This window comes from Muscardinus avellanarius (genome assembly GCF_963383645.1).
Source record: "Muscardinus avellanarius genome assembly, chromosome: 8".
Classification (NCBI taxonomy): domain Eukaryota; kingdom Metazoa; phylum Chordata; class Mammalia; order Rodentia; family Gliridae; genus Muscardinus; species Muscardinus avellanarius.
The window spans coordinates 78,633,703-78,777,881 of NC_137794.1; the positions used below are offsets into that span (position 1 = coordinate 78,633,703).

A 144,179-nucleotide genomic window follows, 5' to 3' on the forward strand; every position below is an offset into this window, starting at 1 on the left:
TTGAAACAACAGCAGTTTGAAGTCAACTGAAACTGCCAAGAGCAGCCTGGGAGGGGGTGGGGGGAGATGAGAACTCCCTACCACTCTCCTGCCCTCTGACGCCCCTTGTGAGCTCCCCCTTGGCCAACACCGAGAAGGAGGGAAGGTCAAGGGAGGCTTTTTGATGCAACCCTCGAGTCATCCCCTGGCTCAAAGTGGGGGTAGCGAGAGGTTCTGGGAGCACACAGAATCTGCAGCAGGCTGCTCTGTAGTCTGACAGGCTGCAATCTTCCCTGACCAACGCCCAAAGAAAAAGTTTGAACATACACATGTTATGATTTTTCTCTGTCCTTATTTTTTTCTCCTTTCTTCCTCCCATCATCTCCCAGGCATGGAACGGGAGACATATACATATGTCCTTGGCAAATTCTAGTTTACCGTATACCTGAGGGGAACTGCTTGGAATTGGACGTTCAGGGCTTAGCTTTTAATATGCCAGAAGGAAACAAAACTAGATAGAGCATCGCCTCCTAAGAAAATTGCCTATTCTGGAAAGTTATTGTTGTGCTGGCAAATCAAATTTCAGATGCCCCAAGTCGAAACTTTTTCTTTGTGTTTCTTTCTGCCACTCCAGGCAGATGGATGTCTTATACAAGGAAAATATTCCTTGTATGTCTTATGCAAGGAAATGGATGTCTTATACCAGCAAGGAAAATATTATATTCCTGAGGAAACTACAAAGAATATAGTACATTAATATTTTTAAAAACAATTCTTCCAGATTTCATGAGTATGCTACTGTAGTTTGTATGGAAATTTAAAAAATTTCCTAATACTTAATGGCATTTAATCTCAACTGTTCCTTAAACTGTCCATTTTAGAGATGGGATAATCGAGGTCTAATGTGTTCTGCTAGTCAGTGGCTAAGCCGCAGCTAGAATTCAAGATTCCTGACTCCCATCGTTGTTCTCTTTGCTTTATGCTAGACAGGGTGCACATGTTACACCTTTGGAAAAGAGAGTCAAGTTCTGAAAGGTGGCTCATAATGTACTGGTATCTGCTAAAAATTGTGATCCTTAGGCAGTTTGCCTATTGATAATTGCCATTATTAAAATATGTTTTTGATCTTTAATATCGGTTTCCATAGTAAAGAGATAATTTTATACTTATTTTAGAGCCCTTCTCATATTATTGCCTGTTACTTGGTATCTTTTACCATTTTTCCTTCTCTCTTGATTTCTATTCAGTTTCACTGGTTATTGCTTTTTTTTAAAAAAAAAATCTAACCCCTCTTTTTCTCTACTTTTTGCTTCTGTAATTATCCCTCGACTTCATAATTTCATTGCCGCTTCGTTAACCCAGGGAGTGGAACATGTTCTGCCCAACGCAGCAGGTTCTGTTTTCATTTTGTTTGTATTAACGTAGTTCACCTTGTGCTGAACTGTTCAACCCCAAAAACACCCACCGGGACCCAACGTCACGGGGAAATATATGCATGAATAGAAAAAGAAGAGAGGGGACTTGCACCTGTGCTAATCTGGCATTAATTAATTATGGATAGTCTTATTTTACTGTCTTCTACAATGAATAGACATTACTTACCAAGAAGAAAATTAGTCACCACTGAACCTGGCCTCTGGATAGACAGGAAGAGGATCTGATGGCCTTGGGTCACCATTTGCTATGCTAGTTACTACTGTGAGTTCATGTGTTAGCAGGGTACCAGGTACTAATGCTGCAGTGTTGACTCGGAGACAAGGATGTGCGTGTGAGTAACCGGGGAGAGCTGACATCTGAAGAACCAGGCAGACTTGGGCCATATTTTTTACTCTATTTACTTAACATGTTTTGATTATGTAGGATGAATTCTACCTTTCTTTCTCGACTTTAGACAAAATCCATTGAATTATTTTGTTAAATAGTAAATATGAAAAAGAAAAGAATATTTACAAAGATTAGGGTGAGGTACAGAAAATACACATGCACAGAAATCCGGTATGCAAGAAATGAAGCGCCGCCATTCATCCTGTCTAAGCTCCCTGGGTTCCTCTTCCCTGCCTCCTTCCTCAAAGAGTACCACGGTCCTAGATTTTTCATCAATGTCTTGCTTTTCTTTATAGTTTTATTTCTGGAGTGCTATTTATTTTACATGCTTTTGAACTCCATATAAGTGGAATTACACTTCATTATTCTTTGACAATGTGTTTTTCACTCAGTGTCTTTTTTTCCAGATTTCACCAGTGTATTGTGTATAGCTACAGCTCACTTATTTTCCAGCCTTCATTGTGTAAAAACATACTTATGCGATGTCCTGCCTATAGTCTTTTGCATAGTTTGTTGCTACTATGAAAGTTCCTGTTAATAACCTCTGGTATGCCGGGCGTGGTGGCGCACACTTGTAATCGCTGCGCTTGGGAGGCGGGGACAGGAGGATCGCGCAGGTTCGAAGCCAGCTGTGCTGGCTTAGGAGATCCTGTTTCCAAATAAAAATATAAAATAGGTCTGGGAGTGTAGCCCAGAGGCAGAAGGGCTTCCAGGAACCCCAGTACCACCAAAAAGAAAAAAAGAATTAACCTCTGGTACTCATTTCCAGTTTCCAATGCTTATACACAACATACGGGATATAAACAGAACTGTGGAATAGCTGGGTTGTAGCCTGTGTGAAGAAGGTTCAGCTTTAGTAGATAATGCTGAATTATTTTCCAAATTATTTATTTATATTGACAGCAGTGTGTGAGAATCTGAATTTTCCACAGAGTCATCAACACTTAAAAAAACGTCAGCTTGAAACTTTTTGTTATTCCTGTGAGAGTGAAATGATTCAACTTGTATTTCCCTCGACATCAGTGAGGTCAGGCTGCTTTTCTTAGGTTTATTAACTATTTGTTATCTCTTTCTATAAAGAATCTTGTTTGGATCTTTTGGCTTATTTTTCTATTGAGTTGTTTCTGTTTTTAAAATTTGCTTGCAGAAATTCTGCATATTCTAGGAACAAGTCTTTTATTAATTATACATGGGACAGATACCTTCCAATTAGTGGCTTGTCTTTTCTTTCCCTTGCAGTGTGCTAGATGAAGAGACAGCCTTAATCTTATTCAATGATTTGCCCTTTTTTGTGCCTTGTTTACAGAATTCCTTCCTCACCAGAGATGCATAAATAAAAACTCCTGAATCGTTCTCTAAAATGTTCATAGTTTTGCCTCTGCAAATGGTGTGAAAGTGTCTATTTTTTTTCCAGATGGGTAACTGTTCATTTCTGGACAATTTATTATAAGGCCTTCTTTCCCCACAGATGTGTAAATCCCAGCCTTGTCACGAGTCATGTAGTAGATGAAGTAACCATACCTGGTAAGGGCCTATTTTCTGGCTCTTCCAGAGAACATGGTCACAGGCGTCAGCCAGATGTGGAAGAGACCTCCCAGGGAACATTTTATACTTTAAATGAGCAGGCTCTTATCCCATGTAGCAAGTAGAAGTTGAGTTGCTGGGGTGCAATGGGGAACAATAATGATGTTCTGGGCTCTTTCTCTGCCAGAACCTCTAAAACTGTCAGTTTGTGAGGTTTCCTCAGAGCCACAGCTATTCCAGGTTCTGCTTATCACCACATCCAAACTAGAAAAAGACTTTATATTTTAAATTCTGGTCAGGAGGTTGTTTGAGACCACCAGGTAGTATGTATTTAAGTGATAGGCTCACTGATAGTCTTCTCCTGGGGTGGGGGGTTTCTGTCTGTCCATCAGTGCTAAGTTTCCAGACAGGCAGCTTAACTTGCCTTGCAGGTCCCTGTGGGGGAAAAAGCTAAACATTTCTGGTTCACTTGTCCCTCGGGATGTAGTCCTGTGGGGACACAGACTTATGCAGGAATTTCTTTCTTTCTTTTTCTTTTCTTCTTTCTCTTTCTTTCTTTCTTTCTTTCTTTCTTTCTTTCTTTCTTTCTTTCTTTCCTTCTTTCTTTCTTTGTGGTACTGGGGGTGGAACTCAGGGGAATTCTACCTCCAAGCTACACCCCAGCACTATTTTTTATTTTTTATTTTTAAACAGGGTCTCACTAAGTTGCAAAGGGCCTCACTAAGTAGTTGCTGAGGCCGTCCTCGAACTGTGATCCTTCTGTCTCAGCCTCCTGAATGCTGGGATTACAAGTGTGCACCACCACGCCTGGTTTATGCAGGATTTCACATTAAACCCCTCTCTTCAGATAGGCCTTGGGCTTTATCCTCTGTCCCTAACACCCCATGTGATCGTGAAAATCAAACCTGGAATTCACCTGCACAGCAAAAGTAAAAGCCTCTGAAAACTGGTCTCTGGCTTCCCATTTGCTCTTAGATTTTTGGTTTCTGAGTGTTCTTTGCTTTGTTGGAGCTTGTCACACATTTAGGAAGATTTTCTGTTTTTTTTCCTGGAGGTCTCGATGTTCAGCGGGAGGGTCAGTCAGTTTACCTAGTCCTCCAGGCTATGGAGACACAAGTTGGCTTTGTTTGTTTTTTAAATTGCACTATGTTTTATCGATTTTGCCTAAAGGTTTGTTGGAGACTGAATCTTTGCAAGGAAGAGATGAGGACGCAATAGCCAGTGCTGACTTCGCTAGCATGCTCTCCGAGGAGGAGAAGGAAGAGTTAAAGGCAGAATTAGTTCAGGTATGTTTAGTAACCTTATCGCTGCTGCTGCTGCTGCTGTGTGTGTGTGTGTGTGTGTGTGTGTGTGTGTGTGTGTGTGTGTGTGTGTCACTGAGGATTGAACCCAGGGTCACTCTACCTGAGCTACACCCCTAGCCCTTTTTATTAAGTTATTTTTTATTTTGAGATAGGGTCTTGCTAAATTGCCCAAGCTGGCCTTGAATTTTTGTGTGTGTGGGGTACTGGGGATGGAACCCAGAAGCATTCTACCTCCGAGCTACACCCCTCAGCCCTAGTTCTTATTTTTTATTTTGAAACAGAGTCTCACTGAATTGCAAATGACCTCACTAAGTAGTAGGTGAGGCTGTCCATGGACTGATCCTACCACGATCCTCCAGTCTTAGCCTCTCGAATGCTGGGATTACAAGCCTGCGTCACCATCCTTGGCTTGGCCTTAAATTTTCTATCCTCCTGCTTCTGCCTTCCTAGTACTGGGATTACAGGCATGCATCACCACAACTGACCTATCTTTGATTTGCTAACATTATCATTAGTTTGATATAGGTACCATATTCTAATTATTTTGTCTCGTTTAACAAAATGAAATGTAATAATTAAAACGTTACAAGATGATTGATTCACCCCAAGGTATTTGTTGCTATTCTAATTGTCCATTACTTGTTGGCTACAGGAGTAAAACAAATGATGGAGATGTTTTAATGAACAATAATAATTAGTGTTGAATGTGTACTTAATCTTTTTAGTATTGGTATGGTTTAAATGGTGCTGAGGGCTCTTTTTCTTATTCAACTAAAGTTTGCTGAATAGAAAAATTAAAACTAATGGGCAGCTCAGTGCATCTTTAACAAGTCTTTATTACAAAATCAGTAGGAAATAGAGAAGAAAAAAGTGTGCTGGCATGCATGCTGGAGACCCCCAAAATGGAACTCTGCCCCCTTTTTTGGACCCCAGCCTTTAAATAGATTTTGTATTGGTATCTTCTTATCAGCGTTACCAAGGCAATGGGCTAGTAACTTATTCCTTAGCCAGGTGGTGCCTCTTTGTCTCTGGACAGTACACTTACTAAATTCAGGGGTCAAAAATCTACCTGGCCTTTGCTTCTGTTGTATTGGGCAGTATTAGTTGCTCATCAACTAGGGTGCTTTGAAGCAGCATAGGAAATTTACCTTTCCTATACCCAGGCCAGGTCACAGAGGAGAGGAGGTAAACAGAGGCACTGATTGCCTCTATACATTTTTAGGACTAAAGGCTTTAATTGTCTCTAAGGCTTTTACTATAGGTTAATCATTAAAATTAAGGGCAAAGAGAGAGGAACTCTGCATTGTAACAGCTGCTGCCCCTTCCTGCCTGAGTGCCTGTGCAGCACCCAGGCCCTGACTACTTTTTACATCTTTGAAATTAATACCAAATCAATTTTCTAATGCTGGTACAGTATCAGGATACTATGGCTATGATAAATCACTTAGAAACCGAATGGGATTGGTTTAAGACTGTGGTACAGATGCAAGCTCTTTTTAAAGAATGGTCTTATTTTTGGTAAACAAGTTGGCTCAACAAATTCTGTGAAATAATTTTTTAATGAAAAGGTAAATATGGAAGCAACTGAATTTTACACTTTTGCAGAAGATTGAAGCTCTGCGAGTGGGGAAGAAAACCATTACTAATTGAAGCTTTATTCGACCTTGCGTAGTTGCTGTGGGCATCTGGGCTTAGGTGGGAAGAAGACATAGTATACTTGTACATATTTATGGGGTTCAATGTAATGAATCCATATATGTATGTAGTGTGTGTTGTTCAAAACAGGATAATTTAGCATATCCATCACCTCTAACATTTACCCTTTCTTTTTGGTAAGAACATTCAAGATCTTCTAGTTATCTTGAAATCTATAAAGGGTTCATTATAGTCACCCCAATACAAAATAGAACATCAAAACTTATTCCTCCTAACTGTAAATTGGTACCCACTCCCTAGTCCTGTTGCTCCCTGCCTGCTCTTCTCAGCCTCTGGTGACCACTGCTCCCCTTGGCTCCTGTGAGATCAGCTTCTTTAGATTCCACAGACAAATGAGATCATGTGGTATTTGTCTTTCGGTGCCTGGCTTTAAAACAATTTTATTTTAAAATAAAAGAGCAGCTTGTTCTTCTGGCACCAATAGAAATGGTTTCAGTAGTAAGCACAGTGCTTCAAATCAAATGGCTTTGGCTGGGTTTGTCTGTGGCCACCGCTGGGTCACACATACTAACGTGCACAAAGTGAGTCACGGTGTAAGGGACTAACTCCATGTTTTCTTACAGCCTCAAATTCTGGTTCATGACCTGCTCACATCAACTCTGTCGTCCAAAAGTTTTGTTCTGCAGACTGGTGTAAGCTAACTGACTTTAAGCTACAACTGAACTCTTTCACTGGAAGAGTTTAAGTGTGGGCACAACCTCTGTAATAGACCAATGGCTATAAAATGCTTTGATTTGTCTAGGTTTGGGGATTACTGTGAAGACAGTATGTACGTATATGCATGCATATATCAACTTGCTTTTGTGAATTCTGTATTTTCTAAATGTTCAACAGTGTCATTTACTTTTAAAGTAAAAAAAAAGTGTGGGTTTTAAATGGATGGTCCCTTAATATAAAAATATAGCAGCATTTTCAGCAATGCTCTTTGCTTTACTACAGTAATGAGCTTCCAGCAAATTTCATTTGGAGACTGACTTTTGAAGACAACACCAGGCTTTTTCATACAGCGTTCGCATTACTAGGATTCATGTCTTCATCCTTCTAAATGTGTAGGCTTCCAGGGCTCCCTGTCCCTTATTTCTGTGTTCTTTAGAGATCAAGTCCTCCATGTTGCTAAGGGTCGCATCAGCCCTCCAGAAGCATCTGGGCACAGCTGTCTGCTCCAGGGCCAGTGAAAAGCAGAGCAAGTGGATCTTTACATTTTTCTTCTTCTTCACACTTCCATTTCTTCTCCTGCCACCTCTACTCTTTACAGTCGTTTTACTTTTTTCTAAATCTGTTCTCCTTTCTCTTTTACAAAGGTCTGCATTCTTCTGCACATGTGTGTGTGTGTTTCTGTGAATGTGTGTACACATGTTTGAGCACACCACACATACAGTATACCAGGCCCTTTCATTTAACAGATGCATTCAGATATTACCTCCAATGCTAGGACTTAATTACTTCAAAGACAGATATCTGTCCCAGGAGTCTCACCACCGGCTTTAAGAACTGAGCTCCTCCTTCTCAGCTGTCCACACACATTCTTCCTGGGCCTTGGTCAAAAGTAACTCTTATCTGTGTCTGAGGGAAAATCCTAGGGGATTCATAAACCAATTAAGTACCAAGATATCCCAGAGGCCATTCTGTTCCATGACTGCCTTAGTCTCTGGCACTCAGGTGTGATGATCCAAAGCACGATTTCTGTGTATAAAGACTTCTCATCCCTGATGGCTTTGTCAATGTGCCAGTTCCTTCATATCCTCCTGTCGCCTTCTGGCTATGCTCCCCTCCCCCTCCAGTCCCGAGTCTCCCCTCCCTTACCCCCAGCCTACATTGCTTTGCTGTTAATTTCTCCAAGAGGGTGTCCTTGGACCTCAGGTGTTCTCTTAACCCCGTTAGCCTCACATCCAACCTATTTTTGTGTGCTTACCAAGTGCTGGCAACAGAAAGGCTTCTTTTTATGGTGGAAGACATAAAATAAACCAATAGTGTCAAGAAGGCTTCGTCCTGGATGAGTTTAGCACTTTAAAACAAATCCCTTTTAACAAAATTTGATCTTTATTATTGTGGACAATGATTTATGTTTTTTAAAAGTTCTTTAAATATGAGACTAATATAATCCCCAATTTTGGTGTGATAATTTGTCCATAGATAGTGTCCAATTCATGAAATTAGCTGCAATTATCTTTTTCCTTAAACAAATATTTATGTTCACAAGTGCCAAAAACAATACACATTTCATAGAAATTATCAATATATCAAGAAGTTCTGTTTTGTTTTAGATATTTGTTCTATCCTAATACGAGATGTTTTCTTGCGCTCTCTAAGCATCCTAATTTCTCTCTTTAAAATAACTTGATCAATAATTCTGTGCAACTGTTTTCTCCCTCCACTTTAATTTCACTTAGCTGCATTCTATGCATAGCATTTCATAATTTGTCTTCTGGAAAGGATGAAGTGTAGGCATTAGTACTGTCAATCGTGATTATATAATAATCAAGTGCTGCCAATGTCCCCTAGACAAAATGACTCAAGAAAAAATAGGTATTAATAGGAGATGGAAAAATACCAGGCGGCCTTGTCAAATAGGCAAAACCTATTTCCATGTTCCCTCTATGTCTCCCTTGGTTCTTCCTTCTTCGCTTGGCACATAGGTCCCCAAGAACACACAGTGTCCCCAAGCTGCTCTCCCTTATGTTCCCAAAGAAGGGCCTTGGGCCCTGGGCTTTTTCTCTCTAGATTCCTTCCCCAAGACCTTCATTCCTTCTGGACTGAGCTAGTGGAAAGCTCACATAATAATCAGGTCTTCTTGTTATGCTACTCGGAGATAGTATCTGCATTTAAATCATTCCTTTCTGGCACTTTCAGCCAAAAGCAGAGGTAGCCAGAAGAAAAGGCAGGTTTGAAGCTGCATATGCAAAACACCAAATGCTATTTAACTAAAGCCTCTTGCTGATGATTCATAGCTGTTGAGAGCATTACTTCTGGATTTCATAGACTGCAGATAAAATAGAAAGTGAACTTCCAATCTCAAATTTTACACTGAAGCCAATTCATTAGCTAACTCTGATTAGTTAACTCACGATGACAAGAAGTGCAAGCATTTTCTGTGGACAAAGAACAAGTGATATAACCATGAGGAATGTTAGGTGACAGATAAAATGCAGGCAGTCACACTGGCAAAGATAAAAAATGTAATATGGCATGATAACCGAAGAATAGAGGTGTTCTAAAATAACAGTGAGTTTTCCTGTAATGGAGAAACCTGAAGTATTATTCCCTTTGGAGATTCCGTCACTGTATTCCTTTTGCAGTTATCAGCTAGTGCATGCATATGTGTAATTCATTCTGCATTTTAGAAGGGTTTCCAGGAACATATGAAAAATATTCCATGATATAAAGAAATGGATAATGTCGAACTCTCAGGACATTTTGCTGATATTAGGAATCTGAAGATAGTGTTGTTTCCTGCTGTGGTGTTTAAGATGTTTTCAATTCAGTACTTTTGTTTCTTTTGTTGAAGTGAGTATTTGTGTATATGAAGATTTATGACTGAGGGTGATGTTCTCTGCCAAAATGTAATGCATGCTTAACATGCATGAGGCCCTAGATTCAATCCCCAGCATGCAAAAAAAGAAAGAAAGAAAGAAAGAAAGAAAGAAAGGCAGAAAGAAAGAAAGAAAGAAAAAGAGACAGACAAAAAGAAAGAAAGGAAGGAAGGAAGGAAGGAAGGAAGGAAGGAAGGAAGAAAGAAAGAAAGAAAGAAAGAAAGAAAGAAAGGAAGGAAAGAATGTTCCCAGTGGGCAAAAGCCTTCTTGGAATAGTGAAAAGATATGTCTGTACGTCGTATGTATGTATGCAAAGGCAGGTATCATTCTTGAACTGCTTTGTTAGCAGCTTTACCTCTGGTGACCCAAAGCATTTTCAAGATGCCTGAGAGAGTTAGTAAGCCGTCTGGGGTAAGAAGTAGAGTGATGCTTTGAATATAAATGAGACACAGATCCTCCCTTTTTTTTTTTTAAATGAGAAATCTAGAAAAATGGCAGACTTCTGTTACCTCCATGCATGTAAGAGGTTGGGGGACTTATAATAAATCTTTTCTGGCTTGATAAATAAAAACCATAAATATTTTTACTTTTCATAAAGCTAAGATATAAATGTAAACACTTTTAATAGGGTAATATACCTAACACACCTATAGAGACAGTATAAGAGATAATAACCAATTAAAATTAGACTTCCTCGCCGGGCATGATGGCGCATGCTTGTAATTCCCGCGCTTGGGAGGCGGAGACAGGAGGATTGCGCAGGTTCGAAGCCAATCCCACTGGCTTAAGAAATCCTGTTTAAAAAAAAAAAAAAGTGTAAAAAACAGGTCTGGGAGTGTAGCCCGGAGGTAGAAGGGCTTCCAGGAACCCCAGTAGCACCACCAAAAAAAAAAAAAAAAAAAAAAAAAAATAGACTTCCTCGAGGCTTGAATTTATCTTTATAGGATATAACAACACTCTAATATCTGGGCACTTTACACGACTCCTTTGTTAGAAGTTACACTTGCAGCTAGGCGTGGTGGTGCATGCTTGTAATCCCAGTACTTGGGAGGCTGAGTCAGGAGGATCACAGGTACATGGCTAGCCTCAGCTACTTAGTGAGGCCCTCCACAACTTAGTGAGACCCTGTTTTGAAATAATGAATAAAAAGAGGGATGGGTGTAGCTCAGAGGTAGAATGCCCCTGGGTTCAATCCCCAGTACCACAAAATAAACTTATATTTGCTAGAGTAATTTTATAATGCTGAGGAGATTTTTCTCTGCAGCATGGGGGAAAAATAAATATGCTCACACAGAACCTTACCCATGAATGTTATAGCTGCTTTATTAACATCATCCAAACCCAAATGTCCTTAAAATAGGTGAAGAAACAACAATGGCTTAAATAAACTGTGGTAATACACTCAATGAAATATTACTCTTCAATGAAAAAGGAAGCTTCATTGATAACATGGCAGAAAGAATAAATTTCAAGTCATCGCTGGGCAAATAGCCAGGCACAAATGAGCACATACTGTGTGACTTAGTTTATAGAAAATTATAGACAATTCAAATAACACTCTAGTGAAAGAAGCAAAACCAGTGGTTGTCTAGTGATAGCAGGGGTTTAGAGGGGAAAGAAGAGTAAGAAGGAATTACAAAGGTGATGCCTGAAAAGTCAGCACAAGTCATGCCCTTGCACACATCTTCCTTCCCTTAAGGTACTAGTTTGGCAGAACCACAGTATCTGCTAAACCCATTTCTATACTGGTGCACCTCTGGAAGGTTGACAAAAAAATAATTACTGACTAGTGATACTTGAAGTTGTCTCATAAAATAGGGTATATAATATAAAACTAATGTTTGTTCAGATTATACCCATACCCAACTTCAGAAGAACATTTGGAAGACTAGTGTCTTAGTCTGTTTTCTGCTGCTGTAACAAAATACCACAGACTGTGTAAACTGTACGCAACAGAGGTTCATGTGCCTCATAGATCTGGAGCCTGGAAAGTTCAAGAACATGGTACTGGCATCTGGTGAGGTCCTCTTGCTGCTTCATAACACAGCAGAAGGGCAAGTGAGCATGGGTAAGATAGGACCATATCTGAATTTATCTTTTATCAGGAGCCCACTGCTGAAATGACTAACCCACTCCATGTAATGATATGAATCACCTCTTAATGGTTTTACCTCTTAATACTATTACAATAGCAATTGAATTTCAGCTTGATTTTTGGAAGGGATACTCAACCCATGACAGTTAAAAACCAAAAACAAGGGCTATGGGCAAGGTGCAGCTGGGTGATAGAGTGAGTGAGTGTTTAGCATGTGCTTGGCTTTGGGCTCAATCCTTAGTGCCATGAAAGAAAGGGAGGGACCAACATTTGGGAGGCTAAGACAGGAGGATCACAGTTTGTGGATAGTCTCAGCTAGTACTTAGCAAGGACCTTTGCAACTCAGTGAGGCCCTGTTTCAAAATAAGGAATAAAAAATAGGGCTGAGGGCGTAGCTCAGAGATAGAATGCCCCTGGGTTCAATCCCCAGTACCAAAAAAAAAAGGGGGGGGGAGGGTAAAAAAAGAACAATCTACCATTTTCTAGCAGTTACGTGTGACTTACTGTCTTGTTTATATTTGCAATCTGTATTTTTTACAAGGAGTATTGATTACTTTTATAATCACTGAAGCTAAGATTCTGTCTCCAGTGTCAGATACTAGACCAGCATCTGCCGCGTATGTGTGAGGGATGGCAGCATGAGACTGTGATTAGGATCGAGAGGAGGTTTCAGGGCACCATTAGTCTTTGCAAATGTATTTTTCTTCTGCTCTGACGTTCTGCCCCACCATTTTCCCTCCAATCTGTAGCTAGAAGACGAGATTACAACGCTCCGACAAGTTTTGTCTGCAAAAGAGAGGCATCTGGTGGAGATCAAACAGAAACTCGGCATGAACCTGATGAATGAACTGAAGCAGAACTTCAGCAAAAGCTGGCACGACATGCAGACCACTACCGCGTGAGTGCGACAGCCACCGGATTTGTTAAATTAGTCATTCACCCATCCGTTCATTTCTGCATGCACATAGCACTTGGTGTGGTTCCCTCCAGATCCTGCCCTCCCATCCTCATCCATGTTAGTGAGATTGGTAGTGATAACTTTACCCATGGACATAGCACTATTTGAACTGTTCCCTTTGCTAATTCTCTTTTATCCTCTCCATCTTCCATCCCCAACCCTCTTCCACTATTTTAATGGCGGCCCTCCTCATTTATCTGAAGTCTCTTTTGTGTATTTTCTCTCCAGCTTCCACATAGGAGAGAAAACAAATGACCCTGGAATTTCTGAGACTGGCTGATCTTATTCAGCATAATATTCTCTAATTCCATCCATTTCCTGCAAACAATAACCTGCTGTTCTTCTTTATGGCCGAGTAGAATTCCATTGTGTGTATATCCCATAATTTTGTAAGCCATTCATCTGTTGATGGATATATAGGCTGGATAGTTTAGATGGTGAATTGTGCAGCTATAAACATAGATATAGCTTGCATTACTATGTTAGTCTGCTTTCAGTTCTTTAGGGTAATACCCAGGAGTGGTACAACTGGGTCATATAGTAGGTTAATTCCCATTCTTCTGAGATACCGCCACATTGACTTCCAAAGTGGATTTACTCACTTTAGAATTTGGATAAAAATTGAGAATCAAAATTTCTCTTTGCACTACTTTTCTCCTGAGCATAAAGAAACCTGGTAGCAGGAAGAAGTACCCTGATTGACAGCAATTATTTCAGTTTTGCTGGGAGCTAATTTTGTCTGTTGCTTCTTAAGAACTAAGGTCTAAGACTTTTTGGTCTTGTGTGAGGATAGATGCTCTTTGTAGGAGTTGTACCTAAATGAAGCCTGAGGTGTCCCAGTGTGGTTCCCTTGGTATCTATGCAGGAGAATGTTTCTCTCTCTTCTCTCTCTCTCTCTCTCTCTCTCTCTCTCTCTCTCTCTCTCTCTCTCTCTCTCTCTTCTTCTCTCTCTCTCTCTCTCTCGCTCTCTCTCTCTCGTCTCTCGCTCTCTCTCTCTCTCTCTCTCGCTCTCTCTCTCTCTCTCTCTCTCTCTCTCTCTCTCTCTCGTGTAACATGGCAACATGGCTTAGCAATCCTCTGGATTTCTATGATTGTGCAACCCTAGGATTCATCCAGGGCGCAGCCTAGACTAGGTCAGGATGGAGTCAGGGAGCCCATACATGTATCCCAGAGGCTCACCAACCTTCCCCAGGCTGATGATTACAGTTAGAGAAGGAGATTAGAAACCATACACATACATTGATATGTATCAGCTTAAAATACATATCCCAATATTGTGTGGATGATTTCCTGAAAAGGATGCTGAATATTAGACATTAAATTTGAGAAGCTATTTTGTCAGTAGTTTTGGCCACTGTCTTTGCATGTTGGTGGTCAGTACCAAGCTGGCCCTGGCAGTGTGCGGCTGAGCCACTTCCAGGTCCCTGGCTTGCCTTTGTATATAATTCAGGGTCAGATCATGTCACACTGAGCAGAACTTCTATCTGGGATGTAAGGACTGGGAAGGACTTGTCCCCTGAAATTTCCTAATCACTATAGAAATAAGATAAATGGGAGCAGGTGAGTTCTAAGGAGCACGCTGTGGGTGGAGACACACAGAGTTGGGCAGGGGTGCGTTAGGTTTGCCCTAGATCTGAGGAGTCTGGCCAGGGCGAGATGCATCTGAGTCCTGGGAAGAAGAATCAAAACGAGCGTGTTCAAGGAAAACTTCTGGCCTGGTTCATACTGGGAAGATTACGGTAGTTTAAAATTTCCTGTGTTTATACAAGTAATTGATGCCGTGGTCAGGCTGTTTACTTGTGTAATGCTTCTTGTTGGACAAATAGAGCAGACTTATTCCCTGAGGCTCTGAAGATTATGGTATAATAATAAGGACAGAGTTTTGTTTCTCAAAAGGTAGATGGTAAGGGTGATGAGGAGGAAAATCATATTGTGGGACTGTGGGCAGCAGGTGGAGCCTTGCCTAGGTCTCGGAAAGGTTTCTGGGGTAGGTGAGCTGTAAGCAGAGCTCTGATGGAAGGGTGAGGCTGCCGTCAGACCAAGGGGCACTGGCAGAGCCTCCAGAGGCTGGCAAAGCTGGGGGAGGCTCCAGGCCAGGGGGAATGCCTCTCCCCCTAAGGAGGTGGGAGGAGGGGCAGGGACCCCTGACACAGGGCCTTATCTTTATCCACAGGCAATAGGAGGCCATTAAAGATATCCTGACTCCTGACCAGCCATTTATCTAATGAGTGTTAATGAATGTTCACTACTAGCTTTTATCACTGGGGGGCTAATGTAGGCCCCCAGGAAACAAGGATTCAACAAAGATAGATAAGGTTCCTACCTGCAGTTGAGTGCTGAAAGGGAAAAGCAAGAAGCAAGTAATGAAATAAACAAATGAGAAATCACCAGGAAGCTTCTGAATGAAAGCTGTGTAGATATGGGCAGAGTGACTTGCAGGAGAGGGTGTGAAGGCCTCCTAGGCGGGAAAGTCCTGTCCTGGGAGGCTATTCCCAGCTGAAATTGGAGTGCCAAGAAAGATCCAGCCTTGTACTGATCCAGGCTCATTATAGAGCTTTCAGTTCAGGAAAAGTTGCTGCCAAGACCCTGAGGCAAAAACTAGCACTGGTAGTTTTCAGGAGCCACGAGAAATCTCTTGTGTCTAGAGAATGGTGAGAGGGACACAGACTCTGGGTCTTGGGGCTCTTGTATTCAGAGGGCTTTGGATGCCCTTGGAAGGTTGGAGGCAGGAAGTGACCCATTTCAATTGACCTTGGGAAAGCTCGCCCAGGTCACTCTGTGTAATATAAATTATGGAGACTGCAGAATCCCAGGTGAGGCACTGTGGTAGTTCAGATGGGCGATGGCACCAGGGAGTCATGGGCAAGGAGAGGACAGGAAGTGGGGAGCAGTTCAGCAGGCCTTCCCAACATTTTAGTGGTGAACAATGAGGCAAATGGGGATTCAGTGTGACTCTGAGGTCTTTCACTTAGGCTGCTGGGTGGCTATAGTTACTATTTACTGAAATAGGAGCATAGATAACATCGTGGTTAATAAACCATGGGCTACAGAATTAATTGTCTGGATTGAAACCTCAGCCTCACTGCATGTGTGAAATGAGATAATAGTGTTTGTAAAGCACGAAGACAAGTGTCCGATGGTATAGGCATGCTGTAACTGTGCGCTGCTGTCACAAATACGAAGAAACAGTTCTGGTGCGAAGACCCAAGGATTTTGTTTGGGCCAGGTGAAGTGTGAACTACTCAGTAGTCCGACGAGTTTCTATACTGAGAGGACAAGGCAGGAAGAATTAAGGGCAGACAGACACAGACATCTGCATGCAGGTGCCAGTAAAAGCTATTATATTGGTAAGATTTCCTCTGAGAGTATTTATTTATTATGATGTGTGTGTGTGTGTGTGTGTGTGTGTGTGTGTGTGTGTTGCCAGAGATTGAGCTCAAGGCCTTGCACATGCTAGGAAAGTGATCTACCACTGAGCTACTCCTCCAGCACCCATAGAGATTAATTAATAAATCCAGACAATTATCAATTCATTAATCTTGAAAGAAGTAAACTTTCCTTTGTAGGGAAGAATCAATCCTCTTCTCTCTCTCTCTCACTCTCTTCTTCTTCTTCTTCTTCTTCTTCTTCTTCTTCTTCTTCTTCTTCTTCTTCTTCTTCTTCTTCATTTTTACTGGTGCATTGTAATTACACGTCATGCAGAGAATCAAAGTGATACAAACATACATGCACACAGTACTTGCTGTATTTCTCTTGGAATCTCACCTGGATGGCCCCCTCACTCTCAGTACATGCTAGTGAGACTGGTAGTGATACCTTCATATCATATTGGTAGTGTACCTTCATACACTTCCATTGACATTATAATGCATATGTGAAATTGTCAATGCCAATCTCAATATCATATATGGGGAAGGGGAGGAAATGGAGAAGGAGCGGGGTGTGGGGGCTCACTAAGAGCTATGTGCCCTATAACTCTAAACTACATTGTGATGTAAGACTACAAAGCACCATTAAAGATAAATTTTTTAAAAAGGAGGATGTATAAATCAACCAACCACACAACTTCAAGAGAGGGTCTTTCTTCAACCGTTTTTGCTTGGCTGCTAAAAGTAACGGGAGGGTCTTAATCAAATGCTGGAGGAATGATAACAAAATCCATTTCCCCAGAATTAATTAAATCCCGGTCCTGTTAGTTTCCATGCCACCTGCTCAGGACAGGACGTCAGGGAAGGAGGAGCTATGGTTGGGTTAGATTGGGTAGAATTAGATTTCAAAACACCAAAAAAGAATTTCATCTGTCAGGGGATGTGTGTGATTCCCAGAGGCAATACTTTGCATACTGATTAAGCAATCATGACCTATTTAGCTTGATTTATAATGAAAAGAAAATCTATGGTATGTTAATGAAAGATCTTGACATATTTTACTCTGCAGTAGGATTCAAATTGCAATGGGACCTGATGAGTAGGAATAATTACACAGCCGCCTCAAATTAGGGCCTTTCTAGAAAGATTCCAGGAACACGGGAGCAGGTCAAAGGATCATGGTGTCCAGAGTTTGTTCTTATCTTTGTTCTTGTCTGTTTTTTTATGTGCCTATATTTGATAGAATCTAAGAATACACAGGAATATCCTGGCCTTTTTGTCTTTTGTTCTTTTTTTTTTTATGTTGTCTTTAGTCTTCAAGGTAAGGAGGGAGGGGGCTTTAGGGTGAAGAAGAGAAATTGAGCAGGAGCCAGGCATGGGCACCCATACCTATAATCCCAGTCCTTGGGAGGTTGACACAGGAGAATCACAGGTTCGAGGACAGCCTCAGAAACTTAGCAAGGCCGGGCGTGGTGGTATACACTTTTAATCCCCACGCTTAGGAGGCAGAGACAGGAGGATCGCGCTGGTTCGAAGCCAGCCTTGCTGGCTTAAAAGACCCTGTTTCCAAAATTCAAAAATATATTTTAAAAAAGGTCTGGGAGTGTAGCCCAGAGGTAAAAGGGCTTCCAGGAATCCCAGAACCACCAAAAAAACAAAACAAAACAAAAAACAAACAAACAAACAACAACAAAAAAAAAACCTTAGCAAGGCCCTAATCAATTTAGTGAAACCCTGTTTCAAAAATATAAATAAATGAAATAGGGCTGGCGCTCCCTAGTGCACAATTGATAGCTCGGAGGCAGAGTGCTCATGGGTTCAATTCCCAGTATTTCCATAAAATAAATAAAAATAGGAGAATAAGAAAGGAAACAGGAAGCAGGATATGCAACTTGTGGCGGGCCCTTTAAACCCATATGCTTTCTTTAGTTATTCAGTGTTCTACTTTGTAAACACATGAAATTCTCCAACTAATAAACCTGGAGTTGTGCCACAGGCCAAATGTCAGGTCTACAGAGGGTGGGAAGGAATTTAAACTATTCCATCTTTTTGAAAGCTTAATAACTTCATCCTACACACAGAGGAGTGAAAGCCTAACATGCACTTTAGGAGCTGCAAGGTGCTTCGAAATGGAAGTTAGTTTATGATTTATTTGCTCTTTGATGTTGAGCTTCTAAGACTTCCAGCCATTATGGTCAGGAATGATGATTATCTCTTTTTATGAAGAGCCCCTTGTAGGGCTGTTGAGTTCAGAAATACCAGCAAAGATTAAAGACCTCATTTAAAAAGATACTTACCCAGTCTCTCAAACAGTTGTTCATTCTTCTTACCTTTAGGCCTTTATCATATTACACGAGGCAGGAAGTTGATTCTTTATTTCTAGATCCAAGTGGCAAACTTATGTTTTGATAACGCATTTAGAGAGTCTTTGGAAGAAAATAATCCTATTTTTTTTTTTTTTTTGGTATCTTTGGTGAAAGACTGCATATACAGCCATTAGAGGAAAGCTGTCTTTTAAATCTCATAATAGGAAATACATTTGTGGTATGAAATGTCTTCTTGTAAGATGACTGTTGAATTTTTAATCTTCTAGTTGGGTGTAGAAAAATGCCTGAAGTCAAAACTGTTCACAAGACCATGTGCTCTCTTCTTTTGCTTATTATTTTAACTTTGAAATTAGTTAAGTCATGATACAGGAATCTTTGTGGAAAGACAAGAGAAGGCTTTTTACTTGGCTTATGTTTGGCTTGTAGAGGAAGATCCCCTGTGTGCTGGCCCAACAACTAATCTAATCTATACAGGCTGGTAAATGATTTCCATTCCAGCCAAACTGAATATTTGAAAAGTAAAGCCTATTTTCTTGTTGACTTATTTTGAAAAACAGGAAATGTACTTGCACTCAATGTAACCGGGCATCTTCTTCTTGTGGAGTTTGCTCCTGGTGAGTCAGGCACTGGAGATGCCAGATGCACAAGAGGAATTTCTAGAAAGTTCAGGCAGGTCATAGGGACAGATTTGAAAACCCTGATTGCAACACGATGTCAAAAAGAAAGAGCCGTGCAGAGGAGGTTGTAGGAACAGAGGAGAGATGCACACTACAGGCTTCTTGAAGCTTACACTTGCAAGGTTTCTGCTGCCCAGTGCACAGTTGAGAGCAACCTGTGGTTGTCTTAACGTCTCTCCTTTTATTTAAGGAAAACAAATGTCGTTCCTCCATTTTGTCAATTGCATAAAAGTCAACCTCGCTGTAACGATCTATAGCTTAAAAGGAGAAATGTTAGTAATCTAAAATGCTAAGCACTCTATTTAAAGTACAGTGTTGTCAATTAGAATATTAATATTTAAGTCCTTTTTATTATTTAAATATTGTACATAGTTTTACATGGGAGGGTTGTAAAGCAATTTTAAGTGTCAGTAGTACAAACTTTGTGCAAAATTCTGTGCTCTAATAAAATGCAATTGCACCAACTTCTCTGAGGGGTTATCAGTGGCCTGGCAGGAGGGTCTTTCCTCAAGACTCAAGCTCCTGTCTTCTGGTTGGTGATTTGTATTGCATATTCAATTTTAAGATCAAGTTCAATCTGGACTCTGCATAAAATTACAGAGTCTGGCCAGTACACCACTGAGTATTCTCCACTTATACTATGATGGAGTAGATTCCTTAGAGCTTTTAAGTTCTCTGAGCCCAGTGTCCTATTTCTCCTGGGTCCCTGGTTACTTTATTATTAGTAATCACTTCTTGCCTCATAGCTTCTTCCTCTCATTTTAACCTTCCTCTCAGCTTAAACTTAACATCTTAAATCTTTCTCTCAACTATTGATCTCTAAGCGTATAGGTAAAATGGTACCATTTTCAAGAAATATGATTATTAGCATAGGCAAAAGGTGGAAAACCATGAAGATAAAATGGATCACAGAATTCTTAAAATATAGTGTAACTATTTCTCCCCATGAACACTGGTGTTCTAGAAAGCTGACCCAACTTGCCTTCAAATGTCAGTTGCTTCCATGGCAACAAGGCATTTTGGAGGAGGGTGTCTCTTGGGCCTGGGTCCCAGCTCCACCCAGTCGCCTCATTCATCCTCTGTAACCTGAAGATTTCCCCTCCCCTGCCCTTCTGATTTGACATTAATTCTCAGATGTAAGAAATCCTGCCAGGCATGGTTGTGCATGCCTGTAACCCCAGTACTTAGACGCTGAGACAGGAAGAGCGCAGGTTCAAGGCCAGTCTCAGCAACTTATTGAGATCCTGTTAAAAAAAAAAAAGAAAAAGAAGAGGAAGAAGTTAGGGCTGGGGTATAGGTCAGAGATAAAATGCTTCTTGGGTTCAATCCCCATGGGAGGAAGAGAACGAGAAAACAAACTAAGCCATTCTAAAGTTTTTCTTAAACACCACTAAGCTATCCATATGGCTTCATTGCAACACTGAAATTTTACATAAAAAGGGATGTGTTTTCACTGTGGGGACCTGCATATCACTAATTCCACAAGAAAGCCTCAGGTCTCTGTGTATACCCACCTTTTATTTTGCTGCAGCAGGGTGTTTAAAATACAATGTAGCTAACACGGCTTACAATATGAATGCCTTCTTAGCTATTTTAATTATTTGATGGCTTAATTTATAAGCCATCAAAGTCAGAATGACATATATACACAAGTGTTAAAAAGATGCTTCTTATCTCAAAATTCAAAATCTTCTACGATACATAACGCTAGACAATACAGAACAGCTTCCAAATAAATTAAACTTTGGGTCAAACTGCAAGAGAAGCGATACCTGACCAGAATGAGAAGGACCTCTCTAGCTAGGGGCCAGTCCCAGCCTCCTGCGAAGGCCAGGGTTCCTGTAGGCTAGATCTTCACTCTTCACACTGCTGCAGCAAAAATAAAGGGTAGTCATATACAGAGACTGAGGCTTTGTTGTGGAATTAGCGATATGCAGGTCCCTACAATGGAAAACGAATCTCTATTTCTATGTGAAATGTCAATGCTGTAATGAAGCCCTATGGTGTTCAAGAAAGAATTTAGGACTCTCTCTCTCTCTCTCTCTCTCTCTCTCTCTCTCTCTCTCTCTCTCTCTCTCTCTCTCTCTCTCTCCCCACCCCTCCCTCCCTCCTTTACATTTCTTAGTAGACTTTCTTCTCTCTGCTTTGCCCAATTCCCTTCTCAACTTCCCATCCTTCCCCTAAAGCTCAGACCCATTTTGCTGACACTCACTTGACCAAAGGCCCCAGGGACCTCTGGCCCTGTTCAAAGATGGCTGTTACAGTCTTCTTAAGGCTACTGGCATAGGTCTTTCTTTTTAATTCTTCAAAGTGGGACACTTACAATACAACACAATCCTTTTCTTGTCAAATTTGATGGCATCGCAAAGAAAAACAGCTAGAGGAGAGGCCCTAAAATAGCAGAGAGCCCGGCATGCTCCCAGGACAGAAAGGATTCCGCCCGGGTGGCTGAGCTGGTGAAAGCAGGAGGGAGAGCAGACTGCAGGTTGGGCTGTGTGTGGCTGCCCTGCAGCCTGCACAGAGCAACTGCGTCTTTTACTGAGTGAAACTAGGGGCTGGTGCAGGATTTGGAAAGGACAAATGATATGCTTTGCCTTAGTGGTTTTGTTTTTAATATGCTTTTATTGATGAATTGTCATTCTACATCACAATGGTATATCACAAAGTGATATAATACCATATTGATAAAGAGATTTAAGGCCTAAGCGAGGCCAAGGCGCATGTTCTGGTGCATTGACTAGAGTCTGGCATTCCGTCTGGGTCTGGATGTCTCGTGGGAGATGGAAGGCGTGGAGGGAGGGGGGATTTCTGTCACAGCTGATTTTGTCTGATATAAAGCCTTCCTAAAAGTGCCACACATGTCCAAGTGCTATAGGCCTCGAGTGGCTTTGGGGGGACTTACCTGGGAGGGAGCAGCATATATGTTGGAAGAATACAGCATGCACATTATAAGAATTAGTTTCTTTTTTATTCTGTACAAAAATTTTGTAGGTTTCTTTTTATTCCTCGGTATGTGTCTGTTATTTCTCACTTCATTAACAAACTCTTAGAAATCCCTTGGCCTTTTCTGGGCGCTGTGGCTGTCCTCGTTGTCCTTCCTGTCACCATGCTTAAAACCTCAGGACAGCGCTTTCGTCTTGTTTTTGTCACTTATGGTCCATTCCACCTCTGTCCATTCCACCTCTGTCACCCACCCTACTGCCTTTGTGTGGGGGTGACAGGGGAGTGTGCTTTGGGGTGTCACTATTCCCTAGTGTTTACTGGGTTTCTCCTGTATCCTTCTAACAGTAATTGGTGACACAAAGATGAATGACTCCCTTGCCCTTAAGATGTCACAGTCTAGTAGGGACACAGGCCTATTAAAAAGTAACCGGTACTGTATCCCCAAATCTGTTTTGACCAAAAGAAATAACTATATTATCATCAGATTATGTGCCCTTATTATTTCTGAGCTATAAATATTAGAAAAGTAAGTTATTAGTTGTATTTTTTTCTTCTTCTGGTTAATTTTACCTGAATTGACAATATAAGCTTAGATTTCCTTTCAAAAGCCAATATTTTCTATTTTTTATATTATCTTTGGTGGCTAGAGTTATCACTGACCAAAGACTCTTCGTAGCATTAATACAGTTCTTTAAAAACACCGCTCTGAGCAGTTCCAGTATTTTTCATGAAGGCCTGTGCTTTTAGCTCTGTATCTTTTTTGTACGTTCTTCCTGAATTCAGAGACTTTCCCTCTTATGAACGAACAGTAGTCAAACCATCACCTCCAAATTAATGAATCAGTGACTTCTGTGGGTCCTCTTCTTCCTACATCTATTTAGGAAAGGGAATTTCCAAAGTAAGGAGAAAGAAGGAAGACGAACATTTTATGGGCGATCATGGTCGATAAACTGTGTTGCTTACCATGGTTCCCTTTTACTTCTAGATACAAGAAAACACATGAAACCCTGAGTCATGCAGGGCAGAAGGCAACGGCAGCTTTCAGCAACGTGGGGACGGCCATCAGCAAGAAGTTTGGAGACATGAGGTACGAGGGAAAGAACCATGGGGACCGAGTGAGCCTTGTCTAATGGCTGGTCTTAATGTATTGGGGAGCTTCCTGGGGATTGAACCCAGGGGCATTCTAGCTCTGAGCTACAGTCCCAGTCCTATTTATTTATTTATTTATTTATTTATTTGTTTATTTATTTGTTTATTTATTTATTTATTTATTTATTTATTTATTTGTATTTTGCATCACTGGGGATGGAACCCAGGGGCATTATATCTCCCAGCTACACCTCCAGCCCTATTTTTTAATTCTTTATTTTAAAACGGGGTCTCACTGAGTTGCAAAAGGCCCCACTAAGTAGCTGAGGTTATCCGTGAACCACAGTCCTCCTGTCTCAGCCTCCCAAATGCCGGGATTATTTTTTATTTTTATATTTATTTATTTATTTATTTATTTATTTATTTATTTATTTATTGCAGGTCTGGGGATGAAACCCAGGGGCATTTGACCTCTGAACTATACCCCCTGCCCTATTTTTTATTCTTTATTTTGAAACGAGGTCTCACTGAGTTGCAAAGGGCCCCACTAAGTAGCTGAGGCTGTCCTCAAACCGCGATCCTCCAGGTCTCAGCCTCCCGAATGCTGGGATTACAAGCGTGCGCCACCACGCCCGGCTGTTTTTTAAATTTTAAACAGAGTCTCACTAAGCTGCTGAGACTGGTTTCGAACATTACTAAGACTGGTCTGGAACCTGTGATCCTATTATCTCAGCCTCCTACGTACTTGGATTATAGACTTGCACCACTATGCCTGTCTTTACATCTTCATTCTTAATGACTATTGACATCCAGTACATAGTGGTAACAAATTTTGAAAACACTCCTCCTACAATATCATCATTTTCAGTATTTCACGACTATATCAAACCAGGGTGCACATAAAGAGAAATTTTGAAATGAGATCCAAATGTCATCACTGTAGGTACTGGGAAAAAACATAATATTGGCCATTTATATTTTTATATTATGTACAAGGAAGTTGTCTTGTATAGTTATTTCCCTTTTATATGCTTGTTTAAATACAACCCTGTCTGTTTATTTTGCATCTGGCCAATATGCCTTAGAAAATAGTTCTTAGAAATCAACTTCATTTTTTTTCTAGATATCAAGTCGTTAAACAAAAACATTTCAATAAATTTTAAATTTCTTGACTTTAAAATTTCTGCATGTACTCATTTCATTGGGTTCTTAACCTATTATTTTATTTCTTACTATGCAGCTTTGATACCTAACAACAGATATTTATATCTTTATGTCTAATTTATATTTGGGCTTCAAAATTGCTAGATTATGCCCATTAAACATGAAGCATCTTAACTAGGTATTCATTAAGATAAAGTTAGGTAAGAGTATGTGCATGAAACTGGTATATTGTTATATCTTCTTTTTTTGGCACTGGAGGTTGATTTTTAACTACTAATGCACCATCGAAAACAATTGAAATTCTTTAGAGACAGCTTGTAATGATGAGGTAAACCTTTGGATTATTAGTTATCTATAATATTACTACAAATAAGTTTTTCAGTTATTTCAATGCATGAAGACATTTATCTAAATGAATTCAATAGTTCCTTAGAACAGGAAAGATTCTTTCAATTGAGAAAAATATTTTGCCATTTTTATAAAATTGTTCTCTACATACTTATTTTAAGTCTTTAACTTGAATGCTAGGACCTCTCCATAACACTACCAACTAAAATAGTGTTTTTCATATTCAGGGGATCTTACAGACACCTCTGGAGCCCCTCTGCCTCAGTGAGGCTTGGGTGGAGTTTAAGGAATCTGTCACTGAAATAAGTATTCAGACAATTCGGCTTTAAGTAATCAGGTTAAAAGGAGGTTGGATATAACTTAGCTCACTTGTACCCGAATGTGCTTATTTATAAAACAGGGATAAGAGTACAGGGTTGGGTTGGGGATGTAGCTCAGGAATTGAGTATGAACTTTATGAGGCCCTGAGTTCCATTCCCAGCTCTGCAGAAAAAGGAAAAAAGAAAAAAAGAGTAGCAACTTATAATTAATATGATATTTAAATTATTATAATAATTGCATTATTATAAAGGTAGCAGAAGAGAGTCAGAAGTGGCATAAAGAGTATGTATTAAGCACTCTGTAAGTGCTAGTTTTTATCTTTATTAAGTGGCCATCTCAGATACAAGGTGACCCGCATGATGGAAATGAGGAAGTGCCCATTAACAGGAGCTCACTATATATATATATATATATATATATATATATATATATATATATATATATTTTTTTTTTTTTTTTTTTTTTTTTTTTTTTTGCGGGTCTGGGGCTGGAACCCAGAGGTATTTGATCTCCAAGCAATTTTTTATTCTTTATTTTGAAACCAGGTCTCACTGAGTTGCAGAGGGCCTCACAAGTAGCTGAGGCTGTCCACAAACCGTGATCCTCTGGTCTCAGCCTCCCGAATGCTGGGATTACAAGCGTGCCCACCACGCCCGGCTCACTATGTTTTATAAAGCTCCTCCCTCACTGTTTTTCTAAATAGCAAAGAATGAAAATTGTTGCATATATATAATAAGTTGACATTTATGTTAATACACTAATCAGACGTGAAGACTGTTCCTCCTGATTTAACGTGGCTTTGTTTTAGTACAGTAGGTAACCTGTTTTCCAGGAGTTCCAACATTTTCACAATTATGTTCCATATAAAAGATTCATTTTGATTATAAACTGGCTAAAGATGCTAGAAAATTTATCCTATGCTTATGGAGACTTGAATACAGTCCTGAAATATTGTATGCAGTTGGAAAATTTCAGTACGATATTCTTATACTGTTCTTAAACTATAATTTCTAACATTTGTGTATGAGTGAGGATAACTTTCTGCAAAGGCAATAAGTGTTACAAAGAATTTTGTTTACACCTATGCTAAAATAAGTAACATATATGTATAAGTTATTTTGAAATTGCTGGGGATGGAACCCAGGGGCATTCTACCCAGTACTGCAAAAAAAAAAAAAAAATTGCTGAAGATAAATAAAGACTATTAAATGAGAAAAATTAGAAGGTTTTGACATTTTGCTCAGATGAACGTGCCAATTCATAAAATGGCAGTGGGAAAAGTTAAAATTTCAGCACAGTTATTTTATTATAAACTCTTCTTTGGTTTAAAATATATTGTTTTTTATTTTATTAGTTATACTATGAATGTATTTTGCACATTCTGGGAATAAATTTATGAACTTGCTCAAAAGCTTATCCATTAAATTTAGATAACCTTAGAAGAAAAACAGTACCTTCACAGTTTTTCTTTAAAATAATTCTACATTTGCTGGGCATGGTGGCACATGTCTCTAATACCAGCTCCTCCAGAGGCTAGGGCAGGAGAATCACAAATTTAAGACAGGCTGACATTTTAGCAAACCTTCAAAATAAAATAAAATAAATAAGGCCAGGTGTGGTGGCACACACTTGTAATCCCAGCATTCGGGAGGCTGAGACAGGAGCATTGTTTCGCAGACAGCCTCAGCTACTTAGTGAGGCCCTTTGCAACTCAGTGAGACTCTGTTTCAAAATAAAGAATAAAAAATAGGGCTGGGGGTGTAGCTTGGAGGTAGAATACTCCCTGGGTTCTATCTCCAGTACTGGAAAAAAAAATAAAAATTTTAAAAAACTTAAAATAATCCAGGGGTGTGATTCAGTGGTAGAATATTGCCTAATATGTATGAGGTCCTGAGTTTAATTCCAGTATTACACAAATAAATAAAATGTGGGCCTTTAGGATTTATGTTTTTATATAAAAGCATACACACACACACACACACACACAAACACACACACACGTTTGTTTGTTTGTTTTTGTGTACTGGAGATAGAACCCAGCGGCATTCTACCTCTGAGCTACATTCTCAGCTCTATTATATTTTTATTTTGAAACAAGATCTCACTAAGTTGTGGAGTGCATTGCTAAGTTGCTGAGGCTGGCCATGAAGCTGTTCTGCCTCCCAAGTACTGGGATTATGGTGTATGATGCTTGGCAAAATACATTATATTTCCTGAGCTAAATATGATTCTTGTTTTAATCTGACATCACCACTGAGTGATGTCATCTTGGGCCAGTCATGGAATGACTGAGTCTCTTTCTCCATCTGAAAAATAACATTGATAATGTCTGTCTCGCCAAAATATTTACTGTGAAGTTAAAATGAAGTCAGACTTCTGAAAGTATCTCTGAGGAAATGCAAGCTGTTGGAATCGTTTCTAAAATAATATTGGCATCTTCTCAGAATGTCTCAGTTGAATTTGTTCAAACTGTGGTCTGGTGGGGATGTAATGTTTGGAGGAGGCAGAAAATGTTAGTGTCTTGCTATTCCTATGTAGCATGGAAAACAACAATTATAAGCTAAATTTATAATATGTTGGTAAAAATCTTTAAGACAATTAAAAATTCAGTACATTCTGCCCTCTGTATCTGTGAGTTCCACACCTAACCACTGTGGGTTGAAATATTTTAAAAAGAAAAAAGAAAACTATTAATCTGAACTGAACATAGATTTTTTTCATGTCAGTATTCCCTACACAATATAGTATAACAGTATTGATGTGGCATTTGCCCTTTATTAGGTATTACAAGTAATCTAGAAATGATTTTAAATATACAAGAGGATGTATGTTATATGCAAATACATTTTATTTATATCAGAGGTATTAGCTTTGAGGATTGTGGCGTCCACATAGGGTCCTGAAAACGATTTCTCTCAGATGCAGAGGGCTGACTATATAATTAAAATAGGTGGTGAATACAAGTATCTAATCTTTATCTCTGAACCCTTCAAAGGGGACAAGAGGGGCAGTGCTGTCATTTCTCTGTATTCTTTATGCTAACTCTGCCCCGCTCTTTCTTCTCTTTCATGCTGCCTGGCTGCAGGTCTCACTCCATCGGGTAAGCACAGAACAGCTACATAGTTTTCCGAAGGGTGCACCTGACTAGCAAGATGCCAATTATAAGACACCTAATCCGTTCGAATTTATTTAAGCACATATTTATCTCAGTTCTGAATTGTTTTCACCAATTTCACTTGTTAGGCAATCTTATAAGAATTTCTTTCTGCATCGGCAAGGTCCTTAGACTTGAAAAAGACGACCCCCCCAAAAAAAACTAATTGAAAATCGAGAGTAGTGTATTTTTATGAAACTTCTAGAAAGTGAAGTTAAAGAACCCAAAATTGTTTTCTCTTGAGTGTTGTGATTCTCTGAATTTTTCAAAACTTATTTGCGCTGCTGTCTCACCTTCAATGTTTCTGTATCTTCTGAAATCAAAAGTAAGAAAGGTTGGTAGAAACGCATGCATATTAAGAAGTTTAACATGGTCAGTTACAGGCCTTTTTATTAAGCCTTCTTTTACCTAGACTTTTATCCTAAATTGGAAAAATCCTAAGAAAGTGCTTATGTTTAAAGAGATGAAGATATTGGTAATGCTAACTTTCTTTTAGTGATGTCTTTTAAATGTGACTTCTGAGGAAATTGTTTGGCCTCTAATTTCTATATGGAGTATCTAGGGTAAGACTATAAGTATCCCCTGAATTTCTTTTATTTTTTTTTCCTTTTTATTTCAGTAATGTGCTTTACCATACTAATGACATCAGTGGATATCATTGGGGGAGGGTGACAAATCTGACCCAACACCTATTAGTTTCTTGGGAGAAGAGAAAGCAGGGACCATGCTGACAGGTGGATGGGAGACAAAGCAACAGTCCAGGAAAATAGAGCCCAGCCTGATTTCTGAGTAGAACTCAACAGATAACATCAGGCAACCAGAGGGCAGATGAATCAGCTACTATAGGATTAAGAGGATGAACCTCTTACACTTCTCAAGAATGTTTATACTAACAGTTAAACCACAGTGGATATAGAAATCCCTCCCTCCATGTTGGACTGTATGAATTATGTTAGTCTGGCACATGCTTCCTTGACTGACTTTATTTAACCATGCACATGCCTCTGGACAGTTTCTCTACAATGGAACAATCAGCGTCTACTTGCCTGGCTGTACTTCTCTGCTCTTCTGAGCAGAGAAGGGAATGGAGACCCGGTTTGGACCTAGACAATATACATACATGTTCTCAGATTTCCTGTAAGGATTGTAATGAAATAGAATAGTGTGTGACCATGGACCATCTACTCTCCTTCATATCTTTGGAAGCTGACTGTGGCCTCTTAAACCGAAGGAAAACAAATATCATCTTGGTTGGATGGACGGAATATTAGAAATTGCTGTTTTAGAACTGTGTGGAGGGAGTTTTTCATGTACTTATGTTGTGCTATCTTTTTTCTCCCCCCCTTAATCTTCTTTTGCCCTGAAGCTACTCCATTCGACATTCCATAAGTATGCCTGCTATGAGGTAATGTGTGCCCAATATTTTACATAACCTTATGCAGAATGTGTATGAAGTATCACTTTATTGATAGTTACTTGTGAGCTTCCCTCCCCACTCCCCTTTATGGGAAAGTAAATTGCTAAAGTGAAAGGCTGGGCAATGGGCCTGGGCCTTTGACTAGGCCAGACTTTCCTGTGTGATCCAAGACAAGGGACTCAACCTACCTCAATCTCCACTCCTTTTTCCATACATTGCAAGAAATAAGGCCCACCTCACATGGGTGTCATGAGGCCAAAACAGAATAACTTGTGTAAAGCACTGAGGATAGGGCTTGGGACATTTCAAGCAAGCACACATGTAAGGGTAGAAATAGATTTGTTATTTTAGCAGATCTAAGTGCAAGCCTGGGAAAACATCTGAAAGGAAAGAATAGGAAGCTAAGAGGGCTAATGGTCCTAGATAGGATATCATTATAAAATGTCACTTAAATACTTTCTTGCAAGTAAAAACTTGCAAGAAAGACATTCCCAGGTTCAAGGTTGCATGTGTAATTGCAGTGATGCAATAAGATAGAATCAAAATGGTAGTCATAGTCTGGATGAAGGGATGTTTGGGAATCAGAAGAGGCAGGATGTAGCCCAACTCTGCTGAGAATTAATGTTGGACCCTTGGGAAAGCCACCTCATGGGTATCCCTGTCAGTGTTCTTAAAATAAGAGTCTGGATAGCTGGGCGTGGTGGCACATGCTTGTAATCCCAGTACTTGGAAGGCTGTGACAAGAGGATCGCAGGTTCGTGGCCAGCCTGAGCAATTTGTGAGGTAAGGCCCTTCACAACTTAGTGATACTCTGTTTCAAAATAAAGAATAAAAAATAGGGCTGGGGGTATAGCTTGGAGGTAGAATGCCTTTGGATTCCATCCCCAGTACTGTAAAAAAAATAAAAAATAAAAAATAGGCTGGAACCAGATTCACTGCTCTTTCCAAGGTACTTCCCAGAACACCAGAGCTGCCTGGGTGGCAGGGAGGTCAAGCCCCTGAGACCGTCCCCCAACTTCAGTCGGCACTGTTCTCTACCTGCTTCTTAGTATGCACTGTGGTTGGAATACCTCATAGAGGTCATTCAGTTATGTTAGTTTGAGACCAATAAGGCCAAGTTCTTTCTAGGAGCACTTTTTTTGCAGTGCTAAGTTTGTAGTTTATGCATAATATGATTAAATCTGATTTAGCAATTTCTCCCTTTTCTCCAGCGTGCATTGTAGTATAATTCGATTAGAGGAATGTCTGCTCTGTCTTATGAAATCTCTTTCACACTGGGGTTATTTGATTAATTGGGTAATTTGGAAACTTAACCACAATATTTGGTTTGCTATATTTGGGAGTGAGTAAGGAGTGCAGATCAAGATTGCTGAGTTCATCAAATCAACCACTCCCTCTGCTGTAAGAACACACATTTGGGGTAGGGCAACGCAAGGCTTTTGGCTCCTTTACTTATCACATTTTAAAATCTGTGTGTCTAAAGAAGGACCAGAAAAAATTAACATAGCTTTGCTCTATGAACCAGGAATCTATCTAGGAGCTTATAGGCCAAATGCAACCCCCATGGACTTTCTGAAATTAACTTTTAAAGAAAAACTGACTTTAATCATGTAACACATGCCCATGAACCATGAGGCTTAACTCTTTGCCTGCTGTGGGCTTGTGTAGCTGAGGGAAGACAAGAAGTCATGGGAACAAGTCAGCCATATAAAACCTGCACTAAAAGTAAGGAGCCATCGAAGTGTAACTCACTTATATGTCATTGTGAAACAGAGGTATTATGAAGGATTCCTCCTGGGAAGTTGAGCAGTGTTTGAGTCACATACCAGGTGTGATTCCATACCTGGGTCCTCTCAGCTCACCACTGTCAACCCATGCAGCATGGATGCAGGTGTGTTCCTGTCCCTGTGAAGAATCAATGTCTCCAAAGTCAACCTCCAATATGTTTTTTAAGCTAGATTCACTTGAAAAATATCCTCTATATCCATTGTCTCTTACAGTATTAGAGCTATGGTTCATCTGGCACCATATGGCAAAACCCATATTTTATAGCCACTCTCTGTTATCAAGTTTCTCTAGGCCACTCCTACAATTTTTTTTCTAACCTTAAGGGAGAATCAAGAGTAGCTTATCAAATGTAGTAACATTTAGTTGAATTATCTGACCTGAAAACAATGACAATTCTTACTGTTGAAAGATGACATAAATATAAGATTTAAGGTACATCTTTGAATTCAGGTCCTATTTCTTTAGCTGGCTTTGTGAGGTCATTTTTAATGGTAATAATGACTTTATAACATCATATGGCCATGTCCTATATAGGAAACCAAAAAGCACCAAATGAAGTATTTACACTTAAAGCAACAAGATAGTGCACGTGTGCATGCATGCGTACACACACACACACACACACACACACACACACACACACACACAGAATGTGTCACAAGCAAAATGCCAATAAGCTGTTTTCTCTGCTAAGAAAACATATGGGCATATGCTCTTGGTGAAGAAAAAGAACTTATACCACTTTGATCAGGCATTAGACAGGCAATTTTATTTCAACATAAAATAATAAAAGCCTTAACTTTCAAAAATACCACTTCATGGAAATTGTCATAATTATGATTTTTTAAGGCATGGAAAAGAAAAATCTTTTGAACTTTTTTTCTATTTGAGCTATTTCTGTCTTGACTCGCATTTGTTGAAAAAAATAACTTTAAAATTCCAAGTAGGAAAACTCAGACATGACATTCTTCAGACAGATTTTTCCATTGCTTATAAAAAAAAAATTGAGTCAGGAAGAGGAGGAATATTGTGATAGAAACAACTAATAAATGAAAAATTAAGCTGTCTATCACTCCATCGACTCATTGGAAATTATTTATGATGCACTCTGGAATTATTATAGATGTGTCATTGCCACATGCTATATTATTTATTGCGCAGTTGGGTATCTGTTTTCCCTAGGAATATTCCATGTCAGGTTATGGTTTCTGGGCCTAACCTAGTAGAACCAAAGATATTTTAGAACATGGTTGTTGAAGGTGGCAAGTAGCCAACCAGCTCTGGTGCACAGGCGATATTTACCAATAGGAGCAGAAAACTAAACAGCATGGTTGCTAAGACGCTAGGTCTTTGGAGCTGACCTCTTTTTCTGTTATTTTAGGAATTCTCCTACTTTCAAATCATTTGAGGAGAGGGTTGAGACAACTGTCACAAGCCTTAAGGTACAGATGAAGTGAATTTTGTGTGATTGGGTCCATTTCATCAGGACAGCTTAGCCATTGCTGCTCTTAGTTCTTCAGGCAAGGCAGGACCCAGCATTCAGTACATTCAACAAGGCGGACCTCTTTCTTTTCATATAAGTCTGCAGATGACTTCACTATCGAGTAGTGCTACTGTATCCTTGGAGTTGTTTGTATAAGCCACTCAGGAGTGAAATTGTTTATTAAAGTGAATCGCCTTTGTGTTCTCCATTTAATCTACCAAAAAGCAGATACGTGAGAGAAGATCATGGGTAGGATAAAGGGTGTCTGTGTTCTGACTTCAGAATGTAAGTGAAGGTTCCATAGCAGCTCAGTGCTCCTTTGGTTTGGATGTGGACCAGCAAAAACAAATTGGATACCATGTGTTATAATGCCATCCACCACCCATCAGCTATCTAGACTTGTTTACTAAATTCACATCCTGAGCACAGCACAGTTTGCTGTCATGGAGGGGAGATTAAGGAGAGTTGCAAAATGGATCATTTTATAGTAATGTATTTGGTTCCTGCATATAAACTGAAAATTTGCCACCATCACAGGGTATTTAAAAAAAATTTTAGATTTATTGTATAAGCATAAATATCCACAGAGGAAAACGAGAACAAAAAATAATATTAGTCTATTTTTAAAAGATATAAATTTTTAAGCTGGGTGTGGTAATGCACGCTTGTAATCCCACTACTTGGGAGGCTGAGAAAGGAGGATTGCAGGTTTGTGGCCAGCCTCAGCTACTTATAATGCCCTCCACAACTTAGTGAGACCTGTTTCAAAATAAGAAATTAAAAAAATAGAGCTGTGGGTGTAGCTCAGTGGTAGAATGTCCTTGGGTTCCATCTTCAATTACATACACACACACACACACACACACACACACACACACACACAGTATAAACTTTTAAAACAAAAAAAATCATTGAGACTATAAAATATTTAAAGATATCACCTAAACAATAACTTAATTACATCCTGATATTATCATTATTATTTTGTATACAATTCATTTTTGTATTTCACTATTACTGAGAAAGTTATAAATACATTATCCATGACCAAATTAAGACTAGCTATGGCCACATGCTGATTCCTCAGCTGCTTCTGCTCTCACCTCCTGCTCCTTCCTGTGCTGCCTGCTGGGCGCTCCCAAGGGTAGGAACTACTCCTCACTGCAGGGCCCTGAAGCTCTTAGTGAATTTGGCCTGGAGGGTCTTTCAAGGGGTTTTCTACTTTATTAGGCCTGTGATCAGATGTTTCAGGACCAAGAATTCACCATGCCTTCATTCATTGCCTTCATCCACCCGCAGTTTCTAGTAATTTTACTGCTCTGCTTGTCAACATCACCACTTATCGAATGTGCAGGGATCAGTAGAAACCATTAGATCAACCCCCAAAAGCAAGAAAACTTTTTTATTTTATTTTTGTGTGTGTGGTACTGGGGATGGACCCCAGGGGCTTTCTTCCTCCAGGCTATACTCCCAGACCTATTTTATATTTTATTTGGAAACAGGGTCTCACTAAGTTGCTGAGAGCCTCACAAAGTAGCTGAGGCTGGCTTTGAACTTGTGCGATCCTCCTGTCTCAGCCTCCCAAGCATGGGGATTACAAGCATGCACTACCACGCCCAGCAAGAAAACTTTTTTTTCCATTTTTTATTTATTTATATATATATATATTTTTTGGTGGTACTGGGGTTCCTGGAAACCCTTCTACCTCCAGGCTACCCTCCCAGACCTATTTTATACTTTCTTATTTGGAAACAGGGTCTCTTAAGCAAGCGCGCCTGGCTTCGAACCTGCGCAATCCTCTTGTCTCCACCTCCCAAGCGCGGGGATTTCAAGCGTGTGCCACCATGCCCCATGAAAACTTCTTTTTATAGGAAGGACATGCAGTGTTATGAAGTGCGCGCTCTCTCCTTCTCTTTGTCTCTTCTCTCTCTTCTCTCTCTCTCTCTTTCTGTCTCTCTCATTTTATTGGTGCATTGTAATCATGCATCATAGTGAGATTCAAAGCAATCTGAACATACATCCATACATCACTTGGTGTATTTTCCTCCACATCACACCAGACTCCCTCCTCCTTCCTGTACATGTTAGCGCAATTTGTAGTTAAACCTTCACATATGGAAATCAATGTGTTTGAACTGTTGCCTTCCTCAACACTGCATGTTCCTCAACACTTCCATAACACTGCATGTCCCCAACCCCCTCCAGTATTCTACTGGTCTTTCTTCTCATTTATCTGAAGCACCTTTTGTTTTCTATTTTCTATCTAGCTTCCACATATGAGAGACACATACGACTTTCTGCAACTGGCTGATCTCACTTAATCTCTATTTTCATGTTTTGCTACAAGTAACATAATTATGTTCTTCTTTATGGCTGAGTAAAGTTCCATTTTGTGTATATGCCATATTTTCCACTGTGTATGTACAGTATTTTCTTTGTCAATTCATCTATTTATAGACACCTAGGTTAGTTACATGATTTTGTTATTGTGAATTGTGCTGCTATAAACATGGATATGCATGTATCACTATAATACTTTGGCTATGATTCTCTTGGAATAATACCAAGAAGTGATACAGCTTCTAGTGGTGTGACTATAATGGTTCTGTTTCTAGATTTTTGAAGAGTCTCCATACTGATCTTTTCAGTGGTTATACTAATTTACAATACCACCAACAGTGTATAAGAGTTCCCATTTCCCTGCATCTTCGCCAGCATTTATTGTTGTTTGTATTCTTGATGATTGCCATTCTAACTGGATTTATCTGGAGTCAATGTAGTTTTCATCTGCATTTCCCTGATTACTAATAATGGTGAACATTTTTTCATATACTTTTGGGCCACTGGTATTTCTTCTTTTAAGAAGTATCTATTCAGTTCAATTGCTGAATAGATATTTTATTGGGTTATTTGTGTTGTTAGTGTTGCTTTTTTGAGTTTTTTGTGTATTCTAGATTTAGTCCTCTATCAGAGGAATAGCCGGTAAAGATTTTCTCCCATTTTTAGCTTCTCTCTTCAGACTCTTGATTGCTTCCTTTGCTATGTAGAGCTTTTTATTTGAAATCCCGTCTATCAGTTCTTGGTTTTATTTCCTGAGTTTTGGGGGTCTTGTTGAGAAAGTCTATACCAGACATTTTTCTTGATAAAACATTGAGTATCAAAACAAAAAGTGAAAAAAATAAATCCCAGGAGTCAATTCCTCAGCCTTAGACAACCCAAGGAGGATGGATTCCGTGGCCTGCTAGACACTAAGTTCTGACCCAGGAAAAGTTGTACATTTGAGCTTTTCCGTAGGAGTTGTGAAGAACCAAAAGAAGAGTAAAAGACAACCTATTTTCATTTGCTCTTAGGAAACTCTCAAGCTCAGGATTCACACCTTAGTATTTGTTCCACACTCTCAGCCTTTTGCTGTTCTCACAGGACAAAAGGCAGAGCCCCCCACCCCCCAGATGGGTACACGACCAACTCAGCCCACCAGACTCCATCCCGTGTCCAGACCTCCTGAAAGCGCTTCTATGCTCCTGAAAGATTCTTTGCTTGTGATTGTCCTCAAGACTTACATCCCACACACCTCCTATCTCACAGCAAGGCCTAATTCCTCTTTTTCTGCCCACCCAGGCAATGTGGAGAATTCCTTATAATAATGTTTTGTGTAAAACCTCCTACTACATCAGTAATTACAAACTGCTCATTCCTTTTTTCCCCTGTATACTAAATAATTTAGAGATGTTTAACCCTTCTTTAGATAGCTTATTTTCTGCAGCTTAAGTTTGTGTTCTGAATTTTCTCCAAAATGTCTGTGTCATTGTCCACTTGGTTCCCGGGCTCATGAATCAGCGTGTATGAGTGAAAGCACTTGCAGAGCTCATTTTTCCATTCACACACCCTGCTCCTAGCTTGGCTTTTAGGAGCAGGATAGGGACACATGGTCATATTTATGTTCTATGGGACAAAATGTTGTAAGAGGCACTCCTGCCAGCTCCTCATGCAACCTGTCATGAATCATGTGGCATTTGTACCAAATCATTTGTTCTTTCTTTACACCCAATTCTATAAACAGTTTGATTTTTCATTACAACTTTCTGGCTCATCATAATCATACGAAAATTTTGTCTCATCTATATCCTTGAAGCATAGTATTTGATGGTACCTCTTCTGATGTCTCCTGTATAGTCAGTGGTCATACTTTTAAATGCATCCAAAACAAGACAAGTGCTTCTGTAAGCAACATACACAAAACCATATTTATTGTATTTGATCATGTCCCTGTGAAGCATGAGTAATTACATTCTTGCCACTCATTTGCTTTCCATCCACATTAAGCAGACTTCTTAATGTGTACATAACATGGCTGGAATAAAAACCTTTGCTTAAAAAAGAAGGCAAGAGCCGGGTGGTGGCGCACGCTTGTAATCCCTGCGCTTGGGAGGCTGAGACAGGAGGATCGCTCATGTTCGAAGCCAGCCTCAGCTGGCTTAAGAGACCCTGTTTCCAAATAAAAAAAAAAATATAGGTCTGGGAATGTAGCCTGGAGGTAGAAGGCCCCTGGGTTCCATCCCCAGTATCACCAAAAAAAAAAAAAAAAAAAAAAGGCAAGATATACTTTTGGGGTTTTTTTTGTGTGTGTTTTCTCAACCAACTATTTAATTATCAGAGATTAGGAAGCCCTACTCAGCAGTTCAAAGAAAATTTTATGCAAAGTATAATTATAATTTGGGGACAAGGGGGTGACAAATTCTTGAATGAAAGGCCATTATGAAGGGAAGGGCTCAGGAGGTGTTTATCGTTCACATCTTTCTTTGAGCAGTGTTGCAGCCCTAGCCTAAGTCCTGCAGCATGTAGTCAGTGAACACACCTGGTTAGGGAATTGCGATATTCTACCCTCTCTTACCTGAATTGATTTCTTTCAAAGCACTCCATTCCTTCTTTAATTAACTATTTTGATTTGAGAAAATAAAAAAGTGGAATAAACAGTGCCTAGAAGAAAACGTCAGTAATAGGCATTCCCCTGACTCAATACTGTGGGTGATTCTTATTGCAAAATATGTCAAAGAGAATGTGAATTTAAAAAGAAAAAAAAATGTGAACTATTAATAGTTATACTGAATTAATCTTACTTTTCTTATTAATACACTGAATTGATCTTATTTGTCTCTCTCAGGAAAGAAATAAACACAGTGACAAATCACATAGTTGAAAGCCCCCCAACACACACACACACACACACACACACCTCTTCCTGGTGCTAAGCGTAAAGAGATCAGTGCTCTAGGAAGGTCCACCCACTAAAGGGTGGGATCAGATCCACTCAGTCACCTGCTTTTGACTTATCTGTAAGTCAGGAATGGTTTTACATTTTGTTATGGTTGAAAAAAATCAAAACCAGAATAGTATTTGTAATGCTGAAAATTAAATTCCATGAAATTCACATTCCAGGATCCAAATCTAAATTCCTACTATAGCTGCTTACTACAGCAGCTGATTTGAATATCTGTGACCAAGATGATGTGTTCCCCGAGACTAAAATATTTACTCTCTGGCCCTTTAGAGAGTTTTTTTTTTTTTTTTTTTTTTTTTTTACCCAAACAGCAAAGAAAGTCAGTTTAGTAGCAGTTTAGGCAGAAAAGTTTAGTAGCAATTAGAGGAAAGTGTTTTGTAATGAATGGATTACCTTTAAACCCTGGTTAAGTATTCAAGGGCGGGCATAGCATCTTGGACACATTACCAGGGCTATGCATAAGACTTGAGTGATTGGTGACCAGCTTCCTTTTCCTCATTGAGAATGAATAAAGGAAGACCAATGTAAATATTAATAAGATTTGCATTATATATTTTGGACTATTAGATATTCTTTTAAAGGGCTTTTAAAAATAAGAATTTTTTTCAAAATACTTAAGTATAATTTTAAAATCCAGACTGATTTGTATTTCTATTTGGTCAGTTAGTTCACAAAACTTTCATTCTAGGAAATTTTTCTACTTTTAAGAAAGATGTCATGGTGGCCCATGTTTGTAACCCCAGCATTTGGGAGGCTGAAACCGGAGGATCGTGGTTCGCAGACAGCCTCAGCTACTTAGTGAGGCCCTTTACAACTTAGTGAGACCCTCCCTGTTTCAAAATAAAGAATAAAAATAGGGCTGGGGGTGTGGTTCGGAGGTCAAATGCCCCTGGGTTCCATCCTCAGACACGCAAAAAAAAAAAAAAAAAAATAGAATAAAAAATAAGGCTGGGAATGTAGCTCGAAGGCAGACTGCCCCTGGGTTCCAACCCAAGTAACACACACACACACACACACACACACACACACACACACACACGAGAGAGAGAGAGAGAGAGAGAGAGAGAGAGAGAGAGAGAGAGAGAGAGAGAGAGATGAGATTAGCAGGGCTTTGATCTTGATCTGTTGCCAACTCTCAAAGCAGAAAGAGAGATCAGGTTCCATTCAGTCATTCTACCTTGTTCGAAGACATTTGTCAGAAATTCAGCCTGTCCTGCTAAATCTCAAGTAGGAAGCCCATGCTTAAGTCATGTGAAGATATTTTTACATTTGTAAAAGTGAAGGAACTAATCTAAAATTCAATACTATTTTGATTAAATTGGTTCTGTAGGTGAATGGGGGTACATATTGCCAGCCAGCAGACCTGATAATACTTCTGAAAGAATTAGATTCTTGGGTGTAGAAACAATAAAGAGAATGTTGCTAAAATTGTGCAAAACAAAAGTCTAGAAGAATTCGCGTATGAATGACATTCTAGTACTCTGCAGAAGGAAACGTCTCTACAGACTTTACTTGTCTCTGTGGATAAACTGTATTTTCGAATTAGAAAATGATCAAACTTTTGGCATTCTTATTTTTAAAAAATCACAAAATGATAATAAACAGCTAATTGCATTTTTGCCTATCTGCCCATTTCAGACGAAAGTAGGTGGGAACAACCATGGTGGAGGCAGTTTCGAGGAAGTTCTCAGCTCCACAGCCCAGGCCAGCGCCCAGAGCGCCTCCGGAGGCCCCCGGCAGGCCGAGGAGGAGCTGCAGTGCTAGGTCCAGCCACCTGCCATGTATCCGGAGGTCAGCCGCTGCCCACCCATCTCTGCCTGCACACACCCAGATGCGAAGACCAAAATCCCACCGGGAAAACCAAGGTCTTGATGTTGTTATTCCAGTGACCTCTCCAGAAAGTTGAATAAAATGATTCCCATTTGCATTTGTGTTGATGAAGAACCATCACACTTCAGTATTCATTGATTGTTACCTTTTAAAATGTCCTTGCTGGGGCAGATTAGTCATAACTCCAGTCTGTGTAATTCAACATTTATTTCCCAAACATGTAGCTATTAATGATCTGCTTTGGATTTTGCTTGGCCTCCTTTCCAATGTGCGTGTCCTTGAAGGCTGATTGAACAGCGCTTTCAGTTCTTCAGATCGACGGGTAGAGCTCTTCATGACTGTCTCCAGCAGTAGGATGACTCACTGCACAGCGCCTCAAACTGCTTGTGGTCTCTCTCACCTACATCATTTATGGATGTTTATTTAAGCAATTAAAAGAACTGATTTTAATGAGGACTGAATCATTGATTTTTTTTTTTAAGTCTCTGGGGCTACTGATGACCTTACAAGTTGATCAATATGATTCTACAGATACTATTTTAAGTCAACCTCTAACATGGTGCACAGGACATAGGATATGGAATTATAACCTCAGCTACTCAAAGATGAAATATTCCTCAATTCTATAATTCTCTCCAGTATACATACAGTAGTACTACTGAGGTGAGGGCTATCTAAAAAAGGAATTATTGGACTATGGGAGCAGAGTTTCTAACCCTTCCCAGTTTTCAAACTGTTGGGGACTGAAAACTGATGGTTTTGTTAGTACACTCAGGTTTCTGCAGTCACTTTTACCTTCCACACTGTAGGGTTCTCTTTTCTACTAAATACGTTTGTTATTAAGTAGCAAGAATATAACCTCAAGACACATTTGTAAAAATGAATGCTCTAGAGACTTAACTCAAAACAAACACACACGCAAATTAAAAATTGGCCCACAGAATGCATATATGCTGGTATGTTAATTTTTCATTTTATATTTATTATTGTTAAATAGAAATATATGTATATAACAATAAAATACAACCAATCTGAAAAATACTGCATCTATCCTGTCTATACATCTAACTGAAAATCAAGCTGGGGATTGAACCCACAAGGACTCTACCACAGAGCTATATCCCAAGTCCTTTTTAGAATTTTATTTTAGCTGGGTGTGATGGTGCACACCTATAATCCTAGTACTTGAGAGGCTGAGACAGGAGTATCACAAGTTCAAGGACAGCCTTAGCAATGTAGCAAGACTGTTTCAAAATAAATAAGAAGGGCTAGGGGTGTAGCTCAGAGGTAGAATGCCCCTGGGTCCACTCCCTAGTAAATAAATAAATAAATTAATTAATTAATAAAATTTTGAGGCAGGTGCTCACTAAGTTGCCCAGGCTGGCTTCAAACTTGTGATCCTTCTTCCTCAGCCTCCTGAGTTACCAGGTTTATAAGTGTGTGCCTGCCAATGTACCTGGTCCACTTTTTAAATACTTTTGGGATGTTGAAAATACTTGTAAACTTATGATGCAATTTTATCTTACAACTCACATCTCATAAATGTTATCACTACTGATAGGTTGTATCAGTGAATTAATCTTCATTTGACTTTAAATTACACATTTCCTTAGAACCTGCTTTTGAACCACAAAACACAGAACTGCAATTTTTTTTTTTTTTTTTTTTTGGTGATACTGGGGTTCCTGGAAGCCCTTCTACCTCCGGGCTACACTCCCAGGCCTATTTTTATATTTTTGAAACAGGGTCTCTTATGCCAGCGCGGCTGGCTTTGAACACGCGCCATCCTCCTGTCTTCGCCTCCCAAGCGCGGGGATTACAAGCGTGTGCCACCACGCCCGGCAGAACTGCAAATTTTATTACAGACAGGTTGTGCCTGATGCCATCGCATCCACATTGGCCAACACAGCGCGGATGCTGGGCATCTAAGCAGCTCTCTCGCCGCTGCTCATGGGTCCACAATGACTTCTTAGCATGAGAATTGTTGAAATTTACTATAAAATAGAGCATAAAGTGTGAACTTCAACCTCATTACCCTCCTACCAGTATAGAGCTGCATGAGAGTGGGTGATAAAGGAAGTTGGATATTCCCAGAGACCCATGAGTTAAATAAAAGTCTTCATTCCTGTGGTAGAGCTATTAGGAAGTGCTAAAATCTTTAGGGCAGGGCCTAATAGGAAGACCTTAGGTCACTGGGAGCATGACATCGAAAGGGATTGTGGGACCTGAATCTTAGCTTTCACTCCCTGGCTCACAAAAGTGAGTGGGGTTGGTTTTTGTGGCCCATGGACAAAACCCAGGGCTTCATGCATGCTCAGCAGCTCCCCACCACCAAGCTACATCAGCAGCCTAAGATGAATGCTTTTGCTACACCAGGAGCTATTGCCATGATATGGTGCCTCCCCGCAGGTTCAAAGGGGTGGAGCCAACCAATCATGGATTGGAATCTCCAAAACTGTGAACCAAAATAAACCTTTTATCTCTGTGAGTTTATCTCAGGTGTTTCATTAAAGCTAACATGTGTTAAAGTTAAAACAGTGCTTTGCCAGGCATGGTGGCGCATGCTTGTAATCCCAGCGCTTGGGAGGCTGAGACAGGAGGATCACACAGGTCCGAAGCCAGCCTCAGCACTTAGTGAAATGCTCACCAATTTAGTGAGACCCTGTTTCCAAATAAATTATAGGGCTGGGGTGTAGCCCAGAATTAGAAAGCCTCTGGGTTCTACCTCTAGTACCACAAAAATATAAATAGTTAAAACAGTGTTTTAATAAGAAATGTGAACAAACTTCTTTAAACCTGGCATTCTAATGTAATTCCAAAATATAATATTTAGCAAAATCCTAGGGTTACTTTTGGTAATATTTAAGAATGGTAATTTTTTTACAGTACATTTCTACTTGATGTTTATAGTTCATACCCTAGAGGGTTTACATCAAGGCAAATTAAAACTAACATAATCTAAGTGTCTTTGTCCATTTTCTGTTAACATAACAAAATACCTGAGGCTGTGCACAGAGGCTTATTTAGCTCAATTTGGGAAATTTAAGAACATCTGCTTTGCTCTCGTGAGGAGTCCATGGCAACTGCATCGCGATAGCAGGAGCAGTGTGGAAGAGTGGTCTGGTGGAGGAAGCTAGAGATCCAGAGGCCAAGCTACGCATATAATGATAACTTGCTCTCACAATAATTCACTGAGACCAGCATTAATTCCTTCCAAGGACAATGCCCCCATGACCTAATTACCTCATACCAGGCCTCCTCTCTGGAAAGTTCTACCACTTCAATATTGCCACATTCAGATCCAGGTTTCCGGCCCATGAAACTTTGAGGGACACACACCATATCCAAACCACAGCAGTTGTTCTCTCACCAAAATCATCCTTTCTTTTAACTTTAAGTAAGAAGACTCTAGAATTATGTAGACACAAATGCTGAGAAGATGCTTCTTCACCAAACATTTCAGCAGTCATTTACCCGGCAGCATATACCACTACCACAGGCTGTGAGATGAATCAACGGTTTTTCAAATACAAGGACTTGGACAATTATGTAATAGCTGGTGAAATGCCAGTCCACAAGGGAAAAACAGTAACAAGGAATTCTTTTTTGTTGAGTTCCACCCAAGAATAATTATTTACTCTGCATCATAATTACAGGGTTTGTTATTCAGAAGACCAATTCCAAGCAAGTAGCAAGTATCCTCCAAAAGAAAAAAAATTATTTTTTAAGTAATAATGTGCATATATCTCTAGATATTGTCCTTGGATTTGATTGCTTTTACTGATCTTCATTTTGTTCTTATTAAAAGATTTTATTTACAGAAATATTACATTTTTTCTTTCTTTTAAATAAACATATTACCTTAGGACTGTGACCCACCACTTGGTAGACAGATGATAAACTCAGATAATTATTAAATACTAAGTATAAAGTCTGACCCAGCAGAGGCTTTCAAAGCCTCTGTGAACTGTGCTGGCTATTTATGAAAACTGCAGTGCATAAAACTTTTAAAATAAAGCTCCTAGGCCATGGAACAGCTCTGGTTATAAATACTTGAACACTGTCTGGGGTTATTTTGTGTACGTATTTTTATACCAAGAGGAAAAAAACTCCATAATTCTGATAGATGTAGTTGTTTTCCTACTAATCATACCTCCAAAAATAATTGGACTTTGCGCTCTGTTTTCAGTAAAGAGGAACTATGTGCACGTGTTGTTTCTGAAGAGATCATGCACCTTGCTTCCTGCAGATTGGGTATCCATGGATACTGAAAAGAGTTTCCAAAGAAACGCTGCCTAGATTTTTCACCATGCCAACTTCAAAGGCCTTCTTCCAATGGAAACTGACATTTGAATTAAAGGGACAGTCCTCACTGGTCCAACCAATATACCAAGCAGGTTTGCAAGGCTGGTCTTCCTTTCTGCATTACTCAATGGTTGTGCATCACTTAAAGGCATACAAAGGTGAAGTACTCACCCCATGAAAGGGGAAGTGAAGGGTGCTTGCTTCAGCAACACATAAGACTAGAAAAATCCAGAGAATTAACATGGCCCCTGCATAAGGATGACAGGCAAATTCATGAAGTGTTCTATTAAAAAAAAAAAAAAAGGGAAAGGAAAAGAGGATATCAGGTTGGTATATAGCCTACCTAAGGCTCAGTGAATCTAGCATTCCTCTTCCTATTACATATTTCTTACCTGGTGATAAATGTTCTTATAACCAAGGTCTTGAGATCTGTAAATCAGATGGAAAATTACAGAGACAAAGGCAAGTGGCAGTTGAAATTGTATGCCCCAACTGGTATCCCCAAAACATAGGAAGTCCTATATGTTTTAGAGCAGATTTATAAGTCTCTGACCAGGGGCCTGAGGCAGCACACAGTGAAATTCGAAATGCAGTTCAAGACAGCGATCATTGGATAAGGCAGTATTCCATCCAAGGAGAGGGTACAGTATGAACACATTTTCTTTTCTGGACCCTTATCACTATATCAACAGATGAATATGTTCTTTAAAAAATCATAATTAAACTTTCTATCATTCAGTAAATCTGGCCTTCAGGGATATAGGTTATTAAGCCCCACAATAAATATATCCAAGTTCAAGATATTTAATATTTATTTATTTAATAAAAAAGAGCTACTCTCTAGTCTTCATCTGTGGCCTCTTCGTGACTGCTTCCTGTACCATAGCTTCTTTCTTTGCCCAAATCACATCACACTTCTTGCTGACGTACAAACAATTGAAAAACAAACAATAACATTTGGAGAAATCACCAGGCCAAGAGTGGCAAAACATAATTCGATGAAGGAGAGAAACAACACTTATTATAGAAACGCAGAGCTCAGGAGCATGGCTCGTTGGCAGCTGCAGCGATGCTCCTGTTTCTTTCTGCCTCAAGTTCAGAAACCAGCTGGACTATCTCAGGGTGACTGAATTTTCCTGCAAAGCAAAAAGACAATCCCGTGTTGACAAGATATCCATTTTCCCAGCTTGATTCCAGGGACCTGCAAAGGCACTATTCAGTGATCTGATCCACACTTCCAAGGACTGGGATTTGGGGGCTGGGGTCGGGGTCAAGGGGACCACTTTACTCTGTCACCGCAAGTGCCACTGAGTTTAAGGATGAGAATCAGGCAAAGAACCACAAATTAAGCAAAACTATTAGAAAATTCACAAGAGAGCCCTTGAATGTATCCACCAGAAACTTCTGGACAACTCAGTTATGAGAGAACAGAGAGATGAAACCAGTCTGCTCATCCCCAAACTGCAATTAATTAAGGGGGGATGGAGTGTTGCAGCCCCTACATATAAAGACTAGTGGGAGGAACAGGCGCTCTAGGCTGTGGTGGGATGTAAACAAGAATGTGAATCCCTCTTGCTAACACCTCTACACCTGCAGTGGCTGATCTGCTCTGTTGTCCTGCTCCTCAGTCCTTCCCAGATTCTTGCCCTGGGCAGAAACCAAGTACCACCCTACCTCTGGTCAGTGATGGTCACACACGGGGGACTGTTAACACCCTCTACCTCCTCCCCCACTCTCTATTAGTGCCTGTGCCTTTTGTTGCTTACTAACCATCCCACATTAAACTCTATTCTTTTAATTCCCTGTCCTTGGTCTCTTCTCTGAACCTGCCCTTCTCTTTCTTGCCCTGACTGAGATCTGGCCATGCAGAGGATGCAGCCATCCCCGCGGCCCTCACTCTCCTCAGTGGGCCTTTGCTGTCACATGGCTCGTATCCCGGGGCTGAGAACTGTCTTCCATGCTCCGTTACCACTTCCACATTGTAGTCAGTCCCACTCCGCGGAAGTCAGATTATACACTGCCAGATTATCCACCTGTTGCCTCTCTGGTGGCTACTATTTTCAGAACTATTAAGGCCCTCTTTCCCAGGCCTAGAAAATAACTGCTTCAGGTTCACTTTCAGCCTTTCTAGCACTACCCATCAGAATCCACAACGACCTCAACAGGCACACAGATGGTCCTTCCAATAGCCTGGTGTGATGGTTAGATATCAAACATCCCCTGATACGCTCATGCACTAATGTTCAGAATTGATGTAACTAAGCCATGAGGGTTGTAATCTCATTATTGTGTAAAACCTTTGTGATGGGCTGTACTCTCACTCAGCTATGGGCAAGTCACCATCCTTATGGACTCAAGTTGCTTTATCAGTAAAATGTGGAATGTAAAAAGAAATGAGCTTCCACTAATTTCTTGGTTCTCCTAGTGTTTTGTATTTCATTTTCTGTTTCTTACTGTGAATGTACTATACTGGAAGAAAACTGTAAAGTGAAAAGAGCCAGGTAAATGTAATTCATATTTTAATTACATTATTGGTGAAATATGCTATCTTGGATCCCAATCTTTGCTGACAACATGCATCGGAACACCTTGTCCATAAAAGGCCACAGAGTAAATACTTCAGGCTTTGTGGGTTATACAGTGCCTGTTGCAACTACTCAGCTCTGCTGCTAACAGTGCAAAAAGCAACACAGATGGTACATAAAGAAGGGGTGTGCCTGTGTGCCAGTAAAACATTCACAGAGACAGGCAGCAACATAATTGGGCCTTACATTGAGGTTTACTGATCCCTGGTACATGAAGTTAGTCTATTTAAATTAGGTTATTAACATAATAACTGACTAAGTTAAATACAATAAACTTAAATTTTAAGTTTAACTTAATTCTACTGAAGCCAACATTCTTGGCTACCTTGCATACCAAAGACATATTAGATCAAAGCTGGTCTCAGATCTCAATCAGCTTACTATCAGGTGGTAGTGATCAACGAGGGGTCTGGTGTGCTATATATAGTTTGAATCTGTAATGTCCTCCAAAGGCTCATGTGTTGAAGGATTGGTCCTCAGCTTGGTGATGTTGGGAGGTGGTAGAAACTTTAAAAGGTGGGTCTTAATGGGGATTTTTAGGTGATGGCAAGCATGGGCTCCAGGGAATGTTGAACTTAGATTCTTCTTTTATTTATTTTTTTTCATGTCCTCACCATGAGGTGAACATCTTTGCTCCACCTCATACTCCCATCATGATTTTTGCCACCACAGACCAAAAACAATGAGACCAATAGGCTGTGGACTAAAACCTCCAAAATTTGAGTCAGAATACACCTTTCCTCTTTATATGTTGATTATCTCAGGTAGTTTGTAATAGTAATGGAAGCTGACTAGCACAGGGAGAGAACAGGAAAAGAATATCAGTAGATAGAATATGAGACTGGCAAGTCTATATCAAGTACTAAATAAGCTTAATCTTGACAGAGTAGATTAGGAAAGAAGATAGAAAATATAGACTTTTTAGGTAACTCACAACTGTTAGGATTTTATGTTTCAGAAAGAGGAAAGCCACAGGGTTTTTAAAATAAAGATGCTGAAGCTGGAAGTATATGTCAATGGTAGTGCTTCCTTAGCATGTACAAGGTCCTAGATTCAATCTCCAGCACAGCAATAAGTAAGAGAAATAAAGATGTGATTACACCTATTATCTATAAAGGAGGACACTGAGACATGTAGGGCGAACTGAAAAGCTTGTTGGTAGGTTAAGGTTCGACCAAAAAAAAAGAGCCAAAAGATACAGCAAGACTCAAAAAATGCCTGATAGTGACTGCAAGCAGACACACCTAACATTTGTGTGTGTGGGGGATAATGAGGGCCTTGTTTAAAGCAGATGAAATAGAGCTAGAAAAAGAAAAGGAAAACTGAATCAACTGCTTTCTAATGGAAAACTGAATCAACTTCTTTCTAATGCAAATGACATTTTGGAGCACAGTCTGTGACCTGGTACTTTCCTCTCTTTGCTGAAGCCATATTAAGGTCCTAAGAAATTAGAGAAAGGCTATCGCCGCAGTACTCTGAGGGGGAAGGGAGGCTGAGCTGAGCCTGGAAAGCACCCAGGGCAGACAGAAGTCAAATCTTCTAGGGAGCAATAGAAACAAGAGCCATCAGTAGTACAGTGAGCTTAGCTCCTTACTCTGTAAACTCTCAAGACGAAGATCACTAACACTGCCAGAGACGTTCAAGTACTTCGGATCAACTAGCTCACTACATACTCAAACAACCCTACTTTACTCTGTAAAGTGTATCCTTGTTTTAGTTATTTATTTACTTACTTACTCTTGGGACTGGGGATTAAACTCAACACTGTTTTATCACTGAGCTACATCCCCAGCCCTTTTAATTTTTTTATTTTGAGACAGGGTCTCAATAATAATCTAAGTCAGCCTTGAGCTCACAATTCTGCTGCCTCAGCCTCCCAAGTAGCTGAGATTATAGGAGGATGCCACCACGAATGGCTATTATTCCCATCTTAAAGACAGGGAAACTAAGGCCCAGAGGTTAAGGCATTTACAAGAGGTCATACAGCTTGCAATGTGGCCTAACCTGGATTCAGATGTATGCAGTTTGACTCTAGTACTGTGCTAAGAAGTATTAATTGACAAAGGTGACTTCAGTTTTGGGGGGATCCTATTTTAAATCTCTAGTTTTTTTTTTTTTTTTTTTATCCAGGCATGGTGGTGCACACCTATAATCCCAGTACTTGGGAGGCTGAGACAGAAGGCTGGCAGGTTCACAGCCAGCCTTAGGAGCTTAACAAGGCTCTCAGCAACTTAGTGAGACTTTGTTTCCAAATTAAAAATAAAATAGGATTGGGGATGTAGCTCAGAGATGGAAGGCCCCTAAATTCAATCCCCAGCACCCCAAAAGAAAAAGGAATGCAAATTCATTACTTGTGTTCTTATAATCAAGAGTTGACTATAAATTAAGTGAAAGGTAGATAATTCTTTCAAATATGTAGATAAACATATATATATATGTATGTATACACATACACACTAAACATATTAAACATACACACACACACACACACACACGTGTAGGCAGAAGATGGTAAGGGAGCAATGGATATCAATGATAGAAAAATAGTAACTTAAAAGTGCATAAAAGACCTACTCTTCTTTTTGCCTCTTCATAATGTTTCAGAGAGTATAAAACATTCCCTACAACATGCTGAAAAAGAATATCTATGCCTAAGCATCAGTACAGTTCCTCAAGTGATCAGTTGTTATACTATATAGAAAGAGTTTTCTCTTGGCATCAGACAACTTTATTGTTTTGTTTTCTTTTGTTTGTGGTGCTGAGGATCCAACCACATGTGCTAGGCAAGCGCTTGGCCACTCAGCTGCATCCCAACCCCAACATTTTGATTCTTAAGGGCTCCGGTTTGTCACCAGCAAAAAGTGCATTGCTAGTCATCTGTTAAACTACACTGCTGTGTAGCTGCTCAAAAGGAGCAAGAGAAGTAAGATTTAAAGAACAAAATGGAGCAGAACCATTTGCATCTATTTATGGCTCTTTAGACTTTTACAGGAGAGGAGTTACCTAAAAAGTTCTGGTCTACGTAGGTATGTAAATGGCCCACGGTTCATTTGGTAAAATTACACAAGTGTCTGGCATTATGGGAAGGGAGAGCAAAATGGTAGAAAGCCTGAGCTAACAAGGAGGGACTTAATCATGAGAAATTTGTCAGCTTCCTTTGAAAAGGAAAATATAAAATCTTTTGGGAATTTGGTATTCACATCTCAGAGAAATACAACATAAAAGTGCAGACTTATAGTTGAGCATTGATGTTAGTTTTTGTGTCAAGTTTGAAGTTTCTTGTATGTTTCTAAAACTACAGGCCAGAATTTTATATCTCCTTCAATAAACAGTGTGTAGGATATAGTTTGGGATATTCTTATGCCGTACATGGGCCAAATTTTTAGAATTTTTGTAAAGACCTGAAGCAGAACCTTGTAATTTGTATAAATGACAGTGTAAACTCCTACCACGCAATGCTAAAAATATGCACTGTTCCAAAAACCAAGAAATGCAGCATTAAAAAAAAAAACTCTAGTTTTACCCCTCTGACATGACCTTACAACTACAAAGCAAGTATAGATTACGGTGCCCTTTCAAATACATTCTCCATTTTGAATCTCAAAAAACAGCCTTGGATTTAAGGTTATGATGCCCATTTATTAGATGAGGCCAGAGGGTCTGAGAGGTCAGGAGACTGCCTGGGGGCTCACAGAGTCAGGTGGCAGAGGAGGAATTAAACAGGATGCTCAGAGCCCAGGACAGCAGTGCTCTCAAGAACCAGTGGCCCCTCACCTCTAGTCCCACCATGTTCCTCTCGGGTGCTCCACATGAAAGGGTCAGAAGGAGGTGGCAAGGTGGGTTTCGCTAACACACTGTTAGTCACTGCACTAAGAATGAGCCAAACTAAAATAGACTCTGCTGAAAACAGCATCGGGTACCTGCTGTGGAATCATAAAAGTCTTGTAGCCTCCCGGGTTTGTTCTCAAGGTCTTCGTATTCAGAGGCCTGAAGGATCATTTCACACTGGTCCAGCTGCTTCACGAATTTTGCTTCTGCACTAGATTGGGTCTCATACTCCTAAGAAATTAAAGGAGCATGATTAGGGCTTCCTGATGGCATATTACAGGAAAGTTCTGATCCTGGTACCTGCCGTGAGTCACAGCTAAAAGCACACTCGGTAATTGGCTGTGTTTCTCACTGAATACAAACCCTCCAGAGATGCTTCACTTAATTTCATGGCTTAGCACTAGGACTCCATTGTAAGAAGAAAGTGCTTAGCATCTCATACATTCTATAAGTTGTCTCCGAGGCCTAGTTTCTTCTTAAGATTTCTTCTTAGATGCTTCCAAGTTCTTTCCTCATGTGTAATATCCTGCCTTCATTTCAAGGATGTGTGTGTGTGTGTGTGTGTGTGTGTGTGTGTGTGTGTGTGTGTGTGTGATACAGGAGGAATTGAAATCAGGGCCTTGCATATGCTAGGCAAGCTCTCTACAACTGAGCTATAGCTCCAGGCCTTTTCAATTTTACTTTGAAACGGGGTCTTGCAAGGTTGCCCGGGCTGGCCTCGAGTTTACAATCTTCCTGCCTCAGCCTCCTGAGCTGCTAGGATTGCAGGAATGTGCCAACCTACCCAGCAAGACAACCTGAGGAGCTTAGGTCTTTTTAACTTTAAGATGACATTTCATCGTATGTCTCCCAAATTTCTACTTTCCTCCTCATTTAACACCAGATCACCTTTTATCTTACCTGAATTTTTAGCTTCATTTCTAAGTTTGATTACCACTTTACCCAGGAATCCCTGTCCTTACTTCCCACCCAGGGCAGGTTTAGTTTAGCCCCTCTGGGCTGTGAGTATTGAGGATGTAGTCAGGTCTGTGAGGGGTGGAGGGTGGGGCAGGTGACAGGACAGAGCCGCTTTCATACGTGTCCTCTTCCCACTGGCCCCTCCCCGGCCAGCGCAGACCTGAAACAAGAAGCTTCCCAGAGCATGACACATGTCACACAGCCACAAGTCCCAATTAGTGCCACATAGGATCATTCTTCTATTAATACCCCAATGTTCCCAACTGATTTTTCCTGCAAAGTTCTCATTTGTAATTCCACCCCAGATGTGTTGAGATAATAAGCCTGTCATGCTTTCTTGGCAGGGTGATGTGATCCAAATCACTGAAAGGTTGCTTCGTTTTTATTAGATGCCCTGTTCTTATAAAGGCAGTGATTTGGATTTGATAAAGCTGAATATTATACAGCGGAATCATTTAAATATGAAACTCAATATATTTTGTTTTATCTCAAAGGTGCTTAAAATAATTACATTTAAGTGTTCATTCATATTCATAGCTATATAGTTACATTAAATAAATTCAAGTTCATGATTTAACAAAAGGAAATGAAATACTTCAAAGCAATCTGGATTTTTTTCAGTTGAAAATTAAAAATGAGAAAAATATTTCAGACTATTAGGAAATACAATATATTTTAGTGAACTTACAAATATGCTTTAAAAAGAAATATGAAGTGTTGGATATTACCTTTGAAAACAATGGTAAAGGCATTCTCCAATTTTATTTTCCAGTAAAGAGGCAGGGTAGGGAGGAAAACACTACAGGCAAAGCTCTAGGGATGAGAATAATGCAGGACATTTGGAGGAATTACTGCTAGGATAGGACCGAGCACTGCAGGATGGAAGAGGGGAGAGAGGCTGGAGCTGGCGGCCACAGCCAGCCCCTAACTGGCTTGTGTTCAGGCTCAGGCACCTCAGCGCTGCGAGGGGGCAGCCCTGAAGGGATGCCCGGGAGAGTTCCCTTCAGATTTGTGTTTCAGAAGGATCACTCCTTTGGATAGCCAAAATATGGAACCAACCTAGGTCTCCATCAACAGATGAATAGATTGCAAAATTATGGGAAATATACACAATGGAATTCTATTCAGCCATAAAGAACAAAGTCATGTCATTTGCAAGAAGATGGAAAGACCTGAAGAACATTATAAGTGAGATCAGCCAAGCACAGAAAGATAAGGGACATATGTTTTCTCTAATATGCTCAAACTAGGTAGTATTTGGAATACCAGAGGGACTCCAGATAATGGAGGGGAAACCTCAGCAAAGTTAGAATGGAAGGGTAGGAGATGAAGAAGGCTGAGGTTGATTAATGGAGGAGCTACACCCGAATATGTGTAAAAGTATGAATTTAGCATTGGTTAACCTGGACACTCATTGTTAGGAGGGGGGAAGGCACTAAGCACAGTCTGCATGTGTGCCATTTCAATATGATCCATATAAAAATAAAAAATAAAAATATATCAGAAGAACCACTCCAACTACAGTGTGGATAAGAGATAGACTAGGAGCGGAGGAATCAGGTTCTGACCTTTGGCACCAACAGAGACTTTGTGCATCTAGTCGAAGACCACAGAAGTGAGGATGGGGAGAGGTAAGAGGATTTAATAAATGTGAAGAATGAAGGGAACTAAAATAAGAAAGGGAATTAGGAAGGAAGTCGAAAATGACTTCCTAGTTTTAGGCCCCAGAAACTAAGTAGATGGTAAAACGGGGGGCAAAAGAAAAGAAACAGGTAACAACCATCTGAGCAAAATAATAGCAAAATTAAAACATTGTGGCTGTGGCTATCAAACAATAAAACTAAGGAACATGACATCCCATGAACTCTAAACTATATGGAAGTGAGACAAACCACCCCAGCATAAGCCAGGCTTGAGTCTAGGAAGAAGACCGGGGGAGCAACGGGATATGTGATGGACTGTGAACAGGAGAATCCCAAAATAGCCAAGAGGTGCTCACCAAAAGTCTCAAAACATTGGAGGAGATTCTGCCACTCCAATATCGGGTGAGCACAAGAAGCTTACACAAGGCAAGGGCGGTCCAATCTCTGGGAAGCCCTTCTAGAATGGGTTCCCCAGGAGGAGAAAGGGGGCACAGAATCAATATCAAGTGGGGAAAAAGTATAGAGATGAAAAAAGAAAACATTAGATTAAAATAAAAAGCAAAACAAAGTCAGGCTAAGCACAATGTTGCTGGCCTTTATTTCCAGCTACTCAGGAGGCTGGGGCAGGAAAATTTCAAGGTTGAGGCCAGCCTCAAAAATAAAATAAAAAGCAAGACCAGGCTGAGCACAATATTGCTGGCCTTTATTTCCAGCTACTCAGGAGGCTGGGACAGGAAAATCTCAAGTTTGAGCCAGCCTCAGCAATTTAATGAGGACCTATCTCAAAATAGAATTTATAGTAGGGCTGGGCATGTAGCTCAGTAGTAGATCACTTGCCTGCCATATGTGAGGCCCTGGGTTCAATACCCAAGACTGGGGTGGGGGTGGGGGTGGGGAAGAAGAAGTACTGACAAATAAAAAACATACAAATAGAGGAGTCTCAGGAAAAAAGCAAACCAAAGCAAAAGAAAAAATTATACTAAAGAAAACTTTCTTGCAACTCAATTTTTTAAAATATCCAAGTATATGTTGAAAATATACACTCCCAGGAGGAGAAAGGGGGCACAGAATCAATATCAAGTGGGGAAAAAGTATAGAGATGAAAAAAGAAAACATTAGATTAAAATAAAAAGCAAAACAAAGTCAGGCTAAGCACAATGTTGCTGGCCTTTATTTCCAGCTACTCAGGAGGCTGGGGCAGGAATATACCTAAGGATATTAACCCAGAATGACCAATACAAAGATCAATGACCAATACAAAGATATTATGACCAATACAAAGATCCAATCTCATATAATTATCAGATATAAAGGAAAAAAATCTTCCACAACCTATGTAAAAAGATAATCATATAAAGAAAATAAAAGTATGATCAGACTTTGACAGCAATGCTTTTGTCAGAAAAAAACGAAAAAATAACAAAATTAAGATATTCACGAAAAGAAACCAGGAGCCAAGAATATTATATCCTGAGAAATTGACTCTTATATGCAAAGAACATAGGACAACTATGAATAACACACAAGGACTTAGGCAATGTTGCTCCTGTGAGTCCTTGAAGAATCTCCTGGAGAACAAGATTCACTGTTCAGAAGTTGATATTAGGACTGGCGGTAAACATCATCTATCAACCTACAGAACCAAGACTAAACGAGGCTTAACGGGGAGAAGTTGCAGCATGCACTGGTTAAATATTCTGACAATGAAGACATAGTACAACTATAAAAAGAGAAGGGAAATAGAAAAGGTATAGATGGATTGTTTTCAGTAATCAGAAATGATGATAAAGGTATATGTAATTTCTTATATGAGTCTAATTCTAGCATCCTGTGTACTACATAACCAGGATTCCTGGTGTAGAAAAATATACACAACATAATACAGAGGAGATGAATTTACATTGAATTTGAATTGGAAACTGAAGTATAACTCATGAAGTAGTATCCATCTCAGCAATGAACATCCTTAGTGCTCATATTATGGCCTCGAAATACTATTCTCTATCTAAAAATAAACAAAGAATCCAAGGGCAGGTGGGAGTACTAGGTATTTAGCATGGGGGGTACTTCCCTACACTTTGGGGCTGAAAAGGATATTTCTTTAAAGGGAAATGCAGTTAGAAGGGTAATCACCTTTCTATGATACTTTCAGGGGAAAAAAGTGAATATCTTTTTTCTTGGTTTACTGAAATTTGATTTCATACTTCTACAAGGTAAAAGGTAAATTATAATCAAGGATGTTTACTTGATTTAAATAAAATGTGACGCCTGACGGATAGGTATTTGTAATGGTAAACAGCTGTGGTGATCAACATCAAATTATCAATCAACTGGTATATGGTATATAGCTAATATTATTCCAACTCCTATGAGTATAGACTGACCATATTTTCTTAAACCAAAATCAGGATATAAGTACTGGAGTCAGAGAAAAATAGGATATATGGCCTAGACATAGGAAAAAGTAGAGCTTACATTGTGCTAGGAAGTAGTCTAAGTACTGTACATATATTAATTCTCCCAAATGTATAATAAAGGCATATCATGATTGTTATTTTATTTATATTTTTTGGTGGTACTGGGGTTCCTGGAAGCCCTTCTACCTCCGGCCTACACTCCCAGACCTATTTTTATACTTTTTTATTTGGAAACAGGGTCTCTTAAGCCAGCGCGGCTGGCTTTGAACCTGCGCGATCCTCCTGTCTCCGCCTCCCAAGCGCGGGGATTACGAGCGTGCGCCACCACGCTCGGCTATGATTGTCATTTTATACATGAAGAAACTGAATCATGGAGACAGTTGCCCAAGGCCACACAGTTAATAAACAAGAGAGCCAATATGTGAATTCTGGATGTCCGATATTAAAGTCCATAGACCAACACTGGATATGAATTATAAAATGCATAAATGATTGTGAGTCTCTACACTATGTTGGAAAATTCTTGTTCACCTGAACCTTAAATGTGACCTGTAACAACATCCATACTTATAAATAGGGTCTCTGCAGAAGTAATCTAGTTCTAAGGTAGTCATACTGGATATGACTCAATAGCTGGAATATGAGATACTGACACTGACACAGGAGGACATCATGCAACTAAGGGGAAGAGGTTGCATCTAGGAGTGCCAAGGACTGCCATCACCGAGAGCTAGAAAGAGGCTGGGGAGGTTCCTCCTTGGTGCTTCTGAAGAAAGTCTTCTTTAACAAGCTTCATTAAGTCAATCAAGGACAGTACAAGATCCTAAGATTATGGCTTGTTTGGGGTTAAGTGGTTTAATTCTTTATGTTTTATATTTATTCAAATCCAAAGCCTTTCTAATCAATTGTTACCGTGTTCTACTTAGAAAATACTGTTTTAATTCAAGTCAATTTAGCAGTAAAATTTTCAGCCAGTTGTTGATGATTAAGAAAATAATTTTATAGCCACTGCCGCTATACTTAACAACAATTAGAGGCAGAAGCAGACAGATTCTTGTCAAAAGCTTTTCAAATTATAAGTGTTTCTTCCTAAGAGACAATATACATGGGATTAGTTCTATAAACTCAGGTGCCAGGTTTTTTTCTCTTTATGTATGAGATGTAATCTGACTCCATTCCATTATTCCCCATCTTACAAAGAGTGTTCCAAAAGCCACTTAAAAGTACACACTTTTAGACAAGGAACACTTTTTCCTTAAAAAAAAAAAATCTCTTATTAAAACTGTAACAGACACCACCTGCAACAGACTCCAGGCTAGATACCATGCATACTTTACCAGATTTAATTCTCATAACTATTCAACAAGGTAGGTATTAAACACCCACAATCTCTCATCTTAAACCCTAGCACCAGAACAGTTTCAGATTTCAACATTTTCCTATTTTAGAAAAATAATACAGTATATATTACAGAATAGCTCTAGTGGGGCCTGGGGCAGCACCCAGCCACCAAACAGGTGACTATTTCTCCATTAAAGCATATTAATTTTCACCAGGGGGATAAATGAGGACTCCATATCCATATGGCTTCCTGTTGATTGAGGCATGATTGTGCTGGCAAATGAGTTCAGGGAAGGTCAAGTTTTTAAAAAACCGATTCTGTGAACATTTTTAATTTTGTGACTGTAGATACGGGCATGTGGGCCTGTATGACTCTCACTTTCTTGCTTTCTAGAGAAGAAACAAGTAAACTAGAGCATAGTAACTCTGGCTGCAAGGCCCTGGTTTCTTTTTTCTTAAAGTTTTTTCATTGGTGCATTGTAGTCGTACATCTTAATGGAGTACAAGATGATAGAGGCATACATGCACACATCACCCAATTAGCTCTTATCCAATTCCACCCTGCTCTCTCCCCACCCTCCTTTTCATATTTGGCTTATTGGTTGACCTTGATATGTTTGTGAATGTACATCATGTACGCACCCCACGGGCTACTTCATCTCGGGATGGAGCAAACTCACAGAAATGACAGTGTACTACAGGATCTGATGCTGTGTAAAATGGCATTTCTAGGAGAAAGATCTCTTCAGGATTACATCCTGGGGCACGTCCCTCTCACTCCCGAGGGAAGACCTGAGCAGCACATGAAGCCGTGGGAAACGGACCTCCACCAGCTTTGGGGATCAGATGTCTCTCTGATATACTGATTTCATTTCATCTGGATATATACTCAGCAGTGGACCTGCTGGATCACATGGTAGTCCTATTTTTACTTATTCTTAGAAAACCTTCATACTGTTATCCATGATGGCTGTACTAATTACATTCCTACCAGCTTCTATCAGCACTGGAAAGTATTGCTGTTCACTCTACCTCCTCATCAACCCCCAGAGTATAGGACTTCTCAGATTTATCAACTTTCAAGGTATATAGTGGTATTTCATTTCAGGTTTAATTTCATTTCCCTCATGGTTAATGAGAATGAGCACATTTTTATTTGTTAACAGGTCATTGGATGTTCCTTTTTTGTGAAGTAATTTTTGCCCACTCTTTTCTGTGTTTGTTTTGTTTTGGGTACTGAAGATTGAACCCAGGGGTATTCTACCTCTGAACTACACTCCAGCCCTATTTTATTTTTTATTTTGAAACAGTGTTTAAGTTGCTAATGGCCTTGGCTAAGTTGCTAAGACTGGCCTTGAACATGCAATCCTCCTATTCCAGTCTCCCAAGTACTGGGATGAAAAGTGTGTACCACCATGCCTGGCTTCCTCTTTGCTTTTAATTGCCAAGTTTGTAATTGCCAAAACTTCTATCAGCCAAAAGAAACTTCTGCAGCAGCTCAGAGGTGAGAACCAGACACAAATCAGATGGTAATAAGTTACAGACAGCTTGTTAAGATAATTTAAGTCAACTAAAATATCAATGAGTCACATTAATTCAGTTACAATAAATAAAAAGTAGCCCATCATGCATACTTACTTCCCATAATTCATAGAGCTCCTTTCCGAGGTTCTCTGGTAGGAGCTGGGTTATCTGCTTCATTGCTTCCTAAAATAATCAAACCATTAATTTCATTATGTTCACATTTATCTGAACATGTCCTGTCACAGGCTAAAAAGCCAAGAGCTAAAGGCTAGAATGCTTATAAATAATTCCCAAAGGGACAGGAGGATAAACTAGACAATATTGGCGCCCCATTTTTCTCTATATATTATATTCTACTATTAATATGAATTTACTGCAAAATTTAAAGTACTACACAAAGGGGCAATTACTGTCATTAACCTAAAGGAAGTTACATGATTAGACTTTCGTAGGTTCACGGACTCACAGGCTGCACGGAGGAACACTTTTAGCTTTTGTCCACAAACATGCTCCACAGGCTCCCCAAAGGGCTTCAGATAGCATTGGCAGGAAAGTACTTTCCTATCTCAAGCTGAAAATGATCTGTGCTGTTCTTCTCCCTTCTGTAATCCCACTCCTCTCACATCCCTCACGCATCCACAAACACAATGTCAAACAGGTGGGCAGTGATGGCCTCTACATTGAACCCAGGCTACTCTGGACCCATCTCCATAATTTATCCAGCAGAGGCTGGGAGAGGGCAGCCATAATCCCTACTAGAAGCCTGGAAGCCAAAAATGAAAGTGATGCTAAGATGAGTGAAGGATATCCTGTAAGTATTTGTAAATGTTTCCCAAGTCCCAGCAGCTACCCTTATTCCAGTCTCTTTCTTCAAGTTGCTCCATTATCCTAAAATATCACAATTTAGGGTCAATTTACTCTCAAATGGCTTCAAATTCTTTAAACATCTTATTCTATATCTCATACTCTGCATTAGTTCTTCTAACCATCAGGTTAGACTCCTTTAAAAGAATATTTTTATAAGAATTATTTTGGACAACATAAAGGTGTTTTATAAAATAAAATGTGAGCTGGAGAAAAGCAATGAAAATAAAAAATATTTGCATATTAATTACTCTAAGGAAAATAATTTTATAGAATCCTTTGATTTCCAAAGAAAACCACATTTACCAGTGTTAACAGTCTGTTTTTCCAATTAATACCACCATCCTAAATGGCTTGTTCAATATCTGAGCAGTAACCTCACACCGCCCAAGGCAGCATGAGTAAGCATATTTTATGCTTATATTCCCTCCTCCTATCTTTCTCATAAATACCAGCAAAATACTTGAGAAAATACTTTACAATGTCACAAATTAAAGCCATCTTTATAAATACATTGTTTTTTTTTTTTCTTAACTATTCCTGAAACACAAGCTTGCCCATTCCTTTTGTTTGAAAAGAATATACTAAATAAGCCAGGCATGGTGGCACAAGCTTGTTAATCCCCGCGCTTGGGAGGCAGAGACAGGAGGATTGTGCAGGTTCGAAGCTAGCCTTGATTAAGAGACCCTGTTTCCAAATAAAAATATAAAATAGTAAAATAGGTCTAGGAGGTAGAAGGGTTCCATCCCAAGGACCACAAAAAAAAAAAAAAATATATATATATATATATATATATACTAAATGATATGTTTTTACAGGTACATCACAATATAAATTTTAGAATACAAATGCTGTAATCTTGTTTTGACAAGCAATTACTTTATTCCCTTTAAGGTGATGGCCCCAGTACTGATTACTTATATGTGGTCTGACCAAGGTGGAACAGAATGGAACCATCACCTCCTTCAAGCCAGATACTACTATATTCCTATAAATCAATCTAAGACTGAGTTGACCTTTTGGAGATCAAATCCCAATACTGATTTATTAATAAACTTCCTATTGATTAAATCATGTTCTTTGCAAAACAAAATAGACTACAAACAAACATGTTGTTGCTCTCTTCTTGAAATTTGAGCAGATTTTCTGGATCCGGTATCAAGCTCACTGATACCACTTGTTATAATATAATCAGCATTCCACTTTGAGACCACTTAGTCAATAGTCCCTGATGACACATGACACAGAATCATGGCTACTTCCTAAAATGAGCCTTCTGAAATCAATTTCACTGAAGTCCAGGGCACATAACAGAATATGGCAACTTTTCCCTTTGTGGCTGTGACTCCAAATGCCCTCATTTCTACAATGTCTTTTGTTCAGACATAAATTCAGAGTGATAATTTTCCTAGATTCTTCCTCTGACACAGTAAAATATATTAAAAATTGTTTGAAGTTCTGAGCTGAATGGAGCCTTCAGCAAATGTCTCGTGTCAGTTTTGCGACAAACATCCAGAAAGTATTATTTGTCTTTCACACACTGGCTAGGCTAAACAGTGGCTAACTGCAGACGCCCATAATAAAGCACTATTTTAGTCACATGTGGTGGTGCACACTTGTAATCCCAGTACTTGGGAGGCTGAGATGAGGATTGCAGGTTCGCAGCCAGCCTCAGCTACTTAGTGAGGCCCTCTGAAACTTAGTGAGACCCTGTTTAAAAATAAAGAATAAAAAGTTGGGCTGGGGTATATCTCGGAAGTAGAATACTCCTGGGTTCGATCCCCAGTACTGCAAAAAATAAAAATAAAAAACAAAGCACTATTCTTTTACTTTCCAGCTTTTTAGCTACTTAAACTCTTGCAGGTAAATAAACACCATGACTCTGCCTTCCTTTTTAATAAGCTTTTCCCTTGCAAAGAAATTAATCTCAGTGATCCATCAGGCAACAGTGACTAATTCAGGTTAAAATATAAAGTGTACATTATCATGTTTAGGAAGGGGGCCATACCACAAGTATTGCTTTTGGTCTCCTTCTTAAATTTTCTCTTCAATGCTTTCATTTCTCTCTCATCTTAATACCTACTATCCTCCAAAACAATCAGCCTTCCAGTTTATCATGCATTTTTCTTCCCTTCTACTTCAGTTTAAAGCTAATCTAGTCAGCCAGCCTCTGGTCAAATGAGGCTTCCTGGTTCTCATTATGTGTTCCACCTCAAGCCAAGAAATCCTCATCTAATTATCTTAATGCATAGCTTGGACATCTGAATCTTGTTCGTAAACACCATCTGCATAAGGAATTGCTCGCCTCCCAGATCTTCCTCTCTGTTCCCAAATTCTGACCAGCAGCAAGATGAGGCGACAGACTATCAGTGCTCTCCCAGCCCTTGTTTTTCCAAGAACATGTTGTTCTTAAGATGATTCCCTGGTCCCTCCTGCCTATGACATTTATTTCCCTGTGAATCAGCAAAAGTAGGCTGCAGCCAGGAGGTCTAATGAGACCAGAAAGGTTTTCACCCTCTCCAGGATACAGCATTCAGGAAGACTGCAGTGGGCTCTGATGGCTCAGATCCTCCACGGAGCAACGCTAGCCAGGATTCAGCCCCTGTTCGCAAAGTGATAGGTGCTCCTCACCTCCAGTGGCTGGAGATCCTCCACACTGACCAGGGTTCTTCTCCAGAAGGTTCTGTCTTGCTCCTCTGTGGAACAACTTTCATACACATCCAGATAAAGATGTCCATCTTTTCTTCTTGCTGTCATATTTCTCCATGGTCTCTCACTTCACGGTCTTTGATGACTCTCTTAACACTTCAGTATGATTTCTTCTCTACAATTTCCAGACTTTCCCATGAACAAAACTATCATCCTCAGACTGCTGTGTAACTTTTTACCACATCCTTTTCCTCTATGCCATATTCCCTTAGTTACCATCCTCTGGTTCAGATGCCAATTCCTTTCTGCAACTCAGAATCTTGAGCGAATGACTTTCTTTTTGCATCAATTCTCCCGATCCACCCAGGAATCCTCAATTATCTACTCTAGACTGATATAGAGAAACATTTCCTTAGATTCTCTCCTTCTGTCATGATGGTTAGCCTGTATTTTGGAATTGTATTTTGACAGGAAAAGGAACTCATTCCTTACGTTATCCTCCTTGTTCCCTTAATTTAGGGTGGGCTGAAACTCCTAAATTAGGACTCTAATTCTTTGTAGATTCGCTTGCCTCTAGAGGATCAAAACTCTTATGGGCTTTGAGCTCTAGTCACTGCAACTCTGAAAACAGCTGCTTATACCCACCTTCCCTGTTAAACCATCTCTGCAAAGGCTCCTTTACTGAGCACTCTGGACCAATCTCTAACGCCTACAATAAAAGTACCCTGCACTAATCCCTGAATTGAAAAACAGCCATTCAGCATTTTCAATTCTTTCTGGATTTTCTAGCCTCTGCTTCAAAATATCTTCCTCTTTGGCCCTAGGCACTTGGCTTTGGGCTCCCATCAACACTGACTGGACATTTATCAAAGTTATTCATTTATCACAATAAAAATGTTTTTCTTTACTCTTTTTTATTCTTTATTTTGAAACAGGGTCTCACTAAGCTGCAAAGGGCCTCACTAAGTAGCTGAGGCTGTCCACGAACTGCGATCCTCCAGTCTCAGCCTCCAAAATGCTGGGATTACAAGTGTGCACCACCCCACCTGGCTTTCTTTACTTTTTAAAATTTCCAGCCACTATGTTAAAGGACTAACTTTAATTTACTAAATAATAATAATAATAATAATAATAATAATAATATACTCATGATATATAGAATTTCACTCCAAAGAGCTTAACTATCATGCAGTATTTCCACAAATTCATTTAAAGTTTTAGATATTTTTACTGTAGTAATGAAAACCACACTTCCTATGTCCATATGCTAATGAGAACCGAAACCAACAGGACTGTTTGCCCCAGTGTTAAACAAGGCCAGGAACAGGCATACATTCCTACTTTTTTTGTGCTGAATAAGGCTAAGAATAAGCATAAACCAGTTTATCACTTCTGTAAGATAAGATCATGAACCACCTAAAATTGAGCAAGCTCTAACAGCTCTTCAAGATTCCTGAGGACTTTCCCCCTGCTGGTCCTCGATCCAAAGCTAAAAGACCTAAACTTTGTAGTACCAGATAGCTGCCTATCATCTTATAAGATTCATCTTAATATTATCTAGCCCAGCCCTAAAATTCTTAACCTATCCACCCCGACTTTCTCCTTCCTGAGACACCAATGACACTATTGACCCTTAATGCAATGGGTCTAACGAACTTAGCTTGGTTTCAGCAATGGGTTTTTCCAGTGGTCTTTTGCAGAGTCAGTAATCAACACCAACCTCTTCTCGCCTATGTTTTTCTTCTTTGGGGATGTTATCTGCTGGTGCTATGTCCCCAACGATGCACTCGGCCATATCATGAACCAAGGCTAGGCGTATACATCTGACCAGGCAAGAAATGTGGAATAATTACACAGAATTATTTTCACTATGAGTTTTCTTCTCTATATTGTTTTGAAGTTACATAATATATTTTCAACCCTTAGAGAATATTTTAATGCAGTATTTTCTAAAGTAATTATATTCCACCAGCCTACAACAGTTCTGAATCAAAACTGATAGTTAACATTCAACAATACTGAAGACTGCAGAGGAAACGGTCTGCATAATTTTTTTTTTTTTTTTTTTTTGGTACTGGGGATTGAACCCAGGCATTCTACCTCCAAGCTACACTCCAATTTTATATCTTATTTGGAAACAGGGTTTTACTAGGTTGCTAAGAGCCTCACTAAGTTGCCAAGGCTGCCTTTAAACCTGCAATCTTCCTATCTTAGCCTCCCAAGTACTAGGGCTACAAGCTTACGCCACCACATTAGGCTGATTTTTTTTTTTTAAGGCTGGTTTAAATTTCACTTTAAGAAGTTCATAACTTCAAATTACAAAGCCAGGAGATGACTGATTTGTAGCATTTACTTACTGACGCAAAATTCTGAAACAATCATTTCCCCAATGTACTAGTTAGATGCCAAAATAAAGCTATTTATAGAGTAATGGGTAAAAATGGACTGATCACAGGGTTTGAATATAGCAACCAACCTTTTATGACAATTGCTAAATTACTTAATTAATTAAATACACACTTTTAAGCCAGGCGTGGTGGTGCATGCTTGTAATCCCAGCATTTGGGAGGCAGAGACCAGAGGATTGTGGTTCAGGGACAGCCTCAGCTACTTAGCAAGGCTCTTCACAATTCAGTTGAGATCCTATTTCAAAAATAAAAGGACTAAAAACTAGGGCTGGGGATGTAGCTTGATGGTACAATACCTCTGGGTCCCATCCCCAGTACCGCAAAATAAATAAATAAATAAATAAATACCCACTTTTATCGCCTTTTATTTTGTCGTCTATTAAAACAGGATAATAGTACTTTGTAAAAATTGGTACAAAGCTTAAATTTAGTAAATTATTTTCCTGGCACATGTTGATCATTCAACAATTGGCTACAGTTGCTAGTAATTAATGATTATGACAATCATCATTAAAATAACAAAGGCAAGTAATGAGGTAAGCACCCCAGAAGGCCTGTCTGTTTTATGCTCATGTTACCAAGGCAATATAAGTATTAATACTTGCTTCAACTATCATCCAGTTCAAATCTCAGAATATGCTGGATGTGGCGGCCCATGCTTATAATTCCAGTTCTTTGGGAGGCTGAGACAGAAGAATCACAGGTTTACAGCCAGCCTCAGCAACTTAGTGAGACCCTGTTTCAAAGTAAAAAATAAAACAGGGCTTGAGGTTTAGCATGGAGGTAGAATGCCCCTGGGTCCAATCTCCAGCAGCAAAAAAAAAAAAAAAATCTAGATTATTCTTAAATTCATCTCTAGTTGACTTCATTTTCATCTTGTACTATTTGCCAAAAATCTCCTGTTCCTCACCATCTACTGAGTAACAGGACTCCCCAACTTCCTAATAAATTCACTGCAATGTAATTTATTTCCTTCTCATTTCCAAGATATTCTTTTACTTTCCTTCCATCCTATTTTCTATGCCTTTCTCTCTGCAGTCTGTACCTTATTCCTTTTAGAACTCAATTCATTCTGTCTCCTCCAGTAACTTCAACTTAGAAGGTAGGTGTGGTGTTATAGGCCTATACTCCCACCAACTTGGGAGGCCGAGGCAGAAGGGCAAGCTGGACAGCTGGGACCCTGTTTCAACATTTTAAAAGCTGGGGATAAGCTAGATGTGGTGGCACATTCCTATAATTCTAGTACTTGGGCATATGGCACAGGAGGATTGGTGGTTCTAGGGTAGACTCAGCAAGTAGGCAGACTTTCAGCAACCTAGCCAGACTGTGTTTCAAAAAAACAAATAAATAAAAGCAGGTCCGTGGGTGTAGCTCAGAAGTAGAATGCCTCTGGGTTCAATCCCTACACACACACACACACACACACACACACACACACACACCTGGGGATGTAGCTCATTGGTAGAGTGCCCCTAGGTTAGATTCCCAGTACTACACAAAACAGTGTATACCCACAGATTAGAGACCCTCACAAGCATCTAAGCTCAGCTCAGCTTACCGGTCTTTGTTAAGATGGTCATCTTTGGTCACCATAGCCATAACTGCCATCTGGTACATGTGATCTGATACACTCTCTGGATTTTCAACATTTCTGTATACCCAGCCAGTCCGTGGGACTCTCTGATAAATATACATAAAAAAAAGTTTAAAAGAAATGTGTTGTTGTTGTTGTTGTTCTTGTTGTTTTTACTATCTGCTATGCTCAAGAGATGTCCAGGAAACAGCACACAGAAAGAGCCATGGTTTCAGAACCAATTAGAAAATGCTTTACTAAACTAACCAAAATGGAATCCAACGCATCAGTTCAAACAATGAATGCGGGTGTGTGTGTGTGTGTGTGTGTGTGTGTGTGTGTGTGTGTGTGTGAAAACTACTTCGAATGTGTATAGAAGTCCAACAGTCTGGTTTCTGTGTTGTTAATGAGGCATAATCATCAGAAGCATACAAGTCTCTTAGTCATAAAAACAAAAACCACACGCTTTCTAACTACAAGACTTGCACCTCTTTGCTTTCAGACAATCCCATCCTACACAAGTAGAAAACCTGGGGATGAAGGCTCTGAACTTGAACTTTAGAGGTGCTTCCAAATTCCGAGGAAGGGGATAGGGGCATTTCTAATTGCTTGATGGTACCACCACGACTCTTCCTTTTACTCAGGTCAGTGTGATCTCATGAGATGGAGAGAGGGTTTTCACCTCAGAATTCTACATTTCTAAATCGTGTGATGCGCAGATGAACTGTTTGAACTTGGAGAAATTCTGCATAATCATTAATTGTAACGGGAAGGGAGGGAGAGGGAGGCACGAGATGAAACTCCAGCGTGCATTACATAAACCCCGCGGGATGGGGGAGTCGTGTGATACTTCTGGAAGTTACTCTGGGGGCTTTGAGCACTGTACTCAGCACCCGCAGGAAGCCTCAGGCCCAGACCGCCATGGGGCCCGGCGAGGCCGCGGGAGCCCCGGAACCTCCGCTCTGCTCCCGGCGCCGCGCCGGACCCGAATGCGGGGACTCCACGCCGGCCAAGCCGGGCCTCGGCCGCCCGTCGCTCCTCTCCGGGGGAAGGGGAAGGCCGACGGACCCGCCGGAAGCCCGATCCCGAGGCCCGGCCGCCCGCCCGGCGCCCGCTCACCTTGAGCTGCCCCACCAGCCGCAGGAACTGCAGCAGGGACCGGGCCCCGCCGCCCAGAGACGTGGAGGCCATGTGGCGCGGGGCGCACGGAGGAGGGACAGCGCCCGCCGGAGCTCCGCCCCTTCGTTCTCCCCTCCCTCTTTCACTCTCCCCTCTCCCTTTCTTACTTCCGTCTTTCTCTAACCCTCCCTCTCCTTCCCTCCTCCCTCCCCTCCCCCTTCTTCGCCCTCCTCCTTCCCTCCCTCTTTCTCCCACCCCGCCCTTTTTCCCTCGCTCTTTCTCCCTCCCCTACTCCTCCCTCCCCTCCCTCTCCCCCTCTCCCTCTTTCTCGCAGCCTCCTTCCTTTTCCCTGCACTCCCTCACCTTGGTTTTATCAGACTCTTTTGTCCAGTGTCCCACCTTCCCGCCCTCTGTGGCAAACGCGGTGCTCAGCATACACTAGGCACGCAATACTTTACCACACTCAACTAATTCCACCAGACTTTTACCATAACTACAGTTCAGGTTGGAAGAGGCAGAGCAGTGGGCTTGTGTTTGGAGAAAGAGGGCTGCAAAAAATTGCATGAGTTTGCGGCTTAGGGACCCACCTTCCAGTTGGGGGGAAGAGATAAGGAACTCTACTTCAAAGCCGGAAATCGATAGGCATTTTAATAGAAGCATTAGTGAGGAGAAATTCATTAAGAGTGGCCTAAGTACTCCGGGACTTTGGAAGTAACAGCTAATGGGTCTGGAAGTAAGAGCAAGCCCATGGTGAAATCTATCCTCCTCCAGAGCTGAGGAATCCATCCCCAAAAGACAGTGTCATCGCCAAGTATATGTCTTTATTCCATCAACAACCAATGGTACCAATTTTTAAAGGCAGTGGACTAGTAAATTGGAGAACTCATGGATAAGGACAATGAATGAGAGGTGTTGGGGTAAAAATAAATTCAAACTTTTTCATTCATAATAGAAATAACCTGTTACACTCCTGGTTCTAAGTACTGGTGAGTCAGTCTTTGCTGCTTGGTTGCTTACAGGCTGTGCTCTGTTCAGTCAGGAGCAGAATGCTGCACCATGAACTATACTAGAAAATGTCACCTACACAATGATTGGTATTTGTCACAAGAAGATGTTGGTATAGCAAAGTGCTGAATCATTTCTGTGGAACCTTAAGATAGCCAGGATCTTTGACTAGCATCCAATACATCTCTAATCTCTAAAGGCAGCTTTAAAGAAATAATTATAGGCCAGGGGTGTGGCTGAATGGTACAGCTTTTGCTTGTGGTAAGACCTGGGCTCATTCTCTAGCACCTGCAAAAATAAGCACTTTTGGAACTCCACTACCAAAATAAAAGCTATGAAATAGGTGCAAGTTTTTTATACTACTACTCAAAGGTTATTTGCCTGGCATTACTGAGTTCCTATGAATTAATGATTCCTGTTGTGTTTTTATTTAGAGTCCTTCCATATGCCCTTCCTATAGATTGCACGGATAGCACCTCTCATATAACCTTCAGAGCTCCTTACATTGGAAATTGCCACAGCTAACATGTGTGCCAACATGACTGGCTCTTCAGAGTCTAAGATGTGTCTATTTTTCTTACATATGTCTTTATGGAAGTAGAGGATCTTAAATAGCTTCTATCACTTATTAGAAATTTAGCACGGAAGGGAAGTTATTCATATGAGAGAGGGGAAAAGATGAAAATTTCATGAGTGCCAAATGTCTTAAACCCCTGGCATTTCTCAGAGATCTTTCATAAAGAGACACAGTGATGTCCCTTAACTAAGCCCTGAGTGTTTCCTCACAGCTTGGGGCAACTTTGTGAGTAACCATTGTGGTGCTGTTGGAGTGTGAGCAGTTCCTGTATGTAGGCCAGGCACTTACCTTATAGAAGAGAGGCAGCACAGGATGGAGGTGGAATGCCACAGGTTCTAGACTCTGCTTCCTGGGCCCCAAGAAAACTCCATCCCATCTCTTACTATTTGTGTAATCTTGGACAGGTCATTCACCCCTAACCTAGTTTCTTCATAAATATTTCAGCTACCTTGTAGCAGTTTTGGAAGTTAACTAGGCCAGTGCACAGGAAATATTGCTTAGCACTGCAAGAGTTATTTTTATGTTACTTGTAGGTAGGTTGATTTATTTAAGATAAAATCTGCAAAATGGTTTGTGAAAAAATAAAACACTAACATGCCTTTAGGGACTCACTCATATTCCTTAGTGATATGCATTGTAAATCTTCCAAATCCAAAGATACATACCCATCGTACTAAAAATCAAGGACCATAAGACCTAGTCCAGTGACTAGAAACAGTTTTTTCTCTTCGATGCACCCCCAAAATACTTTTAAAGTTCCTTACCTGTTAGTGTGGAGGGAGGAGAGTAGAAAGAGGCATAATGAGAAAAAAAAGAAGCTAGTAGCAGTAAAATTCCCCCAGTTCTAATAAATTGCATTGTTGTGGTGGTGGTTGTTATTTTCTCTTTAACACTGAATGATTCCCTAAAGAGTTTACTCTTTGAGTATGCCTGTATTCTTATACTTGGGAGGTGGAGACAGGAGGATGACAGAATTGAGGTTATCATTAGGAACTTAACAAGACCCTGTTTCAAAATAAAAGATAAAAAATGTCAGGGGTGTAGCTCAGAAGTATAATGTCCTGGGTCAAATCCCAGAAACACACATATTCAAGTCAATATACAATTTATTAAAATGTTTATTTCCTCTCTTATACTGAGGATTGTTCTAGACACTGGGGATATATTAATGAATGAAACAGACCAAGTTCCTACATCATAGTGCTTGTGTTACAGTTGAAGATAAAAAAATAAACATGTCAAGTATGTTTCAGTTGGATATAGAATGTCCCCTAAAGAGCTCATTTGTTAATAGGGTTGACATAGTTAAGTCATGAGAGTTGTAATCTCGGCAGTGGACAGATCCGCCAGGACAGATTTATCTGGGTGTTGGCCTAGGATGGTAGGATATAGCTGGAGAAGGTAGTGGATCCCTGTGACTGTGGCCTTGGGGATTATACATGGTTTTGTTACGCCCAGTTCACGAAGTCCCCAAAGACCACCAGAATACCAACACCGTATGCAAAAGCAAAGAGCCTTTATTTGGGCATAAGCCCTGACTCTCAGACTTTACCTACACAGCAGATCCGTACTGAAAGTCCCTTCAGCAGTAGAGATGAAGCTTTTATGGTGATTAGGGTAGGATAGGGGGAAATAGTAGCTACATGATTGGGTGAATTCTGAACAAGGTTGGTCTGGCACAAGGGGACTGGTCCATATTGACCACATCAGCTTAAAGTGTTTAAGTGCAGGTTTGGGGGTTTTATCAGTCAGTATTTAGCTGGGCTAACAGCCAATTCTTAGCTGACCAAGGTCAATCCTTCCTGCAGCTCTTTGGCTGATAGCTTTAGAGACAGAAGGATTCTGTTCTGCCTAAGTCTTATTAACAACTCAGGCTTCTTCAGTTTCTCCCATGCTCACTTTCTTGCTTCTATCCTACATGATATAAAGAGCACTGACCTTGTGTTCTCCCTCCCTCTGCTTCTGGCTACCATGCCCTGAGCTCCATGATCCCTGACCTCACATGGACTAAACCATGAGCAAATAAACCTTCCTTCTTCCTAGTTGTATAGTCAAGTCTTTTAGATTATAGCTATGAAAATGCTAATAGAGAAAATAGTACCAGAGGAGTGGGGTCAGGGCTATCTATAAGTCTGACCATGTGGATTGTGAATCTTTGGAACTATTTTGTGAGAGGAAGTTGGAAGGACCAGAAGGTGGCTAAAAATAACAGATAGTAGAGACTGCTCAGTGGCTTTTGGAAGACAAAGGGGACTCCACAGAAAAATGGAGTAGAGGCCACATGTGTTACTTTGGCAAAAAACTTATTGGCATTTTGCCCATGTTCTGAAACTTTGTGGGAAGCCAAACTCGATGATGGACTGATTAATAAACTGATGGAGGAAATATCAAAACAGCAAAATATCTAAACTGCATAATGAATATTGATGTCTGCATTCAGTGACTTGTACACTGAAATTTGGGAACAGAAAGTAAAGCAAAAAGACTATAGATTTGCAGTTTGGCTGGAAAAGTATGAGTAATGCTGAGACTCAAAGAAATGGTGTTGTGGAAGAAAATAAGCTAGCTTAAGGGAGGGAAAATGCTTTGATTAGGAACAAAGGCAGCAATTTGCACTCATTTCTTCCCTTTGGCATTGCTGAGGACATGACCAGCACACTCCGTGATGAAGACAGGCTCTGTCGTGATCAAGTTGGAGTTGAGCCCAGTTAAAGAGAACATGACTACCCTTTCTGTTGGTAGTTTATCTCAGCACTCATATAATGCTGACTTTGCTGGAAAAGGGAGCCATGGAAGCATCCCTAGATTTCAAAGGAAGGTCTGGGAAGGAAGGCAAGATGTGGCTGGGTCAGAATCCCTGGAAGCAGGCCCAAATGGCACAATCTGTGGAACTGTGAGGGCAAAACCACGGTTGCAAGAACCCCCCTGAACATTTAGAAATGTGGAGTGACTGGACTATGAGGTAAGGATGCTAGTTGTGAGCCATGGAGCCAGGCTGGAAGAGCTCTTAAACCATGCATCACAATCAACCAGGCCACAGAGGCAAGGCTGCCAAGGCCTTTTGGAGGTCTCATCTCACCACTATTTGCCCCAGAAGCCAGAAATGGAGCCATAATTAAATACTTGCCCTACTGGATTTTGTTACTGTTTTGGTCCCATTATTTCTATAGCTCTTTTCCTCCCCTTTAGAGTGCAAATGTTTATTCCTTGCCATTGTACATTGGATGTATGTAACTTGCTTTTTATTTTGATCTTCATTTTCTTTTATAGGGGTTCATAAGATTTCACCTTTAATCTCTGAGGAGACTTTGAACTTTGGGACTTTTGGGTGATGCTGGAACTGTTAAGACTTTGGGAGGGAACTCCTGGAAATGGACTAAATGCATTTTATATTCTCACCTGGGCATGAGCTCTCCAGTCCCCAGGAGTAGAATGTTAAAGTTAGATATGTAATGTCCCCTAAAGAGTTCAGTTATTAATATTTCTCTAAGTTGTAAGGTCAAATCCTTTATATTATAGCTGTGAAAATGCTGACTAATACAAGATGGTAAAAAAGTACATGAGAGAAAATTGAGTAATCAGAGTAAGGTGGCTAGTGGTATGGGATATAGCTTATATAAGATACTTGGAGAAGACCTCACTCTTAAGGTCATATTTAAACAAAGACTCCAAAATATGGAAGAGTCATGAGGACCTCTAAAGATAGAAGATTTGGTGCAAAAGATACCAGTGGTAAGGGTAATAGGTGGAGAGAACCTAGTGAAAATGCTCAAATCTTGCAGAAGCACACAATAGTTGACAAAATAACAAAGAGGCTCATGTAGTCAGAGCTGAGAAAATTAGAAAAAGGGTAGCAGTGATGAGATGAGGATGTGGGTGATCTATTCCTAGAGGTCCTTGAAGGCAGTGTCTATAAAGGCTTTGGCTTCTATTCTAAATGAGATGGGAAGATGATGGAGGGCCTGGAACAAGGGAGGAAACTACTTCTGATTTACTTATTATTATTATTATTATTATTATTATTATTTTTTTTTTTTTGGTGGTGGTACTGGGGATTGAACCCAGGAACCTTCTACCTCCAGGTTATACTCCCAGAACTATTTTATATTTTATTTGAAAACAGCAGCTGAGGCTGGGTTTGAACCTGCGCAATCCTCCTGTCTCAGCCTCCTAAGCATGGGGATTACAAGCATGCACCACCACACCCAGCTTTCGATTTACTTTTTAAACAATCATTTTAGCTGTTCTCTTGAGAATAAGTGTATAGGGTAGGGAAGAAGTAGGAAGACCTTTACAGTTTGGCTCTGAAATATCCCCCCAAAGCTCATGTGTTGATAGCATATCCACAGTGCAAGTTTCAAAGGTGAAGCATGGCTGGAGGAGGTGGATGACCAGCAACAGGGGCAGAGGCCTATTTGAGTCCACAGGCCGCCTTCTCCCTCTCTCTCTTTCTCCTTCTCTGCTTCATGATTGAGAATGGATTTTCTCTGCTACATGTCCTGACATCATGACTTATGCTCTGGATCTGGCTGACCATATACTGAATGTCTAAAACTGTGAGCCAAATAAACCTTTCCTCCTCCAAATTGTGCTTGTTGGGTGTTTTGGTCACAGTGACAAAAAAGATGAAAAAGACCAATTGGGAGACCATTAAAATGAGCTTGTTTTTTTTAGGTACTGGGGATTGAATTAAAAGACATCCTACTTCTAAGCTGTACCCTCATCCCTTTTTTAAATTTAGAAACAGAATTTTGCTTTTGTTTGTTTGCTATTAATCTTGCTACATTGCTGAGACTATCCTTGAGCCTGTGATTCTTCCATCTCAGCCTCCCAAGTTCCGGGATTACTGGCATGCACCAATATACTGATGGCAATAAAAATATCGTGTTTCCCCTTACCTGTGATTTTACTTTTCACAGTTTCAGTTACCTTCAGTCAACTAAAAGCTGAAAATACAGTATAATGTAATACAAAATTTTGAGAAAAAGAAAAAAGGCCATATTTCAATAGTTTTTTATTACAGCATTTTATTATTTTTTATTGTATTCTTTGTTGTTGCCACTAATCTCTTACTGTAATCAATGTATAAACTGTAATAGGTGTGTAAATATAGAAAAAAACAGTATATAGGGATTTGGTACTGTCCATGGTTCCAAGCACCCACTGTTATTGGAACATGTCCTTTTCTGATGGGGGGTAGGCTACTATAGTGGTGGCTGTTGTAGGGAGATATTGTTTAACTTTGGATACAACTTGAAGGTGGGACCAGTAGGATTTTTGACAAATTGTCCATGAGCTATGAGAGAAACAAAGGGAATAAGGATAATTCCAGAAGATTTTGCTTGAAAGACTACAAGGATAGAGTTGCTATTTACTAAGCTGGAGAAAACAAGACTAAGTTGTGGGAAAGAATAAAAATTAGAAGTTTACATTTGGGCATGTTGAGCTTGAGATTTTACATTAGAGATTTAAATAAAGATATAAATCTAGAGGTCAGGGGAAAAGTAAGAGCTAGAGGTAAACACTGTCTATCAGCAGCATAAAACATGGTGCATAAAGTCATGGAACTGAATGAAAACGCCTGGCAAGAAAGTTGGATGAAAGAAAAAGACATCCAAGACCTGAGCTCTGTAGCTCAACATGGATAGTTTGAGAGACCTACAAGGAGCAGCCAGTTGTGTCCTGGAAGTCAGGTGAAGAAAATATTTCAAGAAGGAAGGCATGTGGTGAATAAAGTCCTTGTTTTATTAAATAAGAACTGAGATTCATTGATGAACTTGTCTGAAAAGAGCAGTCTTCAGTGTAGTAGGGCAAGCTAAAGTCTAATGAGATGGTTCTAGAGATAATAAGGGTGAGCACTGCATTTCATTCAAACTAGGGTGGGATGAGGGTAACTAAAGAGAGGGTTTTTTTTTAAAAGAGTAGACATTATCATGTTTATTTACATATGGAGGTAGACTACTAGTGAAGGAGAATAGCTAATATGAGAGATGGAAGAAAAAAATTGTTGAATGTTGGCCTTGAATAAAATAAAAGAGGATGTATTCTAGAAGAGGATGAAAGGCAAGCCTAGATAGTGAGTCAGGGGTCACAAAGGAGATAAATCCAGCAAAAGAGTGTTCAACCAAGCCTCCTTATTAAAGGAATGTCGTTTTTGGTTGAGGTCTGGAGACCAATATTGGGAAGGGAGTTAGGAAGGGAGGGTATCAGTCTGCAGAGTTGTGCCTCAGAGAGGAAGTAAGGGTATTTATGTAGCTGGGGTCTTGGGGGTGGGGGCTAGTGGCATGGGAATGCCAATTCCTCTCTCGACATCTGGAGTCTGCCCCACAACATCTGGAGTCTTGCAACACCTCTGCTCTGGCTTTTGGGGTTCTTCCTCCTATCCCCGCTGCAGAGTTCCATGGGAGAAGGGACCTGACCTATCATCCCAGCCTTTTGGTGATATTGGGCAATGACTAAGTCAATGACTACTTCCTGCTGTCAGAGGGGACGTTGTTATAGGGGAGAGGCTGGGTCATTCAGAAGTGGGCAGGTGGGAGTATGGCTGCAACAGGAGTTGATTGGAGGTTACCCTAGACAGCTCAGTAATGCAAGGTGGAATGAAAGTTAGCAGACAAGGGGCTATTGAAAAGGCAAGCTGGGTGTGGTTGTGCATGCTTGTAATCCCAGCATTTGGGAGGCTGAGGCCAGAGGATTGTGGTTTGTGGATGGCCTCAGCTACTTAGTGAGGCACTCTGTTACTTAGGAGACCCTGTTTCAAAATAAAGAATAAAAAGTAGGGCAAGGGTGTAGTTTGGAGTTCAAATGACCCTGGGTTCCATCCTCAGACCCAAAGAAAAAAAGAAAGAAAGAAGTAAGAAAGAAAGAAAGGGAAAGAAAGAAAAAGAAAGAAAAGGCAAATCATGAGAATGGGTCCTGGGGGAAGGGGGGAAATCCAGCAGCTGCTGGCCCTAAGAATCCTTCCAGATATGAGATAGACTGTCGATGTTGTGTTTTTAGATTCTTGCTTAACCTGGTTAGAGTTTAGACATTTTCCTTCATTAGACCAGATTCATTAATATAATAGCAGCATTTTTCCCTGAGAAACACACACCACCCTTTTCAGCAGTGAGTAAATATGGGTCAGTCTGGCTAAATGGAAAACATGCTATTGGGTTAGGAGCATCAGTAACAGATTTTAGAGAGAGTTTAATACTTATAGCCCCCTGGCATCCAGAGAGGGAGAGTACTGTGCTGATCCCACCTTGTGGTTGGTCCAACCTTTTATGGAGGGGGGCGAATAGGTCTCATGCATGGTGAATTTCCAGACATGAACAGGTAGGACTTTCTTGATGACTGCGATCAATATGGGATGTGGAACTTCCAAGAAATGCCAAGGGTCTGTGCCACCTGTTGAATAACCTTAGAAATAAAAGCTGGTACATAGCCGGGCATGGTGGTGCACCTTGTAATCCCAGCATTCGAGAGGCTGAGACTGGAGGATTGCGGTTCACGGACATCCTCAGCTACTTACTGAGGCCCTCTGCAACTTAGTGAGACCCTGTTTCAAAATAAAATAATAAAAAATAGGGCAGGGGGTGTAGCTCAGAGGTTGAATGTCCCTGGGTTCCATCCCCAGACCTGCAGAAAATTAAAAATAAAAAAATGAAAGCTGGTACATTATCAGACTCTAAAAGAAATTGGGGAGTCCAAACCCAGGGATGATGTCCAGGCATAGAACCTTGGCCACCGTGCTGACTGTCTCAATTAGAGAAGAAAAACTGGGACCCAAAAAGAAAGGAAGGACTGAGAAGGCAACCAAAAAGGATATTGGCTTACCCGATACCTTGAAAGTTACCCTAGGCTCGGCAAGGATGATCAAGGTTGAGAAGTTCGGGAGCTGTCAGTCTTTGGCCAGGCTGAGTAGGGCCAGCTATGGGGCCTTGTCTGGAAGGGTGGTACCCTTTGTGTTGATACACCTGGGACTCACTGCTTTTCCAAGGGCACTATTTCAGTGGCCCTCCTGGCAGCATGCCAGACATGGTCTGGTTGGTGGGCATGGCCTTGCCACACTTGAAGCAGGCTCCTGGAGGTAGTTGTGGTTGCTGTCCTCCACCCCTAGATGGTGCTTGTACAGAGGGCTGAACTGCCACCATAGGCTTCAGGGCTGCTATTAAGGCACAGGCTTACAGATCTGCCTTTTGGCAGAGTCGGATTGTATGCTCCATTTCAACCTGTTCCTCTCAGGAGTTAAAAATTTTAAATGCCATGTTCACCAAATCTCAAATAGGGGTCTGATGGCCATCCTCCACCTTCTTTCATTTTTTTTCTAATATCAGGGCCCAATTGCCCAATGAAATGGGTTGCTAATGCCATAAATCCTGCCTTAATAGATGGATCTAAGTGGGTATAGAGGGTGAAAGCTTCCTGAAGCTGAATAAGAAAAACCGCTGTATTTTCATCTGGACCTTGGGTAATTTCCCTAAGTTTATCGTAATTAACCACTTTTTAAAATACTGCCATTTCTTATTTTTTCTAAACTGTGACTGTCTTATTGGGCTTGTGACAAAGTTTATTTCTATCATATCATTATCATAAAAATGAGAAAAAAGTATCTATGATAGGTTGAATAATGATCTCCCAAGAATGTCTATGTGCTAATCTCTAAGCTTGTGAATATTGCTCCATCCCTTGGTACAAGGTAATGGTAGAAGATAAAATTAAATTTGCTAGCTAGTTGAATTTTTTTTATGTTGAATTACTTTATTGGCAAAAGAAAGGAAAAAATAGTTCAATGAACATTGTGTATTCCAAATAAGCAAAAGGCACTATGCTAGGCACTGAGGCAAATACATACATTTTTAGTATAGTAATAGATAAATAACACACTAAATTACAACAGAGCTTTAAATAAATACCATATTTAATGTACAATATTCTGAAAGTATTTGGGAGATTCATTTAGAATGATATTTCTGTATCAAAGACCATTAAATCTAACTTTCTGATTTATGACTGTCACAAAGCCACAGAAAGGTGGTAGGTATTCCACCAGCATGATGGGAATGTTTGATCAACCATAGTTTATAGGAACAGAACCGTTTTCCTCACACCTCCAGCATCAGTCATGTCAAGGGCTAGATGGACCACAGCACAAGGTGTGGGGGAAATTGCTCATAAAAAAGACAACAAATGGTTGGGCGTGGTGGCACATGCTTGTGATCCCCGCGCTTGGGAGGCTAGCTAAAAAATAGGGAGATTGTACTGCATTGCACAAGTGAGCTAAATGTTATCACCAGAGTACTTGAGAAAGGAAGAGGGTGGCAGAATATTAAGTGTCACTTTAATAGTGAATATTAAAGTGACGTGGTGTGAGAAAAACGCAACTGGTTGTTGCTGGCTTTGATCATGAAAATATGTTATGAAACAAGGGGGGGGCACTCCATAAACTAGAGAAGATGAGATTTTCCTCTACATCCTGTAGAGAGGAACACAGCCTGCAATGCCTTAGTTGTAGCCAAGGGAGACCCATTTGGACCTCCAGATCTATAAGATAATGACTTTGTTAGTGGCTAAATTTGTGGTAATCTGTTACAACAGTACTCAGAAACTAGTATCGTGAGGAATTAGATGGCCATGACCATGAGAGCTGTTAGTGATTACTATTCTTTGCCTTTTTTTTAAAAGAGAAATTGGAAAAACCTATTTCTATCACACCAGCCAGTGATGTATTTCAAGCTGTAGCTGCCCAACCATCTATCTCTAGCATTAGTGAAAATAGAAAACAGAAATTAATTTATTTCTACAAAAGGGATTATTTTAAAGCAATGGGCAAGAAAGGCACTTACTTGAATCAATTGGAAGAAAAGCTATTAGAAATTAGAAGGCCTTGGTCATAGAGATTCTTTCCTTGGGCTCATTATACACAAAATAATTTGTAAGCATCCCAATACTATGTTGCTATATTGCTTAATGAGGTTTATTCTATTATTTATTTGAAAAAGTCAAGAAAACAGAACAACAGAATAATATGAGAAAATTTACTCAGAAAACAGTAAGTAACTGAGTAAAGAGTAGAGACCAAGTCTGACCAAAATTCAAGTTCTTTTTTCTTTGAAAATATCCAAGCAAGAATTACTGCTTCTGCATGCAATATCTTTCTAGATAAAAAGGATAACATCTGGTCTGTATCAGTGGTTATCAACAAAGCATGACTCTACCCCAAGGGGACTACTGGCAATGTTTGGAGGCATTTTTAGTTGTCATGAAGTAGGAGCAGAGGAGGGGAGTTGCATCTAATGGGTAGAGACCAGAGCTGCCATTAAAATTCCTATAGGGCACATGGCAACTTTTAACAACAGGGAATGTCTGGCACAAAATAGCAGTAAGGCTACGATCAAGAAATCACATTCCATATGTTCCAAAAGAAAATGGGGAAAATTATATTCTTCATATTGTTGATGAATTATAATAAACAAAAAGTTGATGCTATGTTTATGTTAAAATAAATGAAGAAATAAACAAGTTTCACATGACAATTTCTTTTGTAAATCATATAGAAATCTTTTGAGTTTTCCTCTGACTCTGAAAAGATGAAGGAATTACAGGCTGGCTTTGATCATTTATGTAACTAGGTTAAAATAGAGCAATTCAGCTCAAAGAAGATAAATGTAGGATATTAAGACTAGAAAGGAAGGAACATTATGAAAGGAATATTTGTTCAAGGGAAGAAGATTGGGCTTTGTTTTATTTTTGCACTTTTCTTGCCTGTGGTGAAATATTTCTAAAAGGTTTAAAGGGTACAGCCCACTTTCCTCATAAGTCCAGCCATTAACTTAAGAGCCCTTTGACACTCTGCTCAAAGTAGCAGCAGAGGGAACCATGTCTGGAGGTTGACAGGGGTGGTAACATTGTCTTCTTCCAGTTACCTTTAGCTGAGCAAGGGCAGTTCAGCCTCTACACTCCCAGCCACTCATAGATTAGTAGAGATACCCTTGGACACATCTGGATTACAGAGTGGAGGGGTTCTGCATGAATAAAGATGGAATGACTGTTTTGTTTGTTTGTTTGTTTCATTTCTAATCATCTGAATATATGATACCCCTACCAGTTTTCTGGAAATTCCTAAACACTTCTTCCTAGATGAACATTTTCAGTGATTAAAGATTTTCATAATTGTATAAGAGTCATTAGCTACTCCATTACCTTATTTTTAGCCAACGAAGTAGACTTGAACTAAAGCTATAGTTTGATCTGTTTATCTGCTTACATCTTATGGAAAAGAGAAGGTGTTCCCTGTGAATTTCCCAGGGAAACTTGATTCCCCCTACTGCCTCTGGGAGCTGCTGCTCAGTGAGCCCTTTGCTATCTTAGACCTGGTGGCACAGTCCTGCAAACACAGGCAAAAGAACAAACAAAATGACAAGCACTCAGCAGTGGAGTTTTCCTTTTGAACAAATGTTATTGCTTTTATAAAATAGCAGTAAAGTTGAGTACAGCTGTCAGTTGGTATTTATAGGAGATTGTTTCCAGCTCCCTGCAATATCACAGATAACAAAATCCATAGATGTTCAACTTCTTTAAGCAAAACAACAAAGTGTTTGCATGTAATCTCTGCACATCTTCCTGTATACCTTAAATTATCTATAGATTACGTATACTTATTGCCTATAGATTATTAACACAATGTAAATGTTATAAAAGTAGTTGCTATACTATGTTGTTTAGGGGATAGTGACAAGAAAAAAGTCTATACTTTTTCAATAAAGATAAAATTTTTTAAGTATTTTCAATCCTCAGTTGGCTGTATCCATGGATTTGAAATCTGAGGGTAAACTAGCCAACTATAATAAATAGAATAAGTTACAATAATAATTTTATAGTAAATATAATTATTACACTGTAATAAATAGAATAAGTTAAATAGAATAAGAAAATATTCTAGCTGGGTGTGGTGGCACATGCTTGTAATCCCACACTTGGGAGGCAGAGACAGGAGGATCACACAGATTCGAAGCCAGCCGCACTGGCTTAAGAGACCCTGTTTCCAAATAAAAATATAAAATAGGTCTGGGAGTGTAGCCCAGAGGTAGAAGGGTTTCCAGGAACCCCAGTACCACCAAAAAGAAGAAGAAGAAGAAGAAGAAGAAGAAGAAGAAGAAGAAGAAGAAGGAGGAGGAGGAGGAGGAGGAGGAGGAGGAGGAGGAGGAGGAGATATTCTGATAATATTTAACTTCTAATCATTTGCAATATTAATTCTTAACTTTTGACTAAAGGAGATGCTTTTTTTGTTCCAGTACATTCCAAATTGTAAAGAGTAGCCTCTAACTTTTACCTCAAAACTTTAATTATGTCAGAGGCCAAATTCTAGTAATCTTTTGCATCAGAGTGGCATGGAACCAAGAAAATTAAAAGGGGGGAAATGTAACAGTGCAAAAGGCAGTGTTCATATTGCAGCACATATCCGGAGCTTAAAAATGTTGATTTAATGAATGAAACGGGTCATTTCTGCAAGAACTGATGCCTGTGATGGCACAAGGTTATTCAGGATTGACACATTCCTGTGCCTCTCTTCTTTCATGCAGGGATGACTGAGAGACAGGGAGTTGGAAGGAATCACATCAAACTGCCTGGATGGTCCTTCCATGTCTCCAAAGGCCAGGGCCCAGCACACAGCGGAGCAACATCTGTTCCTCTCTAACTTTCCGTTTCTTCCCATTCTTTCTTCACTGGAGCTTTAAAGCAGGAGCAGCACTGGGCCTGTGTGTGCCTTCAGCTGTTTCTAATTTTTTCCCAGGCCCACTGTCTCCAATAAATAACACATTATAGAAGGTGTTTTACAGCCTGGCTTATTAATAGAGCCAGACTGCTCTGCAACAAAACCAAACAAGGAAATCAAGGTTAGAACACAAAAATCACAAAAAATCTGAGCTAGACGAACACAGAAATACGTGTCATCTAGAAAAGAAGGAGCTGCACCATCTGATTTTTAAAGTGCCTTCTAATTCGAAGGGTCTCACCTTTCAAAGAAGATTTCCACACAGTGGAAGAAGGGCTTTATAATGGAGTGACTGTTTTTTTTTTTTTTTTGCTATCGGAAGGCTTTTCTTTCTCTATTTATCTCTAACTATTTACAAGAGAGGTAAATAATTACCTGTAGGATACACTATCAGATTAAACACTCTTCCTTAAACTTTTGTAACTAACCAGAAGCATCTTCTTCTTTCTTTTCATATAGGGAAAGAGAATTCTGAATGGAGATCAAGGCCACACTTTAATTTGCAAATATACAAAATAATAATATCATCATTTGTGACTGTGGCTCATTAATATATTAAGTGCTGGTTAGTTGCTAATCAGTTACATTAAATGCACACAGAGATTATATTAACATAAAAGCAATAAGCAAAGTCCTAAAGTGCAGTTGAACATGTGTGCGTGGATGCTATCAACAGTCCCCTAAGAATAGGTGAGAGAGAGGGTGTGGGAACAAGCAATGGGTGTGGAAACATTGCAGTTACCTTCCCACCTTCTCAGTGAAGACAGAAAGGAGTAAGTTGGAGGTTCTCAGCAATTATTCACACTTACCAGGTGGCCACCTGTAGTTTTGTAGATTCCCACGAGGTGGCACCATCTCATCAGTGTTGTCTCAGAGTACCAGCACCCGACTGGGCCTTTCTGGACATGGAAATGCATGAAGCATTCTGTGTTTGCTGATTTTGGCTTAGCAAATGCTTGTGCTCTTACTGTGGTTCTCTTGTTCCTCCTTCCACCTCAAATAACTCTTCTTTCTTATGTTTTCCTTTTATCTTTGAGAATCTGAGTCAATGCCTTGGGATTAGTATAAATAAAGGAGAGAAACACGAATAGCGAGATTTTATTGAAGGTTCATTATCTGTTAGGGCTTCTCCAGGTACATGTTCCAAGACATATTGAAACTCTGAAGGGTTTGCCTTCCTCTTGTGAGCCATAAACTGAGATTTAGAGAAATAAAGCAACTTCCTCAAGATGTTCGACAAGTAGGTAATAGAAACACAAGATGAATACAAGTTCATATAATGTCAAAGTACTAGTAATCTTTGTATCATTCTTGTGACTTGAATTAGGTATAGTGAGGAAAATAGACAACTTAAGTATAAGCATAAATTTTACAAAGTGTCTGAGATGACTGGGGACACTTACTAAGTATAGGGTCAGGAAGACATCCTGAAGCCAACTCTTCCCTTAGAGTTGGATTTTTCTGAAAGGGACATAGTTTTGAAGCTGAGACCAAAGGGACATAATAAAAATCAGATATTCTTCGGGTTAGCCATCAAACATATGCATCCTTACAGGAGATGATTTTTTTCATGATATAATAATTTGTTTTATGTCATTTGAGATGATATTTTAGCTAGAGTTCTGTAAATAGGTAGAGATCAAAGTCAATTTGTGTGTGTGTGTGTGTGTGTGTGTGTGTGTGTGTGTGTGTGCACTGGGGTTCCTGGAAGCCCTTCTACCTCTGGGCTACACTCCCAGACCTATTTTGTATTTTTTTTAATTTGGAAACAGGGTCTCTTAAGCCAGCAAGGCTGGCTCCCAACCAGCGTGATCCTCCTGTCTCCGCCTCCCAAGCGTGGGGATTACAAGCATGTGCCACCATGCCCAGCAAGTCAAATGTTTTGAGAGCCCAGAGGCACAACTCTTGCAAGTCATTCACTCCATACCACTGTATGAAAAACAAGAGCCAGGAATCTCATAAGATGAAGACAAACTAACATCAATGGCAGTGGGCTGGTCCTTGCATACATCACTTAACTCCATTCATATGGCAGATCAAAAAGCCCAGCTGCTAACCTTTAAAGATATTGCCTCTACTATGCAGCATTGAATGTTCTAGCCATTTTAACACTTAAATTTGAGGTATGCTTCAGAGGAGTTTCAAGTACATTATTAAATTTGATGTTGACAATGCCCAATGAAAAGGGCAGTTTAGATTTTCTTATCACCACACCTGTTCTCTAAACCAGACACATGCATACACATTTACCACATGCACCTTTCCACCAGGAAAATGAAGTTACTTGGGTTAAATCACAGAGCTACTTAGTGGCTGACACTGGACTTGAACCTCAGTGTTCTCAAACACAGCTACTTGCCTTTCACACACATAGTAACACCCCTTTACTGTCATGTTATATAGGAGAGAAAAATGACCACCAGACACCCAGGCATACGCCTTAGATCACTTAAAAGCTTCTATCCAAAGAAAAATCCAAATGTGCTATTTAGAACAATTTACATGAACCCTAGACATATGAGGTAAATTTTGTGTCTATATAGAATTTTGTGTCTATATAGAATTCAGTATTTGTGGGCTTTGTGTTATGAATAAATTTTTATTTTATTTTATTTTATTAGCATAAGCAGAGTACAACAGGTATATAGATATAGTCTAAGATATTACAATTAGTTTTCATATAGTCCTAATTTTCCAGTACACCACTGAAATAAGATTCTGGGATTTCAAGTCAAGAAGAGAGTGGACCAAAGGAAAGGGTTCCAGGGTCACAGTCAAGGATGTGAAGTCAAGAGGGAGGGATATTAAACCATTGTACCGCTCTGAACCCCAGATTCCTCATCCCACGCAGGAGAGATCTATTAAGACCTTCAAGATCTCTAAAATGAAACGGAGTAATTCTTGACCTGAGTAAAGTTAAGAGACTTGATCTGTTCTGTAGAAGCACCAAAACTTTTAAGAATGATTCAGATTGAGAAGGAAGTGTTTTCCATTATCCTTTTTAAAAGTTAATTCAAATATGGAGAGAGAGAGAGAGAGAGAGAGAGAGAGAGAGAGAGAGAGAGAGAGAGAGAGATTATAGTATTCTCCAGAGCCCAGGAACCCCCACCTCCTGCAAGCGTGCCTGCGCTAACACAGGCATGGTGTGCAGTCCCAGGCACCTCTCCCCTACGGAGGGAAAGAGAACTAACTACAAGTCATCTGAGTACCAAGGAGAAACTACGCCACTGGTTCCCACTCCGGCCTGCAGAGGACAGCTCGGCGCACTGCCGAGAGGTGGCGCTCCTGACAAGACGATCGATCGTCTTGCCTGGTCGTGGCCTGGCTCTGGGTGGGCCGGCCCGGAGGCTTCCCACTTTATGACTTCCTTTAAACAGGTCACAGATGTTCCGTATAAATAAGTATAAAATAAATGGGTGTCAGAAACGTGCTTATCAAGAGACCACACTCCCTCGTATAGCTAACTTCACTCAGCATTATTGAGAAGAAGGAAGACGTCTTAAAAGACTGCCAATTTTCAAGAAATGGAATTCTCTGGTGTGCCAGGCTTCCGCGTATTTAAGAAATTAGGCTCACAATTACTGTGACAAAGAGGTGAAATTAAAAAGCGTGGCCAGCCGGGCGTGGTGGCACACTCTTGTAACCCCAGCATTCGGGAGGCTGAGACATGAGGATTTTGGTTCGCAGACAGCCTCAGCTACTTAGTGAGGCCCTTTGCAACTCAGTGAGACCCTGTTTCAAAATAAAGAATAAAAGTTAGGGCTGGGGGTATAGCTCGGAGGTAGAATGCCCCTGGGTTCCATCCCCAGCACCACAAAAAATAAAAACAACAACAAAAAAAGGATTTAATAAGGCATAGCCAAAATTTAACACTGAACTCCCAGAAAGCAAGATGTAGGATTTGTTTTCTCTGGTAAAAATTTAGGTAACAGAATGCCTTTTTTTTATACCCTTAAAGTAATGAAGCTCTTCATGGTCTTGACATAGAAAGTTTAAAATTTTCTCTTAGCCTAGAGCTACAATAGCTGACGCTGTCCTCCTCCTGCATCTGTTTGTTTCTCCAGCTCATGGATCCTTATCCTAGTTTATGCTTGAACTCCAGAGGTGCAGACTCACGGTCCTGGCACCCTACCTAGGCTCTTATTCGATGGTTCCACTTAATTTACTTCCCTAAAGATAAAAAAAATCAATAAAACAAGACTTCAAGAATTTAAGCATCGGCCACGTCTTAGGCCCTGTAATGCCTTGGGGAAAAAAAGATGAGGAAATTACATGTGGTTTAGCTGATCTCGTGGAATTTATAGTCCAATTCTATAGCTCTCTCAATTGTTTCCATCCTGATGCTCCTAGACATAGGCCACAATCCCATCAGTCACAATGGCACTATACTGTGGGCACATTAGTATCTCAGCAGATGGAGGGACCGTAGCCTGCAAAAGTCTGCATGTGACTCTACTTACCATATTCCACTTAGTAATCACGACCCTAATGACTCTGAATTCCTATAGAAGTCTAATCCTACTTCAACAGGATGGCAGGTCAAATATATGAAGACAATTGCTATTGACCCTCTCCCACCACAATCTGTGCTTTTTCAGGCTACATATGCCACAGAATTCAAAGTATTCTTTTCCTGAAGAAGAGATGGCTCAAGAAAAGCTATTGATGGAAACTGTAAACACATCTGTGGTTAGGGGAACTGAAGCCATCAGGCAGAACCAGTCAATGAGGAGCTAAATGCAGCACTCCAAAGGCATGATTTTCCCACTCAAAAGCAGCCGCACATGACCAACCAAAGGTGGAGTTGGGGTCCTGCTGCATCTTTTGGTCTTCATTCTTTACAACACCCAATCATAAATTGTTCCTTGAAGGGAATTAGGAAGTCTAAGAAAGTATATTCTATACTGATTGGCAAAAAAAAAAAAAAAAGATGGAGAGAGAGGGGGGGGGGGAGAGAGAGAGAGAGAGAGAGAGAGAGAGAGAGAGAGAGAGAGAGAGAGAGAGAGAGAGAGAGAGAGAGAGAGAGAGAGAGAGAGAAATATGAGTGAGAAGAAGAAAAGATAAAAATCATACAAAGCTAGAATGCTTATAATGCAAAGAGACAGTTGCATTAAAGGATTAAGCCTCATGGCCTGATTAACATCATTTGATCTTTTGCTATTGAAAAGGCCCTGTGTTTTTTCAAAGGCAGCGGGCTTTTTAAATAAAACCAGGAGTCTGGGATAGCAGAGAACTGTTAGAAGAGAAAGCAACTTATGTTGGGTTTACTGGTTGTTTTGTTGTACCTGCTTCATCATGTGTGTTTCCCTTTTCTGTGAGGGAGGCTCCATCTAAGTCAGAAAAGCTGGGCTCTGGGAGATTCAAAAGGACAAAAACAAATGCATAAAAAATTGTTATGATCTAAATTGGCCTGGGCAGACTTTTGAACTGCCTGCTGCCCGCTTTCCCCACCCATATCAGTATGGAAAGCCCTTTTCTGTATTGTTCTGGTTTTATTTTAAAATCATTTACTCTTCCTCCTCTCAGCTATTTAGACAATAATCACCATGCAATTTTGGTGAGATAGAGTAGCATATCATTACACTGTAGTATTTTCATTTTACTTCCATCTTGTTATCTGCTCTCTTTTGCAAGTTTCCAGTGAGATCGGTGTGTCTCCTGCATTTGAGAGTAAGCATCATCAAGCCAAATCTTCGCACGTGCCAACTTGGTGCAGCATATGGTTAAGCGGAATTCAGGCATCTCTACCTCCGTGCTGTCATCTCAGGGTGGCCTGCCATGAGGTGGGAAGGGCTTCTGGTTGTTCCAGAGGACCACGCGGTCGTCACAACGAGCTCAGTCTCTGTGGTCCATTCAGTTCCTGGCGTTGCTGCCAAGCCAGCCAACAAAGGACCATTGTAATCCTGACGGTTTCCCAGCAATGGCTGGACAGGCGCAGACCACCAACCAGCTCGTTTTGCTTCTACTGTTCTCAAGTGAGATCATGAATGAAAACAAGTCAAGGGCAAAAATCTCACATCCTGCTGAAGTTGGTGTATGGATGCTTTTCTAGTGAGTGATGCTTTTCTTCAAGCTGATAATCCTCATACCTTCTCTCTTTCTGTTTGTTTAAGTACAATTAAATTGGAGGATCATACAATACTCCTCATCAAAGTCTACCAAGAAGGTTTGAGTTTTAAAAAATAAATATAAGGCATGCAATACTTTGAGAATTGGATGTATAAGAACAATGAAATGCCATCAGTATAAAAATATAAATTAAGATCAGATTTGAGCCAGGCATGGTGGCACATACCTGTAATCTCAGTACTTGGTAGGCTAAGACAGGAGGACCAAAGGTTCAAGACCAGCCTTAGCAACTTACCTAGCCCCTCAGAAATACAGCAAAACCCTATCTCAAAATAAAATAAAAATAAAAATAGGCCTGGGGTTGTAGCTCAGAAGCAGAATGCCCAGTATTAAATTAAAAAGTTTAGCTTTGAAGATTTGAAGCAGTAATTTCAGCAAACAGGTCACTGTGATTAAGATATTGCGTTTGGGCATTTCAGAGGTATTTATCATGTGTTAATTGCCTGAAAGTAGGAAATAATTTTAGCAATCATGTAAAATGATCCTTTAACACATTTCAATGGGGAATATGGCACAATTTCAGTATTTAAATCACTTGCCTCATAAGTACAACTTATGATAATAGGATAATGTATTTACTTACCAGTTAACAGATATGCTAACAAATGATAGTGCTCGATGTATCCAGAGGGAATTTGAATGAGGATATGATGTTTAATTTATTTAAAAAAAATTTTGTGGTACTGGGGGTGGAACCCAGGGCCTTTTCTACCTCCGGGCTATACTCCCAGGCCTAATTTTTTATACTTTATTTGGACACAGGGTCTCACTAAGTTGCTGAAAGCCTCACTAAGTAGCTGAGGCTGGCTTCAAACCTGTGCCATCCTCCTGTCTCAGTCTCCCAGATGCTAGGATTATAAGTGTGCACCATCACACCCAGCTCTATGATGTTTAGATTCACATTTTCAGAAAGCAATTTGGCAAAATCTTATTAGTTTACCTCTTTGACCAATTATATTAATTTTTAAAATATATTTTATGTGTATTTCTATGGTATATATATGTGTGTGTGTCATATATATAAACTGTTTATAGTCAAGATAAGAAAAATTATAACATTTATAGTCTATAAAATAAAAATAAATAATATATAAGCTGGGCGTGGTGGCGCACGCTTGTAATCCCCACGTTCGGGAGGCAGAGACAGGAGGATCATGCAGGTTCAAAGCCAGCTGCGCTGGCTTAAGAGACCCTGTTTCCAAATAAAAATATAAAATAGGTCTGGGAGTGTAACCTGGAGGTAGAAGGGTTTTTAGGAATCCCAGTACCACCACCACAATAATAATAATAATAATAATAATAATAATAATAATAATAATAATAATATTATTATTAATCAATTAATTCTAACAAATTATTGCAGAATTAAGCATAATGAAAGAACAAAGCCCCAAATATGAGCATAATAGAATAATTGTTAAGTGAATTGGTAACCCTAAGCCAAATTCAGTGATGAGATACTGTGTTGTTAATAAAATTGATGCTTACAGAGATTTCCAATAATATGAGAGAACAACTGTTTAAATTTGAGGTGAAAAGTAAAACTTTACTTGAATAGATAGTAGTGATTTTAGCATATATAAGTGTAATGAAATATCAATGATCATTTTCCTAGTGGCATTATGGTTGATTTTTTGTTGCTTGGGAGCTCAAAGAGAATTGATATGACAAATCTCTGGGAAATTAAATTTTCAACATTATTCTCAAAGAGCATATGTCATCTTTATAATTACAGAAAGAAAACCTTTCTTCTTTAATGAAAGTAAAAAAAAAAGACTCTAAAGTTCTACCTCCCTGATTTTTAAGGTTCATTGTGTGTGTGTGTGTGTGTGTGTGTGTGTGTGTGTGTGTGTGTGCGCGCGCGATGGAAATTTTTACTTAAATACATCACGTGAATCCACATCTTTGTTTGTTACCAGAAGGCCCTGTGGAGCCAGGCAGAAGATTATATGGTATGCTGACTAGACTGGTTTCGGTTCCTTTATTTCTTCTTAGTCTACCCCCTAAAAAGACTTAACGGGATAAGCAACCTGGGCTGCTGCTCCTCTGATGTCTGTCCCTAGCCCTGGATGCTGTGGGCTGGTTTGAGGTGAATTCTCCTGGGGACATACCAAGCCCTGGACTCTGGTGGGGTATTTGACCTCCTGGAGCCCATGACATTTGTCATATGTCTTATGTCATCTTTACTGAATGGGTAGGCCACAGGTGCATCTCAAGAAAAGTCAAATCAACTGGCATGTCACAGGTACAAAAATTGGTGATGATCAGAGTTCTTGTGTTCCTGGCATTTTAACAACTTTATCTGATAATTTACAAATCTTTTTTCTTCCAAACTCCAAGAGGACAAGTCCTGTGTCTCTCATGTGGTCACTCTTTGGCCTATTAAGTTCCGTGGAGCTTATTTGGTCTTGTGATTAAGAGTACAGGTTTTGGATTCAGCCTAGGTTCATAGTACTAGCTTTCAAACAATGCAACAGGTAGGCAGTATGTGGGGACCTGCACAAAGCTGCACTTTTTAGAGAGCCCTGTGCTGACCTCTGGACCTAGAATCAAATAGTGTGCAGGCTTAAGGGGAGCACCCTCCTGGAGCCCGTGCTCACTGCATGCACCTTCCCAGATGGTCCACATTTACTCCTAATCTGCTCAGGCCTCCTCCCAGAGGCCCATGAGGGGGCCAAAGAGCAGGCATTTTGTAGAGGATGGGAAGGAGCTTGGTTGTGCAGACTGGCATAGAGGGACTGCACAGTGTCTGGCATATGAAGAACACACCCAAATGCTTGCATTGATAGGTTCCCTTAGTATATTATGTTTTTCTCCTGAAACAAATGAAGAAAAAAAAATTAACCATGAGAAGGCAAGCTTCTAAAGGAAACTATTTTAATTTTTCACGTAATTTATAATGGAGCCTTCTTTTCAATAACTATGCTATTGTCCTGGCCAAATTCCAGTACTCTGTATTCAGCTAATTACATTCCTCCCCCACTGGATACATTATTCTTCACTTCCCCCATAAAAATCATCATGTTATACTTGTGAAACAAAATAGCCTCTGTGTTCTACCACGCACGCAAAAAATGGTTGTGTTTTAATCCATACAGTCTTTGTTGGGGTGACTAATTTGAAGGCTGCATTGGGACCTGTTGTTGTAGGTTGTGAATTTAATCCATCCACTGACACTACTGAATAATGATAGATTTCCTCTTAAATGGAGCAAGATCACAAAATATATTCTCCTGGTAACTTAGGGTGAGACAATTTTTTAAAGTATTATTTGGCTCGAGAGAATGAGCAGGCATGCCCTATGGAACTAAGTCGTTGCATCCCCAAACAAATCATTCACCTTATAATTTTGACTCTTTTAATGTCAGAAGACCTGAGCCTTCATGAAATGGCTTACCCAGTGAGTCAGCAAGAGAGTCCCTCTTTGCTGCATTGTACCTGTCTGGAGAGAACGTCTTATTTTGAATTGATAGCTCATTCCTCAGTTTCTGTTTGTATAGCACTCACACGCCTGGGTACCAGGCACTGTGGTAGCCCCGCGGTCTTGTGCTGTGTGCAAGTGGACAATAGAGTGGTAAACCTCTCCATATCTGATAACTTATTGAATAACTGCTCTTGGTAAGGCTGAAGTAACCAGAGACTTTCCCCTTCTTCCATTACTTTCTAAACTCTCAACATGAAATGGTCTTATTCGAAAGCAAAATAGACTGTTGAGGCAATTGCATGGGTCATTTAGACTTGAATATTTGGAATGTAGTCACTCGAATGATTCAATGAAAAATAGCTCATTTACCGGATTGACTCTAAAAATAATCTCAGTGGTTTATGTTTTGGTTTATATTTATTGAGGTATAATTTATTTTTTAATTTACCACGTTAATTTCTTTGCAAGAATGGGGGGACCGATAAACAACAGCAGATTGCTATCCAGGTTATTGCTACCATTTTGTGACTTAGACTTTTTCTTCAAACTAGATTAAAATTGGTGACTTCAGAATAAAACTCTTTGATATGATAAGGGTCTAATTGGTCACCTTTGTAATGATATCTCCATATATTTCTCTACATGAACTAGGACAATGAAAAGGAAGTCCTTGAGTCCTTCTCCATGAGTTTGAGATACTTGGCACATGGTAGGTATTCAGTTGATGACAGCTTAAACAAACAGAGAAGGACTCAGGGTGCTGACTAAGTTGATTAGAGATGAAAAAATCTAGTGAGTTAGGATCATACTAGTTTTTTATCACCTGCTATCAATTAATTATCAAGCTATCACCTGCTATTGTTTTGGACACTACCTGAGCTAAACTTGTGATAAAAAGAAAGGGATTAATACATATACTACAAAAGTGAAATAAGAAACAATAAGAAACTATTTGTAGCCAAAGATAAGATATGTTTGATTCAGACTTTGATTTGAAGCACGGATTGTCATTTACTAGCTATGTGTTGTGGGCTAAGTTTTCTTAAAATTTTTAACTTTTCATGGGCTAAATTTTTCTAGCAAAATAAAGACAAGAATGGCCTTCATGGTACTATTATACTTATTGCTGTTACATTTACTGCTGTAATGTGCACAACAAAGTGGTTAATATAATATTTGGAACAAAATAAATACTAATTAAATAAAAATGATTACTTTTATTAACAAACCCATATAATTTCCGGTTATATACCATTAATAGGTTTTTGATACCCTCACTTACAAAATAAATAAAATCCAGCCGGGCATGGTGGCGCACGCTTGTAATCCCCTTGCTTGGGAGGCAGAGACAGGAGGATGGTGCAGGTTCGAAGCCAGCCGCGCTGGCTTAAGAGACCCTGTTTCCAAATAAAAAGTATAAAAAATAGGTCTGGGATTGTAGTCCGGAGGTAGAAGGGTTTCCAGGAACCCCAGTACCACCAAAACAAATAAAATCCAGTTAAAAAGAAGTACCCAAACCCCAAATTACATGAATGTGTAGAAAGTGTGTATATTGAGATATTAGTCTTTATTGAAGCTTTCAACATGGTATGTCAGAAATTTGAAATTTCCTTTAAATTCTATGATCTTTGTCATATATTATTATACCTAAAAAAAGAGGCAGAATAGCATTAGATGCTACCTTCAAGGTTAGTCAATTTTGTTGCTTTGAGTAAATTTTGAACATACCCTACACAGACTATTTCTAGTCTATTTGAGAGGTATAAAGGGGAACAACAAGATGAAACATCTGTAGCTCCATGATCAAACTGGGGGCAAAATATTGCTAACCTCCAGTGAGGTCTTGAATGTTCCTTCGGATCCAGCTCACTTCCATTCCTGCCCCCATAGGTAGCCTTTATTTTGAATTTTATGTCGATCACTTCTCAAAGTTCCTTTAGTCTTCCCATATGTGAGTTTTATTTTACATAATAGATTGTTCAGTCGGCCACTGAAAGTTGAGCTAAAATGATATTTGAAACTTTTAGTCCTGGCCACACAAACTTTCCTGTATAAACCTCCTCTATGTCCTCTTTCCACTGATTTGATAAATGAACGCAGACAATCTATCAGAAGACTTTGGGGCTCTATATAATGGCAGAAACGTGCAACAGAAAGAACCTGGATTCCTGTACCACCGCTTATCAGAGATCCACCTAACCAATCCCAAACACCACTAGATGCTTGTTAGACGGTTATCGGAGTGAGAAACAAGCTTTGATTTTGTTAGGACATTTACATTTTAAAATCTGGTTCTATAGAAGTTAATTTGCCTTGACTAATAATACACATATTGACTCCAGGGATTGTTGTTACAAAGAACCTAGACTATGTGATATTGTCTTAGCAGTCAAGATGCTGGGCACTGAGGACACTGACAGTGGAGGCAGGACGTATAATGGGCCACGCTATTCAGTGGTAAGCCATCTGTTAAAACTGTTACCTGGTAACTCTAGTGGAAGTGATTGAAAGAAATCATTGTTGAAATGTGTTGATCACCACCGGCTGCCTTGGTAAAGTATTAAAACCAGAGATAAGATCAGAAAGGAACCCATTTACCAGTAGAAATGAGAAGAAAAAAATTAGTACTAAAATTTGATGTATTGAAGTACTGGAAAAACCAACTGCTGCTACATAAACCAATAGTAAGGTAGAAGAACAAAAAAGGCTCTGGGGGATGAAGAGGTACCAGTGAAACCTCTTGATTTGACAAAATGATTTAGACCTTTTGGTCCTTAGCGGCTCTAATTAAGATGTGGCTTTCCTACCTATTGTTTCAGATACACTTGGAGAACTGCCAGTGCACTGAACGAGGAGGTATATGGGCAAGAACGCTTGGTGATAAATCAGGCTTGAGAATCATGCCTAAGAAGGAGCTGTGAGTGTGCTTATTGCACATGGAACTGATTAGAAGCAAATGGGCCAATAATTTACTAGGTTTTTTTGGAAAACTAAATAACCAAAGAAAGCAAACCCCAGATCTAAAGAACAAAAAAAACAAAAATCCCAACCTTTTCCACCATTTGTCACTTAAAACATCTTTTTGGGTCTCATACTTGCACCAGTAGGAAGCTAGCTCTTCAATTCTACTTTCCCTAAAGAAACCAGAGCCCGCAGTGTTGGGTCTGGCCTTGGAGAAGAATGATGAGGAAAAGTTAATCAAAAGGAAGAGCCATGGGTTGTGGATGAACAATAAAAAGAAAAAAAAAAAAAAACTCTTTCAATGTACATCAGAGCAGGAACCTCAGAGAAGAGGGACTTTATGATGTGCCCGGCAAAATTTAAGAACAGCTTGACCAGCAACTGTAAGGAATCTATTTTTCTCTTTTCTGAACAGGACCAATCTATTATTGAATAATGAGTGAAAGGGTAGAAAACTTGTCATTTAGATTGTGGGTCACAAAGCCACAATGGAGAGGACTTCACGTCAGTCAGAAGTCCTGGACTTGAGCTAGGTGTAAACTAAATGAGATGAGAATGACTTCCCATAGGGAAAGAATAAAATTTTCTTTTTTTTAATTAATTAATTAATTTATTTATTTTTTATTGGTGCACTGTATTCATTCATCATAGTGGGATACAAACTTTTGTAGACATACATGCACACATCGCCCAGTCAGCCCCCACCCGATCCCCACCCCATTCTCTCCCTATCCCTCCCTCCCATGCTTGGCTTAGTGGTTGACATCTAGTATTATAGCAATTTATCCAAAATTAAAAATGATAATCTCTCATAACAGTTTCATTTGTCTGATACCAAGCTTTTGATGACTTAAAGATAACATTTCAATATTTCTTTTTACTTTCTTTCTTACCAGAGAATATTTTTTTTCTGTTTTTTTTTAGGTGAAACTATCATATATTTATATATTTATTTTTCAGAAAAAAAATCTATCCTAATATGGGATATGGACTCTAGATACCCAAAACGATCTTGAAAAAGAACAAAGTTAGAAGATATATATTTTCTGATTTCAAACCATAAAAAGCTACAATAATTGAAACAGTGTAGTACTATTCTAAATGCAGATATATAAACCATTGGAGTTAAATAAAAGCCTAGAGCTAAATTCTTCCCTATATTGTCAAGTTATTTTTGACAAGGTTTCCACGAACATTTGGTGGTGGAAATAATAATCTTTTAACTAAATATTGTTGAAAAATAATAATTACATGGAAAAGAATAAAATTGGACCCTTACCTAATCCCATATACAAATATTAACTCAAAATTGATAGAAGACCTAAATATAAATCTTAAGACTATAAACTTTTAGGAGAAAATCTGGGTCATAAAACCTCACAACATTGAAATTGGCAGTGATTTCTTGGATAAGATTTCAATGGCACAGGCAACAGAAGAGTATACAAACTCCCTAAAAAATAAAAAAAAAATATATTGTATATCCAAAGGCAATGTAGACAGAGTTAAAAGTTACTAATAGAATGGGATAAAATATTTCCAAATGCTATATCTGGAGGTATATTAATATTCCAACTAGAAATCCTAAAAATTAACAAAAATAAAGGCAAACAATACCATTTAGAGATAGGTAAAAGACTAACATAAATAATGAATCTCCACAGATAACCAATCTTAATTGTCTGTTGGATGGAAAATCTTGTTTCTCTGGTTCTGGTGTGTGTTACCTATTTCTTCTTTGTAGTTAATCTCTTTGAGTATTTTCTCTAGCGCTGGTTTTGAAGACATAAATTCCTTCAGTTTCTGTTTGTCATGGAAGCTTCTTATTTCTCCATCTAATTTGATAGAAAGTTTTTCTGGGTAGGAAATTTTTGACTGGAAGTTGTTTTCTTTCAGAGTTTGGAATATGTTACTCCAAGCCCTTCTGGCTCTCATGACTTGGTTTGGGAAGTCTGGAGTGATTCTAATCGGTTTGCCTCTGAATGTCACTTGGCCCTTTGTTTTTGTTGCCTTTAAGAGTCTCTGCTTGGCTTCCACATTGGTCATTTTGACAATTATGTGGCGTGGGGATCCTCTTCTCCGATCCTGTCTAAAGGGAGTTCTATAAGTTTCCTGGACCTGTGTATCAACCTCTTGCTCTATGTTTGGAAAATTTTCTGCTATTACTTCCTTGAAGAGATTGTTGATCCCTTTGGTTTCACTTTCTTTTCCCTCCTCTATTCCAATTATTCTTAGGTTAGCTCTCTTAAAATGGGCCCATATTTCTTCAATATCAGATTCCTGCTGTCGGATATTTTTTTCTAGATTAGAAACTATGCGTTCATTTTTGGAATGATCATCTTCTAAGAGCGAGATTCTGTTCTCCATGTGGTCTAATCTGTTGTTCATGCTTTGAATTGAGGCCTTTACTTCATTAATTGCATCCTTTATCTCTTTTTGGCTCTCTCTGAGTTCTTTTCGAAGCACCTCTATTATTTCTACAGTTATTTTCCTGATTTGATCTTCTAGAAATCTCTGATTTTCTGTTTTATCGGGTTCTGATGTTATGGGCTTGTGGGCATTCATTGCTCCAGTATTATTCCTCTTTCCCATGATTTTGGAAGTTTGTGCCTTCTCTGGGTTCTTCCCTTGGGTCACTATGACTTCACTTAAGGTGTTCTGGATCTCGAGTCAGTAGTATCTCAGACCCCACTACTACTTTACTGGGTTGTATCACAGAGTCTCCGACCCAGGGAGTCGATAGAGGCTGCTTTAGACTGTGGGGGGTGCCAGGTTGGGCATTCTTCTATGGTGTGATATCTCTGCCACCACCACTCCCCCACTGGGTCAAGTCCCAGGGAGTACAGTACTGGGATTTCTCCTCTGTGGCCTGCAATTTGACTCACTGTTCTTGAGTACGCAGATGTAGCTGTACTGGACTCGTTGAATTCGCTGCTGCTGCTGCTGCTGCAGGTGGCAATATGGCGCCGCTGCTACGCCCTCAGCCGTGAGGCTAGCATATTTCTTCTTGGTTTTGAGTTCCACTCTGAATCCCTGCAGCGTGTGCTGAGCTCAGCCACTGGGAGCTTTAGATGCTCCTTGCGCTGAAAAATCCTGCCTGGCTGTTCCGCAGCGGCTCACCTTGGCTTGCTGTAGCAGTTCGGTGAAGTTGCCGCTGCCACTGGCAGTATGGCGCTGCTGCCGCATCCTCAGGCGTGAGGCCGGTGTATCTCCTCTGTGGCTCTGAGCTCTGTTCTCAGTCAGCTTTCTCTCTGGAGCCTGGTGATTTTTTTTGTTTCTCTGGTGACGGTGTTTTCTGGCTATGAAAGGCGCTGATTTTGTGGTAATGGAGATTGGTTGTTAGCGGGGCTCTTAAGCCCCGCTTTTCTCGGTCGCCATCTTCCCGGAAGTCCAAGAATAAAATTTTCTAATCATTAGCGAATGAATGAGACAGACATTTGGTACCCGTAGTGGCTGAGCGTGGTAAGGACTGGCTAAGTGTTCACCACTCTCTTTCTTTTCTCCCCCTGAGCACAGGCTGGACTGCATTTTCTAGTTTACCCTGTAATTAACGGAAGCCATTTGACTGCAGCTGGTGGAATACAGGCAGAACAGATGCGCAGCCCTCCAAGGTCTGACCCAGGAAATGAACTCCAGCGTTGTTCTCTATTGCCTCCTCTGTGTCCATATAATGGCAGATGCAGAAGATAATGATGACTGAAGCCCCCAAATGATTGAGGAACCATGGCTGAGTGGATCCTGGAATCTGCATTGCTATTAAAAGAGGACCCATTGAGACATGCTGCCTAATCAGTGTCCAGTTGGATTTTTGTATGAGCAAGAATAAACTTTTGCAGTGCTAAACTGCTAAAATTTTGAGGTTGTTATTATAGAAAATGGCCTACCCTAAGTAATGCAAATGCCATGTGGGAAGAGCCAGGAGGATGATATTATTATTTCATTAATATGATTAGGGAAAGTCTTACTTAGAAATTAATATTTAGGTAGGCTCCTGAGGAAATGAAGAAAGCAAGGGTATGTCTGGGGGCAGAGCAGAAATCCCCCAGCAGAGGGACCAGAGAGAACAAACTCTGCATATAAAGGACAGATGTGCTTGGCACACTTGAAGAGCAAGAAGAGCCTTACTAGACTGGGCCAAGTGGTAGAAAAAGGGACCAGAGAGGCCAGATGGTGCCGGGAATTCAAGAGTGGGATCGGATCAGAACTTGCAATGCAGCATACACAGAGAAATATCACAGAAAAAAAAAAGATGTTTTGCCTAATATGCAAAAACTAGGAAGAAATAGGTAATAGGAGGAGATCTAGTTGAAGAAAGGGCCCTATAGAGGAGCAATTAAGGTGACCAATCGAGGGGATGGGATGGGGTAGGAAGGAATCTCTTTAAAACTCATGATGTACGTAAACAAATGTATCAAAGTTAATCACCAATCAAGCATGGGATCAAGGGAGGGGGAGGGAATGGGATGGGGATTGGATAAAAGCTAATTGGATGATGTGTGCTTGTATATCCTCACAAGTCTTATATTCCATTGTGATGTATGACTAAAATGCACCAATAAAAATATAAATAAATAAATTTCATGGCATTACAGATTTAAAAAAATCTCCCAAAGGTTTTGGACTGAGCAATTAACAGAATGGAGTTGTCATTATTGAAATGAGAAGATTGGAACAGAAGCAAGTTCTGAGGAAAACCCAGGAGCCGGTTTGGACACATTAGGTTTGGTGCTGGCCTCCTGTTCTTAGCCCACCCTGGTGCCTCTGCTCTTGTTCTTCCAGCTCAGTTCTTCTCACTGTCTGGAATTGCCTCCCAAATCCTCATCTGCCTGGATGATTCATACCTCCTCCATTCACATATCCACAAAGAACCCTGGATTCTTCAGGAAGCAAGTCTTCCTTGGTGCTGAGGCTGGATTGGGTATCCTTGCTGAGTGCTCCCCATCATAGCTTCATCTCAATTCCTGTCAATTATCTTCTTTCTCCCACTGAACTGTAACTGTGAAGGCAGAAGCCTCCTTTGTCTGAGTCCATTGCTATGTGTATAACTTTAACACAGAGCCTGCTGATATGGTAGGCACTCCAAAAATGTTTACTGAAAGATGGAGTGGACCAATGAATGAATGAATGAATGTCCCCACACGCATGCTCAAGAGACTTTGCTGGAGAAGTCCTGGTAGAGTCTTAGTACTATAAGTAGAAAATCTAATGAGTAAGCAGCTTTTTCTCTCTCTCTTCTTCCCCCAACCCCACTCTCTGTCAAATTCTCTATATACCCCATCTCCCATCCCATGATGGCAGACATAGATCTAATTAAGCAGAAATCACTCATCTTGCATAACTGAAACGTTATGCTAATGCATCTTAGTTTATTTTATATTGTTATAGCTAAATATCCAAAGCTGGGTAATACATTAAAAAAGAAGTTTACTTAGCTCACAGGTCCAGAGGTGCAAGGACATAGCACCTCATCTTTTCAGTTTCTGGTAAGGGCCTTGTGCTATGTCATAACATTGCAGAGAAGCAAAAAGTGTGCACATGCAAAGAGGAGGCAAATATGAGAAAGAGTCAGAGGGAAATCTCACCTGAATTATAACAACCCACTGTGGTAATAATCCAGTCCTGTGAAACCTCACTCACGCCTGAGAGACCTTATCCAGACACCAAACTAACCTAGTCTCTTGAGAAAGACATTAAACCATTCATTTTATTGGTGCCCCAGGACCTAATGACATCACACTCCATTCCCCTCTTCTTAATGGTCACACCGAGGCAGGGCAGAGGACCTAGAAACAGGAAAAATAAAGGCCATCTGCACCTCCCTCTGTGAGGGTGGGAGAGGTATACAGGAGGTTGAGAGACTGCTGGACACCAGGAAGTCAGGGTCCTGACCAGCTCACAGATAACAATTCACACTAAGGATCAAATTGTGCAAAAGTCATTGGTTCACCAAAACCCCATCTGACCAATCCTAAAAGGGCAGATGGAAATCCTCAGCAAGATTTAAAAGCCCACTTACAAGAGCTTCAAGGTAAATTTCTTTCCAGGACCTTCCTCTTTGGGAGGATAGCTGCTCTGTCCTGTCTTCCCTTGACTTAAAATAAACTTTCATATTTCTATACCCTTCACTAGTTCTTGGGCTTCATTTGTCGAAATCTACTGGACAAGAACCCTACAAGAGAAAACATCTCTGTTTTGGTGCATTGGCCAGGAAAATGGAAGGGTAAGTGAAAAGAAAAAAAAAATTTTTTTCCTGAGGCTCCTGCCATGTACTCTTTCAGGCTCAGATCAGGCAGTTTGATCCCATGTGGACACAGTTAGTGACTGGGGTATCCATGAGCAGAAGAGGGGAAACAGAGTAAGCAAAGAGAAAAAATAACCAAAAAGTCAGCACTGCAGCTGCTGGTGCTGGTGCTGATGTTGCAGTTGCAGCTGGTGCCACTGCCACTGCCACTGCCACTGCCACTGCCACTACTACTCTGGCATAAGAATTGGTCTGGCTAAAAGCCCAGGAGGTGCTGGGAATACTTGACTACATGGCACTAGGACACCAAACCACCCACTCATAAAATTAAAAAAAAATGCCTCTCAGTTCATATGACTTAAATAAATAAAACAACTGAGCAAATTTAAGATTTATTCATAGTATTAAAGCAAAGACCTCCTTAAAATTATTAACACATTCTCTTTTATCCTAGGAAAAAAATCAACTAAAATTACATTTACCTCTTTTTCTTCTTTTTCTTTCTTTCTTTTTGTGATACTGGAGGTGGAACCCAGGGGCTTTTTACCTCCAGGCTATACTCCCAGACCTATTTTATACTTTATTAGGAAACAGGGTCTCACTAAGTTGCTGAAAGCCTCACTCAGTAGCTGAGGCTGGCTTCAAACTTGTGTGATCCTCCCATCTCAACCTCCCAAGCACTGGGATTACAAGAGTGCACCACCATGTCTGGCAGTATGTTTTCAAATACCATGTTCATTGCTTTTAAAGTTTTTTTTTTTTTTGGCAGGAAAAATGTTTTAAGACACTAGTGATGTTTATTTGATGTGTTGATTTTCAGGGGTGATCTATAATTTAATATTAAATTAAATTGAGTAAATACAAATTAATTAATGCTTTAAAATGTTCTTGATTGCTTATGATCTAGAATAACATTTCTGTCAATTAAATGCACTTTTAAATTGCTTGGAAATATTGATCAGACCAATTAAACACTCCTTAATAATCTTTAGCTGCTAGAGCTGCAGATACTAGACATTATGAGTTTCTTTTCCCTTACTAGCCATCATCCTAAAACAAAAACCAAAAGAAACCAAAACAACCAACAAACAAAAACCCCTAAACACAGATAGGCTATGGACACCTCCTTCTGGCAACAAAGTAAAGTCACAGGAAAGTAGCAACATGTGTTGCAACTACCAAGATGCATTCCGGGGTGTAGTTGAAGATGGGTGTTGGCCTCAAGGTTGGCTGACACTTCACCAAAGATGCATCATATATGTACCTGGTGATTATGCTAGCTCTCACACCCTGCCGCAGACATATCACATATATTTCTTGTGGTCTTAGCTGGTGCCAGCTCTTCATCAAGCTGGTAAGCATCTATAAATGCAATAGATGCAGCCTGTTTATGGCCATGCATGAAACAGGTGCTAGGTTCACACAGTGAAAAAACTAAAAGAATGCCTATATTTCTTCTCTTTCTTTCAGATAGGAAACAACCTATTTGCCAAGCTTGTCATCAATCTTTTAAGCCTAGTCTTTTCTGTGCTTAAGTTTGGTGACATTCAAAAGACAAAATGGATGGCTACCAGAAAACAAAAACAAAAACAAAATCCCAACAATGACACTATCTTGCAGCTGGGTTTGTTTGCAGGAGGAAAGTAAAGGCTCTAAAGTTTGTGTTAAGGAAGAACCCAAAACTAAACTAGCAAGGTTTTATCCATTGGTGTGGCCAAAATGGCCGCATATGATTTACCTTGCTAGTTTAGTTTTGGGTTCTTCCTTAACACAAACTTTAGAGCCTTTACTTTCCTCCTGCAAACAAACCCAGCTGCAAGATAGTGTCATTGTTGGGTTTTTGGTTTTGTTTTTGTTTTCTGGTAGCCATCCATTTTGGCCACACCAATGGATAAATAATTTCATACCACCAGAGCTCAAAAAGACAAAATAAAAACCAATAAATAAAAGGAAATATTTATATGCACGAGGGGATATTATAGTAAAAAAGTTAAAAATAAAAAGGAAATGCTTTTAAGTGGAAAAAATTTTGTGTGGCAAGATTTTTGTTCAAAATCAGTTATCTAATAGAAATAAAGAAAGGTGGGTGTATTCATTCGAGTTACCCCTCCATGCCAGTCTGGTATGGAGCTGTACCTATCCTCTGTATTTCTATCTTTCTAATAAAACTTCTTTAAATCTTCAAAAAAAAAAAAAAAGAAAGGTGAGAACAAAAATCAGAGGCTAGCTAATCAAGTCACAGAGTTTGAGGAAGTTGTAAGTGATTTGTATATGATAAGATATATAAAAGAAAGTTTAAATATTTAATAAGGTTGCTTACAACAAAAAGAATTATTTAAAGGGTTTTCTAAAAGTTACATTAAATACATTGATTCTATGTTTAAAACAATTAGGTTTTCTTAAGATATTGATCTCTTTGGAAAATGTTTACAAAAATAAGACTAAAGAGCAAAATTTTTATATTTTATTAAAATAATTCTTGTGTTTCCTTTTGTCTATTGACAATAATGTATTAGATCTCTATATTCTTAAGATGTTTCAGACTTCTAAAATATAAAATATAAGAAAATACTTTGCTAAACTAATGGCATTTAAACAAAATGAAATAGATATAGCCTTTCCAGGCTTATATTTATATGTTCCTAATTACATTATGACCATCTTTTTTATGCAAAGATATAAATGTGATGTTATAGTCCTGATAATTCTGTTTTGCTTTTTCATATAAAACCATGCAAATGTTGTTTGCTATCATTTAACAAAATGCAACACACAGTATTTTGAGATAATAGTTGTCACCTACAAAGAAAGATTGATGAAATTGACCTGGGTGCTCATCAACTGAGACTTAGAGAACAATCAGGAAATAAGAGGACTAAGGAGAAACAGTCAGTATTTTGGCTCTAGTTTTCCAAGGTCAGATAGGACCCAGGAAAGGCCCTCGTAAAGGTCTCTGAAACTCCAATGAGTCATCTGATCTCTCAAAACAGAGAGACTTTCATGCGACCATGAAAGTCTCAGAGACGTGGAGCCACCAGCACATACTCTACAAAAAGGAGGGTCCTCAGAGAAGAAAATGTGCTCTATGCTTCAGAAGAGCCAAATGCTCAGCAAGATTATGACCTGTCCTAACAGATGGCACATTTGGTAGAGGTAAAGCCTCCTCAAGTCCCTAAGAATAACCCTGAGGAATCTTGACTGACACTAACAGCAAAGATATTAGAAAAATTTATGTTTGCCCCAAAGTAGGGCTACCTACTTGGTCTTGAATACTTAGCAGAACAGTATAACCAGAGGCAAATGTGCTATTTCAGGGGTAGCAAAAAAGACTAAAGTCCTTTACATAGAACTTCTACCTTTAAACTCACAAAAGAGATAATATATGGTATCAATGCCCCAAATTTCCCTACAGTCAGGTCCTTATAAGATATTGTAAAGTTATGCCTGTCAGTCTTAAGATTTTACTGGTGCAGTTCCATCAGACACTACAAAAAGTGAAAATTCCTATTTCTTTAAGATACTGGAGGATCTGAGTCTGTCCAAAATCCTACAGACAAAACAAAACAAAAACTTGTTTATGCTAGGTTAAAAACAGCATGCTGGCTTTTTTACAGTCTTTGTGCCACAAAAAGTTTTTGTGATGCTTTGCAATGGTTCATGCAAATGGGTTGGCTACCTGGCCCCCAATTTAAAATGCTAATAGGTGGATGGCCCAAAGTAAAGAGTTATAAAAAACAATTATGGCAAGATCTCTGGGTTATTGTATAATGGACGAACATATCAGTTTTTCATGCAGATGCCCACTTAACCACCATGAATGATTTTGAGCCGAGATAACCAGACTCCTTCAGCTCTCCAGCTCCAGATGGTTTTGAGGAGAAAACATCATATGAGGATTTTATTTTCCCATGGTCCTCTAGATCTTCCACCCATTAAGGTCACTTCATCAGAGGGAGGACAAGAGGCAGGGCAGAGGATGTGGGAACAGAAATGAAAAATGCCATTTGTATCCCCCCCTTCTGTGATGTTGAGGGGTAAACAGGAGGGTGAGAGACTGATGGGTGCCAGAAATCAGGGCCTTCTGAGACCAGGTCACAGATAGTCATTCAAATTAAAGATCAAAATTGTGCAAAAATCATTGGTTCCCCAAAACTCAATCTGACCAACCCTAAAAGAGCAGATATAAATCCTCAATAAGGTTTAAAACTCACTTCCAAGAACTTCAAGATCACTATTTTTGGGAATCTCCCTTCCAGGGAGAGGGGGCTGCTTCATCTTCTATCTTTCTCTGACTTAAAAATAAATATTCATATTTCTATATCTTTCACTAATCCTTGGACTTTATTCATTGAAATTCACTGGACAAGAACCCTAAAAGAGAAAACACTCTCATTTTATCACCATCTCTCAATATCACTATTTGTATATATTATTTAGAAAAATATCTGATGGAGTCCCTTATGTATTTTAAATTGAGATATTTGTAGTTTTGCTAAGAGTTGCAATAGTTCCTTTTACATTTTGGACACTAACACTTGATCATATATATAATTTGTAAATAACAGTCGTCCCTAAGTATCTATATGAATTCTTTCTAGGACATAGCCCTCATGGATACCAGAATTTGCAGACGGTCCAGTCCCTTATATAAGATGACATGGCATTTGCATATAGCCTATGCACATATTCCCATACACTTTAAATAATCTCTAGATTACTTACCTGACACAGTGGAAATGCCATGTAAATAGTTGTAACACAATATTATTTGTGGAATAATGACAAAAAGCCCCATATTCAATACAGACGAGATTTCTTTTTTCAAATATTTTCTATTTGCGGTTAGTTGAATTCATGAATGTGGAATTCATGAATGTGGAATTCATGGGCACAGGTTTGTACCATTCCTTAGGTTGCTCATTATCAGTTGATTGTTGCCGGGCGTGGTGACGCACGCTTGTAATCCCCGCGCTTGGGAGGTGGAGACAGGAGGATCACGCAGGTTCGAAGCTAGCCACGCTGGCTTAAGAGACCCTGTTTCCAAATAAAAAGTATATAAAAAATAGGTCTGGGAGTGTAGCCCAAAGGTAGAAGGGCTTCCAGGAACAACAGTACCACCAAAAAAATAAAAAATAAATAAATCAGTTGATTGTTTACTTTTCAGTACAGAGGATCTTTAGTTTGATGTACTCTTGCTTGTCTATTTTTGTTTTCATTGTCATATCTAAGAAATCATTGCTAATACCAATGTTAACAAGCTTTTCTCCTTTGTGTTCTCCAGAAGTTTTAGAGTTTCAGGTGTTATATTTAAGTCTTTAATCCATTAAGTTTATTTTTGTGTGTGGCATAAGGATTCAATTTCATTCTTTTGCATTTGGATATCCAATTTTCCCAACACCATCTGTTGTGGAAACTACAGTTTTCTTTGTATTTTTGTCCAAGGTAAGTGGGCTCTGTATGTCTGATCTTGTTTTGAGTCTCTGGGTAGTTTCACTAGTTTATGTCTGTCTGTATACCAGTACCTTATTGTTTTACATACAGTAACTTTAATACACTTTTAAATCAAGAACTGTGATGTCTCCAACTTTGTCCTTTCTCAGGATTGGTTTAGCTATTCAGGTTTTTTTTGTATTTATATATGAATTTTAATATTACTTTTACTATTTATGTAAAAATGTCATTAGAATTTTGATGGGCAACATTTTATTCTTTTGATTATTGTAAATAGAGCTTTCTTTATTTCATGTTTAGGTTGTCTATTGCAACTCTAAGGAGCTACAATTGATCATTGTATATTTATTGGTATCATGCAACCTAGCAGTGGTACCAATACATCTAGCATCCTACCTAATGGTGAAGAACTCAATTGTTTTTTGTTTTTCATAGACATCCTTCAGCAGGTTAAGGAAGTTTCCTTCTATTCCTATTTTGTTAAGGAGTGCTGGTGAAAACCTCTAGCATGGGCCACTCCTTGAGACAGTGTGGGAACTTCAGGATGAGCTCATTCCAGTCACTCTAGGGTGAGCTCATTCCTCTTCTCTTAGTCCCAGGTCTGCTGATGCTCCGCCACCTCTTCTCTGCCTCCTTCTGCACTCAGGACAACCCCACACAGGTTTGGTAGATCTCGGTGCCTCACATCCTCATATTTAGAGCCATAGGGGAAATCTCATTATTTAGTTGGCTGCACACATTGTCTGTGGGTTTTGGTTTTGCTACCATAGCTATTTATTAGGAGAATCAAACATATTTAAATACCACTCCTCTATTGCTGCCATCTTTCCAGGATCCTTGTAAGCCATTTTAAAATCTTTTGTGACAGAAGGAAAGTCATAAAATAAATAAATAAAACATAAAGTTCTTGCTCATATTACTTGGTAACATATTACATGTAAATAATTCATGCATACAGATATACTCTAGTTAGAAGACAGAAGAAATATAACTATGCTTTGGTAGTTCCTACAAGCTGCTTGATTTTTTTTTTTTTTTTTGTGTGTGTGGTACAGGAGGTGGAACCCAGAGGCTTTCTACCTCTGAGCTATACTCCCAGACCTATTTTTTATGTTTTATTTGGAAACAGAGTCTCACTAAGTTGCTGAGAGCCTCACTAAGTAGCTAAAGCTGGCTTTGAACCTGCGCGATCCACCTGCTTCAGCCTCCCAAGCACAGGAATTACAAGCATGTGCCACCATGCCTGGCTGCTTGCTTATTTTTTAGGTCTTCAAAGTCAGTGTTCTGAGTTTTGTTCCTCCCTACTTCGGGGAAGGACCATGCTGCAAACATTTCTCATCTGTGTCCGCCACCTGTACATCCCCAAGACCATCCTCAGGGGATGCGGAGAACTGTTGGTTGAACTTTTGGAAAGTGGGTGGGAGGGTGGGGAAAGACACGGAGAAAACCTGATTTTGCAGAAGAAAGTCTGAAGGGCTAAATTTTTTTATTTTATTTTATTTTTATTTTATTTGTTTTGTATTAAAAAATGAACATTGACAGAAATGTTTTACGAAGTCCTTCTTTACTCTCACATCAGTTACTATTTCCTTTTAAGTGGCCTATGCAGATGCTTGTGAACCTAACACAGCATTGCTTAAAAAATTGTCCATGAGATTCTTTTATTTTTACAGTTCTTCTTTGAAACTGAATTAAACAATTACCATGTCACAAGAATATCAATCCCTGTCAATAAAAACTAACTTAAAAGGTAAGATTTATGTTTTCTATGACTTAATATTATATAAATATCATCAAAATTCATTATACAATGGTTTACTATCACATGGATGTGAGTATACTGGGAATTTTACTTAGTAAGTTGGTTTTACAAGTTGGAAAGTTGTGTTTGTAACATGAGCATTATCATTAAAATTTCCACCATAAATATATGTGAGTCTATCCTTAGGTCTCTCAAAATAAAGAGCTTAAAATTATCTTGTAGTAAGCCAACTGTGGTGGTGGATGCTTGTAATCCTAGTATTTGGGAAGCTGAGACATGAGGATCACAAGTTCATAGCCAGCTACTTGGTGAGGCTTTTTGCAATTTAGTGAGATCTTGTTTTAAAATAAAAAATAAAAAATAGGGCTGGGGATATAGCTCAGAGGTAGGACCTCCTTGGGTTTAAGCCCCAGTACCACAAAATAATAATTAATAATTATAATAATAAAAATAATCTGTAGCCAGTCACAATGGCATACACCTAGAATCCTAGTACTTGGTACTCTTTGTGAACTGATATGAGATGGAAGGATGCAAATTTAAGTCCAGCTTCAAGCACTTAGCTATACCCTCAGCAATTTATAAGATGCTGTTTCAAAAAAAAAAAAAGAGCTGGGATATGGTTCAGAGATAGGAGATTCCTTAGGTTCAATTCCCAGTACCAAAATAAACAAGTAACCTTGTAGGACTGGGGATGTAGCTTGGTGGTAAAATATTTGCCTACATGTGCAAAGCCCCATGTTTGATCCCCAGAACCACAATCAACCATTCGATCAACCAACCAATCAATCCATAGACTTGGAGATTTTCAACTTGGTGTGAGACCAGTCTTTCACCACTTGACCTCATTACTGAGCTTTCAGTACTAATTAGCAAAGTGTATATTATGTCCTACGTGCTTTCTTGGTCATACGTGATAACCAGAATTTCAAGGACTATAGGTGACTTGTGCCTGGGTTTCCAGCTTGACTTGTACACATCTCCATCTTAGATTCTTTCATATACTTCCATAACTGTGACCACTGGTCTCCTGCCTCTTTGAGACCAGTGACCAATATATCCATCTGTTTTACCCTTATGCCAATGACTGTTCCTGGTAGAAAAGAAAAGTTCCATATGTATTCATTAAACAAAATAAAATTTAAAATTTATGAGGCACACTAGAACTTTTCTTCAGTAATTACCTTGGTTTTCATTATTAAGTATAAAGACTGTTCCCTCTCCCCTGAATAGTTTGTGTCACTATAATAAAAAAGTCATTTCATGACTATTGGTAGACACATAATTTGATGGTCTTGTAAAAAGTTACAAGATACTCTTTGTGAACTGACATGAGGTATTTTTCATGAGTGTGCATTTTGTCACTGTATGCCAAGTCATTTTGATGACATTAGGAAGGTGCTGGGATAGAAGAGTGACTCGTAATAAAAATTAGAAATTGCAGTGCAAGTATTCACTGAATGACTCTACAGAATGTCACAAATGGGTGAAATTGTTACTTTTTCCAGCCTGAGTTTACAGTGGTTTAATAATATGTGAAATTTGGATTATTGAAAACTCTTTGGTCATAAATAGGGTGATCAAATTCATATTTGATCTCCTATGTTCTTTTTCCTGGATAAATCTAATAGGGGAACTATAGTTCATTTTTCTTCCTATATCACTGTTGTATTCAGTTTGGAACTGGATTTAGACAATTGAAGAGTGAGAAATAATATAAGTATAACAACTTTAACAAACACACCTGGCCATGAGTATGCTGAATTTTTTGCTGCAAAATATGAACATATTCTCACCAAATATTAAATAATAGTCTGGCTAGTATTCTCTGGCCATAAGCACAGGGAAATGTAGAATTGGGCTTTTAATTTTTCTAATAATTTTTGAGGTACAACAGGTGGAACCCAGAAGCATTCTACTTCTGAGCTATACCACCAGCCCTAGTTTCTATTCTTTATTTTGAAACAGTGTCTCACTAAGTTGCAAAGGGCCTTACTAAGTAGCTGAGTCTGTCCTCAAACCATGATCCTCCTGTCTCAGTCTCCCAAATCTGGGATTACAAGTGTGTGCCACCACATCTGGCTCTAATAATTTAATTTCTGTAATGTTTCATTAATTCCATGTAGTGGGAAATGTGATGTGTACCGCTTGACCCTGTATGTCTACATTAGAAAATCTCTTCTATAGCAATAAAGTCACATGTATAAAAAGGCTTGTAACCAAGTCTAAAATATTTTTGTAATGTTGACAAATTTCAAATATACTGACTGCCTCTATAGGTCATGTTTGAATAAAGTTTGGTACATCCATGCTGTACATCTATGCATATAAAGATAAAATTAAAAATAAAGTCATATCACTTCTTTCTTACTTTTTTCTTTACTTCTTTCTTCTATCTTCCTCTTCCTCCTCCTCCTCCTCCTCTTCTTCCTCCTCCTCCTCCTCACACTCCCAACCTAATTTTATTTTTTATTTTGAAATAGGATCTCACTAAGTTTTTTTTTTTGTGTGTGTGGTACATTCTACCTCTGAGCTACACCCCCAGCCCTGTTTTTTATTCTTTATTTTTTTGAAACAAGATGTCACTGAGTTGTAAAGGGCCTTACTAATTACCTGAGGCTTGCTGCAAACTTGGATCCTCCTGTCTTAGCCTCCCTCACCAAGTTTTTGAGGTTCTTGCTATATTGCTGAGGTTGGCCTTGAACCTTATCCTCCTGTCTCAGGCTCCTGAGAAGTGGGATTACAGGCATGTGCACCACACCTGGCTTCGTTTTTACTTAAAATACATATTGAATGTATATTGAATACATATTAAAATACATATTTACTTAAAATACATATTCTTTTTTTACTTAAAATACATAGTTCTCTAGGTTAACAGATATAGCTATTTCTTATTCTTTAACATAGATATTTCATTAGCTCATGAGAGTGAGATTAGAGGAAAAGAAGCAGATGGAGATTATTATTTTCTCCTTATCTTTCTCTTTGTTTGTGTTGTTATAATGAGTATGTGTTGCTTAGGTAAACAGAAATATGTAATAAAGTTAAAAATGTGATAGTAAATGTCCTTTCAATGAGGGCTGATCTAATTTTGGGTTGACTTAATTTTTAGACACAGAAAAAGTCTTACTCATTTTGGAACTAATTCTCTCAATATGGTGAGTATTCAGGATAATTAAACAATTTAAGATGTGATCATAAAGTGATGAATTTTTTTTTTTGCTTTTAGTTTCACAAACTAAATTTAAAGGTGTTTCTTAAAAAGCAGTTTTATGAGGCCGGCATGGTAGTGTACACTTGTAATCCCAGCACTTGGGAAGCTGAGACAGGTTCAAAGCCAGCCTCAGCTATGTAGTGAGGCTCTCAACAAACAGAGACCCTGTTTCTAAATATAGTATAAAATAGGTCTGGGAGTACAGCCTGGAGGTAGAAAATCCCTGGGTTCCACCCCTAGTAACACCAAAAAACAAACAAACAAACAAACAAACAACCCCACAAAACAAAAACAAAACAGTTTCACAAGACAAATAATAGTAACCATGGCTTCTAAGACTGAAGAAGAGAATATTTGGGTATTGAGTTCAAGAATGAAAAAAATCAATTTTAATACTTTATGGTCATATATACTATTAATTTGTATGTATGTATATATATGTATATATATATATATATTGATTCTAGTTTATTCTAATTGAGCATAAAAAGGTGTATGAATCTAATATAGTGTATCAGTCAATGACAGCCACCACTAGAAAACTAAAATTTATTCTAGCATATTCTCTCTCATTCTTTATTTTTATGTTACTGCATCTTTTTTTTACTGTCATTGTTATTTATCACTTTTTTTGTGTGGGTCTGGGGATGGAACCCAGGGGCATTCGACCTCTGAGCTACACACCCCCTGCCCTATTTTTTATTTTGAGACAGGGTCTCACCAAGTTGCAGAGGACCTCACTAAGTAGATGAGGCTATCTACAAACCGCGATCCTCCAGTCCCAGCCTCCAGAATGCTGGGACTTCAAGCACGTCCCACCACACCCAGCTTATTTGTCACTCTGGGTAGCATGTCTTGTGACTTTTCACTATTCAGATGTCACTTTAAAAACCATATTGATATACTTCTCCTTGTCATGCTGCCATTGTGAGACAAGCATTTTAAGTGTTACAAGAAGGTGCTGTTATTATTACAAAGGTTATTATAGGAAGGATAAAAGGACTTCATTGGGAACAGCAGCTCCATACATGAGAAAAAAATGCCACATAGTTCCAGAGGCCTTGTAACTAGAGTGCAGGGTACATAGATGATCTTGGGTCACCAGATTAGTGCAGATAATAGAAGGAGATACATGAACCCAAGTTCCCTCTATGGACATAAGCTGGGAAATACAGAGGAATCTGCAGCATGGTGTACTAGGAACAGAACAGGGTGCAAATGTATCCTGTGACTGGTTATCTGCAGAGCACTGGGACTGGGTCCAGCTACTTTGATCCTCTAGAGAAGCAAGACGGCTTCATCATGTACAGCTAATTTGGTAGAGTTCACGTGGAGTGCAGAGTTGGGTCCTAGAGTAGGCTGCCCAGGTGACCTCACTGCAGGGCACACAAGTGCTTGGATGCTTGCCATTCCCTTAAACAGAAATCCTTGCTGTTGCTTTTATGGTGGTTTTTTTTTTCCTTTTTCTTCCTGTGATGCAATTTTGTCATTCCTAGAACAATTCAATGGCAAACAATACTAATAACAATAATATACTGTTCTTCTCAGGGAGGGGGTTCCATTGCTGTTTCTGATTCCAGCATATAAGCACTTGTCCTTTTTCAAACAGTAGTCCTCTGTCTCTCCCAGCAGATGGTAGTGTGTTTGGAAATCTTTACAGCATTCCAGTGGAGCCATTGTGACTTTGATGAGTCATTATGCCAGGGCCCAGGAGCTATGGAAAATATTACCTTACCAAGAAAGGCCTGTCTTGCTCTACTTTGGCAATTGCAAAAATGGTCTTCACACTGAGAGTGTGCCTTCCCAAGTAATAAATTACATTACCAACAGCCACTATGACCTCAGTGAGAGATGCACGCAGCCAAGAGCAGCTACATGTTACTGTCAGTTAATTAGTGTTGGTATTCATTAAAAGTGGGAGGGAGAGCCCGGAAACGATCCATTACTCATTATGAATGGAGTCATGGGACAGCATAAAAGCTGTCCAAGCAACCACTGAAAGCATGAACCAAGAAGCAGAATAGAAACCAACAAACTGGTGTTTGGCTATAGTTTTTTAATCTTTGCATGTATGCATGTGCACGCACACACACACACATACATGCACACACATACACATGTAAGCAGAAAATTTACACACTTACACTCTGAGTCCACATTTGGAGTTCACATACAACACATTTCTGCTAGCATCCATGGCTCCTGTTGAAGGTTGAATTGTATTTCCCCAAAGAAACAGATGTTGAGGTTTTAATCCTCAGCACTTATGATGTGAACTTACTTGAAAATAGGCTCTTTGCAAATGTAGTAAGTTCACACTCAGCCAGGGTGTTTGGCCCTAATCCAACATGAGTGGTTTCCTTTTAAGAAGAACAGTCACAGAAAGGAAAATGTCACGTGAAGACAAAGAGATACAGAGAAAATATAGGTGTGTGATGACAGAGATGGAGACTAGAGCTTTGCTGCCACAGTCAAGGGATGCTTGGGTACAAAAATCAAGGAGGGACCTCTTCCTCTAGGAATGGGAGAGAATATGGACCTTCCAGTGCCTTGATTTCAGACTTTGAACCTTGAAAACTGTAAGACAATCAATTTCTCATGGGTTAAGCCGCTCAGTTTGTGGTATTTTATTTGGCAGTCCAAGTAAATTAATATGGTTAACTTTTATAAAATGAACCCTTTTATACTTATGGCTCTTCATTTTACACTCAAGTTTATGGCCCACAATCCAAACTTAAACACAAGAAGTGCATGCATTTCCATTTTGGTCAATTCATGTCAGGCAGTTAGTTACATGTTGGGCAACATCAAAGATGAGTCAGAATTGCAAGGTGGTCACTCCTACTTGGTACAGTGCTTCTGAAATAAAGGAAGCATAGCCCTCCTGCTATGGTCCTGAAACGTAGGAAGCAATATAATATCATTACAGAAAAAGTTTCTTATTTAAATATTTGTCTTGTATAAAGAAGAAAGGTATATATACAATGGGATGTATTTGATAATAAAAACAAAGAATTGAATCCTGTTATTTGTGGAAGTATAGGTTGCACTACGTTAGGTGAAGTAAGCAAGGCTCAAAATGACAAGTGCTCTATGACTTAACTCGCATGTGAAAGGAGAAACGTTGACCTCACAGTTGAGAATAGAACAGTGGCTACCAGAAGCTGGGAAGAGTAGGAGGAAGAGAGGGATGGAAAAAGTTTAACAGGTTCTAAGTTATAGTTTGATGGCAAAAAGAAACAATGGTGTACTATTATACAGCAGGATGACTACAGATGATAATGGATTCTGTATATATATATATATATATAATGTATGTATACATATATACATATTATGCATACATGTATATGCATATATATACATGTATACACATATACATATATGTAATATGTATGCTAGAAGAAAAATATTAATGTTTCATCTTAAAAGTGATTTTTAAAAGATATAGATATGTTTACCCTAACTTGAACATTATGAAATGCATACATGTATCAAAATATCACACAGTACCCCACAAATGTATAGTTTCTTATGTATCAATTAAAAAGAACACACAAATATATTTGCCTCATTACAACCTAGTTTTATTATTCTAATAGGCTTTTTAAATAAGGAAAGTAGCCTTATGGAGAATTTTTAATTTGTCAATTTCTAACCAATTCAAAATCCTGGAAGAACAAAAATGCTGTGAACACTTACAGCAGACTTAAAATGCATAGTTCTCTGTTATTTGCTAATTTTTTAGCTGACTATGTCACAAATAAAAAATTTAAATGAACATTTGGCTTCACTGATATTATATATATGTATATATATAATATATATGTGTATATATATATATATTTATTTATTTATGGTACTGGGGGTAACTTCTGGGCTATACTCCCAGACCCATTTTATATTTTATTTGGAAACAGGGTCTCACTAAGTTGCTGAGAGCCTCACTCAGTAGCTAAGGCTGGCTTTGAACCTGGGCAATCCTCCTGTCTTAGCCTCCCAAACGCTAGGATTACAAGTGTGTGCCACAACACCTAGCTCCTCATATATATTTAAAATAGTCATAGTAGCTTCTATTTGTGCATTAGAGTTTATGGTGGATATACGTAACACGAAATGGTCTTTGTTATCAAAGTGTTCATAGGCCATAATCAGCATTTTCAAATTTATATCTCTTACCCATTATAGTTTTTCTTTGAACTTCTACTAATGAATTCAACGGTCTATTTCCAAATCTTTACTTGGAGATCTTAAAATCATGTGGACTCAACACACAGAAACCCAACCTTTTGATATATTTATTTTTACTCCAATTTTCTTTCATGGTCCCTTCCTTAATGAATGTACCACCAATCTACCCAAAACCAAAACCCCGAGTCTGGTTTAACATCTCCCTACACTTCATCTCTCCCTACCTGCACCATTCTACCTATATGTAATCAAAAGCTTTACATATTTTATCTTCTAAATATCTTTAGAGTGGTCTCAATTTTTTCACCTCCTCTACCACATCCAAGCTACCACATCTTTTCTCTAGATTACTGTATCATCATATAATGGCAGAACCTAACAATAGCCACACAGCCCCCACCCCTTTCTCTTCTTTACACTATAGCCTGGAAGATAGTTTTAGAAAGTGAAACTCATCTTCCTACCTGCCTGCTTGTGCGTGAAATGGCTTTCAAAAGCCTTCCAGGAACTAGAATATCTAACTCATTAAGGACAAGAATCCGAAGCCTACTAGAATCTTTAACTTATTCTAGAAGCCCCGAATACTTCTCTAAGGCTCTGCTTACACTACTCTCCTCCTTTTATGAGCTCTAAACATGGTGCCTTCCTACGCTGTAATAAACATACTATGCTCTTCCCAGTTTCAGGTTTTTGCACCTATGGTTTCTTTGGTCTGGAATGAGTTCCTCTCCTCTCCCTCTCTCTGAATTCTTTCACTTAGTTACCACTTATCGTTCAGGATCCCACGCAAACAACATTTCTTATGGAAAGTTTTTTCTAACAGACCAGAGACTGCTCATCTGTTTCTCTCCTCCATTTCACAATTACTGAGCACGCCAGGGCTGTATCACGGTATCAATCGACATGAAGATAAGGCCTCTGCTTACATAAACTGATGAAGTTGGAGTGAGAAATAATAAACAAGCAAATGAACAAGAATCACCAGTGTTAAGTCTAATGATAGAAATCAAACTGAGAGAAGTATTTGGCTTCTTTGAGAGGCTGCCAGCTAAGCTTGGACTTAACTCTCAAGTAGAATAGCCGAGGCTGTGAAATGCCAGGGGAAGAGCACTCCAGGCAGAGCTTCTAGTGGGGAAGGGAAGGCTCTAGAGAAAAGAGGGCTCAGTGCTTGGGTAAAGGACATTAGATTACACAAGAGATATTTGGGGGCAGGATAATATAGGACAAGATTAAGTGTGTAAATTTTATTCTAAGTGTGATGAGATGTCACCGAAAGACTTTATGTAAGGAGATAATATGCTCCCATTTACATTTTCATAGGATCGTTCCAGCTACTGTGTTTAGAAGGATTATAAGTATGTATGCATCCAAGTAGAGCTATCGGATGGGAGCTGCTGCCATGGTCCAGGTGAAGGAGAATGTGGTTTGGACTAGGATAGTAGCAATGGGGTTGCAGAAAGATAGAAGATGTAGGTTGGAAGTAGAGCTAAGAGAAAGTGCTGGAAGATTAGAGATGGGGGATACGAAGAAAAAAAATATCAGGGACAATTTCCTGATTGACAAGAGGTAAGTGGTAGTAGCAATGGCTGAGATGGGGATGCTGAGGAAGTCCAAGTTGTGTATAGGCAGAGTCCTGTTTCAGGAACGTAGAGTTTAAGAAGTGTGTCAGATGGTCAAGTGGATGTGTTGAGTATCATATGGCTTCTAAGAATCTGGAACTCAGGTGACAGGTGATGACTGGAATCATAAATTGGGAAACCACATAGTTATTATTGAAACCACAGGCCTAGATTGAACCATGGAGAGACCACGATTGAGCTTTTGGACAGGCTGTCATTTGAAGGTGGTGCACAGCGCAAAGGACCAGCAAAGAATGCTAAAGGGAGCAGCCAATGAATGAGGACGACGGAAGGGTCTAGTGTTAAGAAGCCTCAAATGAAAATTTTTCCATCAACTTACTTCTGCTTATGGTCTTCTATTACTGTTGCAGGTTCATCAGAGAAATCAAAACAACCCCCTTGTAAATGTGTATCTTGTTTCAAATATCAAAATTATATTTATTTCTCCTACTAAAATAAGATGATCACTCCCTTTGAGCAACAAATCTTATTGATATAAGTAGGAGATTTCCTACCCATTTCTCAGCTCAGTTTTCTTGGTTAGCTCCTTGCCTGTATTCTTTTTAATTTTCAAATATTGGCCAGGTAAAGGTGAATATAAAATGTCTAGAAATAACAAGTACTTGAGGTTCATGGTCAAATGTATTCCAAGTGGTGCATGAACACATGAAATATAAAGTAGAAGGCAGGATCCCAGGGTGTTCAGGCTAATTTCACAGCTTTTCATTGAATAGACATGCATCTCTCTATAAAAAGTCAGAGAGTCTTGAGAAGAAAGAAAGTTTAAGAGGGCAGGGAACAGGGGAAAAGAAAGTAAAAGATAAATGTAATTGATCTGCTTTGTCGAGGTATTTTCCCCCGTGGAATGTGGGTTTTTGTAGACTAGTGTGTATGCTTAAGGGTCAAGATCCAGCATGCTCCTTTGAGATGGTGAGGTTTGTATAAAAACATTCATCAAAACACAGGTTGCATTCCATTTCCACAGCCCAGTATCAGGAGTGCCCAGAATTTCATCTTCATGCCATTAGACATCTCATGCCAAGCCATCAAGGCTTTCAGCTTTATTCGGGGACCCTTTGGGAGGAATTTCTGCCGGGAGCAGGCGATTCAGACCTGATGCCTGTCAGGAATGAACCAAGCTACATGTTTTAGGGAGGGCTTCCGTTGTCAAAACAATAATAGCTGTAATTTTCTCTCCTTCTATTTACAGGAAACAAACTCTTCCTTCCTGTCTTCTGCCCGTAGCAGAAAATAGACACGCCAAGCAGATGTGCAGGGATGGTGGAGGAGTGCCTTAGGCTGCCGCAGCTTCCTTGGAGAGAAGACAAGTTCAAGAAAGCACCTGGTGTCGGGTGGAGTGTGGGGGGCAGGAAGGTGGCTCAGCGTTGGATCCTGGTTGCTAACAGGTGGCTGAGCCCTCACTGCTTCTTCACTCCCCCTCCATTTCCTTTGTCTCTTTCCTTTTACTGTGAGACTGAACTAAATATGGCCAGGGAAATCTCACACAGTCACAGCATTTTTAAACTCTGGTAGCCTCCTGTTTGCAAACTGCTGTGACGTCGATGAACTGGAGCCAGGGAGTTTCTCATGGGAATCCAGGATGCTTGGGCCGAACTGCTGGCTTGAGTTGTTGTGTTTGGGGCCTGTGTTAATGTGGCCCTTGGGGATTTCTTTTGCATGCTAACCATTTGGGAAGCAGCAGATTCTGTGGCTGCAAAAGAAAATGTAGCAGGGAGGCTATCTGAACCAAACCTCTCAAGGGTGGCCCACATTGGCCAAAAAAAGCTGGCAGACTGCAAAGCTGACCTGGCTTGCGCTGGAGGTTTGCATCTGAATTCAAACTTAGGGGCTTACACAAGGGAGAATGTTCTCAAAACATTCTAAGAGCTTTTTGCATTGTTGGTCCTCCTTGTCTTTTATTTCCCCCTGTTCTTGCAGCACATTATCCAATTTCAGTTGAGCTGTTGTATAAATATGTGCCCCTGACTTTTCCTTCAGCATCTGTGTTTCCAGTGACTTTTAAAAATATATATATTTTGGATCCTCTGGCCAAGGAACTTGTCTCCCCTGACAAGATGTTTCGAAATATTCTGGAGCAAAAAATTCTTTTATTTAAGAAATAACATTTATTTTCAAGTCTTGTGGTTCACAAAAATGAAATTATATTCGAAGATACAACGAAGATAAGGGAACAACTCCTACACTTACTGAGTGGTAAAAATTACCTTTAAAACAATGATGGAAGCTGGGCGTGGTGGCAAACTTTGTAATCCCAGCATTTGGGAGGCTGAGACAGGAGGATCATGATTCGTGGGCAGTCTCTGTTACTTTGTGAGGCCCTTTGCAACTTAGTGACACCCTGTTTCAAAATAAAGAATAGAAAATAGGGCTAGGGTGTAGCTTGGAGGTTGACAGCCTCTGGGTTCCATCACCAGTTCCTCCTCCATCATCATCATCATCATCATCATCATCATCATCATCGACAATGGTGAAAAACTGAAGTTGAAACTACAGCTATAGTTTTCCAGGTAATACATTATAGATCTTTTTTATTTTGGTACAGAGAATTGAGCCCAGGGGCTCTCTACCTCTGAGCTAACCCCCTGCCCTTTTTATTTTTGAAACAGGGTCTCACTCAGTTGCTGAGGCTGGTCAGGAACCTGTGTTGCTCCTGTCTACAGTGTCTCAAGCACTGGGATTGCAGGTGTGCACCACAGATCCCAGCTGCATTGCATAACTCTCGAAGTCACTATTCATACTCTAGATTTAATTTAATATGAAGACTTTTTTTCAGATGGCAGTGAAATATCTTGAAGGGAGATTCATTTTTCTGTTTTTACAAAGGGACTGTGTGGACTAGCTATAATCATACACTTTGAGGATAGGAAATGAATATCACCCACTTTTTTCTTTTTCCTTTTGCAATTTACCTATTATAACCACTACTGTTTATAAAGAACTAATTTGTAGCAGACACTGGTGTGAGCCAGGTTGTGCTGGTAATTCAGCTAAAGAAGGTGGGGTGAGGGAACCCTGACTTGCAGTATTTGCCAATTTCCATGGTATAAATATTCCTACCATGATTGAGCTCAGGTTACCAAAGGTCTTTAAACTCCGCTTGCAGTTGAGACCAGATGGTCACCATGGGCTTTCTTGAGCCAATATGTGTTGGCTCCAGCACAGCACTGGTATAGGTATTCACATATTTTAACTAGTTTAAATATTAAGAGGTATTAGTTACTGTAAATACGATACTATTATTATTTTCCCTCATGCTAAAGAAGCCAAGGCATGGGAAAATCATGTTACTTTGTGGCAGAATCAGTAAGCAGTAGAAGCAGGCTTTGACTCTAGATACATTTGCACACACATAACTTCTGCACCACACTGAAGGAGATAGAGTAGGTACACAGCAAATGATTTCTGAAAGAGAAAATGTTGAATTTAGGAGGAGTGTTAGTAGCCAGGCAGGGTGGCACAAGCTTTTAATCCCGGAATTTGGGAAGCTGAGGCAGGAGGATCATAGATTAGAGGCCAGCCTCAGCAATCTAGGCCTTCTGGAACTTAGTGCAACACTGTTTCAAAATTAATAAATAAAAATAGGGCTGGGGGCGTGGTTCAGAGATAGAATCCCCCTAGGTTCCAATCCAGGAACACACACACACACACACACACACACACACACACACACAGAAGGGTGTTACTCCTTTAAGTAGTGTGTAACAGTTTCACCTGGGAAAGAGAACTAATAATGAATATATACATATATTTAATATAAGTACATAAGTATATATACTTATAAGTAATGAGGATATATTCTATATGACTGGCTAAGCAGGTCTGGAAGGCAGATGGCGAGGAAGGGCAGGCAGAAACCCCTGAGCAGGAGCCGACTGCAGCCCACAAGTGCAATATTTTCCTCCAGGAAGCATCAGTTCTGCTCTTAAATCCTTTCCATTTATTTTTGGCCAAATTGACAACATAAAGCGTTGAGTTCGAATCGGTTCTCTGAGAGCTTGCACTGCAGTCCCGACAGCTACTGTCTGTAAACGAGACCTTATTTTGAAACAGGGTTTTGCAGATACGATCAAGTGAAGAAGTGGCCTACTCAAGGGAATGGGGTGGACCCTTAGCTGACATCACTGGCGATCCTATAAGAAAAGGATGGAAGTTCTGACGCAGGTAGACAAGGAGAGCGCCACGGGACCACGGAGACAGGCTGGAAGGAGGAGTCTACAAGCCAAGTAACTGCTGGAAGCCACCAGAAGGCAGAAAGAGGCAAGAGAGGCCCCTATCCCAGAGACGTTGAGGGACTGACCCAGAGGTATCTAGATTTGGGCTTCTCGCCTCCAGAACTGTGAGATAATAAATTTCTATTGTCTTCAGCTCCCCAGTTTGTGGTCTCTTGTTATGGCAGTCCCAGAAGACCAATACGAGAGAGACCTTAAAAATAACACGAAATTTTAATAATCGGACTTTGCCAACGTTTAAAGTTTCACACCTACTTAAAAAAAAACAAAAACAAAACCAAAAACAAAACAAAACAAAAAAAACACCTGGCATGGTTGTTCCTGCCTGTAATCTTAGTACTTAGGAGGTGCCTGCCAACAATACTTAGGAGGCTGAGACAAAAGGATCAGAGGTTCAAAGCCAGCTTCAGATATAGTGAAACTCTCAGCAACCTAGCAAGACCTTACGCAGCTTGGCGGGGTTGAATACTCCTGGGTTCAACCCCTAGTAGTGCAAAAACAAAAACACCAACAAAAAAGAAGAATAGTGTGCTTGCAAAAATTATCTCCTGACACTTTCTGCCATGGTCTCTCTGTGGACACTTTCAAATCTGAGGTGTTTTTAAAAAGTAATTTGGATAGCTTTTATTTAATTAAGCACATGTGGGAATTTATACACATTCCCATCGAAATCATTCAAGGAAATAATTAACTTAATCCACTGGAGCCCATAATGTAAAAGCAGTTTTAGTAGTGCATTGAAATCAATATTTATGAATGAATCAATGGGGACTTTATTTATTTATTATTTCAGGGCCAGATATTCATTCTTCGGACCTCTGTTGGTGTTAAAAGTTCCTTTTAAGGCTTATTATTATTTAGGGGAATAGTCACAAGTCAATGTAAGATATGATAGGGAACTAAAATGGTTTTGGTTCTATTTTGCCTGTATGAATTTGATTAGTAAACAGTCATTGAGGGTCTTTCCCAAACAGAACCAAGAACACTTTCAGCAACATAGTAAAATTAAAGGTAAGTGTACAGGAACATCTTGTGAGGTGAAGTTTTAAAGGTCAACAGGGTTTGTTTGTTTGTTTGTTTGTTTTAAAGTGCCAAGCCCGGCGTGGTGATGCACACTTGTAATCCCAGCATTCGGGAGGCTGAGACAGGAGGATTGTGGTTCGCGGACAGCCTCAGCTACTTAGTGAGGCCCTCCTCAATCTAGTGAGATCCTGCTTCAAAAAATAAAGAATAAACAATAGGGCAGGGGGATGTAGCTCAGAGGTCAAATGCCCCTGGGTTTCATCCCCAGACCCGCAGTAAATAAACAAATAAAATAAATAAAGTGCAAATTTTTCCACTGCTTTTCTGTTAATACATTTTAGTTTTCTAGGGGTGTGTTGTTGTGGTTTTATAATTGCATCTCCAATGTCCTTACATAGAATTTACTAGACTATTTGAGGTGATCATTTTAAGCTCTTTGATCTAGTGAGTTCTAGAATGTCGTACAAGATTGCCTCAGACTGACTCCAAAGCTCAAAGTCTAGCCACATGTATAGCGGCTAAATTTCCAGTGTGTGTATGTGAGGCCTTCCACTCTATGTAGCCACACTTACGGAGCACTTGTTCCGTATCAGTGCGTCCTATCCTTTCCATCCCCCTTTAGTACTGCTGAGGAAACAAGTAACGTTCCCTGATCTCAGGACTCATAAGCCGTGGTTAGGTCTTAGGCAGGGTAGGTCTTGATGTGTGAATAGAATGGACATCACAGTCAGCAAAATTTATGTTATTTCATATGTTTACGTAAAGAGAGTGTTCAGCAAAGATCACACGTGACCTTTAGAGGGGAAGAGGTCATTAGAAAAGCCTTTCTTTTAGAAATAAAGAAATTTCATTAATACAAGGAGTGAATAATACATAGTATGTGGTGTAATACTTCATAAAATATTACTAGCTACAAAAATAAATAAAAACAGTGTTCAGTCAATGGGCATTAAATGAATAATGGTTATGCAGACATCAGCTAATGAGTATATCAGTCGATTGTCCAAAATGAAAAAATTTTAAAAGCATTTTATTTCAGATAATCTACTAATATATATTTTAGAAGATTTAATTAAAAACTAGTTGAGCCAGGTATGGTGGGTGGCTCATGCCTGTAATCCCAGTACTTGGGAGGCTAAAACAGGAGGATTGCAGGTTCAAGGCCACCCTCAGCAATTTAGTAAGGCCCTCTGCAACTTAGTTTGACTTTGTTTCAAAACAAAATAAAATAAGGCTTGGGTTGTAACTCAGCAGAATGTCCATGGGTTCTATCCCCAGAATACACACACACACACACACACACACACACACACACACACTCACTCACTCCAAAAAAGACAACTAATTGAAACTGAAGCCTTCACATGCTTCGGCTTAACTAAGTGCCTACTGTGTGCTGTCCCCAATCAAAGTAACACATTGGCTCAAAACTAAGACCAGCAACAACTTGCTAGGCTAGGTTTTGGAAGTGCTGCCTCCCACACAGTCTCTGGGTGGGGTGGCTTCAGGATACAGACGCCTTACTTTACAGATTCCCACGCAGGTCCCTGCAGGCTTAGTCTGCATGGATGGTGACCCAGGTCCCCTCTTTCCAAGTTATCAGATATAACGAAGACCCTTTGGACTTATGACTCAGTCACTATGTCTAGAAGGAAGTTATTACGTTCAGGAATCATGAAGAAATGCTACTTTATAGGTTGAGGTTCACAGTATGCTCCTATAGTCACTTTATTTTGTTTCTTTGATTTAAGAGACCAAGTTATCAAATATTTTATTTCAGAGAGGAAGGGTAAAAAAAAAACCACACCACAGCCAGTTCTGTAAATAAACATTGTTAGGACGTGACACAGCCTGCTAAAATCCTCCATATTTGATATCTTACTACCCTCTTTACTTCAGAAGCATGTCACAGCACAGGGATGATATAAGAAATCCTTGGACATATTTCAAATTAAATTATCTTCATTCCTTCTTATTTGAATACACCATGAGAAAACTGAGCTCCAAAATTCTGCTCCTGGGTATGCCCTGACAAAGAGCATTCTTGTTTCCCTTCAGCCAAGGGGACTGTGAGAAAGGGCAAGGCCCGCCCACTCTATTTTCAGGAGGAGTGCACCATGGCGAGAGTGGGTTTTCTCAGGGCTGTCACTTTACAAGAGAATGTCATGGGTCGAGCCTATAGTCACATCAGTTGCATGCCTAGATGGGAAAAACTCAGGCTTATCAAACTTTGCAGTGTAAATATATGTGTCTGGACTCCTTCACATAACTCAGGTATTCAAATTATTTAAAAGCATCGTTTAAGTTTAGGACTGTAAAATGTTTTGAATGTTGCTAAGGATAAACTCAGTTTCAGGCCTAAGACATTTAAAACTTTTTTTTAAACCACCCTGACTGCCTCTCTACCTCTTGTGGTCTGTGCCTTCTAGATGCATGATATTTCCTCCAAACAATATTTTAGTTTCCTAAATCAGGGAGAAGAAGGGGGAAGAGGAGCGCCTCCAGTGTATTGCAATGTCCTCTTTGGTGACTTTCATTTGCTCTTAGAATGATCAACTTGCAAAGAATCCAATTTAAATTTTATTTAAAAGAAGATAACTACTTGGACTGGCTTATTTAATCCAATTGCTTGGAACAATCCAGTGCAGATTTAATCAAATCACTTTCCTTCTCAAACAGGAACAGCAACCACTTGTCTTTGTCTGTGTCCCCCACCCCCACGCCCGCTACTCTGGACGCAGCTGTTAAGTCACAGGAATAAACCGTGGTGTTTGTGCTTTCCCCAGATCTACACAGTTGCCCTCATTTCTCCGGTGGAGTAAGTGAACTAGAGAACTGAACTCAGCTCTGGGGTATCATGCGCCTCCTAACCTACATTAAGCAATTTTTATTTTGGGATGTGTTTAAGTTAGGATTAAGTCAAGCTCCTAATGAAAGAGATCGACCTAGAGTGAGTAAAGCAGTTTAAGGGTCTATTATTTTACATGTGAGAAGCCCAGAGATATTTAGTACAGGGCAGGTGTGGTAACCTTATGTCTCAGTTCATTTCTTGTTGTTAGAACAGAATCCCTGCACCCCCAACTAGATGATATTTAACAAACAGAAATTTGTTGGTTCGGCATTTGGGAAACTGGAGACTCCAATATTGAGGTGTTGTATCTGGGTAAGTTTCTTGCTGTGCCATCCCTCCGTGGAAGGGCAAAGAGACAGGGAAAGAGTGAGAAATGGAGCTGAACTTGTCCTTTTTAAACAAACCCACTCCTATATAACAAATTCACTCTCTCAATAATAGCAAATCCGTGCATGAAGGCAGAGCCCTTAGGGCTTAATAACCTTATTATTTTTATGGTACTGGGGGTTTAAACTCAGGGGCATTCTACTTCCAAGCTATAACCCAAGCCCTATTATTTATTCTTTATTTTGAAACAGGGTTTCACTAAGTTGCAGAGGGGCCTCACTAAGTAACTGAGGCTGGCCACAAACCTGTAATCCTCCTGTCTTAGCCTCCCAAGTACTGGGATTGCAAGCGTGCACCACCATGCCCGGCTGTGATAACCACTTAAAGGTCCCACTTCCCCATACTGATATATTGGTAACTAAATTTCAACATAGCCTTGGGATGAAACAAACATTAAACCATAGCACCTTATAGTGATATCAGGAACCCAGACCCCTTTCTTGCTGCTCTGTATCTGACCTCTTGTCATGAGAGAACTGATATAGCTACAGCCATTCACTTCATCAGAGAAGAAATAGAGAGGCAGCAGGCTCCTCCTTTCAAAAGGCCTTTTGTAGGTACCACAGAGGATTCTGCCTTCCTCTCCTTACCTAAAGCATTAGCACATGCCCACCACAAGGAGGCTGGGAGATGCAGTTGTCCAGGTGAATGCACTTATGGTTTTGTTTAAGGGGAAGGGGGATGAGGGATACTAGAGATAGTGAGCAGTTCCAGCCACATTTAGCAATAATGCACACAGATATTTTGTACTGAGGATTGAACCCATAGGTGCTCCACCACTGAGCTACACCCCCAGTCCTTTTTATTTTTCATTTTGAAACAGAGTCTTGCTAATTTGCTGAAGCTGGCCTTGACCCTTTGATACTCCTATCTCAGTTTTCCAAGAACTGGAGTTACAGATGTATACCACCATGCCCAGCCATAGTTAGCATTAAAACTAAAATTAACTAAAATTATACAGCAGGGCATGGTGGCGCACGCTTCTAATCCCAGTACTTGGGAGGCTGAGACAGGAGGATCTCAGGTTCACCTACAGCCTCAGCTATTTAGTGAGGCCTTCTGCAACTTAGTGAGACTTTGTTTCAAAATAAAGACTAAAAAAATATGGCTGAGGGTGAGAGGTAGAATGCCCCTGGGTTCCACCCCCAGCACCACACACACACACACACACACACACACGCACACACACACAAAACTAAAGTTATAGAAAAAAAATCTTATTCATTTGACATCCAGCAAACCAATATTTATTGAAGAAGGCACTGTCCTGGAAACTAAAGATACGAAGACCAGAATGATATGGTTCCTGCTCTTAGGATATTACGGTCTGTCTACGAGAGAAGATATTCATGGTCATGTTCATGGATGATTACTTAAGAGTGGCATACATAGATTTCCATGAAAACAAGTAAGATAAGCTCCCTCTCTGGGTGGAGGGGAGGGAAGGCTTTAGGGAGGCCATGGAAGATACATTGTGCAAGGAGGCTTCACCGACAATATGCTGGGCAGAGGTCAGGTAAGGAACAGATGTCAAATATGCTCATTGGACTCAATACCAGATGATGTGTGGTGAGTACTGTTGTAGGGGAGTAGAGAGTCGAGCCCATCGCAGTAGAATGTTAATGATCAATGATAAAGTAGGGAGATGAAATGTGGGTTACTCTAAGAAACAGCAGTAAACGGGAAAGAAAGAAAAATGGCAGCAAGAGAGACCTTGGGTAGGGGTAAGTTTTTTTAAGGATAGGAAAAATATTAGGTTATGTCAATACTCCCAAGAAAGTGAAATGTGAGAGACAGAGAGAAACTTATTATCTGAAATGGCATAAAAAGTTACATCTAATGCCAAGTCATAGGATATATAAGGATATAGGCATAAAATTGAGCAATATATCTGGAGACGATCTCTGTATTTTCTATGTAGCAAAAGTCATAGTTCTGAGATACAGGATATAAGTCATGGAGACAGTGACATATTTTAAAATCACTATTATTAGCAATGAGAAAGACAGAGATAGAGGAGAAAGAGAAGGAAGAAAAGTGGGCAGACTGTGAAAATCTCTTCTCCTACTTCTGTCCCAGACATCAAGACCCCCACTGCTGGGATAATTGCTGCCTTTAATTTCTTGTGTATTATTTCCAAAAATATTATATACTAATACAATCAGACACCTATATTTATCACTCTTTCTTTTTTGTATACAATGATGCATACTATCTATAACATGTTTTGTACCAGTTTTAGTATATGTACTGCCGAAGCAAACATGTATAACATGTTTTGGATAACTTCAAAATACATAGATATACCACTACTCCACACATCTCTAAATACCATCATAAACCCTCACCCTGAACACCTAAAACAAGGTATCCACATTTCATAGATGGTTATTGTCTTCTTTAAGAGCCATAGCTGATAAACAACAAACCAAAGAAATGAACTTCACTATCTTTGTCCCTACAATGCATCATCTGGTATTAAATTGAAAATTGTTCTCCAACCCGAAATTAAGTCCAAGAAAAAATACATACTTCAGAATTTAACATCAAAATGAGTGACTTGAATGTTTTATCTATATTAGCCATCATGTGAAATATCCTAGGACTATGTTCTATTCTTATTTTGAAGCTGTATCAAAGACTGGTTGGAAGTGCAATTAGAAAAGCCTAGCCAGGCCTGGTGGCACAGGCTTGTAATCTCGGTACTTGGGAGGCTGAAACAGGAGGATTCAGGTTTGTGTCCACCCTCAGCTACTTAGTGAAACCCAGGTTCAAAATAAAGAATAACAGGGTTGGGGATGTAGTTCAGAGGTAGAATGACCCTGGGTTTGATCCCCAGCCCTACAAAAAGAAAAAAAAAAGATCTTAGTTACATGATCACTTAGCTCAAAGAAGGTAACTTCCTTATGCCTCATTTGAAATTTTTTTTTTTTGTCCAGTTTGGTCCAAGACACAATGGCCCTGCCTGCTCATTTTAGATCACTTTTCTCCTCTGATTTATTTCAACCCATACATCTGCCCAAACAGGTCATTAGTTATTCTTCCTCAAATAGCTGGGGCCTCCATTTCCTGAGTTTCTGGACTTGCTTCTTTCACTTAGAACTGGCCCTAAAACTATCTATTTTGAATAAATTCTTATCTTTCCAAATTTAGATGAATTCATTTTTCTTCCAGCAAGTACAAACTAAATGCCTGTTATGGTCCAGAATAGGGTCAGCCCAGAAGCTATGATAAAACACAAAACGAGAGAGAGATCTCTCCTTGGGAACTTAGAGTCTATGTAAAGCAAATGAAAAACGTATGTATTAACTAGAGATTTTTTTGGTTCTATGAAGTGTAAACAATGTGCTAGGATAGATCATTACAGGAGCAACCCACTTTAGATTGCTAGAGAGAGATGATATTTAAGTTGAAGATTCAAGGATGAGAAGGAGCCAGTCCTAGGGAGAGCAGGGAATAAATGTGCCAGACAGAGGAAAAGCAAGTACTGTGATTCTGAAGCAGGAAAGAGGCTTGGTATTTCTGGGAACTGACAAAAGGCCATTGTCTGCAGTGTGTGATGAAGAAGAAGACTGGGAGGATCATTGAGGGAGGAGATTGGAGGCAGTTCCAGGTCACGGAGGGCTTTGAATGTCGAGGTAATTGAACTTAATTCTATGGGTAATGGGGAATGATTAAAAGATTTCATGCAGGGTAGAGGGAGATGTTTAAAAACATCTGATTTTATTTTTAAACAATTAATTTGGCTGCTCTGTAAAGAATGGATTGGAGGAGACAAGCAGGAAAATGGAATGGGCTGGAGGTGTCTGTGAAAGACCACAGGGCAGATGGTAGAGGTGTGGACTAGGGTGAGGGTCATACAGATGTGAGACTCAATAGGACTTGTTAAGGAATGTATCAGGTGCCAGTGGAGACCCTAAGTTTCTTTTCTTGGCAATTAAGTGGATGTCAGGACTATAGCTCATCTATGGATCCTTTATAGGGATAAAAATGGTGACTGTCTGGGTGAGTCCAACCCATGTGCACTTGGTTTGTTGGATAGGTATCACCTGTGTCAAAAGAAGATGTCCTCCTTCATCAAGGCCGATGTAAGCAGCCCATTACAGGATATGCAAGCTGTATTTCTGAACTCCTGTTCCCCAGAGGGTGCCTCTCTGTAACTTTACTTGGTGATTCTGGTGTCAGGCTAGTGGGACAGCCACTATAATGAGGGAAACTGGAGATGATATGAATTTGGTAGTAGGGTGAGGATGGAGAAGAAAAATCAAGAGTTGCACTTTGGTCATGTAAAGTGTGTAAAGTTTGAGTCACTCAGTGGGGTGACCTATAGTGGTGTCAAATAGCAATGTCTGTATAGTGATTGAGATTACAAGCCAGCTGAAGACTATGGAGAATAGACGCTGGAGTTGTCAGCATGCTGATGGTATTTTAGGTTCAAAGAATTGGTAGGCTCACTAAAAGAGGGAAGGAAAAATCTACAGTAGAGATGCAAGGAGATATTAAATGTAGATTTTTAGGACTAAGAGAAATGACAAATGCAAAAACTGAGGGAAACAAAAGAACTGGTGAGATAGAAGGAAAAAACAGGGAAGTGGAATGGCTCCAAATCCTAGAGAGGAGGATTTCAAAAAAGGGCAGTGGTCAGTGCTGTTAAACTCTGTTGAAAAGTTGAGTAAGATGAGGTCAAATCAGCATCCTTTAGATTTGAGGCCACAGAGGTATCTAGTTGCTTCTGCCGGAGTAGATTCAGAAGATGCTTAGGACTAAAGAGAGATCAAAGTGGGAAAGCAGACAGGAGAAAAGGAGAATGGGAGACTGCTGAAAAATTTGCTTTGCAGAAGATCAGAGAAATGGGGCAGTTACTGGTGGAGTAGGTAAAGCAAAGAGTGTGAGAGTTTCTGGAGTGTGCCTGTGTGGGATGGACTTACCCCATGTTCTCTCCTCCAGGAAGGTGGGATGAGATCTTTGATGTCTGGATTGGGCTCATGGTCTATGTGCTCCATATTCAACTTGAGCACATCTCCTGCTAGGATATGTCAGAGTGCCGTGTGATTCTGATTGTACCGCCATGCTGATGGCCACTCAGCAGCTGACAGTCACTCCCCTGCAGGTGGGCAACTGGCTGTTTTCCCATTTACTAGTGAGTTCATCTGCATCCCTAGAGCTCCCAGCATTCCCATCATTAAAGAAATCTCTATATGGTTCCACAGATGAGAAAGCAAATGGCTCTGTATCTGAAATATACTGAAAATTCTTTCTCCCCTGTTTCAATAGTCTGATATAAGACTTGATATAAAATGGTAAAAACAACCTCTTGGAAATTGTTCTCCAAAATAGAAAGCAGTGTCCTGGCTTAAAGGCAACATTGGGGCCAGGCGTGGTGGCGCAAGCTTGTAATCCCCGCGCTTGGGAGGCAGAGACAGGATTATTGCGCAGGTTCGAAGCCAGCCACGCTGGCTTAAGAGATCCTGTTTCCAAATTAAAAAAATAAAAATAAATAGGTCTGGGAGTGTAGCCCAGAGTTAGAAGGGTTTCCAGGAACCTCAGTACCACAAAAATAAATAAATAAATAAATAAATAAATAAATAAATAAATAAAGGCAACATTGGCACATGCACACAGGGCATACTACCAGAGATTCTCCATGTGTGCTGGACATTACAGAGAGCGAGGTTGTCCTTAGATAGACCTGAACAAGTGTGCGTATGTGCCTGTGTTTAACTCCAAGAACGCCAGAGTTTTTGTGTGTTCCTTCTTCACTGGTTTTGTTCATTTTGTTTGTTCCAGAATGGGCTTGTGCTGACTTTTCATGCCCTCAGTTTGTTCCAGACAGCAGCATCTTGGCAGGACTCTGTGAGGTTCACCCTGCCAGGAGGCCAAGGTCCACACAGCCTTGGTTTGTTTCTGGGACAACACGTAGTATGTGGGACCACTTTTGCCTCCTCCCAGCTGTGTACACTTGGTGTCAGCGTACGTTGGTGGCCTGAGAGTGATTTCAGGACGAAGGGCTGCCTGTCAGCTCCGAGGAAGTGCTATGCAACAAATAAAATGCTCCCGGGCCTCTGGGTCAGTCCATGGTGTCGGTCATTGCTCCAACAGCTAATTCTTCTGTCCTCTCTTGCCAGTGATGGGCAAGATTAACGACAGAAGGAGGTGAGAGAAGATGTGGCAACAGAGGGGGCTGCGTGCCGACAGGGAGAGCGTGTGAGAGCCACAAGTACCTCTCCATCTTCACGGCTCTAATTAAACGACTTCCTTCTCTGGGGCTAAAGACAGGCCATGGGAGACAAAATTATCAATCCAGGAAAGAGAAGATGTTTATAGCTTCTGTTACTTTTACAGAAATAGATGAAAGGAAAACTGTTTTTTCCACCCTTCACAGTCTGCACACTTCCTTAGCTCTGTGAATAACTTGCTCATTTTCCCCCCAGAAATAGAGAAGTCTAATGGGCCATTTTGTGTTGTAGCTGCTGAAAGCATTGCATACAACACTTTTAGGGAAATCTCCCTCTTAGAGATATTTTACTGCAGCTACTGCTGCTTTCTTCACTGCCTCCCTTCTTTTCTGCCCTCTCTCCCCCTTCCCACTTTCCCTCTCTTCCTTCTAGATTCATAATTATAATTTATATTATGTAAAGTTATTTTTATATATACAATTTAAAAATCTTCAGTAAATCTGGAATTGTGCAAAGAGGAAGAGGAGAAGACGAATCAGTTTATCATGTCTAACTCCTTGCTGGCACTCAGTTAACAGTCTTTCCCTGCCATTTCAGCAGAGAATACCAATACTAGTACCAAGCTATTGATAATACTGGTACCATTGTATTGTCTTTCAGGGCATCTGCCTACCGAGATAAGATCTACGCTGAGTCCACTATCTGGTAAGTAGAACGTCTGTCAGGTTTTCTCTGTACCAGTTGTGGTCCACACAAAGGCTAACTACAGTGAGATGGTCTGATCCAAGGACACACTTCAGAGTCCATCTATTATGCTACCCTCCCCAGCATATAGGAAGTCAAAATATGGATCGAAAGCAAATTGGATTCAAACAAAGCCAATAATCTGATGGACTAGTCTAATTAAATAATTTTTATTTTTGCATAAATACTTAACAATTTGTGCCAATAAATATTATGTGCATCTTGGTCATTAATAAATATCCTAGGATTGTTTGATTATTTTTGTTATCTCATGAAGCAATTCTTTATCTTCCATGCTCTTTTAAACATTTTATTAAGTAAATCATTATTTTTAGCCAGCTGTATCTGCTTTGCTTATAAATTTAGGTTTTCATAAAGCTTCTTAAAATTTTGTCTGTTGCTCCAAGTAAATTATTTGGAAATTCACTGATTAAAAGTAAATATTTCTCATTATTTCTTCACATGTTTTTGAATGTTTGTGTGTCCTGAAATAGCTTGACTATTTCTTAACTAAAATTTTAAAAGTTAATTAGCTTTTAAAACTTATAAATTTACATATGGCTATTGGTGTTCACTTTGCATGTTTAGCGATAGTCTATGCTATTTTCCAAATCTATATACTTTTAATTCCATTTATCTTTTATTCATTAAAGGAAAAATAAAACCCCTAAGAAGGACAAAGACCTGACCATTTTTTACAGTTCTTGATGGCTATTCCTGAAAAAGGCATACACATTATAATTATTTCTCTAACACTGGAAAGCAAAAACAGAAAAAATATTGCCTGAATGTGCAGTTAAATAAATTACAGTACATCCATCAATAGACTTTTATTTCTTTACCCTTTAAAATCCATTACATACTATCATACAAAGTTGTTCTCAATATTTTAATAATAATTATGTATAGCATAATTCTATTTGTATGCAAATTGTTCTACACATATATACCTTTGCTTATGAAGATTTATTTACAATTGTTAACAAACAGCAATCCTGGGTAATCAAATGAAGCATTACATATAACACTCTGCTGTTTGATTTTACAGAAATGGGATTTTTTAAAAATAGCAATCCAAGCTTCATTTTTAAAATAATGTCAGTATATGCTTACATTTAATATATCCATTTAACCCATCTCTGTTCTCATATACTTTCATTGATGATCATTAGTGTATGGGGCCTGTGCTGTGGTTGAATGTAATTATCTTTTCTTAGGAGAATTTATTGCTGCTTATTAGTCCAGTGAAATTGAAATCATTAAGTAGCCATTCTAATGCTTTTCTCTGACCTTACTCCAATTTCACTTATCTCCCATACCCAAGTGCATGCTCTCTTCTCCGGCAATGCAAACTTACATGATATACCTTCTGAGTTTATTTCTCTATTACTTTTGATCCAAGCTTGTCTGCTCTCTCCAAAGTCTTCCCCATATCTCCTGCTCTCATAGAGAATCCACACAGCAGTTGACTCTGAATCTGTGGTTATCAGGGGCTGTCTGGATTCTCGGGTTCTTCCTCCTTCATATCACCTATCTCTGATTTTCTCAGTGGCTTAAAGGCTCACAGACCACCTAAACTCAGAATGAATACCAGGAAGGCAAAAATATTCTGGTTACAACACACATGGAAAAAAGACTTCAAAATTTTATTTTATCTCACACTTCTGATAAGCAAATTAAGCCAAAAAAGAGTATTTGTAAGATAATGTTAAGCTTTGGAAATGGTGCACAACCAGTTCATATTGAGGCAAAGAGAATTTATTCAATATTTCTAATGATTTTATTTTGGGACTTAAACAGACATTTTTGCTTATAGACCACAATATCAGTCATAATTACTTGGGCTTGGCTAATTCATTTGGCTTCTGGGTAGCACCACTAAGCCCAATATTCCATTATTAGCTGGTCTCCTCAGTCCTTCCATGGCTACAGACTACACAAATGCATGTCCTTGGTCAGAAATAGGTGTGGTAGGATAATTGCCAGCGTCAGCACTGGAAGGATCTGGGGAACAGATGTGGCTATTTTTTCAATGCTTTAAAATGTCCTGTAGTTCGCTGTACGTGTTCATTCAAGATATATGGGCAAGTTGCTAATAACATGTAATAATTGTACAAGACTGATATAATCGAGTCTTAGGTGTTTTGAGGAGAGAAACATAGCTTATTCTTTGAGAAGATGGAGGAAGTATTCATAATAAAGGGGATATTAGGTCTGAACTTTGAAGGATGAACAAAATTTCAACAGGGCTAAAAGTTGTCTTAAAAGGGATGCAGAGGTGGGAAAGGAATGAGGTGATTTCAAGGGATTTAGATAGTTTTAGGTAGTTGAAGCAAGGAGTTTGTAAAGAGAGGAGGTAAAAATGTTAATTAAAATAAAAGAAAGAAAAATGTCTTCAAAGTCTTGATTGCCAGACTAAGCTGCACATTTTGCTATACAGAGTCCTATCATGTCATTGGGACATCATATCAGTAGGTCAACATGTCACCCCTGGACTGGGTGAGAAATCTGGGGAGGGACAGCAGACCCTGACCCTGGCCTAGGAAGAGGAGAGCGTTGCTGCAGCAGCTGGGGTAGTGCTTGTGAAAACACCAAGAAAGAGACCACTGCACAAAACACTGCAAAGGAGGAGAGGTAGGCATTTCATAGCTAGACAGGTAGGGTGTGCCAGGCAGGGTAGAGAACAAATTCAAGGGATTAGCAGCTTTGCAAGTGGGACGTCCCTGGTCATGCTTTAGTACAGTAAGAAAACTGAGCAGGGAAACCAGTGAGAAAAGGGGTTAAATATCAGGGTTGGACATGTCTTATTTTATTTGAGGAGAGGAAATTTCAGCAGGCATTTGGAAACATATTTGTCTAATGCAATTGAAGCTTCCATTTTTAAAAAGTGAATTACATTTTCTTCTCTTAGGGTACTTCCCCGCCCAGTAAAAGTAAGTGTGACTCGCACTCCCTAAAGCTCCCTCCTGGAGGAAACTGCACTGCATGCAGATTCCATTTCTGAGAGGCCAACGGTGTCCTTGCACTATGGCAAAGGAAGCATTTGAAACTTCCAATGGTCCATTTAGCGGTCTTTGTTTTGCCCGGCCAGGTAGAAGGAAGAGGCAAGTGGGAAGTGTTTTCAGGTGCTTCAGCTTTTATCTGTGGCCGGTTCTCTTCTCCCTCACTGACATTCTGGCTGCATTCCTGTCCCAAGGGTAGCTCCAGACTCACCCACCCATTTCTCTGCATCACCCACCAGCCAGCTTCATTCATTCTGGCCATGGACACTCCTCTAGCTGACTTTGCTAAAAAGCTTAGAGAGGGCTACTAGCTAGCTGTGGCACCTCAGGGTGCACCGCCGCTGGGATGCTCTCAGCCTCGGGCTGCAGGAAGGATAGAGGGCAAGTCTTACCCATTCAGCTGCTGTCCAAGCAGGCAGAACAATGCAACTGCCACCCGGTGATTGATTAGGGCAGTGAAGGCTGAAAGGGAGGCACACGTCTGTCCAGTGTGCCCAGCAGGCTGGCCTGCACACCTCCCACTGCTTTGGGGCAGAGAGCCAGCAATTGTGGCCTTGGAAAGGTTCTTGAAGAAGTGTAGACAGTGCCTATGCACCCCCTCTCCCCTGTATTGGATCCCCTGCTTGACTCTAGCTGCTCATGGCACCCCTTGCAGGACAGCTGGACTGATAAACTCTCCAGCCACTATCTCTGTCTGTCGGGGAACCCTGCCCAGAGGTCATGCTGCCCATTATCTCGCAGGAATCCTGCAGTGAGCTATTCCTGGCTCTGGTGCTAACCCGAACTCTAACCTCAGTCTGTCCCTTTGTCTCCTCTGTCGCTCAATTTCCCCTTTTCACCAATACTGAGATGCGCTCCGTGACATCAGGGGCCGTGTGACCTTGGCCACCTAGGAGGAGATTAGTGTTTTCAACTATTTATTTATTTATTTATTTATTTATTTATTTATTTATTTATTTATTTTTGTGGGTCTGGGGATGAACCCAGGGGCATTCGACCTTCGAGCTACACCCCTGCTTTTTTTTTCTTTATTATTTGTTTATTGGGCTTTTTTTTTTTTTTTTTCGAGTCTGAGGATGGAACACAGGGGCATTTGACCTTCGAGCTACACCCCCTGCTCTACTTTTTATTCTTTATTTTGGAACCAGGTCTCACTGAGTTGCAGAGGGCCTCACTAATCTGAGGCTGTTGGCAAACCGCAGTCCTCTGGTCTCAGCCTCCCGAATGCTGGGATTACAAGCATGTGCCACCATGCCTGGCTATTCTTTATTTTGAAACCGGGTCTCACTGAGTTGCAAAGGGCCTCCCTAAGTAGCTGAGGCTGTCCACAAACAGTGATCCTCCAGTCTCAGCCTCCCAAATGCTGGGATTACAAACGTGCGCCACCACGCCCAGCTTAACAATCCATTTTATTTTATTTTATTTTATTTTATTTTATTTTATTTTAATTTTTGGTGGTACTGGGGGTGGAACCCAGGGGCTTTCTACCTCTGGGCTATACTCCCAGACCCATTTTATATTTAATTGGAAACAGGGTTTCACTAAGTTGCTGAGAGCCTCACTAAGTAGCTGAGGCTGGCTTCGAACCTGCATGATCCTCCAGTCTCAGCCTCCCAAGTGCGGGGATTACAAGTGTGCGCCACCATGCCCGGCAATAACAATCCATTTTAAAAAAGAAATTCCTCTTGATGACTTTCAAGTGTTGCCAAGAGCATGTACACAATACACATATTCATTGGTACTCTAATATGAATATTTCACATATCCATATTTCATCTGCTAATAAACTCTCTCAAAATCTGACCAAAAGAATCAATAAGACACAAAACAATTATATTAATCACTGGGAATTCCTTCAGTGATGGTTTTCAGTTTATTCTTTTAAATACTGTCGCTCTAATTTTGTTTGCTGCTTATTTTGTTTAACAATAGCCAGGTGCTTTTTAGCTCTTCTGAACCCAGGTCAACCTCAAAAATCCTTTGTTGCTGGGGTGGTGATTAGGTTATGCAGAAACAAACATTCTTCAAGTTTTCAAAATTAAGTTAGAGACAGAACTGGAATGGTATCCAGGAGTCTGGATTTCCATTTCAGTACTCTACTTAGTACATCATATGACTTATGCATGATCTGAGTCTACAATTAGATAATTTTCTAAAAGCAGGACTATGCCTGAAGTCTAGCTCCACTTTTTCTCAATACAGAACTGTGCTTTGCATGATAGGTGCTGAATTATTGCTACTACTGAACAAGTTGATTTCTCTAAAGACCCAGAAGGAAACTCAATTGATCAAAGAAAACATGACTGATTGAGTGTTACAAAGGGTGAAACTCCATTACCCTATAAAATACGAGTGAGTCCAAAAGGAGAGGTAGGCAATACCTGTCCATGGATAATAATGTAGGGACTTTGGTTATATTGGCACCTGGAATAATTCTGTGAGATGTTTCCACGGCCGGAAAAAGGTCATGAATAAGTACATATGAGGTAAGTTTTAAGAGAAGGGAAATAGATGATGGTTTAGGGAAAAAATTCTGGAAAAGAAAAAGAACTTCTGGCTTGATTTTGTGGCACTGTTATTATAAATAGGTCACAGATAAAAATGTTCTGCGTTCAGACTATTCAGAAAAACAAATCATTGCCAGAATAGGCTAACGAAATATTGCAAGATCATAAATCAGATGAGTGAGACTTTTGGCATTTTTAGTAGGAAATATTTTTAAGAAAATATAACTATGAAAAAGGCATGGAGTAAAAGAAGCCACATGGATGAACCTGGAGCACATTATGTTAAATAAAATAAGCCAGGCGCAAAAAAAACACAAATACTGAGTGATCTCACTAACAGGAGGAATCTGACGAAGTTGGATTCATTACAGCAACGTGTAGCATGGTAGTGGCCGGAGAACGGGGGTGGTAAATAGAGATATGGTAGTAAAAAGGTATGAAGTTTAAATACAATTATTCAAGAGAAGGAGGAAAAGGGGGAAGATGGGGCCAAAAGAAATGCTTTTGTCAAAGGTATTTTTGGAGCGGAGAAAGCAAACAAATTTCGGTGGACTGAAGGAAGCAAATATCTTGGTCATAAGTGAATAGTCACACCTCCCCCTTTCAGGTCCATCTGCTAAGAAATGGTAGAATCAGTACAAAGGACCAGAGAATAAGGAGGGGGAGGGGAGGGACACAGCCACAGAAAAGTTCTCTGGGATGACTACAGAAGACCCAAGAGAAAGGACCAAAAGGGGGGGGGGGAGTGAAGAGGGGAAGGGCTTGGGTGGAAATTGCAGGACAGACTTGGAAGAAATCTGACATACCGTTATAGTTTCTGTGACAAATGTTTTCTCTGGAGGCTCTCTGGAGCAGGACACTCTATGTACCCTCAAAATCAGAAAGAAAGACCAAACATGCAAACAAGAATTACTCCCCTTTCCTTTCTCTTTTTTTTCAGTAGAGAAGAGATGGAACTGGATGGGGCAGGGCATTCCTGCCCAACCAGAGCATAAATGAAGAGGATGTGGCTGCAGCCCCCATCCAGGTCCCTGCCTGTACTGAAATCGTGCAGCCTTTCATTGAATCAGGATTTCTGAATCCAGACGTGCAAGAGCTAAGCAGCAATATCAGTAGCCTAGGATTGTGCAAAACTACAAGATCCATAGAACTGATCTTTGTATCTCCTTTCTCACCCTTTCTGAATCTCACTCCCACCTCTTGCTCCTTCTCCATCTCTCAGATACTCAGCAGAGCACGCTGATCTCAGAAAATAGCCCTTCCACATAAATTAGTTCATTTCAGCCACACTGTAGTCAGATGTGCCTCCGAAGTTCCAGGAAAATTAAGAAGTTCTCGGTCTCAAGGTCATTCAGGGAAAAAATGTCAGAGCTGAGACTTGATCTCAAGTCCTCAGGGCTTTGAACCCCTTGGGGGCACTTTCCAAGGAGAATTCTCATTCTGACTTAGAACTGCTCACTTTCCACACTGCCGAGGCAGTTGGACGACAAACAGGGACGAGCATCCTGTGACACCTGTGTGTCTTCTTCGCTCACTTTTGTAAGCAGCTCTCTAGCCCTGCAGGGCTCAGTACAAGCATCTACTGCTTAGGTAAAAGGGGGTGGTTTGGCAGGACAGGCTGCGCATGTTAGAAACCGTGAACCACAAATTGAACAAGGATGACATCCTGAAGTGAAAATGGAGAAGAAAATGTGGAAGAGGGGAAACGATGATTAAAAAAAAAAAAAAAAAAACAGTGATGCTCATTCCCTGGAGATAAGGTTGTGCTTGAGGATGAACTTAAGGGCATCTGCCAGGCTACCAGAGGACGAGGAGGAGGAGGAGGAGAAGGAGAGGAGGAGGAGGAGGAGGAGGAGGAGGAGGAGGAGGAGGAGGAGGAGGAGGAGGAGGAGGAGGAGGAGGAATGAAATGCAAACTTCCTGAGCCCAAGGCTGGGAGAAAGTGGCGTGGGAGGCAGAGCCGAGATGAAGCTTACCTGCGCAATGGTCTCTTGACTTCAGAGGAAGAATGACTCCGCCTCAAACCTGCAGCCTTGGTACCTAGCACAGTATCTGATGTAAGCAGTTGCTGAACAAATATTTTTGGAAGTAATCCTTAACATGCTTTTCAAGCAAAAACTGGAGTCTGGAAAAGAAATGTAATAAAGTAAAATGGAATCTGTAAAATGAATTAGTGATGAGTAATGAATGGAAAAATTATAATTGAATCAAGGTAGTAAAAGTTATTGGTATTTAGAGACATACCGCTGGTGGTATTAGATTCAAGACTTTGAAAACCAAAGGAAACAGAGAAATCATTGAGAAGCACCTGCTAATTTTAGGAGTAAAGAAAGTGAACCAGAAAGAGGCTGGATATTCTATTGAAGCACACAAATACAGTTAGTAGAAAAGAAGGGATTTTATCTGGGAATCCTAATTTAAATCTGAAAGGACAAGGACAACATCCTAACCTACTTTCAGAGGGAAGAGAGGCTTGGCTTTATTTGCTATAGAATTTGTTCAGGTTCAGGGTTTGTCAACTTCTTTGTGACACTGGATCAGTGGTGTAGGATTTGATCTTTTTATTTAACCTAAATCATTGAAGAAGAATAATGACTACCTCCACTCCATCACAAAGTGGTTATGAAAACCTGTGAGAAGGTGTGTTAAAAGATTATATAAAATAAAAAAAATTAGCAAAGATAAACTACTTTTAATGTTCTTCAGTATGCAAGCTTCTATAGTGAAGCTTTCCATTAGGTATTTTTAATTTAATTAGTTAATTTAGCAGTACTGGGGATGGAACCCAGGGGCATTCTACCTCTGAGCTACACCCCCAGCCCTATTTTTTATTCTTTATTTTGAAACAGGGTCTCACTGAGTTGCAAAGGTCCTAAGTAGCTGAGGCTGTTCAGGATCCTTCTGTCTCAGCCTCCTGAGTGCTGGGATTACAAGCATGCGTCACCACGCCCAGATTATTTTTATTTTGAAACAGAGTCTCACTAAATTGCAGAGGGCCTCACTAAATAGCTGAGGCTGGCTGCAAATCTGCAATGCTCCTGTCTCAGCCTCCCAAGTACTGGGATTATAAGCGTGGGTCACCATGCCCAGTGCAACTTTCATTTATTGTCAAACAAATTCTGCATCAAAACATGGAAACGTGTTTAAAATTGCATGTTATTAAAGAAAAGGCATGCACACATTCATGTTTTTCCATTAAAATCCTCATGAAGGAAAAAATCTGCCAGCCAACCCCATGTATGATGGTGTTTAAATTGTTCTTTCTTGTTCCATTTAAGTTATTTCACATTTATCTATATGCATATCAATATACATACAAGTTGATCTTCAGTTTTAAGCAACTTGGCACGTGGCATCCTGAGAAGTTTGATTACATTCTGGAGAAGTAAAGTAAACAAGTTTTAAAGCATCCTGGTAATTTTTCCTCTTAGAAGAGTAAAAGACTAAAGATAATCAGTTCAGAGCTTCCCTTTATAGGGACTTTTAGTTATTATTGTGGTTGATACTAGTCAAGTTAGAAAGTGAATTGATGAATAGAAGTGTTTCAACTTCCTCATTAAAAACTGAAATGGAGGACTTGATTTTCCTTCAAAAGATTAAAAAAAAGCAGAAAGGGGAAAGACAATAAAATGACATTGGCATGGGGTAAACACAGGGCACTTGAAACCTAAAAGTGGAAAACAACCAAGGCAGCCACCTAGAAGGGATTTATTCAAATAAGCTTAGATTTGAAAGAGAACACCAGTAAATAAATATTGAGGAATCCTAAGAAAAGAGAAATCCTGAAAAAATAGAAGTTGTAAAAGCACTTAATGATTATAAATAAAAGAAGAAAGTACAGAGCCCCTGAGAATAGCTATGGTAAGGTAAGAGGCCTATAAAACAAAATATGAGAGCTGCAGAAATATCTAAGGAGACTGGATGTGTAAGTAACATAAAAAATTAGGAAACCTGCTATCCTAAAGTGCTAAAGAATGGCAATTTATCTACAAGCAGTAAATGGGTTAGGAACATGATAGATACTATAAACATTCCTAGAAAATATAAAAAATGAAATCAGAATAATGTTATTAAAGGCAAAGAAAAGATGGCTAAACAAGGCAAGTCATAGAAATTGAAGCCTGGAGAAATGATGAAAGAAATTACATGAGGAAAACTGCCCATCATGGGTTAGTGTTTAGTTTAGTTGATGGCATATTTGCAGGTGAGACATCATATATACATATATATATATATGTATATATATATATGTATATAAAGTAAAAGCACTTAATGATTATATATGTATATAAAGTATATATACATATACATATGTGTGTATATATATGTATGTATATATGATGTATATATATGTATATATATGTATATATACCTACACATGCCAGTCTCTTTACATATTTCTGAAGCTCTCATATACATATACATATGTGTGTGTGTGTGTGTGTGTGTGTGTGTGTGTGTGTGTGTATGTGTGTGTATGTGTTACTGGGAATTTGGGAGTTGAACTCAGGGACATTCAACCTCCAAGCAACACCCCAGCCCTATTTTATTTCTTAATTTTGAAACGGAGTCTCACTAGGTTGATAAGAGTCTCATTACTTGCTGAGGCTGTCCTCAAACCCGTGATCCTCTTATCTCAGCCTCCCAAGTACTGGGATTACAGGCGTACGCCACCACACCTGGCCCCAAATATTTCTTAAAAATGTAGGTTGCTAGTTACAAAGAGATAAGAGAAAAATCCATTAGTAAAACCAAACACAAAGATTTCAAATAATTTTTAAATAAATTTAAGTAATATTCAAAAAGTTTCTAAAAGACCTAAGATTCCCTGTAACTCCATACATTTCTGTGTAAAGGACGAGGAAGTCTGCTTTGTATGAAGCATGGGCATTTTCCTAGTTTAAATCTATAAGGGGCTTCAGATGGCTGCAAACTATAAGGTTTGAAAATGTCCAGGATATAAAAGGAGGAAGCCCCAAGCCACTCATGAGTGACGGTTTTAATACCTAATACTTCCCACATGTTAAGTACACTGTGCTCCAAAGAGCTTTAAAAATATTAACACATAGGAGTATCATCTAAAATAGTTACTTTAGGGCTGATGTCGTTTTTGGGTGGTACACCACTTGCCTCGCATCGTCAGAGCATGGGTTGGATTCCCACACTACAATAAATGAATGAACAATAAATAAACTTATTATACTGTGTTTCCATTTAAATAACCACATCTGTCAATATTTATATGTAAGCTGTTAAACATTGACATATTATATCATGGGAGAAATGTAAAAAAAAAAAACCCTCAAAAAGTAGTTTCATGAACTTTCCTGGTTTAGAGCACTGTTAAAAATATCAAGGGAAATAATGGTAAATTGAGAATTCGTTTGCACCTGGTTTTCATTTGTACCTAAAATCCTAGGCCAAAGTGTCAATTGACACGTTTTTGTCAGATTATTGATTTCACATATCAGTGGCTAAGTTCATTTGAGTCTTTTTTAGTGGAGCAGCATGACTTTTTTTTTTTTTTTTGGTAAATCTGATAAATACTGGCATACAGGTGTGTGTTCACCGCTCCTTGGAAATGTGACTGATCTCTCTGCGTGACAGGATCATGCCACAGCTCATCGGTACTCAGTGAAACAATCTACAAACGATAAGGGCTCTGCAGGGCAGACCCGTGCATGTACTTGCAGAAAGGTCCCTGTCAGTCGCAGTGGGCGTCTGAGACATCTGGGGAGTGACAGGAATGACATGCCTGGCAGCCCAGGAAGCCCGCCTCAGAGGTAGAACAGGGTCCTCCTCCTGTGACTCTGATGGGGCAGGTGGTCCCCACGGGCTACCAAGGGCCAGGGGTACTGGATGAAAGAGAATGTCATTTAACCATGAAACCTCTAAGTGGCTTTAAGAAGAGAAATGCCAGGCATGGAGCTTATCCCCATGATGACAGCAGTCCCAGGGCAGAAAGTCCTATAACAGCAGCCCGATTAAAAAATACCAGTGGAAAGAACCCTGAGACCACTGGGAAAGGTTGCAACTTGGAAGAATAGGAAAGAGTGAATTTGGCAAGTCAGTCAGGCATGTAGGGTGTCAATTTTTCTCCTGGAATTCTGTCTCTAAACATCCTTCACATATGACACCCTCAAGAAAACTGACTGCAGGGGGAAGGATGCTCTTAGAATAAATTGCATTCATCTTGACCAAATAAAGTTTTAAAGCCTGAGAATTTCTTTGGACAGAAACATCAATTAAATTCTTATATATGCCTGGCACTGGGTCATGTATTCAGAAAAAAAAATTCTCATTTTAAACTCTTCTGAATTTTGAAGTTTATTAGAGACAGAGAGCTTAAGAGAATAAGCCTCAGAAAGATTAAGTAACATAGCCAAGAGGCAGAACTTGAATGTTAGTGCCATGATTCTCAGGAAACTTGGGACTTCAGAGATGTGTTTTCTTAACATTATTAAATAAAAAGAGGTAATATTTGCATTTTATGTTCAAGTAAAATGGAGTCAATATAATACACTCACTTTTTTATTGACATACATGCTTAATACTTGGAGCAGTTTCTTCTTTTTG

General features: G+C 39.7%; 2 protein-coding genes across 4 annotated transcripts; one reads left to right on the forward strand and one right to left on the reverse strand.

The window, feature by feature from the left end:
- Window positions 1-4,502: 4,502 nt before the first annotated feature.
- Window positions 4,503-40,051, forward strand: TPD52L1 (TPD52 like 1; the record flags this gene model as incomplete). 3 transcript variants are annotated; one of them, XM_080700462.1, is made up of 7 exons in its annotated part: window positions 4,503-4,613; window positions 12,722-12,870; window positions 23,231-23,332; window positions 28,253-28,267; window positions 29,688-29,726; window positions 32,908-32,968; window positions 39,926-40,051. In XM_080700462.1, the coding sequence occupies 7 exons, from the start codon at window positions 4,566-4,568 to the stop codon at window positions 40,049-40,051; spliced, it is 540 nt and encodes a 179-aa protein (XP_080556588.1). The 3 variants fall into 3 exon arrangements, with proteins under 3 accessions (XP_080556588.1, XP_080556589.1, XP_080556587.1); XM_080700461.1 differs by lacking the exon at window positions 28,253-28,267 and having other exon boundaries at window positions 4,566-4,613; XM_080700463.1 differs by lacking the exons at window positions 28,253-28,267; window positions 29,688-29,726.
- A 5,409-nt stretch (window positions 40,052-45,460) lies between these two features.
- HDDC2 (HD domain containing 2) lies at window positions 45,461-67,402 on the reverse strand (the record flags this gene model as incomplete). The annotated part of the gene is made up of 6 exons (XM_080699716.1): window positions 45,461-45,558; window positions 50,928-51,066; window positions 58,832-58,900; window positions 63,951-64,053; window positions 66,197-66,318; window positions 67,331-67,402. 6 exons carry the CDS (start codon window positions 67,400-67,402, stop codon window positions 45,461-45,463), a joined length of 603 nt encoding a protein of 200 aa, XP_080555842.1.
- Between the last annotated feature and the right edge of the window lie 76,777 nt (window positions 67,403-144,179).